This window comes from Strix aluco, chromosome 4 (genome assembly GCF_031877795.1).
Source record: "Strix aluco isolate bStrAlu1 chromosome 4, bStrAlu1.hap1, whole genome shotgun sequence".
Lineage (NCBI taxonomy): Eukaryota > Metazoa > Chordata > Aves > Strigiformes > Strigidae > Strix > Strix aluco.
Window position 1 is genome coordinate 35,981,603 of NC_133934.1, and position 144,179 is coordinate 36,125,781.

General features: G+C 40.2%; 3 protein-coding genes and 1 long non-coding RNA gene across 13 annotated transcripts; 1 reads left to right on the top strand and 3 right to left on the bottom strand.

Moving 5' to 3' along the window:
* Positions 1-5,742: 5,742 nt before the first annotated feature.
* On the bottom strand, positions 5,743-20,728 carry LOC141922132 (coagulation factor XI-like). Its single transcript, XM_074821266.1, has 14 exons — positions 20,665-20,728; positions 19,859-20,021; positions 19,081-19,187; positions 17,552-17,711; positions 16,886-16,995; positions 13,475-13,634; positions 12,578-12,687; positions 12,330-12,489; positions 12,087-12,202; positions 11,531-11,705; positions 9,368-9,543; positions 8,969-9,064; positions 7,459-7,598; positions 5,743-6,090 (listed from the first exon to the last, which is right to left on the bottom strand). The coding sequence occupies exons 1-14, from the start codon at positions 20,726-20,728 to the stop codon at positions 5,935-5,937; spliced, it is 1,893 nt and encodes a 630-aa protein (XP_074677367.1). The 3' UTR covers positions 5,743-5,934.
* Positions 20,729-30,498: 9,770 nt separating this feature from the next.
* Positions 30,499-47,866, bottom strand: CYP4V2 (cytochrome P450 family 4 subfamily V member 2). The gene is made up of 12 exons (XM_074822695.1): positions 47,356-47,866; positions 46,854-47,241; positions 43,849-43,961; positions 42,891-42,976; positions 40,915-41,105; positions 40,429-40,498; positions 39,056-39,182; positions 37,047-37,238; positions 34,486-34,588; positions 34,005-34,139; positions 33,002-33,181; positions 30,499-31,342 (listed from the first exon to the last, which is right to left on the bottom strand). Exons 2-12 carry the CDS (start codon positions 47,062-47,064, stop codon positions 31,167-31,169), a joined length of 1,584 nt encoding a protein of 527 aa, XP_074678796.1. The 5' UTR covers positions 47,065-47,241; positions 47,356-47,866; the 3' UTR covers positions 30,499-31,166.
* A 7,701-nt stretch (positions 47,867-55,567) lies between these two features.
* TLR3 (toll like receptor 3) lies at positions 55,568-109,041 on the bottom strand. Of its 9 annotated transcripts, none has more exons than XM_074822698.1 (14): positions 95,014-95,303; positions 76,834-76,944; positions 75,458-75,590; positions 73,820-73,962; positions 71,460-71,585; positions 71,128-71,304; positions 69,125-69,315; positions 67,600-67,754; positions 60,241-60,344; positions 59,800-60,024; positions 59,363-59,483; positions 58,184-58,312; positions 57,706-57,784; positions 55,568-56,870 (listed from the first exon to the last, which is right to left on the bottom strand). In XM_074822698.1, exons 1-14 carry the CDS (start codon positions 95,301-95,303, stop codon positions 56,797-56,799), a joined length of 2,058 nt encoding a protein of 685 aa, XP_074678799.1. In that variant the 3' UTR covers positions 55,568-56,796. The 9 variants fall into 9 exon arrangements, 5 of the variants coding, with proteins under 5 accessions (XP_074678799.1, XP_074678801.1, XP_074678800.1 ...); XM_074822700.1 differs by lacking the exon at positions 95,014-95,303 and adding an exon at positions 79,256-79,363 and having other exon boundaries at positions 75,458-75,563; XM_074822699.1 differs by lacking the exon at positions 95,014-95,303 and adding an exon at positions 79,256-79,363.
* Positions 60,436-67,236, top strand: LOC141922791 (uncharacterized). 2 transcript variants are annotated; one of them, XR_012623095.1, is made up of 2 exons: positions 60,436-61,556; positions 62,070-67,236. It is a non-coding gene; the product is annotated as an uncharacterized LOC141922791 (long non-coding RNA). The 2 variants fall into 2 exon arrangements; XR_012623096.1 differs by having other exon boundaries at positions 64,408-67,236.
* Positions 109,042-144,179: the final 35,138 nt, after the last annotated feature.

The following is a 144,179-nucleotide window of genomic DNA, read 5'->3' on the forward strand; positions in this document are numbered from 1 at the left end:
GCAAAGCACCAGCAGTGACAGAAAACAGGATGCAACTCCGGTTTAATGGGAAGCTGGCTTTGTTTGGTTTACAATTCTATTAAAATGACTACAGAGAAGGCTATTACAAGCTAAAGAGTCCACTTGAGCAGCATCACAGTATGCCTTACTTTACGACAAACTAATTGCTCTCCAGACTATCACGGCACATATAAAGAGTTTCATCTGTGCTGAATGAGACTGTAAATTTCTGGGACCAGGGACCTTATTTGTACAAAAACTCAGGACAGACTAATGCTGACGTTCAATACATCAACAGTGGTGTTTGCCCCTTGCAAGATTTCTGCCCATCTAGCGTAAGTAAAATTATGAGCTTTATTGATTTTCAGCGTAACTAGAGTTGAATATAAGACACCACCAGAGACACTTGCCATTAATCAAAATAACAACTAAAGCACTGATGTTTATGTTGCGTACCAACATAAACAGAGGCAGATTTAAAGTGTAAGGCCAGGCTTTTCTTTAATGAGATTGAGATAGGTTTTGTGGTCATCAGGTTTTAAAAATTATTTTTCCCCAGGGAGGTAGAGAAGAAGGGAGAATAAATAAAGGTCATAAACTGACTCTCATTTAGTTCAAGCTACCTACTGATACCAGAAAACTGAAGCAACATAACAATAACACCAATGTGTTTCTATCTATAAGTCTAAAGGTCTCAATGAATTACATATTATGCTGGTGTATAAATCCACAGAAAGGTCAGATGTTCCCTCATGTAATTCTTCTTAAAGAAAGTCATAAGGACTTTGTATAACTACCAGGAACTCCTGCATTCTCCACATAATATCTATTCCTGTAACTCACTTTTACCTATCAGGAATTTGTTATGGATAAACAGACAGCTAATGCAAAACCTCACTGAAGAATATCTGCTCTAGGTGAATATATATTGGAATAAGACACTTTATCTGGTCAACAACTGCTCACGAAGGATGTATGGAGTCACTGAGATCCCTTATCCTTTCCACAAGAACAGCTAAATTTCCTTTGGCATATTGCTGTCACCAGGTATACCTCTGAGAAACAAAACATGATAGTCCAGAGGTCTACAGAGCACTGCTGAGCTGCCATTCCTCTTCATTACTCCAGTAGCCACAATCTGGAAAGTCTCATAACAGAAAAGAAATCAAAACACATACATTTAAAAAAAAAAAAAAAAAAAAAAAAAAAGCTGATGATAACATTATCATGAGAAAGCATTACATTAGAAGTTATCAGTTTGACATTGCATGTGCTCTTTAGCAAATACATAGCTTGTGTATTGGCAGATGGGTATTTCAGATGGTCTCTTGATTCTTCTTTAGCAAATTTCAGTCTCTGTTTTCATACTGAAGCAATTCCTTTGTTTCTTCAGCAGCTCTTTTCCAGCCATCTCATGCCTTCCCCATGAGGACAGAACCACATTTGAACACCAGGAAACTTTCTTTTTTTTTGCTATGTTTTCTATTTTTTTCCTGCTCTTTCTCAGTCCCTTACTTAAGTCTCTAGGGTTTTGACAGCATGTCTGAGGTTTGCTGATATTTCAAACCAGTTGTGGATTAAACAGAGCATGAAAAGGACATCAGCCCCCACCTTTATCTCCTATTCTGCTTCTGCAGTGTTGGCAAAAAGTCCCAGCACAGCGATATGCCTTCCCTCTCCCTCTTGACCCAATCCCCCCAGCAAAAGCCAGACTTTGCCTGTTGGCTCTCTGAACATCTACAGCCAGCGTGGGGATTCCCAAAGCAGGAGACCTTAAGCACTGCACACCACCAGTGACACAAGCCCCTGGCCCTGAGAGCGCACCGTGGAGCAGAGGGAAGGCAGTATCATTCTTTCCTAAGACGTGCCTGCAGCAGCACCATTTCCTCTCTCCTCCTGTAACATTTGGACTCTCTCCATCCTTCCTTTGAATTTTGATTCTTTAAAAACAACCAACAAAACCAAAACCCCCAGCCTTTGAATAAATCTTTGAAATTTCATGTGTGTTGAATATGGTCAGCTTAGCACTGCAACCCCAAGAAGCACGCTGACCCCAGGGGTTCTTTGAACATAGGCACAAATACAACTGGTTATAAGCTTGTAGTTATGGAATTACATTTTTCCTCAGTGTTATTTGCAAATAAAGTATCAAAAAAATTAAACCCAGAAGTCATTTTCAGCAGCTTGATTGTTTTCCCATAAATTTGACATGTTTAATTTCTAATTTTTACAACCTCAATTACTTGTAAAGCCACTCCTGCTGTTTACCTCCACAACATACCCAGTGTGGGTGTGTGGCAATTATGAGGAGCACTCTAGAACATATTTTCAGCAATTAAGGTAATGTAGGTGATTAGGAAACAAGCTCATGAATTTTGGCAAAGACAGTGCTAAGTCCTACACCTTCCTTTCTGATTCAGTGTGAAATGCAGACTCTTATTGTGGGAAATTAATACATTTTTGACTGCTGTTTCTCACATGAGTGATAATTTTGGCCACAAAACATATTTGCTACCTGACACAAAATAAGGAGAAAGGATAAGGAGCTGACCGAGTGCTTATGAGTCAAGATTAAAGGAAAGGCAGGGACAGGAGACATTATAGTGGATGCCTGCTACAGGCCACCCGATCAGGAAGACTGAGCAGATGAGGCCCTCTATAGACAGATAGGAGCAACCTCACATTCCCAAGTCCTGGTCCTCATGGGGGACTTCAACCATCCCAATACCTGTTGGAGGGACAAAACAGCAGGGCATAAGCAATCCAGGAGGTTCCTGGAACATGTTGATGTTAACTTCCTCTCCAAGTGACAGAGGAGTCAATGAGGAGAGGTGCTGTGCTGAACCTTGTTCTCACCAACAAGGAGGGGCTGGTGGGGAATGTGAAGCTCCAGGTCAGCCTTGGCTGCAGTGACCATGAAATGGTGGAGTTCAAGATCCTTAGGGCAGCAAGGAGGGCACACAGAAAGCTTGCTACCCTGGACTTCAGGAGAGCAGACTTCGGCCTCTTCAAGGTCCTGCTTGGCAGAGTAGCATGGGATAGAGCCCTAGAATGAAAAGGGGACCAAGAAAGCTGGTTAATATTTAAGGATCACCTCCTCCAAGCTCAGGAGCGATGCATCCCAACAAAAAGGAAGTTGGGTAAGAACACCAGAAGGCCTGCATGGTTGAACAAGGAGCTCCTGGACAAACTCAAATTCAAAAAGGAAGCCTGCAGAGGGTGGAAGCAAGGACAGGTAGCCTGGGAGGAATACAGAGAAATTGTCTAAGCAGTCAAGGATCAGGTTAGTAAGGTCAAAGCACTGACAGAATTAAATCTGGCCAGGGACATCAAGGGCAACAAGAAAAGTTTCTATAGGTACATCAAGGAGAAAAGAAAGATGAGGGAAAATGTGGGCCCTCTCCCAAAGGAAACAGGAGACCTGGCTACCCAGGATATGGAGAAGGCTGAGGTACTCAATGACTTTTTTGTCTCAGTCTTCACAGGCAAATGCTCCAGCCACACTGCCCAAGACACAGAAGGTAAAGGTGGGGACTTGGAGAATGAAGAACCGCCCACTGTAGAAGATCAGGTTTGAGACCATCTAAGAAACCTGAAGGTGCACAAGTCCATGGGACCTGATGAGATGCATCCGCAGGTCCTCAGGTAACTGAAGGATGAAGTGGCTGAGCCACTATCCATCATATTTGAGAAGTTGTGGCAGTCTGGCAAAGTTCCCGCTGACTGGAAAAAGGGAAACATAACACCCATTTTTAAAAATGGAAAAAAAGAGACCCAGGGAACTACAGGCCAGTCAGTCTCACCTCTCTATCCAGCAAGATCACGGAGCAGATCCTCCTGGAAACTATGCTAGGGTACATGGAAAATAAGGTGGTTATTGGTGACAGTCAACATGGCTTCACTAAGGGCAAATCATGCCTGACAAATTTAGTGGCCTTCTAGAATGGAGTTACACTCTTGGTGGATAAGGGAAGAGCAACTGATGTCACCTACCTGGACTTGTGCAAAGCATCTGACACTGTCCCACACAACATCCTTGTCTCTAAAATGGAGATACATGGATTTGACAGATGGACCACGTGGTGGATAAGGAACTGGCTGGATGGTCACACTCAAAGAGTTGTGGTCAATGGCTCAATGTCCATGTGGAGAGCAGTGACAAGTGAAGTTCCTCAGGGGTCAGTATTGGGACTGGTGCTGTTTAACATCTTTGTCAGTGACATGAACAGTGAGTACACCCTCAGCAAGTTTGGCTATGACACCAAGTTGTGTGGTGCGTTCGGCACGCTGGAGGGAAGGGATGTCATCCAGAGGGACCTGGACAGGCTTGAGAGATGGGTCCGTGCAAACCTCATGATGTTCAACAAGGCCAAGTGCAAGGACCTGCACACAGGTCAAAGCAATCCCAGTCACAAATACAGGCTGGGCAATGAGTGGATTGAGAGCAGCCCTGTGGAGAAGGACTTGCGAGTAATAGTGGATGGAATACTCTGAGCCAGCAATGTACGCTCGCAGCCCAGAAAGACAACTGTATCCTGGGTTGCATCAAGAGAAGTGTGGCCAACAGGTCAAGGGAGGTGATTCTCCCCCTCTACTCCGCTCTTGTGAGACCCCACCTGCAGTACTGTGTCCAGCTTTGGGGCCCCCAACAGAAGAAGGACATGGACCTGTTAGACCGAGTCCAGAGGAGGGCCATGAAGATGATCAGGGGGCTGGAGCACGTCCTATTTGAGAAGAGGCTGAGAGAGTTGGGGTTGTTCAGCCTGGAGAAGAGAAGGCTCCAAGAAGACCTTATAGCAGCCTTCCAGTACTTAATGAGGGCCTACAGGAAAGTTGGGGAGGAACTCTTTATCAGGGAGTGCAGTGGTAGGACCAGGGGTAACAGTTTTAAACTGAAAGAGGGTAAATTTAGATTAGACAGAAGGAAGAAATTCTTTACTGTGAGGGTGGTGAGACACTGGCACAGGTTGCCCAGAGAAGTTGTGGCTGCCCCCTCCCTGGTGGTGTTCAAGGCCAGGTTGGATTGAGCAACCTGATCTAGTGGAAGGTGTCCCTGCCCATGGCAGGGGGGTTGGAACTAGGTGGTCTTTAAGGTCCCTTCCAACACAAACCATTCTATGATTCTACGATAAAAGGGAAAAAAAGGGAAAACGCAAAGGAGAACGTTACTTCTTTAATCAATGAGAGCTAGGGATATCAAAAATAATATATTGTGCTAAAGACCAGTGCCATATGATGTTTCTAAAGGGGATGATTCTTTTACTGACTTTCTGGATATTCTGTTTCAAGGAAATAGACCCACATTATCATTCTCAACACAAAACTTTCCACAGAAATTAGAATAATGTGACTGAAAGACCACACTGTTACCATACTTGCAAAATTGTTACTGAAGAGCTTGCCAAGGCCTCTGGTTTTGTTTTCTCAGTACTACCACTTTTTTGGCTAATTCCCTAAGGAAACAAGGTTTATACAACTGTATAGACTTCTCCCTGCCTCAGCAACCTTCCCCTAGCCCCTTAGTAAGTTTGTAACTGGTTGGCCCATTTCAACCAAATTTGAACAAGGGACGGAAATCTCCACTGCTGTGTCCAAACCTCAGAATTCAGAAGCCATTCCCAGACCCCAGGTCCATACATGCCCTCCAAGCTCATCCAGCCCCATTTCATGCTAGCAAGGACAGAAGTAATCAATGGTTCAGACATATTCTATTTTTTCTGCCAAATCAGTGACCACAGAGCTTATTTTTATTACTGCTTTTTATTTAGTGATGGCAAAAGTGCATTAATTCCTGCTGTTCTGCCTTTATAATCAAGTCTTTTACATTCCAGGCTAACAAGAAACACCATTTAAAAAACAGTAATACACTTCATCTCATTGCTCCTAGGGTTATTATTCCATGACATCACTTTGAGCCAGTAGGTAACTCTCATGCTACGTAGTTTTTTCTAGAATCCAGTCTGAATACTCAGCAACTTTTGTGTAGACACCCGGCTGTCCAGGGCGAGCGCAGCCTTCACCCCAGCTGGTGATGCCCACCAGATACCACACCTCCTCGTGCTTGCATGACAGCGGCCCTCCTGAATCTCCCTGTGTCACAGGAGAAAGACAGAGCACGCAAGGAACAGCTCTTGTCAGTATTTCTCTCTCAAAGAAAGCCTTGATTAAAATCAGCACCATTCAGCATTAACACCAGCATAACTTTTGTTTTAGACTAATTAACAGAGTACTGAAGCAGGTTTTCTGTTTTTCCATTAAACTGACTTCTAAATAGTTTCCAGTCATTGCAAATAATTTCTACTTCTTGTTAAAGTTCAAAACTACTATGTTTTGTTTTGTTTTAGTTTATCTACAGACACGTTATTTAAAACCCAGCGAATACTACACATGCAAGTGAGAAAAATAGTAAATTTGCCAATGTTTTCTCTCATGACCTTGGTTTTAGTATGCAAGCTTCATTTCTCTTCATGGCTTATCTTGTTTGAGTGACACTGTCCTCCCCTGGATAAAACAGATCTCTGTTTTCTTTTCCTATTTCTAACTGATCTTTCTGAACAGAAGGTCCTTTAGTGTAACTGTCATGAGTTGTTGAGACAATAGCAAGTGTGTTATTTTCATAAAACAGCGTCTCCGTGTTCTGGTACACTGTATCACATAAAGAAAGCTTAATTGCCATAAAGGAAAAATTACTTCCCAGCTCCACGAATTTTTATTCTTAATTACTCTATACTGACCACAGTAACAATAATATTTTAACATAAAAATGTTAACTGTTAAATGTCTAAAGCAAAAATACTGTATTTGGTAGAGAATTTAATCTTACTATTCTTTCATAAATTAACTCAGAATATTTAAATTAATGTAAGTGCATGAGTTGACACTCAAGCAGAGAATTTGGCTCACTGAACTCACGCTCTTGTGACATTTTAAATTCTAATCATGAACAGACCAGTCTGCTCAGGTTGTCTTTAGAGCCTTCCATTTCCCATGCATTTTAAGAGCATTGCTAGCATCCTCCCTTCTGGTTTGTACACAGTGAATGTTTTAAAATAAACTTTCATGTAGTGTATTTCTTGTCAGGAAATAAAAGCATCACATAGGAAATCTGCTTTTATTGGAGAAATGCTTTGAGATACTATACTTGCTCTCTCTGGATTTCTGATACTCCAAAGGAATACTGTTTTATTCCCTAAATGGATGAGATATATATATACACACACACACACTCAGCGTTTCTTATCCATGGAATCTATCCCTAAAGATTTAAATGTCACATAAGAAATGTTTTGTATGTACCTTGATTTTCAGTGCTTTTGACATGCAAAAGTGACAAATTAATCAACAACTTTATTGATAACTGTATTTCTCTAATGGCAATTAAAAAATAATTGCAGTATTCAATTATGTATTTCAACAAATGGTTGGAATTTATGACTATATACTACTTCTTTTCATTACCTTACAAGCATCCCTTCCACCTTCATCATAGCCAGCACAGATCACTTTGTCACCTATTCTGCGCTTCCGGTACCTTGCCTGGCATTCCTCTTTTGACATGAGGGGAACAGTAGCCTTCTGAAGAATATCTTCTACACGACCTATGTAATAGGTGGTATGAACAGAGAAATGTTTGCTTCTAGCAAAATAAAAGTTAAAATTAAACTCTAGAAATCCCCATACAGTGATATTACAAAGTTGAAGGCCACTTTTTAGAGTGCTGTCAGATGTTCATGACACTGATCTTCCTTTTTTTCTGTTAGTAAACAATGAATTTTCTGCTAATTGTCTGCTAATTTGAATGTTTTTATAATGCCATTTTACATGTCATGACTGGGCAAGCTTCAAAACTCCCTTGTGATTTGCAATGAATCCTCATATGAGTACAGTTCTCAGGACATTGGTCCTTGGAACCTGTCCTCCTATTAGGAGCATTGTTTTGAGTTATTAACAATTATTTCTTAGCAATCTGTTACAATAGGTTTGGAATCTCCCAGTTGCCAACTATGTGTTGCTCCATGCCCTAGTAGTTTACAGTATGGAGAAATTTGCACATAGAGTAAATAAGAGTATTTGAGAGCAGCCTTTTCTTAGAAATTGACAGAAGAAATTAGCCTATACAGTATCTGCCTAAATTTGTTAGATTTCACATTGAACTCTAACCTTCAAATAGGAAGATGCATAAAGGAAAGGACATTGTTTAAATATGTGTGTGTATATATATATATATACACACACATAAATATTACATATAAAAAATATAAATAAATACATGTAAAAACAGACTTTGTCAATTAACAGCTATTTTGGCCTACCTCCATATAAAATTGGAGGATTTCAAATGCCATCTACTATCAAAACACAAAAGTCATTGTCATTGTTTATAATCAACCTTCAGAATCATAAAAGCAACATACTTCAATCTTCAATTTTAAAAGTCATATGAATACAATCACATTAAAAAAAAAAAAAAGCATGGGTTATGTGTAGACTGTAATTAAAAATCACACAGTTCAGTGACAAGTCTGGCTTTTTTTCAGCTGGGAGAGCGAAAAGGTGTATGTATTCCAGATATATACTGTTTTGGCAGTAGATTAAACTAGAATCTATGCAAAAGTATTTGAGGGCTGTACAGGACATATTTAAGGTTGCATTCTTGCATATTTCAAATTATTGAATCACACGATTAATAAAATTTAATATTTGTGTCAAAGCACAGAGTTATTTAATGATAATTTCATACATCTTTCATATATGTTTTATGAAGTCTTAACAGAAGTAGATTCTAATTAAGAATTATATTACAGTGCTGGCCAGATAGCAATAATGGTAGCCAAGAACACAGTAGAATTTTCTTTTTAAAAAGAATGGATTTTTCTTTCAAGGAAAAAAAAATAGCGAGGGGAAAGGTTTTTTTAACCACATGAATTTTGTAAATATAAGAATTCACTGTTTAAATATTTATCTGTACCTTTTTCTTTTCTGTAACCCCATCCAATTACCCAACAGTCAGTATACAGTATGTTAGCATCTTCTTTTGATGGCAGGCAAATAGGTAGTTGAAGATCTAAAATATGATTAAAATATTAGTTTGACCACAGAGACAACTGGAACATTAAGGTTTTGTGGGGACCTACACGACCCCTGATGATAGCCTCTATGTTACACTTTGTCCCTTACACTACATATATGATTCCAGCCACATAAATAAAAGCCACCCATTTTCTTTCCAAAGCCAACAGAATGAAATTCTCCTCAAACCCAACTGCTTATTAAAGGAAGCCAGCCCAGGTGTCATGCACTGCCATACCAACGCCAGCCCTGTGTCATTCTGCACATTTTCAGAATTTCTCTGAAATACACTACATACCAGTAAAATTCATAGGTTTATCAAGTTTCAATAAAGCAATGTCATATCCAGTCTGTGCGTATTTATACTGAGGGTGAACAATAATCTCTTCCACTCTGAAGAATGGCGTATCCTCATTTATTTCTGATTGTTTTAAAATACCAGCATAAACACGCCAAATGTTGGGATTCTCAAGACTGAGGGAAAAAGACAAACAGTCAGTCTGTGGCAAAAAATTTGCACTGATTTAGAGTTTGCGTGCAGATGCCAACATCTTCCATTACTCCTTAGTGTCCAGTGAACAGCACTGAGGTCTGTCTTTCCATTTGTTATTTTCACACTCTCTAAACTACAAAACTACAGGAGTTTTGTCCATTTCCTCCACTTCTCCTCCTTTCTGTTACTTTCTCTATTCATATTTTCATCCTTGTATCAGTTTTCTCTCTCCTTTATGTTCAGGCTCTCGTTGTCCTGATCCTTCTTCTTCATCCTCCTTCCCCCTCTACCTTCTTTTATTTTCTCTTTTTCTCTTCTTCTTTTTGTGTTTTTTTCCCTTTAATTTTCAAGGGCCTAATGCAAGCCCTGAAGTAGTAAATGAGATTCTTTCCATTCATTCGAACACAACAGCTTTTCTAGTAATGAAAAGAGGGTTGGGAATATAAATTCAAGTAGAGTCTATTCTGACATATATTTGTTAGGAAAATGACACTAGTCAGGTAGATATAGATTAGAAAGTGTAAAATCATAGACATATATGAAAAGTTCCAGTTAATCTTTATGATTTCAACTTTACTTTGAGTAAGCTTAAGGGATATTCCATTGTGATATTCTACCATTAAGGCAACCTAGAACTTTTGGTGCACGCAATGAAGAAGATGCAAACTTTTCTTAAATAAACTTTCCAAAAATTTTGAAGATGAATTCATAAATATGTTAGGTTTAATAATTTCCAATTAACAAAGTCTATTTTTTAATTTTTATTTTGCAAATATATCTTCTCCTTCTGCTGTTTATAATGCCAATAACTTCTACACTGGATAGCAGGTAGAGAATTATATTTTTAATATAGGATTTTTTAGAGAGTTTAACCACTTTTGTAAAATTTGCCACTGAAGGCAAAACATTAGCAACACTATTCCACGCGAAAACAATAATGGGTAATGTACTACACTGAGTGAGTAAAAATGCCTGATTTTGGACCATGTTGCTGGGTCTTAGAGCATCCTCTTTCTTGAAGCATTTTATCTGTTTACCTGTCCCTTTTCTCCCATCAGACTGCATTATAGCCTCACACTTTTCATTCTGTAATTGATAGGATAACCTACTTCACAGGTGATGACAATCTAACAAAGGAAATGAATCATCTGCATGCCAACTAAATCAGGTCTTCACAACACAAGTAATTTCATAACCCAAATCTGATGGTAATTGTATTAACAATACAGACTACATGCGTCAGTGCAAATTAGCAATGTCTTAGGCATTGCCAGCTTTAAATTTTTTTCTTACAGCTGGAAACTGTGTTAAAAATAGGGTATTGACTGACTAATTGATAGAATTTGGGGAAAAAGACCCCCAACCGTTAAAGGAAAAACAGGACAACCAGAGCAATTGGGATCTGGATGTTTCATGTAATGCAGAGATAGGTAGCTCAGGTGCCAGAAGCAGCCTAATTGGACCCCCACAGAGATTTATTTTGTGTCCTCGTCAAATAAGTTAACTTGCTGAGCACCCTGCTGCTGAAGCTATCAGATTAGTACCATTTCTTAAGTTCCATGGAGAAATCTCTGAGATAAGTAATTTGAAGTTTATGAAATGTAATAACCTAGCAACAGATTTTCCTTGATCAATGATATGGTATCACAGTAAGGAAAAGCTTATATTGCATGAGAATGTCTAAGTTTCTGTAGGTATCTGGTGTCTGCTTTGAATTTCATCTTCTAGATGCATTAAAATAATTTAGCATCAGTAGTAAAATACTATGTTACAAAGGGACAAAGTATGGAGTTCCAGTTACATTAAAGATATGAATGGTCTACCTTAGAAGTTCACCTTTTGTTTACATTAAAACAGTTTATTTTATTCTAGTCCTCATTTTTATTTTTCTGAAAAGTAGGTCTCAATTTATCTCACACACTGGATGAAATTTTTTGTTTTATTTGTACTTTTATATTTAGGGCTCACCTCATGACGCAGTGAGCAGCTGTAAGAATCCACCTGTTGCTGATGATAGAGCCCCCGCAGAGGTGTCTCTGACGAGACAACTTCACATGCAAGCTGACTTGCCACGGCCATTCACCAGGGGAAGAGTCTGTCCCTCCAACGATCCTAATAGTTCTTGCAGAATGCTGCATACAAACTATAGAAATAATTTTAAACTGTGCTTAAAGATAATTTGCACTCACCAATGAAAAATTAAGATAAGACTACTGCTGATCCCTGAATAGGGACCAATCTATCGTAAAGACAGTGATACATGATACATTCTAATCCCTTTATGATTTACGATCATAAAGTCTATTAAAATCAAGTTCACAGTGCTGCTGGTGGTGTTTACAAAGCGTAGGCCTGGCCAACTTCACTTTTTCAGACATCACAACACGTCCCATTGGGACAATGCAACCAATTCAAAACAACCAACTGAAAAAACAAAACCAAAACAAAACAAAAAGACATTTTGGCTTCCTGTACTGAAATCAGTTAAGCACTGTCTCTTTTACATGAAAGAAGTTTTACTTACCAGTACTGGCTTTTTTTTTACATAATCTTAATGAGTATCCAGAGATCCTTCCTGGTCCATGTACTATTTCCACTGGAGATCCATTTGAGGACATTCTCAGGTGACATTCACACTTTCTGCCAATGAATTAATGCAAAGATTCAGTTTGAACTTTTTTTATGTAGACCGCATACATTACCCCCTCACCAAGACTACAGAATGGTTATTTCAGCAGTCTTTGAACATTTAAAAAATATATCTCACCCTTCTTCATTGCATGAATCTTGAAGGGGAAAGTAGGTAAAAAATTGGCAGCGGATCACATCTGTGCAAACGTGCTGGCAGGCTCTGTGTCCTTTAGTATAAGTGACATTGAGTTCATCTCCCAAAAAATTCATATGCGTGTAAGTGCGAGAATTGCAGGCTGTAAGAATGAGTGCATTTCAAGCATCAGAAAGTCTATTAATTTGATAAATTCAAAATTAGTATTTTTATTGTAATTTATTGCTTACCAGGAAAGGATCTTCTGCAATTTAGGAGACCAAAGCCTGATACAGCATTTTCTCGTGATATAAGTGCCTCTGGTATCCCACTTGTTGATGTCTTCAGAAGGCAAAGATTTCTAAAATGAAAAATTTTTTACAGTAATTAAATCTGTTCTCACATCCTAAAATTGATTGTTTAGGCACTGGTAAGGGAAGGTTTTTTCTTAAATGTATTTTTTCTCCCAAGTCCCTATCTGTAAAAGTATTTCATATGGAAATGCATTTACTAAGTTCACTAGTTCACACTATATTGAGGGAGCTTTTTTAGTTTTGTGGAATGGCATGACTGTAATACTAAAGGTTGTACAGTATTTATACATACGTAGAAGAGGTTACTTTGGATGATATATGCCATTTCAGCTTTGCTTTTCCCTGAAATTCCTTTGAAACTTTATTCTTCTGCTTTGTGTGGAATGTAGATTTTTAACTATTCTCACTACTATGTATGGAAAAAAGGAAACTCAATAGAAACATTTTTAAACCTGTTAATTTTATCAAAAATTTTTCACGTAAATAACTTAATACTACTAGGAAACCAGATAACTCTATTACAATTTCATAAAATTAAGTTTTAAGTCATTGAAGCAATCTGGAGGTTCACTGTATCTTTAGTGTGTATAACTTTCTTCACATTAACATTAGATACGCAACTGCAATACAAAACCCCTGATCACACTGGAGAAGAGATGAAATGCTTACAGGAAATTATAAACTTATGAATACAAAACACAAAAAGGTGTGCCTTGTTGAATATAACCTTTTAACAAAAATTTCTGAAGTATAAGAAAATAGTGGTTAAAAAAACACTGTGTGCTTTTTAAAAAAAAATCTAGTTAGAGAATTAAAGTTAGTTGTCATATTCACCTTTGGGATTCCATTTGCCATTCCCTGGTAAAGAATGTGAAGAACAAACACTTTGGAAAATATGTACAAATAGTTTGGCAGACAGAGATATCGGGAGTGAAAAAACTTGTAATATTAATTCCTGAAAATTCTTGATCTTCAAAAATGTCCATTTGACAATCTGTATAAAACGAGAACAAAATATCAAAATTCCAAATATTTTATTATATCATCAGAATATTAAGGTTTACAGATTATTCATTTCTATCCTTATTCACATTTTCCTTAATTTGTGACTGATAAGCTGGAAAGATAACACCACATTTTAACCAAAAACTATTTCTCAAGAACATTTTTGAGTGTGTAAAGTCATGGGGAGGAGTACTGAACAGGGATAAGGTTCATATACAGAAGAGGAGAAATTAATGTTAGAATACATATTTGATAATCTAATAGGAAATGTTTTAAATTAGGAACAGTGGAAATCAGTGTACAAATCCACAGTTAGGAACAAATCATGGTAATCTAGGCAAAGTCTAAAATAATTAAGATAATGGGTATATCTAAGAGGATCATGGGGAGACTAGAAGATAAATAATGGGATGATCGTCTTAACACTTTATTAAATGATATTTGAAAAATAGGCAGAATAAGCAGAAGTAATGTACAGTCTGCCCTCTAACACGACCAAAATAACATAACAGAGACTTGGCAGGATAATTCACACAACCAGACTATGGATATAGAAGTCACAGGAAGTACTAGGATGTTTAGAGAGAGAAAAATGAGTTGCCTTCTCCAAAGATATACTTGAAGTCCTAGTTAGAATCCCAGTGCAACAATAAAAAATTGAGAAAAAGGAAGCACCAGCATGGAGGATGTTTCTTGAAACTACCAAGCTGTAAAGACAGTAAAAATAGCAAAACAATCCAAAACACAGGACTTGGTGGCAGCAGAGAACTTCAGCTGTTGAGAAAGTACATCAGCCAAGTCGACACTACCCAATGAGTTATAGAAACATACTGGGAACATCTTACTACAGAAAGGAAAAACCAGTAAAAGGGAGAGGTAGAGTTTAATGTGACTCCTGTTAATTTGATGAGGTTTTCAAAAAACATAAACATGAAAGGACAAAAATACTGGACAGTGATTATGCAATAAGAAGATGAAAAAATAATTGGGCGACTAGAAAATAAGGGTCAGTTAACTCTGACAATTATTAGGTAAAATCCCACGTTAAGGGAAAATAGAGAATGGATACTTTCTAAAGAAAATTGTATTTAAAGCATAAATGTGGATCTGGTAGTTTAGGGAAGCTAACTCATGATCTCAGTGATCGTGTTCAGTGATCGTTTGTTCAATATTCAGTGTCCTCAAGGAACGTACTTTGAAAAGGGCAGAAGTACAGACAAATTGTTATGGATGTGTCATAACGTGTGCATAAGGACAAAACCAGATAGGCAAAGGCACGAAATGAAACGCCAAATAGGAAGGAACAAACTCTTGAAAGAAAAATATGTGGTACCATTCAATTAGCATTAAGAAAGGAACTCAGGTTCTGCTCAGTGGAGAAGGAAAGCTAATGGCAAAGGACACAAGAAAGGCTAAAGTACTACTCTTTTTTTTCTTCCCTCTATTCTTCTTGAAAACAAACTGCGGTTAGATAGTCAAAAATATTAACATTACTGAGCAGAGGGAAGAGGGCATGGTAAAACAGAAAACAAAGAAATCCCATAATATTGATTATTTCAGTGGTCTTAGAATCTGACTGAAGCAATCGCAAAGTTTCTTGGTACAATTTAGCTTTTGGTGTTCACAGAGGGTTGCTGTGATTCCAAAAGCTTTGAAAGGGGAAGCATCTATTTTTAAAACGATGACACTGGAACATATACAATGTAAGACTAGTCAGCCTAAATATAGTCAGAAAAAAAACTAGAACAAATATTCAAACACACCCATTTCAGACATTTACAACACAAGAATGCAGAAGGTGGTACTGAGATTTTATCACTATATTTGACAAATCTGTCTGGACAGGTGTAGCTGCTCTGTCTTGGATTAGGACAGATGACCTCTTGATCCAGTAGTACTGTCTAGGCTTCTATGATCCCATGATTTATTGCTGCTCTCTCTCTTGCCTTTCTTGCAAGACACAGAAAGCAAGGAAGGAAGGAAGGTAAGAACAAGACTGACCTTCACATGCTTTCAGAAATTCTGATTTAATTTGTGATGGATCATTACTGCCATGTCACTACTGTCATAAACCATAAATGTCTTTAATATAAAGTCTCAAATGGCTTTTGATATTTCTTTTAGCTTCAAATCATGTTGTTTGTGCATATGTTACAGTCCCTCAATTTTTCTCAAAGTCTCTGAGCAGGACCCTCCTGAGTACTGTGATTTTTCTTTTAAGCATGAATGTGTGTCTTTCTAATATATCTTAATGCAAGAGTTTGTAAAAAAATCTTTCCTCCATTCTCTGTCATACACATAGTGAGGGAATAGCTAAATTGTTCTCTTCTGTTCAAGAAACTTTTTCTTCCTTTTTTTCTTCTTCACACTTAATTTTTCTTTAAGTGTCTTCATTATTAAGATCTGAACAAAACTACTTTTTCAATATTTTCCAAAGATTTTTCCTACAGTAGGATTAGCAGAGCCTGAAGGAAGTGTATTTATATAGAAAAAGAAGATGCAGAGTCTCTACAAAATGTGATTTCTATGGGAAAGCTAGATTATCTGTGATCTAAAATAAGGTTATATGGAAGAAGAGGAACATCACCATTAAGAAGGGAAAATACCACACAGTAGGACACGGTGGAGGTAGATTTCAAAAAAGAATAAAAAAAAGAAAAAAAAGAAAAAAGTGAAAGACGTGTCAATTGAGAATAAGAAGGTATAATACACAGTTTGATCTTGCACTCTTGAGAGTTTTGCCTGAGTAATGATGGCAGGAACAAGCACAGACATTGCTTCATCACAAATCACCCACAAAACACAGAATAAATCCCTTCATATTAGCCAGTTGTATTAGAAAGCTGCAGGTCTTCATCAAAAATTTTGAACTGCATACGTGGTATACAAACAGAATTTAGAAAGTTTTATATTCGTCCTGATCTTTGACTTTGATGGGATTTTATCTTTCATTTTTGTATCCATGGTACAAAGATAACATGCAATTTCATCAAGCTAATCTTTTATTTAGATCTTCAAAGCAGGCAACTGTTTTTGTAAGACAAATGATAAAATGATGAAATGATGAAAAATTAAAAAGACCTGAACCTCCTTTGTGCCTGAGACTAACTATATTTGCAAGAATAAGTTTATATTAGAATTATTTTACATAATTAAACATTTATCTATGTCAGAGATAGACTGCACCTCATCATCCGTAACCCTTAAAACTAAACTGAATCACAAATTTTAAATAGTTACCTATTTCAGAAAGCTGGCACGGCTTTAAAGAGAATCCAGACACAACCTCATCAAGCACCTTTATGCTGGTTGGAGTTCCTACACTGGTATGTTTCAAGAAGCATTTTTTACTGAGTGACAAAGAATAAAGAAAGTGGTAAGACAACAGGCCATATTCCTTGGTCTACACCATCCTTCTGGCCCCATAATTCCTACCATTATGCATGTTCTGGCCACAGGCCAGACCAATCTCCAATCTCCAGAACAATCACCAAATGAAGAACAGAGCTAGCTGAACAATGTTTAACTTGTAAAATGGAGCAGATTACCAGCTCAAAAATAGGCATCATGTCTGATGATGCTATTTTCAGAGCAATAAGCACAGTAAGATTTAACAGAGCAATAATGCTGCACACCTACCAATATAATTTGCATTTCAATATCTCTAGAGAGTTTCAATTTCTTTTCAGTGCTCTGATAATCAAGTTTGTCTTTCTTGCTGATGGACAAATGAAAGCTAATTTATTACAGACATTTTCCTATCTGTAATTTTGAATAAATATTGCAAGGATGACAAGTCAAGGAAAAATTATTTCCTTGAATAAATTCTTGCACCTTAAACTGCTCTGAAATTTACTCTACTAAAGCACAGCACTGTCCAAGGAAAGGGGTCAAACCTGTATTTACCGAAAGCTTGCATTGTGAAATGTTTCTGAGGCATATGTAAAAAAATGACAATGGTTGTCATTGGTACATCTTTTCTGACACTGTTGATAACTATCAGCCATAGTAACATCATAAATTTTCCCTTCCATATCCAGTCCTGTGTGGACATCTGGGCTGCAAGCTGTCAAAAAAGAAAGAACAAGTTCTGAAAACACGCTTCTATTCTTTTCCCCGGCCCACACCCTAAACTGCCCAAAAGATAGCAGTTCATATGCCAGAGACCTCATAATCCAGATCCCACGTCCCATGCTCACTTGAGTTACATCGTACTTCACATATACTTCTAGTAACAAAATCAGAAGTGTAGGTAGAGTGTAGTACAACATGGCAGAGGAAAAAAATGGCAGATTTTGACAATGCCTCTGCCCACATGAGAGAGGAGCTCTAACCACTATGGCTGAGATGATGATGACATTAATCAAAGCAAGAACTCAGGATTAATCCTAAAACATACTTTCTTCCCATTTCCAAATTCACAGAGCAGTTTAAAAGGCAAACTCTGTCCTCATAAGCAACAGACATCTCCATTTGAGTCAGAAGACTTAATTTACACTCCACAGAGGGAGAATTGGGGCTGTGAGGTTTGAAATAGCTTTCCCACAGGCAGGATCCAGGTTTTACCTAAAGCACTTTTAAAAGTCCTGACTGCTCTGAAAGGCAAGTGGCAAGCAAAAGCAAGCACAACTGATTTGTCAATAGCTGCAATGGAGAACTTGCACAAAGACTCATGTTGAGGTGCTATACCAATAAAACTAAAGAATTAACCTGATATCTGTAAGACACTATTTGGCCTCAAAATAAATATAAATAAATAAATAAATATATTCTTGCTTATTCTGTTTTCCTGCAGTACCATGCTATGCTTAAAGCTGATCTCCTCTTAATGACATCATTATAATGGTACAATTTTAAAACATAATTAAAACAACACTTTTAATAGGCTTTAAATATGCCTGCTGAAAACTCACAGCTATGGCATGCTGACATTAAGACTGTGCACAGCACACATACACTAAAGGATGGAGCTGCTAGTAAATTATTACACAGAGTCATGAAGGTAGCAACATCACTTTGTGACTATGCACTTCGCTTTGCTGGACATCTGTTCTACAAAGTAATAGAGCAGGGTCACACACACCATATGAGCAGCTTGCTGGAGTGGAATTGTAGTAGTAAATTAATCTTCAGAACTGGAGCTCCCAGTTAAAGCATGTGCTTCCATCTGCCTCTAGCAAATGAAACAGTGACTGCAGGAACACGATTTCTCCATGACCTCATCTGGGGACCCGCAGTAGTGGATAGTTGTGGCTGAAGGGTGAAACCAGTGGAAGATTTTGTAAGCTGTGTTTGAGAGAGGTCTGGCAGAGAACATACAAATCACTGCTTGACTGCTTCCCTGATTCTATTCCTCTTTTTAAAATGCTAATTTTCTAATATCTGCTACATGATACAGAGCATAAAATGCATATATGCAAATAACCATAACTTACCACTAATTTGGATGTTACACTGTTTTAAAGAATGTCCAGAGATAGCTCCTTCCATGTCCACTTTCGGCAGCATTTCTGTATCACTGTCTTTTAAGTAGCAGGAAAACCTGTGTTTTAAAATGCAGCAATTCACAGCTTTTGCAGTACAACACAGACTTTCATAACTGTTTCTCAGGTGAAATGCAGGCTGTCCAATATCCCTCAACATTAAAATTTAGACAAGTGCCATTTGGAGAAAGATAGGATAGAGCTGCATCTGCTTTGCTGGCACTGGTGCCAGATGAAATTTCTCAGTCTATGTGGGAACTCCAAAGGTCTCATTAAGGTGAGAATCAGAGCCCAGGATTTGGAGGACAGAAATGCACTGCACATAGAGAGGGAGGACAACCTCATCCTCTCAGGCTACTGAAGTTCTTAATTGTGAGAAAAATATGTTAAAGAGAGAGGGTGGGGCACAGTAGAGGGGACCACTGAAGATATGAAATTGCTCACATTGTGCCTCAACAATAAAAATGTGGCACAGAGGAGGGAGTGCACAGTCAGTTCTGTTTTCTTGAAAGGGTTGGTATGCAAGTGGGAAAGGTTGGGAGCTGCCAAATTTATTCTTTTGAATTTAAGCAAATACTCTTTTAGATCACCAGTTTTAAAGATACATGACATTGTTTTCCATGGCAACCCCGTAGCTTTCCTTGTGTGCCTGTGTTCTGTCAAAATTTTACCAAGTTACTAAAATTATCACAGGAGACCAGCAAACACCACATAAGCATGAACGTTTTACCTTTTTGCAGGATCTTTAGTCCATGCCGCTGGCAAATAGGTGAAGAGCAGACAGGTAGGATGGTAAGTACACACTACTTGGCAGTAATTGGCACTCGGTGTAAAAACCGTAGCAAGGTCTCCTCCTTGGAAGTATGTATTTTCATAGATCTGAGTCACACATTCTGATATGGAATAACAAAATGCATATATTAGAGATGGGAGCACACACAGTTCACCAGGAGATGTTGAAGCCACTGCTCCTCTTTGTCATTGACCTCACTTTCAACACAGTCATTTGGCAGGAGAAGAGGGTGAGGGGGGTGAGTAGCACAGTTCCTCTGAGAGTCTCGTCTTTGTTCTCCAGCAGAAATAAAACTCTGCAGGGTGTCTCCCCCTGTTCCCTGTCTCGTACTGGATGCTGGAGCAGGGCAGCTTGAGCCAAGGCAGAAGGCTGAGCAGCAGGATGGACCATAAGGCAGATCTGCACAGCAGAGAGGGAAGGACCTTCTCACAGCAGATCTCAGGAGTGGCAGAAGCCTCATCTGAGAGAGACCAGTACAGAGCACCATTAAGAGGAAAACCAGGAAAAGGAAGTGCAGGGACCAAAAGGAGTTAGAAAGTTGTATGTGAAGCATGTGGATTCTCTGAGGCCAGAGTCACACATGGTGCCACTGTGCACAGCTTCAGTGGCACCCAGCATTTTATAAACACTCTTCTCCCTCACACTCCACCTTGAACTCCCTCTGACTTGCTTTACAATGAAGAAAATACTGTTACAGAAGTAGTGTCTCAGGAACTGTTGAGAATAAAAATGAGGCCAACTACCACCCTGCATCTGCAAGTTTTCATCATGAATCCCATATTGGACTCTATAATGAAACCCACTCATGTTGCAGAGATGTGCAATGAAGATACCTAAGCAGCAACCTGTTCCCATGTTTCAAAATGAAGGCATTTTAAGATTCTGTGTTAAACCACACGAGAAGGCTGGCTTTGCAGAGGAGCCCACCGTCTTCTTGTATTTTGCCCTCCAAAGGGGTAGCAATTATGTATCATTCCTGTATCTAGAGTGCTTTTCCTTAGCTAAAAGAGAAAATACTGCATTTTTACAGAATGGAAGGAAACCCAACTGAAAACATTTTACCTAGCTGCTTAATCTGTTACTATAGAGCTATCATACTGTATCAAAAGCTATTTAAAATGAAAACAAATTGAACTATCATATTGGATCTTACAGTTTTATATAATGTGATTATAAACTATACTTAGGTAATTCTATGTTTCTTGCACATGGGTAAAATATATAATTTACCCCCAAAAAAAGGAAAGAGTAAGAAATTATTAAACATGTGCAAGATATGCCTATCTTTTAAAGGTTAATTTCTTGTTAATACAAAATTTGTACTTTATAAACACACAAATATTCTCATATATACCCTTTCAAGATCTTTCTCTAAAAATTGGTATTTATTATTCTCAGTAGAGTTTCTATGCCCAACTTTGTCATTAACAGAAAAGCATTTTCTATTACTTAGAACACTCTAAGTGAATTCTAAAGTCAAAAGAAAATAATATTGCAATTAGTTGCTGTATCAGACATTTTGGATCTTATTTATCTTTTTCTAGTGTAAATTAACACAAAAAAAATTATTTATGCTGTAAAACCATGTACCATAAACTATGCCAGTTCTGAATACATTAATTTAATAAAAATATGTTTCCCAGGCCTCAGAAATGTTCCAAGATTTTTGTTTTGCTGAGATTTCAATTCACGTAAAACATTTCCTTAAATAATACTACATTTATCAAACAGATTTTGCTAAAAAGCTGAGTTACCCAATTGTCCTCTGAGAGAACAGTTAATACATTACTGAACATAAACCTGTGTTAAGTCTTAGTTATAATTTATCAGCACAGGGAACTTCAGGGAAATGCAATGTAATTTTTGTAGTTTGACTTTTGCTAACTGAAAAGGGTAAATCATTAACACAGACTGACATTGAAAAACGTACACAATCACTAATTTTCCAGTGTATCAAGAGAATTCTAAAAAATAATTTATGATAAAACAATTGGTTCTGGAGTTATTCACACTTATTGTAATAGTCTTTCAAGCATGATGGTACGTAGGTATTACACAGACACTTTTGGAATCAGTAATTTCACGCAAAGGCAGTGTGTAATTAAGAGTGTTGGTGGGGTTTGCTTATTTAAAAAAAAATAAAAAAGGATGTTGGCTCAGAAGCTCAGCTGCTGTCCCTCAGCGAGGCTGCTGGGCTGAGTGGCTCCTACCCCACAGACAGCATCTGGGGAAAGGGCTGAGGCCCCTCTGCAGCCAGTAAGAGGCAGCCAGCTCACCCCAGCACTGCTGGACCGAGCCTCCTGCAGCCAGCACCCATTACTGCAAAGTTCAGAGAGCTCTAATTTGTGCTGGGGAGAACCAGGTTAGAGCAAAGTCAGCTGAGAAGCACAGGGTGTCACTCCACCTCCTGCACCCCACATGGACCGCAAAGGGCCCCCTCCCTTCCTAAACTGCTGCTAAAGCTGCTGACCTTGCTGGTGGACCTAAGATGCTGAACATCACACTGATTTCACAGTTACAAGCTGGTTGCAGCCTCAGTCCAACAGAGAAACTGCCCCTAGCATGGTCCTGTGCATGCTGGGCAAGGTGACATCATGGAGGGGGGGGTGGCGGGACAATGTCAGTAAAGGCCCCTTAGTTCCATGTCAGGCAATAGGGTTATGTGAGTTACCCAAACTTAACTGAGCACAACCCAGCAGAATCAAGACAGTTCTCTCAGGACCAGACTGCAGTCACTAATCATGTCCCCTCCTAAACGACTTGCATTACTCTGTGTGCCTATCTTAGGAATTATATATTCACTTACCACTGTAAACGGAAGCAAGTAAGAAAATGAAATAAAAAGTGTGATAAATCCAAATCATCCTAAAAAACACAAAATCATTCTTTAGGATATGTTTAATAAAGGGTGTATAATTAGTTTTATAAAGTACCACAAGGCATATCACTGATTTACACTTGTACTGTTACACCATTAATTCAAAATGACATCGAGAATTAAAAATTACAGCTGTGATATGCAGTTATGGCATATATAAAGTAGCATAAAAGAGCAACAAAAGTTTGTCCTTTAATTATGCTCGCAAGAACCAATAAAGCTCATAAGCACACAGAGAATTTCTGCTTCATTTTACAGCAGAATATTTATTCTTGCTTAGACTGGGAGCAACGTTCCATCAAAATGTCACTATTAATCCTGACTCTGTCCTGATAGTTAAGTGGATACTATTATCAACATAGCAAACAAATGACTTACATTCACTGCTTTTGCTATATGTTATATGAATTTTAAAACATTTCTTTTTTTTTCCACATGCTACAACTTAAACTGTGAAAGAATCACATAAATTAACCACACAAAATGATCCATAAATAAACCAACATACACTGTCTTGTTGCTATGAAAACTTTTCACTGAATATCAGTTGCAATAGTGATTACATACCTGAACACACAGTAGGTCTGGATGAATGGATAAGGTTTATGCTCTACTAAAAAAAAAGTCAACAGTGTGTGTTAAATATTACTGTTCCTGCAATGCTAACTTATCTTTAATATTTACTTTGAATGGGTACTCTTTCTGTCAATATTGTTACTGACCTTGCACCACATTTTCAGGGCATACATCATCCAGATCACGCTAAAATTCATGTCCAGGTTTTACACCAGCTAAGCATCTGCCTCTTGATGACATTTTGAAATAAAAGGTAAATCCCTGATTCAGAACAGCCAGAGTATATGCTACTAGCACCAGAACCTACATAAATAGGGAATGAGATTCATCTCCAGAGTAAATCCTGAGCTGGGGGGGGGGGGGGAATTACACATGAAATCAGTAAGACTAGTGACACAGACCCAAGTAAATGACACCATCATGAAACTACTGTCACTGAGGACAGAACTGTCACCTATGTTTTCTTACTGTTACACCATTTTCTTGAGGCATTCCCTTAGCAAATAGAGACAGCTATATTCTTCAACTATGTATTCTGTGCTCTGTTTTCTTTAACATCAGCTCAAGTTCTTATTCCTCCTCCTTTTCAGTACTCTGCAGAAATTATGCTGTCTACATCTTCCAAGTAGTTTTACTGTGGCTCTTTCTACACACCTATTTTGATGTTAGATGCAACTAAGAGCATCTTCAGTTTGCCGGAAACCAGAAAAAAACCCAACCTGTTTGCCAGTATATGAAATGTAAACACAACAACAAGAAGTCAAACCTAGTTGATAGCTGTTCTGAATCTCTTGTTTTGATTTCCACAATTCTTTTAACATGTGTAACCAAAGTAAAAGAAATTTCAAACCAAAAAAATTATTTCAAATCTTAAAAAAAAAGGTGTTTCATTTCATAGTGAAATTGCCAAAGGGACAACTCTTTCCTCCTCTCCACTCTTTTTCCTCTTCTCTTTCAGACTGAATATGCTGGAAAGACAGATACATATAAACTACTCAAAAAATACCTAGATCAAAACATTTCACCCAACTGTGACCTTTTTGAGCATTCTGATGATGGGAACGACTTTTCCATGACTTATGGACCAGCAAGGTCTCCAACTCCTCCTTACGGAGGAAGAACTATCTCAAAGAAAGTCTTCACATTCTCCTGTGTATCAATTTGCTTTGCCCTGACATGCTTGTAGGAGAGGACACAAGTGTTTTCAGTACAGCAGCTTTCATTTTTATGTGCTGTCTTCTGTTTTAAGTGAGTAACAGTGACAAGGGAAAACACATTGATAGTATTCCTGTAACACAAAGTGTTTTGAGACTAAGGTGCCTGTACAGCTCTGACCTTCCGCTCAGAAGAGGAGATTTTCCATCGGCCATGGGGTGTAGAGGTATCATGGGAGTACAGCTCTGGGAAAGTACAGCACACCATCTCCAGCCAACACTACTCAAATCTTACTGTATAACCACAGGCATGTCACTTAGTCTCTCTTTTCTCATCCATAAAATGATGAAAATATTTTACACCCCTGGAAAAATTATCACCTTTACTTCAAATTACAGAATTTTCATAATTGTGAAAGTAATTACAAAACCTACCATGTATCTGAATATTCATAAACAAAACAAGCTGAACTTAGAAGTTTTTGTGTTGCTCAGCCCACACTAGTATTCAATTAAAAAAATTATTCTCGCCTCCCTTTTTTTGTGTGTGTGCACTTCACTTGGGATTAGAACTTCTCTCTGAGAACTTTTAATTCCTTCACTTTTCATTTCTCTTCTGGGCTTTCCAACTCAGATATTGGGCAATGCTATTCCAATTCATTACTGTCTTATTAAAAAACAAAACCACCAAAAAAACCCACAAAAAATTATAACCCTACACTTTCAGAAAAATAGATATACAGTTCAAATCAGCAGGAAAAAAAAGGGCAGATTCATCACAAATTTCACCAAGATCATGTGTTTCATCATACAATATGCAGTCATACTTATTCATCAGAAGCTTCTGTAAGATCTCATTTCTATAATCCATTAGCTCTATTTTAGAAATTTGTCTCAGGAAAAGGAATCTTTTGGTGATGGCTGTTTGTTTCATAAGCAAACTAGTGGAAAAAAAAAGAAAAAAATACTTTCTTAAAGTGGCAGTTCTCAAATTTAGATATCACACTCCTTTCAAAAGCATCCTTTTAACTACATTGGCGTCAACTGGATTTGAGAGTGGAGCTGAGAAATAAGGCAGCAGTGATATTCAAAGAGAATTGTAATGAGCATGCTCACTCTGTAAAATAAATGCATTTTCTTTCAGTGGGCCTGCTACTCACATGACAAATGCTCCCCTGCTTACAGCGCTGCACTGTTACTCAAATCAACAGTGCTGTACTTCTGTACAGAAAAAAGAATGTGTTATGAACTCTATGTTCCTGACTGAATTATTGTTTATTATATTATAGGACATATTTATTACAGGACAAATCATAAAATATGCTGAGACGGATTCTCAGCTGGTATCAGTTTACTGACCTGCACTGAAATCCAAAGAGATTACATGATTTAAACTAGAAGAGCTAGAGACTGAAAGTGCATAGAATACCAAAACCATCTAATACTCCTTAGGCTCATAAAGACTGCACATGTAAGGTTACTGTTGTCTGAATTCTCTCATTGTATTCAGTTAGCTATCAATAATATTCTAGCAATTAAATTGACATATTGTAATTAAGATTTAGTAATTCAGATGGCAGGATTAAAAGAAGAGGTAATCAAAACATTTTCATAAAATGAAAACATTTTTTTATGATAAAAGTACAAAATTTAGATGAATTATCTGAAACAATAGAGTGCCTCTGCTCTGACTCTGTTTCATTTTGACTTGGTATTTAAAAAGACCACAAAACCTGCTTCCAAAAGCTGTCAACAAGTTCTTTAAGATGAAATCTCCCTGACAGTGCAATTGCCTACTAGCTTGATAGTTCTTTCTGCTGATTTCCACTGTGATTTATGTAAAATCTCATTCATTCCCGAAGGTGGCAGGAATTACTGAATTCTTACACCTCAGAAAATGAATGACTGGGCACTAGTCTAGTCTGATTTAGGTCTAATTCTGCCTGCCAAAATAAAATCCCACACTTCTTACGGCAAACCCCTCCAATTCTCTCCCCCATTTCCTGGGGTAGGGGAAGGTGAGCAAGTAGCTGTGTGGTGTCTGGCTGCTGGCTGGGTTTAAGCCATGAAAACCTGGTTCTGAATGCTCCAGTAGAAAAAAAACCCAAATATTCTAAAGTAGTCTCTGTGTGTCTTTAATTCTGCATGATTTATCATTATGTATATGACAAGGGACAGAGTGAAATATCAAATGCTGCTAAAACAAGTTCTAAACATTAAATCTCGATCTTTCCTTCTTACAATGAACAACCTGGAGCCTTTTCATCTGAGTCCAGATGACATTATCTGAGTGAAGAATCTGCTTTCTCACTAGGCCAACATCTTCTTGGGTTTGACTCAATCCCACCCAAAATGGCTGCAAAAAGATGGCTAGAACAACTTATTCACTGATTTGTGGAAAGTGCTGGATTGCATATTGTATTGAAATAAAAGCAGTATAGTCCATATCCTGCAATTACATGTCAGCAATAGTCTTCCTAGAAATACAGCCCAGAAATAACTGCACATCAAATGTCAAATAAGAAATCAGTGCAGACCAAATTCAGGGTCATAGGAAAAATAGAAAGCAGTTGCAAATATTAAACAAATCACTACTGGGTTTGTTCTGTAAGAGGGCTTCTTTGATTTTTTTCTGATAAATAATTTGATTTTTTTCTCATAAATGGAGAATTACACAACTGCCCAAGGTCTTGCTTCTCACAGCTAAAACACCTGATGCTGGTTATTGTTAGACATTAGAGAAAACATAACATTTCAACATAGTGAAGAGTTCCAATGTCTTGACCAGGCCCTGTAAATTGTGAAACAGTAACTCTTTGAGCAAGTTACATGTGTCCCTGAACTACTAGCCTGGAGTCAGGTCTGGAGGTTTGGGCATACAGCTTTTTGCTAACTGACTGCCTCTCTTCACTCAAAATAATTTGCATTTTCAATGAGCATTTTCCACTTCCACAAGCTACACTCCAGGTGTGGATCAGAAAAGCCCCTTTGTTGAGCAGAAGATGGAGTTATACTTAGCAGAGAACTCCCATTTTCAGCACAATTTTGGATTTTTTTAGAGAGTTTAGTTTTTAATCCACACAAACTAAGAAGATCACCTTCTAAATATGACCTGACTATGAACTGAGGTACTACTATACTGGGAGGTTTGCCAGGGGGTGACACCAGTACTGTTTTTAGGAAAGAAAGTAGGGTAGGATTCTCCAAAGGTTCTTGGAGTCTTTTACCTGCTAGAAGAGGAGTATCAGTGAGATGACATGTTGGATCACACATGGCAAGAGGATCTGTATGCAGCAGTGTATTAACACCTATACATGAGTGTTTGCCTTTTGCAGCATAAGGACTAAATTCAGAAAGGTAGGTGGATGTCTAGTAAGCACCACTAGACCACCTCCTGCATGTGTCCCAGACACAAAGCTTTCAGAGCCCAAAAAGCAAAGCCCTTTGTGTCAAGGTGGCTGGAAACCTCTAGTGCCTCTGAGACAGCCCTGCAGGCTCTTTCAAGCAGCACCACCCAAGAGGTCACAGAGAGGGTTTGTTGTCAGTTTTCTTCATAACAGCTGTAAACCATGATCCAGAAACACTTACACACTCTATTTCTGTCATCCCAGTAGAAAGTTGTCTCCTTTTTGTCACCACACAAAAGGGATCTTTACATGAGATGAGGCTCTCAACTTCTTAGAGCAAGGAAGTAATTTCAGAAACAGAGCCAGCACAACCCCACGATTAGCCTTGTTGAGATTACCCTATATGAACCATTACTCAATAGTAATATTTGGGTTTAGATTTCAGCCAATATCTTCATCCCATCTACAGATACCTAGCCATTGGGACAAAATCACAAACAGCTACTATGCACATGCAGTTTTTATTACACAATATTTTATTGTCCCATTACTTTACCAGGAAACCTGGCAAGGCTGCATTGCATTCCTAAATCCCACAGGGTTAAAAAAAAAAAAAAAAAAAAAAAACAAAAAAAAAAAACAAAAACCAAAAGGGTTGTTGCTGACCACAACCAACAACTACATATGACTCAGGTTAATAAAAGCACACACTCTAGACTGTGTAAGGTATCTAACACCTACCCTGCAGACCGAAAGTTCCTATTCTTTTAGTATTGATTTCCTCAATATTTATTGCCTTAGCAGCCTCAGATTGCTTCAAAATCAGTTTTCACAACAAAAGACAAGAGGTCACCACCTTTTCAGAACAGCTCTGAACACAAAGACTACTGGATTACATCAGTGTTCATCTTGGCAAAGATACTATGTGCAAGATTAAATAGGGATTTTCCACTTTGGTAACCCTGTGCCAGCATTTGAGCCCAAGCACTTTTAATAAGGAGTTTCTCATTACAGTTTTATCCTGGTTTTGTCTCAATTTTTTTCTTGTTCCCATCAGAGATTATAAAATTACAATTTACTTGAGATCCCCTTATATGAGAAGAGTATGGTACAAAAACAAAGGGCAAGCAAACATTGGTCACTGTAGATGAATGTCACAAAACTCATCTCCTTATGAAGACAATTGTTATAGTTTGGGCAATTTTAAAAACTGTTTCCACAAAATAGATCCCACAGAAGAAAACGAATTAATATTAGTTTTCATTTGTCTTGAAAGTCCTCGATTTAAGGACATAGTTTAACAAAATACATGAGGTACCTCTCCAGGTTTCAACTACATACCGAACGTCCTGAGAAAAAGTATTCTGGATGCAAATCTTGCATACCTGCAAAGCTCTCATTATCAAGTACCCAAAAGCATTAAATAATTCCTTAACTTAGAGTCTCTTTGGAAAACAAGTATCTTTTTTTTTTATGTGTATTAACATATGTTAAGGTAGTCTTGAAAGTTATTTCATAAGGAAAACAATTTTTACAATCAGGCCTGTAAACCTAAATTTTTGTTATCTAGCAATGAAACCTGTCTTTGAAAATGAAGGCTGAAGAATGTAACCATATTATCATTGTTACATGACTTTTGTTTTCTTAATAGCAAAAGAAAGATAGTAATTACAATAAACTATTTGTCCAGGTCTGTGATTTCATTTATGTAAACTAAGCAGTTAAATTCTTTCTTTTTATAAGATCCTCAGAAAATGGTAAAACCTAGGTTTATCAGAATATAAAGAATTCGACAGGTTCAAGGAAATCTCTAATTTACTTGGAAAACATAGGAATTATTTTCTCTCTATTCTGATGTTCTACAAAGAACAGCAGTATCCCAGGTATTAAACCACTAAGTGTTTTTAAAAGGGCACAAGACAAGAAAAGAATCTGTAAAGGTCAACAAAACCAATAAGGGCAGATTACTCCTTTCTTACTCTGTAACACATTAATGATTAGAGGTGGACCAGCCCATATTAGCCATATCAGCTCTGACCTCCAGTTCTCATCCAGTTCCCCTCTGCAGGTCACCCACAGCCCCAGAACAACCTAAAGGTGATGGCACATCTAAAACCCCCACCACCAACCACGGTGGCAAGAGAAACTGCTGCATCAGCAGATAAAGACAGAGGTGTGGTTATCGGTGTGCACCTTTCTTTCTACAGTGCCAAGGGTCATGTCGTGGTAACACACACCAGGCAAAAAGGTGCCAAAGCATAGGGCAGAAGTAAAGGACAGACCAGCTAGAGGACCTCAGCTTGGTCTAGCACCAGTTTTTTCTTCAGTGCTTACAAAAGTCATGGAAAGTCTGTTCTCCAGCTGTGTTGCAGATTTTGACCTGTCCTGAAAGTATTTCATTCCATCACTGTAATTCCTCTTTAACAAGAAATAGCAAGAAATTCTCTATGTTGCCTTCAGGACATTGCAAGAGCAGACTAGCTCATTGTTTCAGCTTTGACTGACACAGTAAAATCTAGTCAGCTGATCACTCCAGAGGAACTGATGATAAGAAATGATTATCCATCAGTAATTTACCTGTACTCAGGCATGTCATTTTTACAGATAAAATTTCATTCCATATTGAGGCATAGCATAAGTTTATTCTCAAAATTTGTTATAATACAGTGTTTCTGTGTATAATTTGCACACTAACAAGTTCATGGTATGATTATATGGATTAATGCTTACAGTACACTTCTAAAAAATAATTCAGAGGACTCAGTACTTAAGAAATACTGTAAATGTTTACAAAGGAGGAGTGAAATTATTAGATATTTTTGCTTTGTTTTCATAGATGCAGTCATCGCCAAAACAGAAGAAAATTTGTGCCAAGTAGAAGAATTGATCAGTTGTACCTTTCAGAACCAAAGAAACCTGAAAACTGCCCAAAGATCTGAGACTATCAATTACCTCACAAACACTATGGAATATAACCAGATAACTCCATCACAAGCATTACTATTACTACTACCATATTTAAGTTTTTTTGCATTGTTGCAATAGAAGAGTTTCATCCCAGTGGATAAGGCACTCAGATTTGATGTTTAAAGACTTGCACTTCAGAGATAAACATGAAGTTCACATGTACTAGAAAAGCAGAGCAATTTAGGGCTATTACAACGTTTTTAATGAAACAACCAGTAATGATTTTAGTTTCAACAAACTGCTGGACTGCCATCAAAATATCTGATTTAAAAACACATCTCAGCTTGGAAGTTTTTTTGAAAAATAAAATCTTGAATTTCCTCTCATTCTGATCCAGCATTTGGCCTCCTCTTCAGCTTAATCCAGATGCCATTATTTGGACGAAGAATCAGTTCCCCAGTTATACCAAGCTCTTCTGGCTTTTGACATGAGTCCACCCAAAAGCGCCGCAGGATGAGGGCTAGAAGAGCTTTCTCCTCTATCTGCGCAAAGCGCTGACCTACAAGTTACAGGGCAGGAAAAAAAAAAAAAGACCTTATTGTCAGGTTGCATCAACAGTTGCTGCATTTGCATCCTTACAGTGATACTGCTAGAAGCACAGGACAGCAAGGGCTGTGCATCTGCCTTGAGAACAAAACTGGCTTTAGGCCAAAATCGAGGTCATGTGGATACTACTGAAACTAGCACTTTCCTCTGCATGACAACTCTGGCCTTCCTGGGACAATCCACAGCATGTCCTCCTTCCAATAGTACACAGAACTCAAACAGCAAAGACGAAACAGTCAACACTTTACATGGAACTAATGCAAAACACAGCCTTGTCATGTCTCTTGGATGAACTAGGCAGGGGGGAATGAATGACAGACCACAGCAGGAGAAGATGCAGCACAGGGACTGTGAGGAGAGACAAACCCCACTGTTCGATATATGCAGAGAGGAGCAAAGGAGATACAACTGCAACAGAATGCCAGACATACCTTCCTTCAAGGCATCACACACACTGATTCCAAGCATCACACACACTGATGATTTGCTAGCACAGAGGGCAAAGTTCAATTTACAATTCAGAGAAAGGTGGAGGAGGAAAGGGGAGAACAGAGAAATACAAGGGAAACCAAATCAAGTGTCACAATCCAGGCATTTCACTCAAATTAAACTGAAAATGGAAACAGGACACAAAACCCAGTACTGAACATTTTCTGTGCTCCACTCTATAATATGCACAGATGGATGTCTGTACATATGTACGCAGTGATGTATTTCTGCAAGGTTGTTAATGAACCACCTGTCCTGCACATGTTCCTGTACATCCAGGAACTAGATAGACATGTAATATTAAATTAGATTCCTCTTTGGAACATGGGAAGACCTAGTCTGCCGTTCTTATGAAAAGGGCACCTATTCCCAATGAGAAAAATTAAAAGCAAACAAACAAAAAAAACCCAACCCCATCCCCCCCCCCCAAGAAAACAAAACAAAACCAAACACCCAGAAGAAGTTGTATTTCCCATTCTTGTAAATGGCATGACAATTGCTCAGCGTTCCCCATCTGCACTTAAGATCAGTGTAGGGAACAGTCTTTTCATGTGTTCTACAACTTAAATGCCTCTACTTTGAGCACATATAAATGACAAGCGTGTCAGTGGCACGTGAAGAGCTAACAAGTTCTGGGATGACAGTGAAAACACCAGAGCAACAAAGATGTTAGAAAGAGGGAAGGAAGACATCAGTTGCAGACTGCATGTTTGGGACACCCAGCTGAGATCACAAGATAGACAGATGAGATGTTTCCAGAGCAAAACAAGTGCAGGACATTTGCCTTCTCTCTGTCTTGCTGACACCGAGGATCAGAAACTTGGAAGCAATCCTGTCTTAATGCAGGAGCCCATTAACATGCTGCCTGGCTACAGAGGCAGTGAGGAGGAAACACCAGCATGATAGACATTGGCCCTTGGGAAGAAACAAAATGTGGCAGCTCAAGCACCAGGCTTGCAGGGGAGACAGCCCAGAATTCAGGGGAGATGGCGAAGGGGGAGAGGGAGGGACACGACAAGCAGGCACATCAAGACTTAAATTTCTCATACGCTCACTGCTGCCACAGTTACCACATCAAAAGCAGCACTGTCAAATTACAAGGGCTTCCTCTTCAGCTACCTACCAATGCAGTTCCTGGGACCAGCTGAGAAGGGCACGTAAGCATATGGGTGCCTTCCCTTACAATTTTCAGGGAAGAATCGCTCGGGTCTGAACTCCTCCGGGTCAGGGAAGATCTCGGGGTCTCTATGCAGGGCATAAGTTACAACAATAACATTTGTGCCTTTTGGTACCTGATAGCCTCCTAAAGAGAAAAGGGAAAGGAAGAAGAAGGGTCAAAACAACAACAAAGTGACTTTCTATACACAACAGCACAGTACAAATAAACCACTGTCCTTTACTTGGGAAACACTGCCTCTGAGTAGATGCTAGCAGGATACTGTGTTGGGTTTGTGTGTGTGCAGCTGGGGGTTTTGATAGTGGGGGAGGGGCTACAGCAGTGGCCCCCCCGTGAGAAGCTTCTCGAAGCTTCCCCGGCTCCAAGTCAGACCCACCTCTGGCCAAGGCCGAGCCAAAAAGCAATGGTGGCTGTGCCTCTGTGATAACATATTTTAAGTAGAGGAACTGGGGAGGAGGAGGGGGAGTTGTGAGGAGGAGTTGTGAGGAAGTCACCTATGCAAACACTGAGGTCAGTGGAAGAAAGGAGGAGGAGGTGGGGTGGAGGTGAGCTGGAGTAGACCCCCCTGCAGCCCATGGTGAGAGGGCAGGCTGTCCCCCTGCAGCCCACAGAGAAATCGGGAGCAAATCTGTGCCCAGGAAGAAGGGAGGGGTGGGGCAAAGGTGTTTTTAAGATGTGGTTATACTTCTTACTGTCCTACTGTTAAATTAAGTGGTGGTGGTGTTTAAAAACAAATTGATGTTCTTTTTCTTCCCCTGAGTCTGCCTTTTGCCTGTGACCATAATGGGCTGATCATTCCTTCCTGTTCTTATCTTGATCCCCAAGCCTTTTATTTTCTCCTTCCCACTCCTGAGGGTAAAAGGGTGAGCAAGCAGCTGCATGGTGCTCAGTTGCCCTCTGGGATGAAACTGCAACAGACAGGAAGTGGCAAACACAGGACACTACTTACTAATACAGCAATCCTCTCTTAAGGCACGGGCAAACAGTGGAACTGAAGGGAAGAGCCGAAGGGCTTCTTTCACAACACACTCAAGGTATCGAAGCTTCTTCAAATCATCCATTGTAACAGGACGCTCAGTGTTGCCTGTCCAGAAACAAATAGGGGGATGAGCAAGACCAAAACTCTACATTTTTGGTTAAAGAAACTCATCCCAACTCCCTCTAGGAACTCTCATCACGTATCAAGACAACACAGGAGAAAGTGCTACACATACATTGAACACTCATGCCTTTCCCCAAAAACATAAAATTGGCTGTACTCTCCTACAGACCTTTCAGCACCTGTCCCAATCACCTCTAGCTATTGAAAGCTCCGGAAGGCCCACTAGGAATGTTCCTACCTCCCCTTCTGCATCTAGGCTTATAAAGTACCACATCCTCACAAATGCAACCACCACCACAACCCCAATGAAGGAGGAATGGAAACGTACCAAACACCTCGTCCAGTTCTCTGTGAACCTTCTTCTGGGCTTCAGGATTACATCCAAGTAAGTACAGGGTCCAGTTCATAGCAGCTGCTGTTGTATCATGGCCCTAGAGGTCCAGATTTACAAACACATTCACTTCAACACCATTCCTGTGCACAAGTTGACTCTGTAAATACTTAGCTGTACAGATAGTACAGAAAGTGAGACTTATTAGTCCCATGACCACGAGAATGACCAGTCTGATGCCAGTGCCAGCAACAAATGTCCAGAAAGGGATCACAGGTCAGCAGGAGAGCACCTGAAGAGCAGCACAAAGGAATTCCAGACAATAGGTCAGCTTCATCGGCGGCCCAACTTAAAATGCCTCTGTGCAAATGTACGTAACATAAGGAATAAACAAGAGGAGCTGGAGACGTGCGCACGCCTGAAGGGCTACAATCTTATTGGCATCATGGAGACGTGGTGGGATGGCTCCTATGGCTGGAGTGTTGGAATGGAAGGATACAAGCTCTTTAGGAAAGACAGGCAGGGGAGATGAGGAGGGGGATCGCCCTCTGTGTCAGTGACCAGCTGGAAGGCATGGAGCTCTGCCTGGGGATAGATGAGATGCTGACCAAGAGCTTATCAATCAGGATTGAAGGGAGGGCAGGGACATGAGATGTTATAGTGGGGGTCTGCTACAGGCCACCTGACCAGGAAGACCGAGTAGATAGGAGCAGCCTCATGTTCACAAGCTCTGGTCCTCATGGGGGACTTCAACCACCCCAATACCTGCTGGGGAAGGACTTGAGGGTATTAGTGGATCGAAAACTGAGTATGAGCCAGCAAAGTGCACTCACAGCCCAGAAAGACAACTGTATCCTGGGCTACATCAAAAGTAGTGAGAGTAGCAGGTCGAAGGAGGTGATTCTCCCCCTCTACTGCGCTCTCATAAGACCCCACCTGCAGTACTGTGTCCAGCTCTGGGGCCCCCAACATAAGAAGGACATAGACCTGTTGTCTGAAGTCCAGAGGAGGACCACGAAGACGAGTTGGGGTTGTTCAGCCTGGAGAAGAGAAGGCTCCGGGCCTTCCAATACTTAAAGGGGGCCTACACAAAAGACAGACTGTAGCAATGGGACAAGGGGTAACAGTTTTAAACTGAAAGGGGGTAGATTTAGATTAGATATAAGAAAGAAATTCTTTACTATGAGGGTGGTAAGACACTGGAACAGGTTGCCCAGAGAAGTTGTGGATGCCCCATCCCTGGAAGTGTTTAAGACCAGGTTGCAGGGGCTTTGAGCAACCTGATCTAGTGGAAGGTGTCCCTGCCCATGACAGGGGGGTTGGAACTAGATGATCTTTAAGGTCCCTTCCAACCCAAACCATTCTATGATTCTATAAAAAACAAAAATCAAGAGTGAAAAACTTTATACAACATGCTGATTATCAGAATATAAGATGACCCATGATTCTGTCAGGTGCCTGAAAACTGACCAAAAAGGAAAAGTGTTGAAATAACACAAGCAAACATCCCTCTCCTCACCCTCCCAGAAGCTGCATGAACTACCAGTATCTACACAATGAAACAGATGCATATTCATCTTTTTGGTTACTGTCCAGTCAACAACAGAACATCCAGGGGGTCAACGTCTACAACAGAAGAGATACAACAGACACAATCTGTAACCTTTACAAAACTACACAAGAAAGGGTACAAAACTATTCAAAAAGGGTGTAATGAGACACAGACAGTGGCCATAGAAGGGAATACTTCTTGGTTTACTAATAGAAGGGAATCAGCTACTACGGTTCTCAGCACCGCATAAAAATTTGGAAAGCAAATAAAGGGAAGAGGAACCAAAAGAAAAAAAAAATAAAAAAGAGGAAAGCAGAAAAGGGAAAAGTTGACCAACACAGGATTTTGGTACTAAAAAAGGTGCATATGTGAATTTCAGGATGCTGCACCTCTTCAAAATCCAGCTATGGAGTAGTACAGGAATGGTAAGATAGGAAGATAGTTTCTCTAGGTTACAACAGCAGTAATATGACTCTGAATTAAGCTCTTCTGAGATAGAATTCAGATCCACCTAACGGAGGTGTGTGGAAAACTTGTGAAAGTCTTGTTTAGATCTTTCACTGGACAGGAAACCTGACATGACAAGACAGTACCAATGCGCAGTTGTTGACAGAACCAGGAGGTTACAGCCAACATGGCAAGGGACAAAATGTGAGGAGAGCTGACAAAATGCAGGGCAAAACACTGAAACTGTTTAGCCATTAAGCTATTATTACTCACCTGCTTTCATGAGTAGAGTCTGCTCACATAGGCAGGGCCTACCACATGTGTATTGCTCAACATTTTGCCAGGGCACACAGTTCTGGATCAAATGTTTCTATCCTTCAGTAGTTTCTATACTACAGAGATTTTCTCTTGGGCTTCCAGGGCTAAAATAATGTCATACTAAAAGCAACCTCCTGAACTAAGAAAAGGAAGAGTCACTACCTGCAAATTGTAAATTTCAGGTTCTGGAAAAAAACAAAACAAAACAAAAACTCAACAAATCAATGGGTTCCTTGGGTACCTCAAACATAAAAGTATCCACTTCCTCACGAATGTCCCTGTAGCTCAATTTGTTCCCTTCATCATCTGTTGCATTCAGCAGCATGTCCAGGAAAGCCTTCCTCCTTTTGAACCCACCTTCTTCATAGTTGCCATCACTATTACATTTTGTTTCCTTGGTGTTTTCAAGTTCCGCAGCTTTTTCTGCAATGACCTGAGATTAGAACCATTATATTAGATATGATGCACGTGTAGCACATGCGCACAGTCTACATCACACAGGTTTGTGCCAACTTATTAAAACAACATCCATCTGTAATAGTCTACATGAGCTAGTTAGCATAGCTGTCAGCATTAGCTCATGAACTTTAACTGACTTTTTGTGTTAGTAGGTGAAATATGAACAACCTCTCTCATTCCAAGTAATAGAATGAACCTTGAATAGCCTTTGAGTTGATCAAGAAAACAGATAGCCAAACTATGCAAACAACTTGCTGATCATCAAGAAGTGTAAACATATCCAGAATATTTGGAACAAGCCAATTGTGAATGCTAACAATAGTGATGGCAAACTAAAAAACATCACCACAATTTGAACAGACTGATCACTAAGAAGATATTCTCTACCCTATCCAATAACTAAGGAAAGGATCACTCTCCAACATCTGGGGAACCCAGGAGATTGTAGAGAAGCCAGGGCACCCCACAACCTTGCATCAGGTCTAAACATAGCACAGCCAGAACCACTACACTACTAAAGCTTCCCAAATTTTCTTCAGTATGAGAGTAATGGTTGAACTTCCCTTTTTAAGGTCAAAGCACAACCCCAGAGACAGACAGAGATTTCCTGTTGTCACCACTGCTAACAGCAAAACAGAATCCTTCAATAAATTGGTATTGCTCTCAACAACAAAGTAATTAAAAATAAAGGTTGTAGAGTATGTAATTCTGTTCAGTGAAGCACTGAATGGGAAAAAAAATACAGCTATACACACAGTTTTCCTCACTGAACATACATATATAAATACACATACTGAACCACCTCTTCTCTCAGTGCATTCTGCCAGCACCTACGCTAGATGATATAATTTACTGTTCCTTAGTCATCTTCTAAGATTTGGCCAGCATGGGAAGTGAGCAAGTGTTACCTTACATCCCTTTAAGAGCCTCTCTCAAGCCTCACTTCTGCAATTCCCAATAAAAGGAATCAAAACATGAACTACTGAAAAACAACGCAGAGTCAAATGTGACTTATTACATGTAATGAAAGTTCAGATATTATTTCCTTTGCTGTGGGCATTGGTACAATGATATCGTGGGGTACATACACCTATTTCAGGGAAAGAAGCCTCCCTGGTAACATTCAACAGTAGATTCGTGAGGGCAACCACTGGCAAAAACAGCACAGAGGCTATTTGGTGAGAGAAAACGGTGTTACCTGCACAGTGTAACATGGTGACAGAACACTGCATTTTATGCCAAGTCAGTGACATACGCTTAATGGTTTCTGTGTCAAAGTGTCTTAGTGCTGGTATTTGCTCATGGAACACCGTGATAAGCTGCATGTGTTTGCTCATCTCAGCAGTTCTGCTCCAAATAGAGGAAAATTAATACAGACTTCCATTTTTGAGGGCTTGACCAAGTGACGTTACCAAGCAGAGACACCTATGCTTACCACTACAAGCTTGGCACTGAGCTGCTGCAGGTGATTCAGATGTGGAGCCTCTGGGGCAGAATTAAAGTTCAGTGTTGTTTGTTCTGGTTGTCAAGGACCTGTAAGTCCTGTTACTCTCCTAGAGTAATATACTCCCTTGCTTAAATACAACAGAGCTTCTGACAGAGAAGTCAGCTGTTGTCTTCCTTTCAGGGAATTCCTCAGCATCCTAACAGAGAGATAGTTCTTCTCTTAATAGATGCATATCAAGGGGGCTGAACCTCACCCCCATTTGAAAGCTCTGTACTAAGTGCAAGACTTCACTCCAACAAATAGAATGTACCACCAAAAAAAAAAAAAAATTAAAGAATCTATACTGTATCTGTAAAATTATGAAGGATCCTGAGGTTCCTCTCATGTTCTCTTCCTTCCTTGAACAGCATATATACAAGATCAGGCCAAAGCCAAGGGCTCTTCTGTCGCTCATGAATTAGATCACTCATCCTAAAGGCACAACAATTACATCATGTCGCATTTCTTGACAAAAATAAATTTACAGTAAATTACATACTTTCAAGAACAAAAAAACAAAAATTTCTACCTCCCCCAATGAAATGAAATGGAACTTAGCATATTGTGTGGGTTTAAACCTATTCATCTGAAAGAAAGGCTGTCCATATTTGTTTCCTGATTTTAAATCAACTCAAAATTTCTGTAACCTGTCCCAGAATCCCAGCATCACCATGATTTATATCTTTAAGCACAGATCTCTGAGAGCATACTCTTAGTGGGAATCCTCTTGAAACAGACATATAAAGTCATTCAGTCCAGTTCCACTCCACATGAGTGAAGTACTGACCATGCTGAAAAGATATGTACAATCTGACAAGACTACTCGTGTCAGGGCTCCAAAATATCTGCTCCATGACCTCAAACAGCCATCTAAAAGCATTACGTTCCTACTTGACTGTCCAGATACCATATATGCCAGACAGCACAGGAAAAGTATTTGAAATAAAGATTATGAGACCTCAAGTACGCTCAAACACAACTGGAGTACATCTGGAAGAGCTCATTGTTATTGCTATTCAGCTCCTGCACATGCTTTTGGCTGAAGGAGACTCTGAGGAGCAATTATTACATTTAGACCAACTTCGGGCCAACCCACTTGCAATACCATTTGGGAAAGGCCAAGAAACCAATGACAATCAAATCCTCTAATTTCATTTTTTGTAACACACCTGTCTCAACAAGCCTCATCAAAGGCCAGGGGTGACATACCGCAAGCAGCTATATCTCATCTAGGAAGACACACCAGTGTGCTAGGAATACAGACCATGCTTCTCCTAATCCACTAGACAACCACATATAATTTGAATGGTGTAAATACTGCCATGAACTGCAGAGCAGCAGTGTCGCAGCTTTAACATGCTGTCTAAAACAGCACCCTCCCAATTCTGTCAGTCATATTGATATGAAATGTTGCAGCTCCATTTTTTTTTTTAACCTCTTGTACCAATGGATTAACTGAATGGCAGCTGGCACCTCTTCACAGCCTCAGCCTCCCATTGCATATACACATACCAGAAAACGCATCAAAATTTGCAAGAGCTTCTTCTGCCTTCTTGGCTTTCCACCTCCACCTGTGACCCCTGGGCCCTCCCTCATGGCTCATAGCAGATGAACTCCTGTCACCAGCAGCATCAACTCCAGCCCAACTACAACGTAGACAAGGAAAATGTCCATTTACCTGTAGACAGCACGAACATACTCAGAATCCTTATTCTCCTGAGCACCTATATTCCTGCCCATTGCCGTTTCTAGGAGGAGGAAATCATCAACAGTTCATGAGCACAAAGTAAAATGCAGAGTCCCTGTACACAATAGGTTACTACTGCTCGCAGCCTCTGTCACCACACCATCCTTTCAACAGGGAAATACACATATCCCCTTCCAGGTGATGAGCTCGCTTTACATTTTCATGCCCAGGAACCCTGCTCCTCAATCCAACCTCACTTCAGACTACTACTTCTGCCCTGCCCACTCAACAAACTCACCTGCTCACATGCACGCAAGACACCTAGAAGAAAGAATGGCCTTGGGAGGATGGAAATGCATTCACATAATATGCAGGGACATTTCTCTTCTACTGTCTCCTCACACAACATGGCACAGCTGTACTCGTGAGCCTCTGCATCATTCACAGCCCCGGCCACAATAACTGAAGAGGACTTACCACAGATGATATCAAGGGCACAAAGAGTGATGTCTAGGAAGACATCAAATGGTTCCTTGTCAACATGCTTCTCAAGTTTATTCAATAAAATACCTCCTTGTTCATTCATAACATCTAGAAAGTCAGTTAAGATTGTGAAGTGGAACGTAGGAGTTATCATCTTCCTCCGCGACCGCCACTTGTCTCCGGTGCTGCAAAATCAACAGGGAGAAGTTAAAAACTCCAAGTGAAAAATAAAACCCTCACCATCACAAGAAGTACACAGTAAAAACTGCAGCCTGGAACACCTTCACAGATGGACACGCTGTAGATGACTCTTCAAGCTGTCCATAGCACTCCCCAGTAGGAGCAAAATGGAAATATTTCTTGCTCCAGCTCTCTCCAAAGCAGAAGCCACCATTTCTATAGCTGCTCTCAATGAAAGAAGATGCCAGCAAGCCTTTGGGCAATACAGCCTTGTGGTTGCTCAGTGCACAGGCTCAGAGGGATCAAGCAGAAGCCATCTATAGGACAAACCAGCTACTCAGCATCAAGGCTTCAAGTTATCACATTGTCTCTGTGAATCACCACCCATGCTTCCTTCCATCCACTGACTAGGAAATGAGGATTGCAGAGAACTAGGGTCCCTGGACATTACAGAAATTACTGCCTCAAGGTCTGGCTACAAAGTGCTTCCTTGGAGACAGGCAACCACCTCCCACATGCCAGTAAAAGAACATGGAGCCACAGCAGCTGACACCAGCTTCCTAGGGGTTCTTGTTTGTTTTTTCTGAATTACATGCGCCACAGGCACACAACTGGTAGCTCTGCTTACAGGATAAACCATCACACCACTTCTCTCGTTAACCTGCTCTTGGGGCACTCCTAGGTCAGCTTATCTGCTTGCTGTCTACCACTACTGCCCTTAATCAGCAAAGACTGGAACATTCTCCTCCATTATGCTTTTGCAAGCCCAAGGAAGTCAAAACATCTCTAGAAGTCTACTAGAGACAAAACAAGCAGTAAGGAAGACAACTAAGAGTGAGGATACACCATGCCTGATGCCCATGGACCTCAACTCTCTGCACTTTGCTACTGATTACTGTCTTCTTAAGGGCCATGAACAAAACTCAGGATAAAGGGCATTCCTCATCCTCTTCCATAAACTTGCACCTCCCACACCACATGATCACAGCTTCCTTTTACGACACCATGGTCCCATCACAAAGCACGAGGAGTTCACCTCTGAGGGCTCCAAACAGGCAACAAAACTCTATTGCTAACAGGGGGACCTTGACCTTCTTGCACAAACACAGAAGAGGCACAAAGGCACCAGAGCCACTCTACATTCGCCTTGCTCTGACTCTTGAATGCTTACATCAACCAGACCAAACCCTCCTTGACCCTCCCAAGACTGGAGGACACCAAGCCCTTACATCACTGCTCCTCCTTCTCTCCACTCCTGACTTGCGCTGTTATGCAGGCTCATTTCTTACAAGCCTCCACTTCATGAGGGAAATGAAGGACAGGGTATAGATACTCTCCCATCCTACCCCAAAGCATCACCAACCTCAGGCCCACCCTACTGGTTTGCAGCATGACCAGCTGAGATAAGCAATGCACAGAGTTGCAGTTCTGCCATAGTCCAAACACTCAACACACATCACAACATTCAAAACACCCAGAGTGTAGCATTGTAGACTAAAAGATACCACTTGCCATAGGATACAACTTCCCAAAACTCACATTCATTTCAAGCCTCTGGGCAGAAAAGTAACAATGGCCAAATTTACTAAGAAACGGATAATGCCACAAGATTTTTATCAAACATTAACTGCTAAAGAGCAACCAAGACCATCACAAGGAATAAGACTTCCACAGCTATCACCTTCATCTCTGTCCAGAGATACACACAGCATTCCTGTCACCAAGCCCTCTTCCTATCATACACTCTGCAAATTTCAAAAAGACAGCAATGCACCTGAATTTCACTATACCTCGTCAGAAGTCCAGTGCCCAGCCACGGCTGCAGGAATTTGTACAGGTATGATTTTTCTATATGTTTAGAACTGCTCAGAATAACCTGCCAGAAAAATGAAAGGAGAGGAAAAAAAACATCACATTGCTAGATGGAGAAAGATTTCTTCAGCTGAGATTACTTCAGGCAACCTCAGTTCCTCCACAAAAATGTCCCAAGCCTCAGTAAAATGCACAATAGTTCAGTACAAGCTGGTACACAGGGGGCACATTGAGTTCACACCCTCAAGTCTTTCAGTAAATATCCCAATCCTGAGAAACAATGAAATACTAAAAAACCACCACTAACACTCCCCTTATCTTCCTGAAAAAGAAAAACCTGTGTTACAAAGTCACAGGCAGAGCTCAGTGAAAACCCAATAGTTTCCAGCCTTAACCAAACCCACAAGAAGTACCATCTCTTCAATAAACACTCCAACAAAGAAACAACTCTATCTTCCCAGTTCAAGGGCAATCACTGTCAGTAGCAAAACTAAGGGCTACATTTCATGGCATCAAGACAGACCCACCAAATTCTAATGCAGAAGTCAATCAGACACAAGCATTGCAACCTACATTTCATAATGTTCTATCCCTATTTCAGTGGTCCCATCTTCCTTGCTATCTGCTTGTGCATTCTGATCTTGGTAGCAGAAGGTCTCGCACGTATGAAAACAAAGCTAAAGGAGATGCTTCTCTGTATAAAACATACTAAGTCAGTGTTTTCATCTGCTGGCCATCTTCAGTATTTATTTTTTTTAAAGACTAGGTTTTTTATATTCTTCTACTTTCAGCCTTTCTTTAGCACTGGGTCAGAGGACAATCTCAAGTAAAATCAGTCCAAACCCTTTCTTGCAAAAATTACATTGACAGAATAGAAACTGATAGGTTGGATGCTGCTTTGCATGACAGTAGTAGACAGAAGACAAGCACACCCACCTCCACACTGTCAGGGTGATATAAAATCATGACAGGCAATGGTCCTATCCAAAGTTTGAACAATGGCCAACTCCTTAACTCTTCAACGTAAACTTGCAGTTGTTTAAAAAAACCTGTAATGAAAAAAAGCAGATTCAAATTTTAATAAAAAGGGGGGGTTTTCTGAATAAGCAAGACATCTGTAATGAACTCTTTAACACCATATGCCCTGTAATTATCTTTTTGTTGTAGTTTTATCTTGCTACTATGACCAAGCAGCACATACTGCACCTAGCTACTAGCTGTACTGCAGGATCATTTCTTTATGGCCACACTCTTGAAGGCACTCTATTCCAAAGAATCCCCTTCTAGCTGTAGATAAGGCAGCTTGATTTAAGCAGTCTCAAAGCACTGCAGCATGGGCCTTCTGTATTGCAATGCTCTTTGCAACAATTAGAGTCATATGAAACTTTATCAAGGCTATGCTTGTGTTCTGGCTTATTTGACGCTATCCAAAATGCTATATCAAGATTATCTTTACTTTCCAAGTACAACACCAAACCTTTTCCCATCTGAGACCCCACTGACAGGTACTACGTTGGTGGTGCATACACAAGAGATGTCAAGCACAGATGACAAGCGCAGAGCACTGCGCAGGAACCAGTATCACTTGAAACGTCTGGTTTCTGATAGCTGGACTTCTGAAGAAAATCTCTGGAGCCCTTACACTGTTATTGTTTGCCTGCAAACAAATTACTTCTTACTCCAACATGCTTAAAAATCCTCTCACTTTCTTGCAGCCCTAACCATCAGTGACAGTTTGCAATTCTAGCAGAGGCTTTTGACAGCTGGCTGCTCCAGGATCAAACTCTCCGCTTGTCTTTTTAGAAACGTTACTGAAGGGTAAGTGACTACTCACAGGGCCACTGTGGATTTAGCAGCTCAGATGTCCCTATCAATAAGGGCACAAAGATTCATAGGATCACTTATGCCACAGACCACTTGAGAGATATCACTGTTGTCCAGCTGTCAGTTGGACTTCATACCACTGAGCTCAGCAATCCAGCCAATTCTCCACCCACATTATTATCTACTTATCCAGTCCACATCTTGTCAGTTCAGCTATACAGAAAGCATGGGAAATGATATCAAAGACCTTGCTGAATCAAATTAAACACCATCTACTGCTCTTCCCATGCTCATAGATACAGCTATCTCATCACATATGGCAATTCAGGTTCATTCTGCAGATCTAGAGGAGGTGGCTGCTATCAGGATGTTCAAGGATTAAATATGCCTTTGCCCTTTCAGAAACCAGATTAAACAATAAGTGACTCCCTCCAAGGCCTCTGCAGAGTTGAAAATTCAAAGGCTGCCAAATTAAAAGGAAAAATAAAAAGGAAAAAAGCTAGTTTCCTAATAGATAACTCAGATACTGCATTCCCTATTCTTAGGCAAGGGTCTAATGACATCTCATCCAAAAGGCTTAAAAGTGTCAAATATTTCGTTATTTTTAAAGTATTTTTTCTCCTAACATCACCACGATTAAAATATCACAGTTTTCCAGCATCTGTGAAAGACGAAAAAGATGAAAAGTCATTTTTCTTTCTGCTATAAAACCTTATCCATTTTTATAAAAGCTTTTGTCACATTTTTAATGAAAAATATTATAAACCACAAACTTCACCTGTTTTTATATAAATAAACAAGAACAAAGATGGATGGCCATAGACTTAACTAAAGCATGGAGGCTATGTGACTCCTGCTAACAAAGGAGATTAGAGACTCCATAGAACATAAGAGTTGCCATCAAACTGCTTTCTGGAGAGAGAAGCAATGTTCTTTTTTGTTTTGTTTTTTTAAGAAGATTTAAAAAGAAGAAGGGAAAAAGAAAAAAAAAGATTTGCCTTTCAGTCAGGCTCATATACACATCCTGACTATGATCCTGCTACTGCTTCCCCAAAGACAACTTCAGGGAAAGCTGCCTGCCCTCGTTTCCATGAAGAAAGATCTCTCCTATCTGTATTTAGATACAGGGCTGGATCCAGAGGAAAGATGTGAGCGTGTATGCTCACAAACATAGGGACCATGTCTCAGCATGTGTTGGCACCGGGCAATGTGCATGCCCATGATGTACTCAGCTTCACCATGCTCCCATGACCCAGTCACGCTCTATTCCGGCAGCACAGCCAGAAACGCACACGCACCAAGCAGACCGGCATACACAGGCATCACAAACACACCCAGAAGAGTCTGCTGATCCACTGACAGCACAGCCAGAGCCACTTTTGCACCACAGACTCCTCAAGAAATATGCTCCTTTGCAAAACCGAGTACCAAACAAAAAAGGAACAAGTAGCATGCTAGTGCTTTCTCAAGCAGCTGGCAAAAAGAAGGTACCACTGATCAGTGCGAGAGCAGGAAGGTTTGTTTTTGAGGGATGTACTGCAAATACTCAGCAAGTCTTTTCACATCTAACACACAGCTAATTCGGAAAATGACTCAGCGACTCAGCATGCTAAAGTCCTTGCACATGCTCACTTGGGGGAAGATATTTGTTTAAAGAAGTATTTTTACTTCGCAAGCTAAAAGCTTTGTTTGGATCCGAGTTAACAGCATTGTGAAACAGCACTTCCTGCGAGAGCACCCAGCACGCCTCCCTGTCGCAAAAAACACATCCACAGCATTCACGCTCCACCTCACCAACAACTGGAAACAGGTCTGAGTCCAGCATCAGCATCTGGAAGTCACCATCAGACTGAACCTCTAGCTCATCTTTGACTGATAATAACCCCACATTTATGTAGTTCCTCTTCTTTCCCCTTCACTGCCCACTTCTCACACAGTTCCCCTCTGCAGGTTGCCCCCAGTCCCAGAGAGACCTAAAGACCATGGCACACCCTACAGCCCCTCCCCAGCCAGCCACAGCTCGACCACCCAAGCACCGCACCAGCGCCGGCTCCTCCAGCAAAGGCCCATGCAGTGCAGGGACTTCACAGCTGGGCTACAGCATGAGCTGCCCTTACCTTGTCCGTCCCGCTCCAGGAGTAGAGCATTTCCCAGCACAGGATAGCAGGGACTGATACCCGGGATTGGCTTCATCACCCACCACCGCCTCCAGTAATCCATCAGGGAGGGCAGGGAGCACACAGCCACAACCGTCAACAGCAGAGCTACGACCTCAGCCCCCAAGTGCAGCAGCGGGGGTCGCCCTGCGGCTCCCTGCACAACCTCCATCGCCACCTCCCAGCCTCCTGCTCCGAGCCTTGATCCCTGCTGGGGAACCAGCGCTGCCTGTACCCGGCTGCTCTGCCTGTACCGGCCACTGCCGCTCTGCAGCGAGCCAAATGTGCCGGGACCAGAGCCATGAGAGTGGGAGGCGGAGCTGTCATATGGGCCCCAAGGCGCAGCTTCCTGTCAGGAAAATAAACAAAGATATAAAAAACACGCACATGTGGAGAGGCTGCCTGCAAGCACTTAGAGACAGCAGAGCAGCCACAGGGAACAGTGACATTTCCCTGCCCTCACCTGGCTCCTCTGACTCAAGTGAAGAGTGAGAAAGTTCTGTGCGGGCCCGTGCAATATCTCAGACGGAAAAGATACAAACAAGTCAAGAGAAAAAACACCTTTTTGCTGATTTGGGAAGGATGAGTTTTCTCAACATCATCTTTCTCCATCTGTTTTCAGGGAACACCATTTTGTGAGATACAGAACTGCTCCAGTACTCTCCAACACGGTGTCTGAAGGGTTTCAGCTGCTTCAGATGGGAAGTAGCTTTCTTCAGTTCAGTTGATGGCTTCAAGGGGTTTCACAAACCGGAGCCCCCACAGACCCACAATCAAGAGCAGCACTGCAAAGCACACTGATGCTTCTCAGGTCAAATGACCTTTACTGATGTCACTGTTGAACTCTCAGCCACAGGCTACAGGGTGCCAGTATCATGACTGGGAGCACCAGAAGCTGTGCCACAACTTGTAAAGTGCTTGGGTAGAAGTGGTGCCATACCCACCATACACCCTGCTACCCCTCCTGCCTCAGGAGGATCCAGGGTCTCTTCTTACTGCTTCAGGGCTGCTAAGCACCTGCTCCTCAAAGCCTCCAATGCTCAGAAACCTTGTGCTCAAACAGAAGTTCAGTGAAAAGACAGCATGGTTCACACACAATTTGCAAAACTTCATCCCCTGAATACACCACAGAAGCTTCTTATAGCCATAGTCATGTTTCTCCTGTCTGTTTTGTACCAAAACTGACTGCACTGTCTGCACCAGCATTTGCAATAAACCAACAAACAGCATAAACAAAGCAACTAAGATAAGAAACACAAATAGAGAAAGCTCAGAACATCAGAAGCTAAGGAAGGGCTGATGACCCTTGGTAGCAGAAGGGAGTAAATTTTGGCACTTTGTTCCTGCAATCTCCCAGCAAAGACCTTCTCATAAATGCTGACTGTGGCATTTTTCTGCACAGTAAACAGCTGGAAATGAACTTTGCTACTCTTACTGTTATTTGTAATGGTTCATGACAGAAAGTAGCAGATACATACCCTGTCTTGCAAACATGTAAGGCAAGCTACATAGCCATCAGTCCCCTCTTTTGTTCAGGTGACATCTCAGGAAGGAAGCAAGTGTGCAGGATTAAGAGGCTCACCTTTTGTCTTTGCAACATGGAGATCAGCTAGGTAATTACACTCTTTTCTTTATAAATAACCTTGCAGTTTATTGCCTTCATGGAGTCGATGATTAGATGAAGTGGTTAATTGTGATTCTGAGTCAAAAATCCGTGTTTCTAATTGCTGATAACTCCTTCTGCAAGAAAAAACTGAAAAACTGTGAAACAGCAGGGACAGGGTGAAAAGCCACACATAAAGCAGTGGAGAACACACAGAACAAACATTGCAAAATCCTGCCAGTGACTGGCAATGGTGATGCAGCTAACAACAGGCAGCAGTTACACTGGAATGAGATGTAAAAGATATACCCAAGAAAGGGGAAATGAGAGGTCTGGCATCTCAGAGGCCTAATTATGTCACTGAGATTTGCAATCATTATGAACCTTGGAGGATGTTCTGTAGGACAATTGTTTTCTACCAGATTATGATTAGCATTCCTTTTCCACCTGGAGAGCTATTTGCTCAGTGTTGGATTTCAGCAGGCACTGGTTACTGAATCTTGGCTTTTATGAATGCATGTACGAGTGCAAATCTGCTTTTACTCAGTCTCTCACCTAAGTGGAAGCCTACCTGCCTGTGCTGATGGAAGGCAGGCATCCTGTCAGGCGGCTACATCAGCCCACGGGCACAATGGCAACGCAGGCTTCGGTTGGTCCCTAGAATGCAGGTCTGGATCCTTTGATAAGGAAGTCGACAGAATCATTGTTACTCGCAAGAAAAACAAAAACCTAAAGCAAAGCAAGGCTAAAATGGATCTAATATGACAGATGGACAAAAAAGAAGCACACAACACATTCTGAAAAACTGCGGTGTGCTCTTCACATTAGTCCTTTGCCCCAGCCAAGACATACCTGACATTTTTGCCATCTCTTGCAAAATACACAGCATCCACAGTAAGCAAGACTAACCAGTTGCTAACTTAGCAATCACTACAATTAATTTGCAATTAGGAAGGGTTTTTCTTAGCAAGAGCTTCCCTCTTTCTCAACATACACAATTAAAGCATGATTTATGTAGAACATCACTAGCACTGAAAAAAGCCAGTTTATAGTCCACCACAGCCATCACCTGCACAAAGAAAAGATAACACAGCATGTCCCCATTTGAAAAGACACCCTCAGTGCTGAACAGCTCAGAGATCTCCCCCAATCCTCAGAGAGGAATTTTAGGGCTTGATGCTGAACTTCATGTCACTGTAGACAAAAAACCTAGGCTTCAAAGCCCAAAGCTTGAGGAAGACTCTAGCTTCAAATCCTTCTGTGGATTATCTTTCCTCACACAGGTAAAGAAAATTAACAGCACTTGAGAGATGGAGACCACAGCTATGTTTTCCAGAGACAGACTGATTGCTGTGATGCTCTCCTCAGTCAAACACACCTTGCTATGGTTTCTGCAACCTGGTGTTCACTGTACAGCAACAACTGCTCTGTTCTGTAACCATCACTTGGGCTCCTTCACTACATGAAGTTTTTCACGAATCAATTATCCCCAACAGAATACAAAAGTTTGCCTCCTCTCTAAGAAACCAAAATCTTCCATGCCAGGATAATAACACATCTTGCAACAAAGAAGGCCACCACCCATCCCCCAGAACACAGCCTACTGTTGTAAAGCAATTCTGATAATGTACCAGTGATGTTGTCATAACTAACAGACATTAACGCTAAGTAGCTACCAAAGCATCACACCTATGTTTATTCATCTATGTGTCAAGACAAAAGCATACCCAAGTTGGATGGCTACAACCCACTCCAAGGTCACAGGTGGAGATTCTGCCCACCATCCTGTGGTTCAGCTAGATCCTACAGTGCTTCCTCCTTGCCAAACTCTAGCAAGTTTAAAGAAAGCGTGTAGCAGCATGTTACATATTACATGAAGCAAGCCAGAGTTCACAGAGCACAAAGAAAAGGAGCAGTTTAAGATCTAGAAGAACTTGTGATGGTAGGTCACAGAAACACAAAATACTGCAAATTTGCCCACCCACCTGCACTCTTGCAACATGAAAGATTTGGTGTCCAACATTTGCTCTAGGAAATTCACTGTCCACATTTGATGTACCTGCATATAACACAGTCATAGCTGTACAGCCTGGGAGAAGCTGTGGTGGGTTAGTCTGGGCCAGCAGCCAGACACCCACCCATTTGCTCATTACTTCCCCTTCCTCAACAGGACAGGGAGAGAAAACCAGATGAAAAAGCTCATGGGTCAAGATAAAAACTGGAAGATTGCTTACTAGTTACCATCATGGGCAAAACAGACTCAACTTGGGGAAATTTAATATATTGCCAATTAAAAATAGAGAGTTGGGAAGTGAGAAAGACAAAATTGTTCCTCTCTGCCACTCCCTCCTCCCTTCTCCTCCCACTTTTCTCCTGATCCAGTATGGTTTCTCCACAGGCTGCTGGGGAATCTCTGCTCTGGTGCCTGGAGCACCTCCTCTTCCTCTTTCACTGACCTTGGTGTTTGCACTGCTGTTTTGCTCTTTCCCCCCCCCTCCTCCTCTGTTCATCCAGCATTTTTTGTACCCTTTCTTAAATACATTTTCACAGAAGCACCACCAGCCTGGCTGCTGGGCTCAGCTATGTCCTGCAGCAGGTCCTTTATGCAGCTGGCAGGAACCGGCTGTGTTCTCCTCTCTGGCCTTTTCTCACAGCGGCCACCCTAGCAGCACCCACTGACAACACCTTGACACCTACACCCAGCTGAAAAGCCTACTGTGAAACCACTGCCAGACTGAAGGGGGAAACAGGTGAAATTTCCTCCACATGCCCCCCTAGTGAGACCAGAGATGTCAGCTACAAAGTGATGGATACACACAAACTATCAACATTAAATATCTGGAAAGCATACAAGTGCCTTCCCTTACAATTTTCTGGGAAGAATCACTCGGGCCTGAACTTCTCGAGGTTGGGGAAGATCTCAGGGTTTCTGTGCAGGACATGAGTTATGACAAGAATATTTGTGCCTTCTGGTACTTAACATCCTCCTGAGAGGAAAAGGGAAAGGGAGGAGAAGGGTCAAAACAAAAGCAAGCAAGTGACATTCTATAAACTGTTTCACTGCAAAAAAGAGAAAAAACCCACCTTTTACTGGGGAAACCTTCTCAGTACTCTCTCCTGCAGACCTTCCAGCACCTGTCCCAATCACCTGTAGCTATTTAAAGCTCCAGAAGGGCCACAAGGTATGTTCTTACCTCCACTTCTTCAACCTTGATAAAGGAGGAATGGAAAACATACCAAACTCCTTGTCTGGTTCTCTGTGAACCTTCTTCTGGGCTTCAGGATTACATCCAAGTAGAGTACAGGGTCCAGGTCACAGCAGCTGCTGTTGTATCATGGCCCTAGAGGTCCAGATTTACAAACACATTCACTTCAACACCATTCCTGTGCACAAGTTGACTCTGTAAATACTTGGGTGTGCAGATAGCATGGAAAGTGAGACTTATTAGTCCTACAGCCACAAGAAAAACAAAAATCAAGAGTGAAGAACTCTATCCAACACATTGATTTAGCCAGGCCAACCAGAGCAGCAACAAATGTTCCTTAGCTGCCTCCCAAGATAAGAACCAGAAGACCAACCACCTTGGGTGTATGTATAGCAATGCATGCAGTCTAGGGAACAAATAGGAGGAACTGGAGCTCTACACCCAGTCAGAAAGTTGTGTCACAGGAATAACTGAAACATGGTGGGACAACTCACATGACTGGAGGATTGTGATGGATGGCTATTTCGTAAAGACAGGCAGGAAAGAAGAGGAGGAGTCACGCTCTGTGTTAAGGAGAACCTCGAATGTACAGAACTATGGGAATTATGGAAGCCCTATTGAATGCCTCTGGGTCAAGATCAGAGAGGTTGTCTCCAAGGCAGATCTTACAGTAGACATCTGCTACCAACTTCCAAACCAAGACAGTAAGGTCAACGAAGCAATATTTGGGTCACTTAAGCAAGCTTTGGGTCAACAGAACCTGGTTCTTATGGGTGACTTCAACCCCCAGACATTTGTTGGAAGAACAACACAGCAGCTCATGCCATCCATCAGGTTCCTCGAATGCACAGAGAACTGCTTCCTCATACAAATGTTAGATGTGTCAAGCAGGAATGAGGCACTGATGGGCTTGCTACTCACAAACCAAGAAATCTTCCTTTGTAATAGCTCAGTCAGTGACAGCCATGCAGTGATCACAATATTGTGGAGTTTGGGATCGTGCTGAACAGGAAGGTTTTAGATTTTAGATGGGCAAACTTCAGGTCACTCAGAAGTCAGGTGGGAGGGACTCCATGGGAAGCTTCCATGGAGGATAAAGGAGCTAACAAGTGCTAGGAATTTTTCAAAAATGGTCTCATGGAAGCACAAAACCAGTTCATTCCCTTTAAATGTGAGGGAAGTAGGTGGAGCAAAGACTCCCTTGACTTAACAGCGAGCTTCTGAGTCTGCTCAAAACCAAAAGAGAAGCATACCAGACATGGAAAACTGGACAAATACCTACTGAGAACTACAAGGGCATTGCCAGGGCGTGCAGAGATGCAGTTAGAAAAGCAAAAGCTCAGCTCAAATTGAAATTGGCCAGAGATGTCAAAAACTACAAGAAAGGATTTTTCAGGTACATAAACAACAAGCAGAAACAGAAGGAAAATACTGGCCCATGGTTAAACTGGAGAGGTGAATTAGTCACCAACAATGCTGAAAAGGGAGAGGTTCTGAATACTTTCTTCACCTCTGTCTTTACCAGCACTGTTGGGGCCCAGGCCTTGGGAACAAAAATCCAGGTTGATGCAAACACAGACCCACTGTCAGTGAAGAAAAAGTTGGTATGTGAACTATTACAGGAGCTTGACCCCTAAAAATCAATGGGCTTTCACAATATCCACCCAAGAGTGTTAAGAGAGCTGGCTGATGTAGTTGCGAGGCTGTTCCCTATAATCTTTGAGAAGTCTTGGAGATCAGGGGACATCCCAGAAGACTGGAAGAAGGCTAATATCACCCCCATCTACAAGAAGGGCTTAAAGGAGGATCCAGGAAATTATAGGCTCATCAGTCTTATTTCAGTCCCTGGGACAGTTATGGAACGACTCCTCCTGGGGGCTATCACAAGACAAACAAGCACCTGATTGGGAAAAGCCAGCACAGATTCACCAAGGGCAAATCACGCTTGACAAACCTGATCGTCTTCTATGACAAAGTAACCTGCTAGGTTGATGTAAGGTGAGTGGTCTACCTGGATTTCTCCAAAGCTTTTGATATGGTTCCCCACAGCCTCCTCCTAGAGAAACTGACATGTTATGATCTAGACAAGTGGTCTGTGCAGTGGGTGAGGAACTGGCTGACAGGCCGCACCCAGAGGGTGGTGGTAAATAGCTCCTTTTCAAACTGGCAACCTGTCACGAGTGGGGTCTCCCAGGGATCAATATTGGGCCCAATGTTGTTTAATATCTTCATAAGTGATCTGGATGATGGGATCAAGTGTACCCTGATGAAGTTTGCTGACAATACCAAACTGAGTGGGGAAGTGGACACTTTGGAAGGGATGACCAGCCTGCAGGAAGACCTGGACAGTCTGGAAGAGTGGGCTAACAAGAACCTTATGAAGTTCAGCAAAGTCAAGTGTAAGGTCCTGCACCTGGGAAAACATAACCCAGGAGTGCAGCACAGGCTGGGCTCTATGTGGCTGGAGAGCAGCTCTGTGGAAAGGGACCTGGGGGTCCTGCTGGACAACAAGCTCAACATGAGCGAACAGCGTGCTGCTGCGGCACAGAAAGCCAACGGGATGCTGGGTTGCATCAACAAGGGCATCACCAGCAGAGATAAAGAAGTTGTCATCCCACTCTACTCAGCACTTGTCAGGCCACACCTGGAATACTGCATTCAGTTTTGGCCCCCGCTATACAAAAAAAGATGTGGACAGGCTGGAGAGGGTCCAGAGGAGGGCCACAAAGATGATCAAAGGACTGGGAAGCCTGCAACATGAGGAAAGGCTGAGAGAATTGCGTTTGTTCAGCCTTGAGAAGGCCTAGGGAAGACCTCATCACTATATTCCAGTATATAAAAGGTGGCTACAAAGATGATGGAGACTCCCTTTTTACAAGGAGTCACACGGAAAAGAGGAGGGGTAATGGGTACAAGTTACTCCTGGGGAGATTCTGACTGGACACGACAGGAAAATTTTTCACAATGAGAACAATCAGCATTGGAATAATCTCCCCAGGGGAAGTGGTGGATTCCCCAACACTGGACACTTTTAGGATTCAGCTGGATGGGGTGCTGGGCCCTCTTGTCTAGACCATGCTTTTGCCAAGAAAGATTGTACCACATGATCCTTGAGGTCCCTTCCAACCTGGTATTCTACAGTTCTATATATGATGATTATCAGGATGTAAAATGGCTCATGATTCTGTCAGGTGCCCAAAAACTGACCAAAAGGGAAAAGTGTTAAAATACTTCCAGTAGCCAGCAAACATCCCTCTTCCCTCTCCTCTGCCACCTGGGCACATTCCATTGCTGCTCTAGTAATTAGCAGATCTTTTCTTTCCTTTTAAGCTGCAGAAACAGTGCTTGTTGCTCTGCTCTTCTCTCTATGCAGAAATCCAGCAACTGAGCTCCATCACTTCAGAGATCAGCAATCTTCTCTCCTTCATCAAGTACCAGGTGATGAATGATTCTTCACTCTGATTCCCACTTCTGCTGTTACAGAACCAAACCGGCACATACTCATCTTTTCATTTAGTCCACAATGTAGGTCCTAGGTTGCCATGAAGTGCCACAAGATGGTAAGGCACACATTTTGCCATCATTCCTCTGCACTCTTGTCAATGTCTATATAGTACAGGAGGGAGCACTCATGAGAGCAAAAGTGTATTTTGGACACACCTCTGAAGAAGACTTAAATGTGAATTTTGAACGTTATGTCATCTTTGACCTCAGATTTCTGAAGAAACTGCATCAAACTGACCTGCAACTGTATGAAATCAACCTGTAACTCCAAAGCAAAAGCATTCTGCTTTCTCAGATACAATATCATAATATCACCAGTGAGTAAACTTAGTGTAGCCAAAGAAGAAAAATGCTAAGGCAGGAAAGTTTAAAAACGCTTTCATTTACTCAAAAGAATGCAGTGCTTGATGACAATTTACAAAAACCAGAAATCTGATTAACAGTGCAGATAGAAAATACACACTACAAAAGCTTTGTCTTGGATTACCAATCCTTGAACACTCATAAAAAGAAGTGAGGAGAACTGGTGTTAGTTCCCAACTAGAAGAAACTGACTCTATTCTTAACTGCACAATTTGGGCAAATAACTACGTTTTTCTCCTCCTCCCTTTCCCCTTCAACAGGTCTTCAACCACATCTACTTAAACTGCTGGCTCTCTGATGGAAGGAGGAACCCCTGACTGTGAATGCACACAGTACTATAGTCAGGGCTCTGATCTCTGGGCAGAACACAATCCCAATCTCCTCTTTGATCTTCCCATTTGGGTCTATACAAAGATGTATAAAATAATGCTTTCATCACTTAAGTACATATTTTCATGTTAAAACTTTGAAGGCTCGGATATTTCAAAATATGATTAATTTGTACAATAACAGGCAATATTTTATAAGAAATCTCAAGAAGTGGGAACGGTCTTACCGACTTGTCAGCATACAGGTCCAGTTGCCCAGCATCTATGAACATGTTTGGCCTGGCAGGGAAAACATTACTTCCTGTAAACAAAGTTTATCCCAGCAGTTCCCATAGTTAGTGATGATTAGCAGAGTATAAGTAGAAGCAATGAATTAATTCCATCTCAAAAGAATTAAAGGAAGAAGAAAAAGTAGGGACAGACAATATTTACAGAGAAAAACTGCAGTAAGCAGACAGACTGAAAAATGGAGAAATATTAAAACAGCAGTTAAAGACGAGATACCACAAACTTGTTTAAAAGTATAAATTTTATATATGACTGATGTTTGGATAGACTAGAACATCTTTAACACTGAGGAAACATGAAAAAGTGGGAACAGAACTTCATGGCCTAAACATAACTTATTTGCTCCTACAGGTAGAAAGTGCAGCAGCAGCATCTTGATACTGCAAACAGAGCAGACACCTCAACCATTTATTTCATTTTGCTCTAATTTTCAATCTAACCCCTGGTCAGAAAACTTTAAAAGAAGGCAATGCAGGCATCCTGAGGATTGCAAGGCTCAGCAGAAACCAGCATACTGCACGTGTTCTTTGTTACACAAGATACTAGCTGACAAATCTAGTGCTTCGGTCTTCCATTCAGTGCAGGAGGTTTCTGTTTCTTCCTAAACTGGGTTAAGAAGCAATTTGAAATCTCTTTCTTGAGGTTGGAGGATTTCTCTGAAAGGATCTGTAGTAATGCTGTGAGCCTAGAAAAGATAAAACATTGTTACTTGTCGTAGAATCTGAAAGACACTCCAAGATCACATATGAGTTACTTTCATCAGCCTGCTCAGATCAATGTTTGCTAACCTGCCCTTATTCTTACATCACCTTTTATATACTTATGCCAATCATATAATTATTTAAACTCAAGGAACTTCCAAACAAATAAAGGTTACGTACAAGCCCTCAAATACCTCAGGAACTAGTTAGTCAGCTTTATTGTAACAACGGAACTAAATAAGCCACGCTGGGCTGCTCTCTCTTTCAGTGTTATAAATAGAAGACACAGTTGCAAATCAATATTGACTTTTTTATTTATTTAAGAGAGCTTTATACTTATGTTAGAAATGCACATTTTCGATTTTATTTTTCCCCACATAAAAAGTTTACTAATTTGGTGAATTTATACGGGGGCTAAAATAAAATTTATGCCATGAAACAGTTCAAAAACATATATCTGTGTTGCTACTCTAGTAGCTGCAAAACATCTAGCCTGTACATCACATACTCTTGCCATAATGGTAAATATGCTGGAATATTAAAAAAAAAGAAAAATCAAGATGACGGGGAATCCTTTTCGTTCCATGTCGTAACAACAAAAAGCAGCTTTGCGGGATTCCTAACAGTCAGAGTTAGGGCTATCACAGACCAAGTGAGAAGAAACTTCAAAACCAAACTCAAAAGATTCTGCCAAGCACACCTGCTGTTCTTTTATGCCAAGATGGCTCTCCCTGAGCACTTTAATTCTTAACTGTATTATGTATGGGTTAATAGGTTTTGTTGGCCTTTTGCCTTCCAAGTGGTTCTTACTTTGCCTACCTATTAAAAATCCTTGACCTGTCCCTCTGTGGTTAGCAAAATCCATGGGAGTCAGTGATCTCTTCTGAGCTGTGTCTGTCTGCAAAAAAGAAAGACACACTATTAGCTAGTATGGTATGCTTATCTACTGAAATGGTTTGGTTACAGATTTTACGACCTAGTCCAGCAGAGTGAGTCCTACCAAGCTGCAAAGCTCGAAGCAGTGCTAAAACTGCACACTTCTAGTGCATAGACACCCTCAAAGGAACTGCTTGAGGCATCAGACTTGAGAAAAATCTCTTCCTCATACACTACTCCTGTTTCTCAAGGTCCCACACCCTCCCAAAGTTTTTTAACATGCTCCTCCCTACAGACAGCAAGAATCCCTGTACATCAGAAATCAGAAGAGACCCAGTAAATGAGACCTTCTGTAGACCAACACTGGGCATGAATGGAAACTTCTGCACTTTTCCATATCCCTACTTGCATTGTAACATACCCTAAATGTATGAGTTGTGTTCGGCCTTGAAAACTGATCAATAATGACAGTTCTTTCTCTGAGTGGCCGTTGCTCTGTACTGACAGGCACTGCACTTGACACTCTGCTATGAGCATATCGTCCTCGAAGCTGAAAGAATTAAAAAGAACATTGAGAGAATGCAGTAATTGAATTGGTTAGAATAGTAATTCTTCCATTGCCATACAAAAAAACACAAGGGAAGGAGAAAAGAAGAAAAGAAAACTATGTTTTCACTAACTACAAGCACTGATTTAAGGTAATATAAGGGTACTCATGTTTTTCAAACAGATTTGAGACCATTCCCTAATGCTAGTCTATAATCCCCAAAGGCTTATATTAATTAAAAAAAAACCAAAACCAAACAATAACAGACTTTACATGTGTCTCAATTCAAAGCATTATTCAGCAAAATAATATCAACATGCCAATTTACTTTCATTCTGGTGATTTATTACTTCCGTATACTTCAAAAATAGGCCAGTATGAATAAGTTGTTTTGTTTTTTTTTTCAGTCAGTACAGAATTACGGAATGGTTTGGGTTGGAAGGGACCTTAAAGATCATCTAGTTCCAACCCCCCTGCCATGGGCAGGGACACCTTCCACTAGAGCAGGTTGCTCAAAGTCCCGTCCAACCTGGCCTTGAACACTTTCAGGGAGGGGGCAGCCACAACCTCTCTGGGCAACCTGTGCCAGTGTCTCACCACCCTCACAGTAAAGAATTACTTCCTTATATGTGATCTAAATCTGCCCTCTTTCAGTTTAAAATTGTTACCCCTCATCCTTTTCTACTTCATTCAGCATAATTTTCTACTTCTTGTATCCTAACACTGACAAGACAATGACACTGAAAAGAGCTATTTAAATCCAGTTGCATATAAGCGCAAGTTTACTATCTGGTTGGTTGTTTTTCTCTCTTTTTTCTTTTTTTTTAAACAGATTTTTCTGTTGTCAGAGAAAAAGTCTTTCCACCTCTGTTTGTGACCTGAGGTCTTGCATTCTCATGGTACCCCAACGTAACACACATTAGCATGTTAAGACCCTGTATTAAATACAAACCAACACAAATTGTAAAACTGCTCATTTCAACCAGTGACACAGAGCAATTTATTTTCAAATAGGTTGAAATTCTTCACCAATACAAAATGAACGTAACTTACAAAGCTCTGTTGCAATCGAGGTACTGAAAGATACTGTTCAACAGCCTCTGAGTTTATTGGTGGTAACTTATTCCGGGTGGTAGGTGCACGAGCAGAAGATAAACGAACCAAGCTGGCACCCCTACAGAATTTTAAGGGTTCCTCTTTTAGGAAAATTCACATTAAAGACTTCTTCACTGAAACAATGTGAAATTATTAAGCAGTACATTTCTTTATAGAGCTCAGCTACAGAAAGTAGTATCACCTAATATAGCAACAAAAAAATAAAACAATTGCCTCTCCTCAAAAAACACAGTTCTGCTTGCTTTCTTTTTCTTTCTGAATTCTAGAACCAATAACAAATGTCAGCTTAGTTCTCAAGTATTTTGCACACTTCTTCACTGGTGAAATTTCAGTAAAGTTCTGAGGAAAGCAAAGAATAAAATGAAAAAACTCACAATTTAGTCCCCCTAAGGATTTCATCATTGTACATATTAGGAGCTTTTGAGGAGAGCTGGTCAGAAGTAAGAGAAGGTAACCTACGATGGCTTGGTAGCTTCCTAGAAGATCCCAGGAGTACCCGAGATGATGAGAGAACACTGTTATCAGCAATTCTCCCCAACCTATGCACTGAAGTTGGAGCACTGGAGTCAATGCTAGGCTGTTTGTCGTCTTGCTCATTCCTAGGCAAAAAGGAAGGAGAACAAGATAGGGAATGAGGATGAAGAAAAAAAAAGATTTCTTAACAGAGTATCATCGCAACCTCTATAAATCATTATCACATCAGTGATACACACGAAGGAGATAACTGCATTCTTATTGCCTTTTTGTAATTGCAAATTATCTTTTATATAATATGAATTATGCTGCATTTTGAAAATGTCAATACCAATACCTACTGTATTTTTTCTACTGTGGCAACATGCCTTTGTTGGAGCGGTTTTGCTTGAATTGTCATCACACCATTCAAATCACTACAGAAGTTGCTGGAGAAACGGTGAACCTAGTAAAAGCAACAAATACGTATCAACCTTTACTTTTTTTGAAGGAAGACCTCAAAAAGCACATAGTTATGTGTTTCTTAGAAAAGCTTATGTTAAGATGGTTCAGTAGAATTCTCAGTAGTAGATGGGGCCAAATATGTTATTTTGCTTATTTTAAACAGATTCTTACAAACAGAACTTGGGTAATATTTAGTTACTGAATTGCAACTCAGTTTGCAATATAAGTTTCAGTTGAAGCTGGAGTTCTATTCTCTGAAGTTTCCATTTTCCCTCAGCATAGTCCAGCCCAGGGGCACAGAGCCTGGGCATTACTTATCTAAGCATTTTACTTCTTTTGGCTGCTGGGACCACTACAGAACCATCAATGGAGAGCACCGAGACTGCTGTGGTCTCTCTTCTGTTTCTCATCTCACTACCTAACAAGCATGGAAAAAGAGCAGACAGAATAGAATGAAGTCACTTGAACTGAATAGAGAGACACAGGGGGGAAAAAAAAAAAAAAAACAAACAAAAAACAAACCAAACAGAAGCAGTGGCTGAAAATGAAAAAAAATGTGCAAAACAGGAAGCAGGGTACAGAGGGAGGAGGCAGCAAGCAGAACAAAAAAGGGCATTTTATCAATACAAACATGAGCTTCTGTTGGTGTGCATGCTGGTTTACTGAGCTTTCTGCCCACACTGACAATGGAAAAGTAGAACCAGCACTCGGGCAGAAGATTAACAATGTCTGAAAACAAGAAATAGTTACAAGAAGGCCAGAAGAAAAGAATGTGCTCGTTAAGGAAGAAACTGATAAAGAAGGGACCTTTTGGAATGGCAAAAGCAGGAACTTATCTACTGGCTATGTGCGGGTACCAATGTTTGTGGAAAGTACCGAGGGGAGCTACTTTTAGAATGCACAACAACATATAAAGGCTTGCTGCTATTCTTAGAAGGCACAAGAGTATATAGGGGCTTGCTTGCTTAAAGCTTTGAGCTTGACTTCCAATCATATTGATTGTCTGTGGTCTTGTCTCCTGTGGCCTGCATGGGATTTCGTCCCCACAAATGGTGACCCCGACGTGATCTGCTATCAACGTGATCGACGTGATATACTACCGACTCAGTCAACAGTGGGGACAACGTCCTTCTTAAAGAAGGTAAACACAAGGCAGGGAAGAAACGGCTGTGGGGTGAAGAAACAAAGAAAAAGACATGAAAGTGCGCACAAGGTGAGCAGCCAGGGGAAGCGTGGTATCCGCAGAAGAAAAGTCGGGGCAGGGGTTTTTTAATGAGATTAGCGGACCGGCAGGGTTTATCAATAAACCCAGAAGCGCTGTCCAAATTATTAAAATGGGGACAGTGGACAGGACTTTTTTTCAGACCACGAAATATGTTTGACCTAGGACTCTGGGACTCTTTGGGGGGAGAACTATGACAAGTGATCACTATAAGAAATTCTCAAACACCAAAGGCAACTCAGACTTGGGGAATAGTTAAAAAGATGTTGGAAACTATGAAAGGTGACACTGCTACTGATGCTGCTGTAGCTCAAATTTTTCATGCGGCTGCCAATATGAAGGATTTGGGGAACGGAGAGTTAGGTACTACTCAGACAGAATTGCCCCCACCCATTGCTTTACCAGTCAGGGCCGCTGAATATGCTGAGTCTGTAGACTGTGATAATCTTTTAGACCCTGACACTGTAAATCCTAAAAGAGAACCTGGCCTGTGTCTTCCCTTAGCTGGGGATGATCCATGGGTAAAAGTGAGGCAAGAACCCTTGGCGCAAGGGGATATGGACATGGCGAGAAAGATTGTTGCTCTGTGAGCCGGGACGTCAGCCACGTTGTGGAGGACTGCAATTTTCTGTTATTAAAGAACTACAGAAAAGCGTTAATGAGGACGGGCTTCAAAACTCATTTACAACAGGTATACTGGAGGCAAGTGTTCATGGATATCAATTGGTCCCATGGAATTGGCTGGCACTTTTAAAAACAGTACTAATGCCAGCACAGTATTCTATCTGGAAAACCGAGTGTGTGGATCTCTGTACTCAGCATTCGCGCCCACCCCACCCGCAAGCACGGAGTTGGCGGCAGCGGCCCGGGGCCTCCCTGAGCCCCCCCCACTCCGTCACGGGGCGACCGCCTGCGGCCGAGCCCGGCACTGCACTGTCTTAATTGCCACTGCAGCACAACCCACCCTGAAACCCACCCTGAAACTAACCTGGAAAACAGAATCACCTATGTGGGTGGATCAGTGGCCCTTGCCAATGGAAAAGTTGCGCCATCTTAATGATTTAATTCAGGAACAATTAAGTGCAGGACATATCGTACCTATCACCAGTCCTTAGAACTCCTCGGTGTTTGTTATTTTAAAGAAAAGTGGTAAATGGTGACTTTTACATGATCTCCAACACATTAATGATGCCATGGAAGATATGGGTACGTTACAGCCAGGAATGCCCTCCCCAACAATGATTCCCCGAAACTGGCATCTTGTAATAATTGATCTAAAGGATTTTTATTTTTTTTTTTACAATTCTCTTGCATCCGGATGATGCACCTAATTTGCCTTCTCTGTTCCCAGTATTAATGTTAGTGAACCTGCAAGACAGCACCACTGGGTTGTTTTACCATAAGGCACAAAAAAGTCCCATGATGTGTCAGTGGTTTGTTGCAAAGGCTTTGAGCCCTGTTAGAATGCAGGTCCCCCAGGCTGTTATATATCATTATATGGATGACATCCTTATAGCAGCAGAAACACAGGAGATCATGGAAAAGGCTCTTGCTTTAACCAAAGACTCAGTATCTCAAATGGGGTTACAAATAGCACCTGAAAAGGTACAGAAATTATCACCATGGCAGTACCTGCGGCGGAGAATTTGTGAATAGACCATTGTCCCGCAACAGGTTAAGCTTAAAACTGATGTTAAGGCTTTAAATGATTTACAGAAACTGTTAGGAGCCATAAATTGGATACAGCCGTTGTTGGGCCTAACTAATGATGATCTGCATAGCTTGTTTGATATTTTGCGAGGAGATCCTTCACTGACATCACCCAGAGTACTTACAGAGAAAGCGAAACAAGATCTCCACCGTGTAGCTAATGCCATCTCAGAAACACAAGCATCGCCATGTGTGCCTGGCCATCCATATCAACTGGTATTATTTAACCCTCCAGGGCAGCCCTATGCTCTGCTGTTTCAGTAGGATGAAACACTTAGTGACCCTCTTGTTATTCTTGAATGGATTTTTTGGTTTGTTTTGTTTTTTGTTTTGTCACACCAAATGCACAAGACGGTCACTACTCGTCCAGAAACGTTTGCCAAACTGATTATGAAAGGTAGGCAGCGCCTACTATTACTTGCTGGTCAGGAACCTGTGTGTATCATTGTTCTGGTTACTATGCACATGTTACAATGGCTAATACAAATGTCTTTGAGCAAGCACGGCTTTCACATGCATTTTTTCCACCAAAATGCCAGGGCAATACAAAACCAGTTTTCTTTATCAAGGCCTCAGGCTAAAGACATCATTGCCACTTGCCCTGAATACCAGAAGGACTCCCTCTCTTCAACAGCTAGTGGTGTCAACCCTCGGGGACTCGCCTCCTCAGAATTATGGCTATCTGATGTCACTCACTTCGCTGCATTTGGAACGTTAAAATATGTACATGTGTCTGTTGACACCTTTTCTGGAGCAGTGTTTGCATCCTGCCATACAGTGGGGAGTCAAGCATCTGACCGGCATTCCCCACTCACCGACCGGACAGGCCATTCTGGAGCGTACGCATGGCACACTAAAGTGTCTATTACAACAACAAAAAGGGGGGAAATAGAGGATATCTATCTACACCTAACAAAAGGCTAAATAAGGCATTATATGCCATGAACTTTTTAAACATTTCCCCTGCCTCACAGGTGCCACCAATATTGCATCACTTCTCATCGCAGATACCAGATCAACAACAAGTCCAGGGCAAGGCCTAAGTGTTAGCAAAAAACCTGGAAAGTGGTAACTAGGAAGGACCATATCCTTTAATAACCTGGAGAAGAGGTTATGCTTTGTGTCTCCACAGGTCACGGTCCCCAGTGGTTACCAGTAAGGTGTGTGCGACCATACCTGAGGAGTGAGAGGCAGCTTTTGGTGGACACTCAGGAGCCAGCTGTGGGTGCTGTGGATGCCCCTGTGCCGACAGTTTGCGGTCTCTTCGACTGATCATTTAAGCAGAATGTATGGGTAATGCTTGCTACTGCAATAGGACAAAATACACTATCGCTGTCCTTAATCACACTACGGTTGCTAACTCTTTTAAGAGAAAATGCTAACAGTAATTGCAACTCCTTAATGAAATATATAGGCTTGCTAGTCACTAGTGAAAGATGTAGCTTAGGCAAAATGTAGTTATTAAGAAGGATGCAATGCTATAAGAATGTGTGTATTCAACTTTGTTTAGCAATATTAAGAATTAAGAACTCAAGTGTTTAACCTTATTAGAAACTCCCTTGGTTTTCCCCCTTGAGTGGTGGCCTGGCTCTGGGTGGAACCCAACAGGAGGATGAAATCAGATGTTTCCTCTCAAAAAAAATTGCCAGTTATTTTGGCCTGTTGATTTAGAGGCTGGACCTGCTTGCAGTGATTTTGGATGCCTCACCTATGGATGGACGCATCGCGTAGGATTTCCGGTTTGCGAGGAAGGGTACTCTAAATTCTCGCTGCATCCAGGGTTCCCCAGTGATTGCGGATCTGAATGTTAGTACCCCATTAAGTAAGTGTGCTATTCCGTATTTTCCTTACTGTTTATTTTTGTAGTATTTGGTCATATCCCTTAATTATGGGTAGTGAAATTAGCATACTCTTTTTAACTAGTAACTGCTGTATTGTTTCTAGCCTTCTGTGGAACTATTTTGATTATGCTGTGTTTTTTTGAAGTTTGCCTAACCCTTAATTGATAAAGCCTTGAAACAAGTCTCGCAGGTGCAGCTGCAAAACAAAGAAAGGGGATTGGGAGGCATCGGCCTGTCACCTTTACATAGCCTCTGAGAAATAGCTAGGGTTTGATGAAGAATAGGCCTTGGAAGATAGATAAGAAACTGCTGAGTTGTGCCAAGGTGGCAGGGAAAAACAGCGGACAGCTGCAACACTGAACTGTGGAAAAGTACTGAACTGTGAGAAGTTACCGCCGCTGTATGGCTGAATGGGCCAGGGAATATGGGGAATTAGTTCAATTGACCCGTGGAGGAATTTCTGGGTAACCTGAGCAAATCAATCAGGACAGGAGGCATTTTGCAACTGCTACCGACCTATTTCAGACCTGTTTGATTGGTATGCCATATTTTAGCGCTCAGGACTTTAAAAGGTTTGTTAAAAATATGGCAAGAATAAATAAGGGAACAGAAGACGTTACAGGACATGTTGGGCATTGTATAACAACGCAGAACAGGCAACGAAAAGTTGCCCACAAGCAGGTTTGCCTTTGCTACAGGGACATACTGTGAATTATCTCAATAATCAGACAGCCCCTCTTCCATTACAAGACTTAGAGCTGAGAGCCTCTCTTCCCCCAGTAAGTGGAAATAACACGCAGAATCAGTCCTGGGGATGTATACAATTTGGGGGGAGGGATACACTGTGGGCTCGCTGGGGTTGGGGAAATCGATCAAAATGAGAAGGCTGGCAGAACGTGACTCCTGTCACGATACCGATAAATGAAACTTGGTTTTGTGGTGGTCAGCACGCTTCTAAAATGGGCCTACATCTTGAAGAAGGAGGAATATGGAATAATGGTTCCGCTAAAAGGTTACCACCTGTGTATTTTTTAATATGTGGGGATCGAGCGTGGGGAGAGATTCCTGCCAAAGTAGTTGGAGGTCCGTGCTACCTGGGAAGGCTGACTTTATTTGCCCCTAGTATAAGAAATCTTAAAAAACATCAAAGATCAAAACGGGCCATAACACATCATGAACTCACCCCAGATTGCTGAGACCAAGTGGAATTATGGGGGCCTGGAGAGATTATTGCTGCCTCTCTCTTGGCCCCAGGAGCATGGGTTGCAAAAGCCCTATCCACCTTGACAAAATGGCTTCTTGGAGTATAAAACAATTTAATTTAACATCTAATATAATAAGTAATTTGTTGATGGATGTAGATAGTGTAAGGCATGCTGTTTTGCAGAATAGAGCGGCTATAGATTTTTGTTACTGGCACAAGGACAAGGATGTGAAGAATTTGAGGGCATGTGTTGTATGAACCTTTCTGATCACCCTCAGTCGATATCTAATCAGCTTCAGCAACTGCAAGATAATATGCATAAGATTCAGCAAGTTTCTTCTCCTTTGCATGAGTTTTAGGAAGTCTAGGGTGGCCAAAGTGGATTACAGAGTTTTTGAGAATGTTAGCAGGACCAATAATAATAGTGAGATTATTGATATGTTGTCTTCCTATTTTAATGAGATGTTGTCTGTCTTGTGTGGAAAATAGCATGGAGGCTTTAATAAAAAGAAAGGGGGAAGATGTTGGTGTGCATGCTGGCTTACTGAGCTTTCTGCCCACACTGACAATGGAAAAGTAGAACCAGCACTCGGGCAGAAGATTAACAACGTCTGAAAACAAGAAATAGTTACAAGAAGGCCAGAAGGAAAGAATGTGCTCGTTAAGGAAGAAACTGATAAAGAAGGGACCTTTTGGAATGGCAAAAGCAGGAACTTATCTACTGGCTATGTGCGGGTACCAATGTTTGTGGAAAGTACCGAGGGGAGCTACTTTTAGAATGCACAACAATATATAAAGGCTTGTTGCTATTCTTAGAAGGCACAAGAGTATATAAGGGCTTGCTGCTATTTTTAGAAAGCACAAGAGCATATAAGGGCTTGCTTGCTAATAAAGCTTTGAGCTTGGCTTCCAATCATATTGATTGTCTGTGGTCTTGTCTCCCATGGCCTGCACGGGATTTCGTCCCCACAAGCTTCCACAAAAACAGGTAAGGCCTACTGCCTTTTCTAAGGGCAGAATACAGTTTAACAAGTGTTTTCCTGTAAACTAACTTCAGCAATATTTTAGTGGTAAAAAGCACCTTTAAGAACCACCAAAGAGAAGTGAGTGATAGTAAACAAGAAATGCATATTTAATGGCCCTTCATTTTAAATCAGATTACTTATTTTAAGCATACCTAATTGGTTTAAAAGAAAAAAAGAGCTTTTGTAGCTTCAATGAGGACTCTGTCCAAGCTTAGCAGAAAAAAGAACACCGTTTGACAGAAAGTTATTTTTACCTGCAAGGAAAGAAAATGAGACCCAAAAGATACACTTCGTGCTTCAGAACCTCTGGAAAGAGGAACACTCCCAGCATCTGCTGTAATATGAACAACAGGCAACTGTGGCAGTTTTCCTGTAACAGCTTTCTGTTTTTCCACCTGTTTGTCACACTCTGCACAACAGCAAAAAAAAAAGTAGAGGGAGTAAGAGTTATTTTGTATGTTTACCAGCCATCATTTGTTGAGATTCAAACAATATTACACTTCATAGTAAATAAAGACTTTCATACAGTTTTAAGTTTCCATGATATTTAAAAATCTACCATAAATGATGCTTTTGCGAAAGCATTCCCATTTGTTTATACTTTCTCTGAAATCAACAAGCAAGTTGGTCTGTACAGGTAGAGTTGGAAGGGGGTGTTTAAGAAAATACTGCTAAGACTCTTGGAATGTTATTTAAAAACTCCCAAAGATTATTTTTTTAAAGCAGAAAAAAATCTATATTTTAGAAAAAGCCTATTGATCCTATCCTTGACTGACAGCAGCTACACGTTCTTTTATTTTGAGCATATACTACCAATTTATTTCTATTATAAACCCAAATTCTTTTACATTCCTAGTTGAAATACTTTGGTTAGCTAGTTATGTCCTTCATAAAGATAAAAGAGCACACCAATCATAAGACTGCTAAGCTATCCTCCCTACACTATAATATTGAGCTAAACAATCCACCTGCAGTGTGAAAAGCCCTTTTATATTTCAGTAACACCTGAAATGTTAAGTTCTGATGCTGCAAGTATTCTGAGAAATTTTGCCATTTCTTACTTTGTTGTAGACTTACATTTGAGGCTGAGTGTACCTTACATTTGAGGGAATTTTCAAAACACATCCCCATTTTAAAATACATTGAAAGAAGAACTGAGATTTCTCTCAGCCTCCAAAGAAAACACATGCACACTAAATAGAATTTCACTTCTAGTTAATTTTCCTAGCTTTTGCTTTGCCTCACTACACTCCGTTAGAACATGAAAACATAAAGTAACATGCATCACCATTTCTTCATCTTATATTAAACTCATTAACTCCTGTACTGTCAGCAAGTCTATCTCGCTTTAACAATCTGACTACCTAAGGGTTCTTTTTATTACAAAACTCCAACAATGAGGACTAGGAGACTTTGATTCCTAGGTTCCAGATTTAAACCAGGTTGTCAGTGATCCCCTGCTAGCCGCATCAATTTGCATCCCAAGCCAGTGATTAAGATTTTTTTTTTTAAACATGCTCTCCTGTAATGAAGCTCTTTCAGTCAGTATTCTTCCTTTTTTTTTTTTTTTAAACTCCCTGGAAATTAGTAGGAATGTTTTTATTTTAGGTGCATGCATGCATGTGCACGCACACCTGTTGCAAGGTATTACATATCTCATAGCGTGGTACTATCAACATGGTATCTTAAAACAACTGGATTTCCCAAGCTTTATCTAAGGGGCAAAATCACTTTTCTGAGTTATATTCAGTAAATACCATATCTGAAAATACCACATACCTGTGATACTAGTTTCCCAATTTTTTTTAATCAGTTCCTCCAATATTCCAATTACATTGCTCCACATATGATCGAATACTTCAGAAGCCACGGCATCTTTGATACAGGCATTAGGAGAAACAGGAGGAATGCCACGCTTACTCCTCTTCTCAGCAAGATGCATTTTCTTTTGTTCCCAACTCTCATCATCACTAATAAAGGAAGCAAATTCAAATGAATTCCCATGGGTTTTGACTTTTTTTTTTCCTCCTTCTAATACTCCAAATGAATAGAAACATACATATAGAAGAAAAGTCAGTCAGCTGTAGATGACAAAAAAATTCGAATTCAAACATACAGAGTACCTATGGGAACTGAACCTATTGAACACTTTTAATGATTTCTCTTGCTTGCAGGTAAGAAATTAAAAAATCCAGTCAGGGCATTACAAGAGTAAGATCTGCAGCTCTAGAAGAAACAGCTTTATATGTGGCACTTAAGTCATTTCACACTAAATCCTATGTTTTTTACCATAACACAAGGGAACTATTGTCTGTTGTATTTGGCAGGAGGACTATCACATAGAACATTTCTTTTTTTATCACGTCCTGTGTACCTGCACACATCTGCAACGCTCCACCACTGATCAAAGACAAACAAGTTTAAACAATTTCTGCAGCCTGACAATAGTAGAGCCCATAGACCTACACTCACCTTCTTCCCTTCCACTACATGTTTAACTTATTTTTTTTGATTCTGCCTACCTAGGGAAGCACAGTATAGCAACATTTTCTAACTTGGTTTTCTAATATGTCTCTCAAAGAAAGTTTTAACCTTTTTCTCTTTTTAATGCCACAATATTTCTTTCTAAGGAAATGCAATTTTTTTGAGATTACAAGGATGATCCCAAATTCATACTGGTTTCTACTATACCCCTTTCTCTTCTCAGTCACTTTTTCACTTCTTCCTCAAACTGGACTGCAAACTTCTTAACTATAACTGAGACTTGGCTGAATGGTCCTACTCACAAAATGACCAAGCTATTTCCATATTGGGCTTTGTAATAACACCTAATGTTTTAGTTATGGAGAACAAGATATTTCAGAATTGAAGGAAACAAGAAACAACATATTGAGGAGGCACAAAGGAAAGAAATGCACCTTCAGTCAAGTCTCTCTCCCAAATGAAGTTTGCTTACTTAGCAAAACAAAGAGAGAAGAATTCTAAGAGGATTCTTAAACAAAAACCCTTTCCAAACAGGCAGCCACCCAGGCCCTCTCTTCCAAAAACAGGACTGAAAGGGTCTCAGTCTGGGTCCTCAGTTTTTCAGAACAATCATGTCGTCTTCCTGTAAGTGTATCAAGCTTTAGCACAAAAAGCCAGGCTTTGTGCTCCACTAGTCCTACCAAAGCTTCGCCCTCATAGAGGCCTTTTAGAAAACAGCACATTATGGTCTTTCATCCACCCAGTAGCCTAAGTTGCTGGAACATTCGACTGGCTCACAGGAAACCTAGGTCGCACTGTCAAGACAGCTGTACGACTCATGTCACTCACCAGGGTGCTCTAAATGCAGGTTATATCCTGCACTTCTCCTCACAAAGCTGTTATACACTGCACAGAAAGAATTTAAGATTCATTAGGGCACACAACGAGAACACATACATTGCAATGACCCTAAACAAGCTTGGTGGTCAAGGCACTCGCCTGGGGAGAAGGGATTCCTTCATTCTACTGCCTACCTCAAAATTAAATATTCATTGTACCGAATCTCCATTCACAAAACACTTCGAAACAACTAGTGGTTAAGACACATTCCTCTAATATGGGAGATGTGAGTTCTGAACCACTAGAAACACATACCTAATCTTCCACATGCCCAGTGAGTGCTCTGACCACTGTGCTACCAAACACAGGGACAGAAGGAACTGTATTTTACAGAAAAGAAATGCAGTTTATGAAGCCCGACTGGGTTCACTGACAATTGTTCATTATATTCTTCAAAAATACATATATCTGTTATTTACAGCTCCTTGTTGTCAAAGGCAAAATATTCTTCTATTTTTCCATCCACATCATAGATTTCCTCTTCCAGGAAGGAATACATGGATGAGTCAGAGGCAGAAATCCTAGTGGAACTTGAATCTAGTGATTTATGTATTGGAGAAGCCATTGGGATAAGTTTAGAGCCTGAAATGCAGAGCCTGAAAAAATATCAACAAAATGAGAATTAAATATACAAAGAAAAAAGAAAGTGCATATTTAATTATACTGAAATGTTTCAGTAATATGAAAGTAATATTTGTACATATCTCTGAAGAGGGAACACCAAAAAGAAAACTTAAAAATATTAACATACTCTTTTATATTACTAGTACATTCACGGAGGCCAGGTAAACACTTGGTATCCACACAGGTATCACTTCTGCTCTGAAAATGCTGAAAGCCTTCATCCTTCGGCAACAGGAGCTGCTTTCCTAGAACCCTGAATAAAAAGGAGAGAGTGAGCAGTGTCTTAGATGGAAACCGACTCCATATGCGAATATCAAAATACAAATACTTGCAATCAGCAGGCAATACAAAAGCACACGTTACATTCACTTTGAAAAAGCAATTTATGGAGGGGCCAGGGCCTTGTGTAATACATTAACATTGCCTAGTATTTAAGTCATTAAAGTTAATTTGATTTATGCAAGATGAGATTCTAGCTTATCATTTTTAAGAGCAAACACTCAAACTTTTTAGATTGTTCTAAAGGCAGATAAAGTAAACACACTTCCTTTCTTATCAAAACTCCATAAGAAATGTTTAAAAACAGATGTAAAGGACAAATAACATCTGCTATGACTTTACTTATCCAACTCTAGTATCCATCAATGTGAGCTGAAGTCCTAATCCGAAATGTTTACATGGACAGTTACGGCTAGAAAATGCACAAACTCTAACATGCATAATGTACAGAGGCAGAGAGAAAAGGTAGAAGCAATGCTATTTAAATGTACACAAAATTACTCTATACGATAATTTTTGAACACAGTACAGGTAAATAATAATCACTGCTTAGTGAACTGTTTTCATTAGAATTCACAATAGATCTCAAAAGAATTTACCAGTCACATCTGTAGTGCAAGCAGCAATGTTCTGACTCACCTGAATACATTTTCTTGAGACTACCTTTTACAGAACAGTACTTTATGCCACATGAAGCTCTAAGCAATAGCCTTTTTTACTTTTTATTTTGTAAGCCAAGAACAAAAAGTTTTCTCTTTAAATAGATCTGATCTTTCCCTTATTGATGACAGTTCTCAAATATATTTATTCCCACATGCTGAGCTAAGTATTTATGTACCAATATAGCTGTTCTACAAATTAGAAAAAGGACAGCCAGCAAGCTCTTTGAAGCACAACTCTCAGAAATAAATCTGGCATCCCAGAATTGAGTAACCAGTCAACACAAACTGAGTTTTAAGGTTTAAGCTTAATATTGAAAATAACTTTCTTTTTTCTTTTTAAACCACAGGATGTACCACATTCCTTAGTACCAAATGACACAGAGGTCCCAGATTTCTTCAGTTCTCTTTCAACCTCTTAGGCTTGGTTAGTATTGCCAGCATTAGATTTGAATCAAAAAATTGTAAGTACAGGGAATCACTTACTTAAAAAAAAATTCCACCTAGTGAAGATACTTCGAAAAATTACTTAAAATTTTTAACAAATTACACAGCAGAAAAACCTGTCTCCATTTTATGCATGTTCTATTAATTTTTACAGTATCTAAAAAAGGCAAAGCATGGCTTAATGCTAGTGAAAATTGCCTCAGATTTATTTAATAATTCTCTCTTGTTCCTAACAAAGTATGACAAGCTTTGTTAGTTGATTTTAGTTTACATTTACTAGTAACAAGCCTCTGCAAATTATCTACAAGCATTGAAAGCATACTACAGTTACTGACAGCACTCTTTTTAATGGTGTTAACAAACCATTAACTAGAAGATAGACACATGCAGGTCTATGTATAGAACAGCTCTGAGTCACCACATGTCACTAAGAATGACATGCCATCATTTAAGAAGGCAGGACAGTACAACACAGCACAACACTGACTTCTGTCCCCTGTATTATAAGAAGCATTCCTCAGGCTGCCTAGACATTTTGCACATCTATGTAAAATAATTCTCATTAATCATGTGTGCAGCCTCGTATCTGTTCAACTAGTTACTCCCAGGTTAGTATCACACATTGTTTTACATTGAGTTACAGAGCCTAGGAAGACATTATGGCTATGCAGTATCTATGAAGCATGTTGTCACCTTCATTTTTTTATTTATTTTTAGGAGAATTAATAAAAGAATTAACATTTAATTTCTTGAACTTCACAGTATGTCTTCAATTACAGTAAAAACAAATGTTTCTTTATAAGATGCATTCTTTAATTAGAAAAAGTCATTATGAAAATGGTGCAACATTTTCCCATTACATCCTGCTAAAAATATCTTTGTCCACAGTCATTGTATTAAGTAAAAGAGAGCACTGGCAGCTATTGCACCACCACCCAGATGTACTGCGTAACTATGGCACTGTTCAGCCCCAGAGATTCAGATCTGAATGCAAAAGTGTTACTGCTATAATATATCAAGAGCAATTCATACGAGGGTATCCCAAAAATTTAAATTAGAGTGATAACTGGTTAAAACTAGTACCAGTAAGAAATTTCCTTACCTTATATGAGGAAATTGTTCAACCCAGTCTGCACATTCTGCCTGCAGGCTCTGAGTTTGGGAGGTCACTCTTCCTTCAAACAGCATTTCATCGATCTCCCAAAATAACTGATGCACTCTCTCTGTGTTGGCTTTATCGAATTCCTACATATTATAAAAATAATTGTAAATATGCATATATGTTTATATTAAAAACCACAGTATTTACGGAACAGGACAATTTGGACAGATTTGGCTGAGCATCTTCAAATGGATCTTCAGACTACCTACTTCAGACACACAGTTTATATGCTACAGTGCAAAAAAAACCAAACCCAAACCCAAAACCAACAACCCAGGTAGATGGCCTGAGCAAGGTGATTTAGCAAAAAGGAACTAGGTGCCTAGGATTAGCCAACAGAAAACACTACTTATAAGGTGTCTGGACTCCTGCCTCCCTCCCTACTCCAATATGGAGTGAAGAATGCACACTGCACCTCTGTGACCCACAGCACCCAGCTCCCTACTTTTTTGAGCAGCATTTTTCCTTTCTGAGTAAAACAGCTAAGAGGGCAAAGAGGGGGTCACCTTCCTGCTGCTTGACATAGTCTGGTGGTAAGGAAACAGCCCTCAGTGTGAGAAATGGCTTTCCACACCTCTCCACCAAAGCTACAACTCAGTGCAATCAGAAACAGGTGAGCGCAGGGGCATATGGAAGTAGCAGGGAAGAGCCTGATTTTATCCAGTGATATGGACAGAAGTACTTGGCTGAGGGTTCCTCAGCTGGGGCACTGTTCATAATGATATCTGGCCACTTACATTAGACACTCTGAAAAAGAGAAAAAAGTTACAACACTCAGGGCCCAGATCATATCTGTTCAATTCCAGCTGAGTGCCCCAAACACTTCACGCTACAGAAGGGATCACACTGAAAAGGAACAGGAAAGTAACTCTCACCCAGGTTACTGTATGATCCAGGGTCAGGCTTTCTCCTAGAGGGCTGGCAGCAACAGATGGGGTCAGTACCCTAAAGGTTAGGATGTTTTGCAAAAGGTACGGCAGAACTACCACTAGCAGCCATGGACAGCTTTTGAAAATTAAAGCAGCAGGGACTGCAATGCTTTTTGGATTTATTCAATGCTGCCAGACTGCATCAGGCATGCCTCAGCAGTCAGCTTCCCTAACAGACTTAATCTCTCTCTGCATCATCTATGAAACAAAACTGAGCTTAGGTCAGAGCTAAATATTTACTCAGGCTGGGACATTTACATGCATGCTCGTGAATGTACTTTATGACTCAAAACATTGAGAATAGTTCCATTTAGACACTTCCAGCATTATTTGAAAACACGTATTTTATCATTCTCTTGGACTCAGAAACCTAAACCTACCTTCTTTGGTAAAACAGATTTTTTTCCCAAACTTCATTATTTCATATTTTTATTCCAGTTTTCCTTTCTACACATCAGCTGCACTGATATTAACTTGCAAACAGGAACTATTTTTTAAATATTCAATTAATATACTTACTCATTAGGCTATAATGAATGAAAGTGGTTAACTTCCCCACAGGACATGTGCTGCATGTCCATTTTCTGTAAAAATTAACCTATTTTTCAATATTTAGATAAAGTGTACTGTAAAAGTTTCTGTGACGTACATCATCCCTCCAGGAGTAAACTGAACTTCTTTCAGTAGACAAACCAGTAGTATAGCTGTTTATTCCAGACCAAGAATTATTCGACTCCGTGGGTGTTGTACAATCACTAGATGAAAGTGATGAAAGCGTTTCACTGTGAAAAGACAAATTACAACGAAGAACACACTGGTTTTCTGTATAACCGTTTTAAAAATAACGCAACTGATCACAGAAATGGACAGTGATACATATTCCTGTTAGATGCAAGATTGTCAGGACATGCTGTTAAGAGTCAATGTGAAGAGTTGCAAATGTATGTTTTAAGTGGAGTGCAATGACCGCATGCTCCTATTTGTACCATTTACTGTCTTAAAGGCGATTCCTTCTACAGCCTTATGCTTTTATATGTATGTATATAATTGCAACTATAAGGGCACTCTAGAATATATACACACACACGTACCAAGCATTTCCACCTCTAAATTACATTGTTTTGTCCAGTTTAGCTAAAGGTCACATCAAAACTATACATTAAAGACAACATAGGCTTCCTTTAAGTCTGTTAGAAGCTATCACAAGAAAATTATGCAAAACTGAGCATAACATCTAACAAATGTGTCAAATAGCATTGAGTTACATATCTGTACACAATGTCTTTTATGCTGTTAGACCTGGTGTACTTTAAACCCTGAGCTCTAGGATTCCAGCTCTCAGAAAGCTCCAGCTAGTCCCTGCCAGCTACCACCCGCCCTGGGATGCAGTGAAAGCAAGGGCAGTCAGACATACAGGCCAGGCAAATCCTAACCAGCGCCAACTGGAATGAAACTTCTTGAAAGTTAACTGACCTGTAACGCTGATGAGCATTATTTGCATTTAACCATGAAGTCTGACTTCCCTTCTAGGCTTAATCAGTGCCCTTCACCATGCTTTAAAAATATGCAAACCCATATGACAAACCAGAAGTAAAGTTCAAACCTTCTCAACCATGGTTTAGACCAATTCATGTGCTGTGTTACGTGTAATCTACACTTTTCTATACATAGAAGGGAATTAGGCAGCTGGCAGAAGCAGAAAACAGCAATATATTCTAAGCAACAAATATCATATAAAAGTAGTGTGTAAATTACAGAAAGCAAAGATAACAGACATATTTTCTTAGTCCTGTAATGATAAATTAAACTGACATATATAGAAGTCTGAACACAGCTATCTCAGATGATTTAAAGTGCTGTTTTGCCTGCAAATTCAAATAATCTCTGAAGTTAAATTCCTTACTTAATAGTTGTCATCCGTGAGAATGACTGGAAGCATGACTAGTGAAAATGAATACCAATCTTTAAATAACTATTTAAGCCAAGAGTCTTTGATGAAGTACCATTTCAGAAGTGCATGCATACCAGGTATAATTGTCAATGGCTTCCTGCACATTTCTCTCAAAAACTGCCGGAAGAGACTCTCCACTTTTTCCAGAAAGACACTGATTTGTGGAACCTCTGGACAGTCCCTTCCTATAAATACAGAAACACATAATTCTATAATATTAATAAGGTTAACTCACACTTCCACTGGAGAAAAAAGAAGATGACAGCAACTCTCTTGAATTTTTCAGTCCTATCCACCAACACAAACACTTACTTGAAGCAAACTACCTTATTTTAAAATAGTTTTTACCGTATTTACATAAACATTCTTCAGAACAACGTACATATAATTTGAGACTTATAAGCATTCTCCTTCAGTTTTGCACTTTAAAATTTGCACAGTGCACACAAACACAACAGCACCTCACTATTGCAGGAACAGAGCAAAGGCACAAACCAGTCATTGTCCACACAGTAGTTATTTAGTTATGTGTTTCTGTTCAATCATTAACATAGAGCCCATTTTCTCAGACATCTCTCTGCATAAGAAGTTACAGATATAGTGCCAAGCAAACAGTGGTCTTTACTAAAACAACGAACTCTTAACTTCGCTGTTTTTAAGTGAACCGAGACATCAGTACATCAGGAAACATGGGCAAATCCTCAATACATTTACAGGCCACAAAGCACCAGTTCCTCCAGTATCAAAGACTCCTCAACACTGTATTAAAAACCAAGCCACAAACTTTCTAATATTATGCCTTTCCAGCATAAGAGATGCTAGAACTTGCCTTTTTTGGTACTCCAAATACCCAAACACATGTTCAAACTTCAAAACTTCTTCAGGATATATTCTGAAGATGTGTCAAAGTGTTCCTCAAAACACTTCTAGATCAACAGATTACTTCATCTGTGGAAGTTCCTATTTTCATCTCATACAATCCTGAGGTCATGAGGTCATAACCAGGTCATAGCAACATGATTGCATCAAAGTACATTTGTGAATGAGTAACTGTAAGGAAACAGCTGACAGCTTAAGAGTTTCCTTGACTTCTTTAGCCAAGAACTGTAGATTGGCCCTACTCTGCCTTCTTCCTATCCTTTCTTGCCTTTACGCAGATTACAAAGATGCATATGTCAAAATCTAACTCCTCACTCAAACGGGTCACATCACACATGCCAGTCTTTATGCCTTGGCTAATAAAGTCACCTAAAACCTACCACAAGTTTAAACTTCTCATCAGGAAAGACCCTGAATGGCAAATTCGTGGAGCCTGAGACAACAGCAGTGGAAAGCAGCTCTATGTACCTGCTCTAATCCTCCTCTCTCTTCCCTAGGCATCTGCTTTTAGCCACTGTCGGAACCAAGAGGCCCTATGAGGTGACACACTTCAGTCCAGTGAAAACTTAATTTTGTCTTAACACCAAGCTCTATCTCCCAGGCAATAACAGTGAGCTCAAAGCCTACCTTCTACATGGAAAGCTGGTTCCCTCTGTCCACGTCCTGCCATTTCATCTGCCGTGTTATTGCCCAGGCAATCTTATAATGTCTTTCTCAATTTTTTTTCACAGCTGACCCTGTCCTTAGTATTTTTCCACAGCTCAGTATCACCACCAAGCCCTTTCATTTCACTGCTCACCCCTTTACCTGGTCAGCTAGCTGGAACTGCCCAGGACAGATCCCTATGAAACACCACTGGAGGAGGAAACCATTTCCCACTGCCTTCTGTTTCCTATTGCAGTGATCTGCCTGTGTAAGAACCTTTTCCTCTTGTATTCCAGCTGCTTCTTTTACTTGAGTGACTTCTGGCAATCTGAGCTGACTACACTGATTTATCTCCTGTATCTACAAGGCTTTCTGACTTTTCAAAGATCCCCTGCGGGGATTAGGGAGGAGGCGCGGTGTTCGTGGCTTTGAAAGAAACCTGAACCTACAAACGTGAAAAAAACGGAAATCCCACCAATAAAATTTCATGGACCTTCTCTGCGAAACAAAGCACATGCATTATACTTAATGGCAAATACATGATGTGAGATGGAGCAACGAAGTGTTTCTGCCCCATCACTCCACCTGGTGCAGTGGTACTCCTTCTCCTGACTCCCTGGAGCACATGCCGTTAGAATATGCGCCAGCAAACGACTGCAGTAAAATAAAACGAGAGGACAAGCCGCTCCCAGTACATCCATCGCGCACTCCCCCAGCGCTGGCAAGCGAGCGCCCGGGACTGCAGCTGCCAGGTCCCGAGGGCTCTCCAGCCCTAACCGAAACCTCTGCAGTCGCAGGCGTTGCGCGATGACGGTACAAAATGACAGCGCTGTCCCCCACCGCCGCGCCCGCGCTTCAGCCGCCCCGGGAGGGTTAGCAAGCCGGCCCCGGCCGCCTCCCTCCCCGCGGCAGACCTGCACCCCCCCGCAACCGGGCCAAAACCGGGGCGCAGCCCCCCCGGCCCACACTCACCCCACGACGAGGAGCCCCCAGCCGCGGCAGCGGCCGCCCGGCGGGCCGGCGCCCCGCGGCCCGCGCACGGGGGCCGCGGGGGGCCGGGGGGGGTGCGGCGGGAGCCCCCGGGCGGCCCCTCGCACCGCCCCCGGCCGCTGCGGGGCGGCCAGGACGAGGAGGAGGAGGAGGAGGAGGCCCGGCGCCGCCCGCCCCGCAGCGTCTCGCCCGCCCTTGGCCTGCAGCGCCGGGGTGGCTCCGCAGCGCGTCCCCCCACGGCCCGGGGGCAGGGGCTGGGTCCCCCGCCGCAGCCCAGCGCTCCCGACCCAAAAGGGCGCCCGCAAAATTAAGCGTCAGCCTGAACGGGAGGGGTGCACATCTCCCCCACCTCTGGCCTCTGAACAGGCAGCCAATAAAGGCTCGATTTAGGATCTTTCTGCCCAAATAGGGTTTCCCTCGCCTTTATAGATGATAAAAAAATTATGCGGTGCTGGACCGTTGAATAAAGAATTTTCCCTGATAATTAATTGAGTTCTCCTCCGAACTACCTCTGTGCAAATCATCGATCTGCCAGAGCAGGGGTGACAGGGCAGAGTGTAGGCTGGCAGCTGCAGATTTACACTAGACCGAGATGGTCTATAACTCCGGTATATAAATTCTGGTGTCTATGTATTTTGCTGAAAGCCCCTCTCAGAGGACGAAGTACATCCGCTCATAAGCAAGATGAAAACAACTGGGAAAGAATAAGAAAGGCAACATTAAAAACCCTGAAAATTAAGACTGAAGAAGTATGGTGTATGAAACCTCTCATTATAGGAAAACAAACAGCAGCATTCAAATTATATTTAAAGTTTCATAACCAAACCAAATACTATGTGCTAAGAAAAGTGTATGGAAAATGACTATGCATTTTTCCTCTGATATTTAAAGAATTCTCGCCAAACATAGCTTTAAAAAAAAAGTTCCACATTCTTCTGATTCAGTAAAACATTAAGAAAAATTTTACTTTTACGGGTGTGGTAACAACTCTCCTTGTCCTTAGCCATCATTCTTCTGTAACAGCAGGTTTGTCCAAAATCTCAAACACACAGAGAAAAAAAGTATAGCTCTTTGTCAAACTACATGTATCCAACAAGCAGCTGAAGATCTAGAACAGCAAGTTATGTCCACATTAAGAAAACTTAAATTTAAATCACTGCACATATACATGTTTGTGGAATGCAACTTTTACTAACAGAACACTGGAAATCTCTGAGAATTCCAACTGTGCTTCCAAGAATATTTAAAACATGATGCAAATTATTTCTCTGAAACCTTTTGAAAATTTTCTACATCTTATTTCAAACTCTGTATCCTGAAACCCTGTTTTGAGCCAAGGGAACTGAATGCTGTAGTGCTATGCAGGCTCTAAAGGCATTTTGCTGTAACCTAGCTTTTGGTCACTTCTGTCCGAAAGACATACCCACACATGACAAATACTCTTAAAGAGTATTTCTGTACTTTTTTTTTTTTCTCGTTTCTAATCTGCTAGAACAAATTAGAAGGTAGGCAATGCACTGTTTAACAAAGGGCCAAGACCACACACCGCTACATAAAGTCCAAGCAGGCAAGCTTTGCAGCAAAGATTTACACTAACAGTCCGGGGACAACACATATTTGCAGACTTCTTTTGTTCACATATGCAAGCAGCAGAGGATGGCAAGCAAAAATGCAGATACAAAGTTATCAATCACTTATTTTCTTTAACCGTTGTGTCAAAGTTAATGATTATGGATGTTACATAACTAATGATCCTACAAAATCTACCACGAGGAAAACTGACATCCACAATATTCTCTGTGCCCCAGCTGGCTGCTGTGGTCACTTCAGCTTCTTCCTCCTTCAATATGCCTTACAACTTACACTTCAAAACATTAAAAAAAATACATTTCCACAGTGGCAGAACTCCAGTTTGTGTGACCTCCAGAAGCACAAAACATTGAAGGCAGCATGGGCTGTTACTTCAGCTCAACAAAAGATATCAGAAAGGGAACACATTAGCACAAAAATGGCAGTGGGATAACCATTTCTAGCTGAAAAAATGAAAAGAAGTACATCCACAGTGTGGACAAATGAAAGCAAAAATAAGAATGAAACACTGCGATTTTTTCCCTAAATCCTAAAAGCTTGTGGGACAGCCATTTCCAATAACAGTTTATCAATAAATAAGCACATAACAATAAAGTGTGTTTAAACTGGTTCTACTGCATCTAATTTGTTTCCTTTAAAAGCAATGTTCATAGCACAGAGTCAATGCACAAAAATAGCCCTATGCTAGGCTGAATTAACCTCAAACCGTTGGGCATGCTGTTTATTTCAGACTGCTCCAAGTCATTACATTTCCTTACAGGAGAGAAAATAACAGTCTCAGACAAAACTGTGTCAAAACAAAGGAAAATATAAGGTTGCTTCTGATTTTGAATGATGTGAAAAAAAGGATCTTAATTGAAATAGTGCAAAATAAGAACACAAAATGGGAAGAGAGAAGGCCTGAGCAAATGAAGCAGCACATGTCTTCAGTCAAATTTTAACATCTTTGTTTTCTATTTGTTTATTGTAAAGGGGCATGGGGGGTTAGAGCCTCGTGATCAGTAAAACAGTCTTAAATTTAGTCCATCTTACATTTATATATTCATTGCAAGAAATATTTTTCCCCCTCTTTCCTGAAGCAACACACAAAATCTGTTTAGTTGTTTAGATCAAAAAGGAATAAATATAATAAGCCAACTAAGCACAGAAGTTTCACAGTTGCATTTAAAGGTCAAACCGTGCTACAGAATTGTTTATATCAATGTACAGAGGTAAGAGAGCCCTTTGGATCACATTAAGAAGAAGAGGGCATCTGACACAAGGAGAAGTAGACTAAACAAGAAGAAAAAAGTAAGTCTGTATGGACAAAAAGCTTAAATAAAAATAATGTATTAGAGCTTCAGTTTTCCTTTCCCATTATAAGTCAGGAAAAGCATATCCTATCACACATGAAGGGCTTGGTATGAAGGCATAACAGCAGTTGAAGAGGGAAGTTCCAGGCTTAGATTAACAGAAAGGCAAGAGAAATAATGAATATGGAAGGAGAAATGTTTTGAGATTAGTTGAAAAACAAAAAAAGGATGAGGAGATGAAAGAGGAGACCTGATACAAGATGCACAAGCCATTACCTTTCATGGGGTTTTAAAGACAAAGAGTTTGAAGATGGTACATAAGGTCAGTTCTGAAGGGAAATAGGACATATGTCATCAGTAGGAGATTATTTTTACACCTAATTTGAAATGTAATTAAAGAGGATGAAAATCAGAAATGCTAGATAAAAAGGTATCCTCCAAATTCAGGAAGAAAAATTGAAATGGAAATAAACGACAGACTTTGAAAGCCCTCACTTCTCTCCAGAAGCAGCTCCAGAAGCCCTGCAGTGTGGCATCCTTCAAGTGTTGTGTGCAACCCACCTCATCTCTCCATTCTAAAAATAAGAGGATGAGGCCTTGGAACATAGATTTTAGCCTTAGGAGCTCCTTCCACCACCTCTATGTACTCACACACACATGCAAAGCCTTTTATTTTGGTCACTCCTAGCTGTAATTGTTACCTAAGTAAAGCCAAGAACATAAGAAATTAATGGATCAAAGTGATAGTCCCTTTACTCCAATATTTTGGTGACAGCAGCACCAGGACATACTATTTAGGGGAAGCACATAAATCTGGCCATCATCTTTAGTATATTTCCTCCTTCTCCAGCTGTATCTGCTATCATGGGTTAACAGATGTTAAGGAAGTACATGCCTGCCCAGTCCTTTCACACCCATTTAGAACTTCTTGTCCAGAATTTTCTTGAACACCTTTCCATACCTGCTGATACTATTTGCCTCTACAACCTCTTGTTGGTAACAAATTCCAGAAGTTACTGCTCTACTGCCCACTGTTTGGGGTTTTTTTTTTTTAAAAAAAAAAAGAAAAAGAAAAAAGAAGATAGTGTATCTTTTCCCCTAAATTGTTCACACTAATCTACTAGTTTTCCATGCACACCTTCTAATTCTAGTATTGCAGCATCTCATGAGTAACAGGTTCTCATCCTAGTTGCCCATCAGACGACATCCACAGTTCCATAAGCATCACATCTGTAGCAGCCACATCCTGAGCCTCCTCCTCTCAAAACTGGTGAGTCTGACATCATAAACTCTCTCCTGAAGGCAGATAGTTATTCCCCACCAACACATTCCAGCTGCCTTTCTTGCAATGTGAAGCCAGAACTGCACATAGCACACAAGATGTAGTATGCTGAGGTGAAATGGTGCTTTCCACTCTGTTACTGATGAGGAACAAGATTTTATTGCTTTTTCTGGATACCACTGTACACAGAGGCAATCATTCACAGAGCTGTTAGAGACACTGCCAAGATCTCGTTCCTGAGTCATAACTGCCAGTTTTGAGGTCAGCATTATGTAAGGTAGGTTTTGATTATTACTCCTGTAAATACATTACTTTCATTTATCCACTCTTAAGCTTACCTCCCACCTTTTCCTACATTCGCTCAGTGTAAAGATCAAGACCAAGAGTTAGATTTTGTGTAACCTCTTTGCTTTTTGGAAGGCTTGTCTGCCATTGCAATCACCAGAAATAGTCGCTAGTCACCCCCTACAACCTACTCGCAAATTACATGAAAAAAAAAAACCACAATACCAACTGCATTTCTCTAAACCAAGCCCTTTCTTCCTCCCTTCCAACCAAGACAATAATAATTTTATGGTTAAATAATGGAGGAGTACATTACTATTATTGCTACTACTACTTTCACCACTATAATTCAGAACTGGAGAGTGTTATAAAAGGAGATGCCAAAAGGCATTCAACCAGAGTTTAGAAAAGGCAATGAACAGAGAAAAATACCAGCTTTACTGTCTATCATACATGCTCATGAGACCTCTGTAACAGACAGGACAGAGGCCACAGCCTCTCATAAAAATATTTATTACATATTGCTCCATTCCCAAAAATGTATAATATCCTAATCTCTCAAAGCTGCTGCCTTGTTGTATAAGAGACTTTACTTTTCTCAGATCTCCGATGTTCTTTACTATCTTGGAAGCATAATTTGTAACAAATGTAAATATACTAAATACATCATACCCTTATAACATTACGTGCTTTATATTATAACCTGACATCATTCATTTCATTCATATTCTCACTTTCTGCTGGTTGTTCCGTCCCACACTTAGTTTGTACAACCAAGAGATAACTATTAATTGTATGACAGCTTTATAGAAGACTTTGATATGAGACTATTAAAAAAAAATCAAAATCTAAGTGCTCTCTAGTATAAATGTATACATCTGTGGGAAGAAATTGGTTTTGAAATCACACCATCCTTTCTTACACTGGTTTGGGACAATTGCCCTGGAAGCCTATTGCTTACTCTTCTTTGAAGAGATATAATGAACATAAGTTGTTACTCCACAAATGCAGCCTGCTTAAATATTCCTCTATAAAGGGTTACTCCCAACAGTGCCCACCTTTCAGGAGCATTTTCACCAAAGTGGATAGACCACTCCTGGTCACTATCTTGTTCACAGAGCAGAAAATACAAACTTCATTAAAACAACACTGAGTTATTGTCACTGTACAAAAGGGCCCTTCCACATGTCACCCAGCTAATGCTGCTCCATCTGTGGAGCAAGGAAGAAAGAGACATGACAGGACTTGGCACTTTTTGACGAATGGCACTTTTTGCATCAGTGATGAACAATATTCCAGGCATGGAGTGCAGCATTGTAGCTGAACATTTATACCACAGAAAGTACAAAGTTCATAGGAAATACACACATCCTTTTCCCTCTAGGTCAGGTATTCATCTATCCAACTTGGTTGCAGTCAACCATGGTACACTCTCCCTGTATTGCTTGACAAAACAGATTTTTTTAAACAGACTCAGAGGACCTTTAAGAAGACAAGAGGGTAAAAGTGCTCTTATAACAACTTCAATTACCAGGAACTGCCAAGTATGACAGACAGTATTGAACACCGTTGGCAGATCCTAGAGGAGGTCTATCTGAAGACTGCTGTAAAGACAGTGCTCAGGGCTGAGCATACTTCCAGCAGCCTGGACCTTTTATGACACAGATCCAGTGACTTTTACTGCTGTTGAATGCAATCAGTTTGGCTCTGTCTTTAATTACTTATTGTGGAGATACAAAGGAAATCAAGGTAGATGACAATAATGCCTGTTCCTGCTTACAATCCCTGTTCCTCAGCTTTCTGAACATTAAGACAATTGTGGTATATCTTGAAAAGTCATCCTTGGAATAGTTTAGCTGAGGTAACCCCAGTAGGTGCACAGTAAACAAAGCAAAATCTTGAGAAATTTAATAGAGCTTTCATCTAGTCTTGCCGAGAAAATTATTTTAGGACAGCTATAATACCCATTTGGCCTCTTTGCTTAGAAATGACATGGCTCAATGAGTGAAATAAAAAAAAAAAAAAAATCTGCTTTAGTGGTATAGCAAACATTTACCTTCTAAGCTTCTAGCAACACATCTTTAATGTTATCATTACTGAACATGCCAGAGGCTTGACAACTATCAAAGATACACCCCAAAAAATGGTAACACCTATCTTTGTTAATAAATGTCACTCCAGACCCAGATCTGATTTTCAATGAGCACTGACAAAAGCATTTCAGTGCTTTCAGTCATCTAGGTCATTGTTCAACCAAGTATGGACTTTATCTGAAGCCTGAAAATACAAACCTTTATCAGAGTTTTTCTACTGTTAGTGTTTAAATATACCACCTGAATGGGCCCTTCCTTTTTCAGAAATGACACTATCTTTGAAGATATGCATGAGTTACTGGTGCTTTGATAATTAGACTACCTGGGCAGCATTCATACAGCTGAACTGTTAGTGAGTTTTCAGATGACCACCTCTTTGATCTGATCAAATTAACACAATTTACCACAATGGAAATTTTCTTCATATGCAGCTAAAAATCTTTTCCTAAATAATCAGAAAAGCAATACTTGGTTCAAAAAGAAGATAGCTTTGGAATACACTGCCTTCAGCTCCAGAGGTAATGCTGAAAGACTTTGCCAAAGCAATACCATTGCTCATCATTGCAACACAGCTGATCAATATACACCCTCATTATCTCATAACAACACTGCAATGACTATGGTCTAGGTAGGCAAATGGCCTCCAGGAAGACTATGATTTGATCTTACATCTCAGTTTTGAGGAACAATTGCATAATAACTAGACCAAAAAAAAAAAAAAAGTCTTGGCCAGCAGTATGTTAAGAGAAGGGCCCCCTGCAACTGAGAACTACCATTCCTCTTTACTTCCAGGTGGCAGCAGGTTCTCTGAATCCCAGAGCACAGAGGTTCCTCAGTGCTTGCCCGCATCACCAGCTGCAGCTTCTTAGTCCTCCATGGCAGCCTTCTGCACACAGCGTTCGCCAGCTGCACTCAAAATCACCTCTTTTACCCAAGACCTGCTTCTCCTTAGGGTTAAGATCTTCACTTATTAGTGAATTAAAATAAGAAATAACAATTTTTTTTTTAAACCACTGTCAACACACAGAGCAAACACACATATAGTATCCTCCTGCATCTTCAGGGCTACTTCTAAATAGGTAGAATAAGGGAAAAACAGGCCATAATTTTTAATACAATAACAATACATGTACATATAACACAGCATCTTAGGTGGCTATTTGTCCTACATACACCAAAATGGAATGACTACTATAAGGCATTTTCATATTGAATCCTGAAACAGATTTAAGGCTTCTACAACCATGATCTGTGTTAAGTTCTGCTCCTATCTTTACAAGGCAGAGTAACCATAAACTGTTCCAATTTTAAAGACAGACTTATTTGTGTATATTCATTTTATTCTTCTGCAAATTTTGACTGCATTTCAAAATTATAAAGCCTTTAAGATGTCATGAGCTTGCTGAGAATTATATTTTTCTTTTAAATCTATTTCTCATCTTGGTTCACTGTGAAAATGTAGACAAGTGTAATACTTAGTTCTAGGAAACAAACAATTTCTGAGAGCAAGATATGCATGTTAAGTACCTCTTCTATATATAGAAGTAAATCTGACTTCTTAATATAAATTATGAATTAACATTAAAAAATACTACCATCTTAATTAACTACAATAATAAAGAATGCTAGCTAGTGTCTTAGAGAAGGTGTTTTATTTCTTTGGATCTGATAAGAGGCATTTACTGCTGCAGGATCAAGTGTCTGAACAGGCATGGAGGGAGTAGCACCCTAACAAAACATTTGGAAATGGTCCACAAGACTTTCCCTGTATATTCTTGTTACTGATGTACATTTGGAAGTTCAGTTAATTTCATCAGCATAACATCAAAGAGATCAGAATGTTTTCCTCCACTCTGTTCTTTAATCTCTGAAGAAAAATGGACATATAATAAGCCATTCAGAACAGGTGCAGAACTTCTTACCCTCTGAACACTGAATTTAAAAAAAAAAAAAGTCTGAAATGTTGTATTGCAACAGCTTTACAGTACAGAGTGAAGCAGTGCAAGTGTGGGGAGACCTTAGTCTGTATAGGCTCAGGTATACTAAGTACCTTTCTCCTTTCTCTGGGACCACAGACACCCCTGGCTTGAAATGTCAAGATGTCACATCATATCTCTAAAAGCTTCTGTAGCCAAACAGGCTTGAGAACCTCAAACTTCTCCTCTACCCTCTCTATAGTGTGACTTCCATGGTGTTTGATTGGAAGAAAGGCACTACTGAAAAACAAAGAAACAATACTCCATCTCTCCCACAACCTCAACCCCTTTCCTCAAAAAAAAAAAAAAAAAAAAAAAAAGGCTTGCTTTGCCTTTCATAAAAAAAATACCTTTCATGTTGAAATTTCCAGATTTCATGAAGTTTAAAGATCACTATACACACCACAAAGTTACATGATCTGTCTGCTTATAAACAACTTTTATTTCAAGCAATGAAGTTGTTTAATAGTCTCTGTTTTAAATACCTTACAGAATTTTGCAGCGAGGTCAAGCCACTGAGTTTATAATGTTAAAAAAGATAACCACCACGTCTAGTCTGCTCTTTACATGATCAAAACTGTACTTTCACTTTTGTTCACTTAAATTACCAGATAACATTCAATACTCTCTGCTAGGTTACCATTAACATGCAGTATCAAACATCAGCAAGTGCTCCAATACTCTGACAAAATATTACACAGCAGAAGCCTCTCCCTACAATTCTGTTGCCACGAGCAACAAACATCAGGATACAATTGAAATGCTGTCAGTACTGTGTACACATCTTTCCCAGTGCTTATCTCAAGTACTGATCAATCTTGCAATAAGTTCCCTGAGCAGCATGTCCTTATTCCAATGTTCTTCTTTCACATCAGGAAGCATTAAAGAGCATATTTCACAAATTTCAAAGCACAAGTGCTCACTATGTAAACATGCTGAAATAGAGGTTTATCAGCCAGAGGGATTATACACGGATGATGGGCAGTGTTCAGTTAGGTAATCTCCTGCTGCATGTCCATGAAAAATCCCTCATGTACACTGCCACTTTCTGATTATTAAGAAGAGCCACCAAGCCACTGTGCTAATCCTCTATTCCTTGCTGGCTACAGCCTGTGGGAGGCAATGCCAGTGTATCAGCCAGTAGCTAACAAGCTTTCACCTCACATTAGCACCTATGAACTGAACAGACATGCACAGCAGTGTTTGTGTGTCCGTACACAGGTCAACAAAGGCATTTCTTTTTAACACAGGAAGGAAAAAAAAAAGTATGTACACTATGATATACAAAGTTTCAGTTATAGAAAGATAATAAAGAAACCAAAATTAAAGGGTTAAACAATTCATTAAAACCTCTGGCAACTGTTGAGGTAAGATGTTTTTTAGATAGTAGATGGAAAGATAGTAACCAATCTATCCAGAGGAATCTACATGGTCAAGAGAGGACGTATTTTGAAGAGTATCAGGAGTTCAGCACACCTAGTCAGGAAAGGGAAGAGTAAGGACGTAAAAACTATCACTCATTCAGAAAGTGTTGTGAAAGGCAACGAGCAGGAGGAGGCGGGGGAATAACATGAAAAAGAGAGGAAAACAATGGAGAGCACGTGAAAGCCACTAGAAATACGTTGTAAAATAGAAAGCAAGACAAAAGGTTTGGATTCTTTGTGTCATGTTTTAGTTCTATATTAAGTCATGTAGCATAATAACCCATAATAAAAAAAATCTATAGGGATTTACATTCTGGTGCAGAAAAGTTCCCGATATGCTCTTTGTAAAGACATGGCCATGTCATTAAAAATATTAAAATAGTCTATCAGTATGACTTTGGGCAATTGGTCACATTAAATATTTTTATTGGAATGTGTCTTCCTTGGTAACAAACCAGACATACTTTGTAAATGTATGTTAAACTTCAAACATGTATGCTCTCTAAAACTGTACACATGGCTTGCTTGTACTCCATCTCACCAGCTCTGCATTATTTAATGTTTTACTTGTGCTTAGGCAGTTGGGACACATTTTAGCAAATGACAAGTACAGGTTATTGTAGCCATGCTGATGATTTGAGATGGAACTTGTTCAACCTTGACACACATAATCCCATATTTTTAATTTACTAGAATTGTGCAATGGACAGTTATTTGCTGACCACACAACTGCATGCTGAGTTTCATTTTGCCTTACCATGAAGATTTCTGTCTGGAAGAAAACACTGTAATGATATTCTCGGAGATTGTTAACCTGTCTCATTGCAACATAACTCATGTTATTGTTCAAAGCACACTATTTAGGATTTATCCCTTACAGTTTATAGAATAAAAGAATTTACCAAAAACATTCCAGACTCTCTGAATGGAGTATAAAGCACGCATGCATATATATATATGTATTTTTAGCAAAAACGCTAAAAAGCTTTACACATAGTTCCAGAGGTTTTAAGAACTATTTAGAATGTGCTTTTGTAAAAAAATACAGGGGTAAGAAAAAAAAAAAAAATTAGCCATTGCTTCCTGTATTGGTTACTTAAGATTTCCCCTTCAGAAGAAATTATCTGGTAAAAATAATCTGTGTGCCGATTTGTGTACATTACAATGATGTGTTTTCAAGTGAAGGAGTCAAAATAGCATGGAAATCCTCACCCCTACTATCCATATAGTGTGCATACACAAGTACACATCCACACCACTTCAAAAGTTTTCCAGCAAGATTATGACAACAGCCAGAAAACACTGACTCATTCAGTCCCAAATTCAGTATTTTGTGAGGACAAGAAATCTCTAATTCCTTTAGAACTTGATCAAGCTGACAAGAGTGATCTCACCACTGAAAAGACCATGAACTTCCAACAAGCTACTGCTGGATCCAAGAATCTTCTACCTTATCAGAAATATTGGAAAACAAAAATATTGATCTGGTGCCACTATGGGTCAAAGCTAAACTAAAAAGTGTCACCCCACAAACAATTGCACACTGAACTTTACATTGACGAACTATAAAAAAAAAAAAGCACGTTATAGACATTATAAAGTAGAATGTGATTCTAGCCCCCCGACTCACAAGATTTTAGAGGAACTGACAATCACAGTTAAGTGTAACAACATGGGCCCAGGGCCCTTCCTCTTCTCCCTTCCATGGCTAACATTAGTGATCCCATTCACTCAGCACTGGATCAGAAATAAATGCCTGGTTGTAAACATTATCACCTTAGCTTCGTATAAGCAAGACAGACTAATGTTCAATGTACACAAGTGTAAGTTCTTCACATCTGAAAGCAATAAAAGCACTTTGAGGAAAATTGGGATTCTTTGGTTTTACTTTTTTTTTTTCCCACATTCTCTAGCTGATTAGCTACTTGCTAGAGGCTTTGTAAGACTTTACGAAAAACCTAATGTTAGATATAATATTATAAAATGTTAGAAATTATTTTCAGTTCCATCCATCTAGAGGAATATTGACTTCCGCAGTACCATGTAAAATTAAAATTTACCTCTAAGGCCTTTTACACTTATTTGCAATGAAAGAAATAGACCATGGCAAACCACTACATTACATTTACTCTCTTAGATCAGTACAACAATGGAAATGAGCAGCTAAGTAACGCTGCAGTACTCCATCTAGGTTAGTATGCATTACAGTGTGAAAGAGATCTATTGCTTTTAGTGGTTAAAACAGGAGACAGGGAATCTGAGTTTCCATCTTCTTCTGCAGCTCATCAAGTTACTTATACCCACACTTCCAAAGTTGATTTTGAAGGCCAAAGCTTGAGCTACTGAGAAATAAAAGCTACCAGAAGACAGTGACGTTTTAACATCACAGATAAAGCTACCTTTCTCACACCAAGTTCACAAACACGTATTCCATTCCAACTATCCTGAAAATGGAGAGCAATGCAATTAATTCCTATAAAATATTACCCACTCCTAAACAACATAATATAAGCCTTGCCCAATTTACCTTTAGATCAGCTAAGAGCTGTTGTCTCCTCTAGTTACTGCAACATGTTAGGATAGCAATCACAATGCTTCTTAAAAAAGAAATCTGTGTCTAGATGTCACCAGCATACTGTGGTAAGCGTAGCATAAGGCATCTTATTATCCTCCCAAGGAATTTCATGATCTTATATAGCAGAATATATCTATTAAAAAAAAAAAAAAAACCACAGTAGTAAAAGTGGATATTTTTCTCCATTTGAAGAAAAAGAGATTTATTCATTACCAATCCTTCAATGTTATTAGAAGGATACGAAATCACTATGTAAATAAACAGTAAGTGTAAAATCTTACAAAGTACTGCTATAGTTTAGCCCTACACAATATTAGGACCAGTTGTTGGTAGTTGCAGAGCTCAGTCAATTCAGAGTACCTGGGAAAGATAGGAAGAAATCAGTGCCAGATTTTCACTATTTTGTGCTCTCAGAGTATTCTGATTGCTATCAACTTGTCACCACCGAAGAAAAAAAGAAGACATAAAATGGATCCTTTATTAACCAACTGCTCCTAGTTAAATTGCTATTAATGAAAGTACACTAGCCATTGATAGTACCTTCTAAAACATTCTGGACGGCAATAAAACTTGTCACAGAGGAACCTCATTTGGATAAGCAAAAGCTTCCTATGTGTAACTATCAATAATACAATATTAGATTTTGCAACTGACAAATTCAAATCTGAACTCCACACAAGGAATACTAAAGTTTTCAATATTTAATTAAGATGTTTCTTCTAAAAGCTTAAGTGGAACCATCTAATTAAAAAAATGCTAATGTGGAGGTATAGACTTTCCTTGTCAAAGTGATGTATCTTATTCCTTCTTCTACATCTTTCTGGTTTGGTTTTGTTTTTTTGTAGACAGACAATACCTTACCAGAGTAAGCTTGACTGCTATAAATAAAATATTTGAAATGCCACCATGCATACAAAAGTATAACAGTTAGGGGATAATTAGGGGATATCAGAAGTGTTTCAATAGCAAGCCAAAATAAGCATTTTGCTGCACACAACCAGTTTTAATGTAATAGGGTTTATTCTTCATCCCAATACAACCAACTAGTTTGTCTTAAGAGTGAATTTTATCATTAAAAAGAATAAAGGATGAAATTCATCCGCACTTCAACAGGAACAGCGGCTCATACAGCATTATACTTGGCTTTAATTTTGGTACTAAAAAAAGAAATAACTAGTGGGAAATTAATAGGCAAACAACACTGATTTGGTTCTGTTATTGTTTATATAAAGCATCAAATACCTTCCAAACAGAACTCTGTCAATATACTTCAAACCAGATTAACCTCCCTCTTCCAGAAAGGCTGCTATTCTACACAAACGTAGGAAAAATTTAAGCCTGAAAGAGCTTACAATTTAATCCGAAACAAAACCAACACATTAAATGGGAGTAAGGGGAAATAAAAGAAGTACGTCAGGGAGGTTTTCTGTTCCTACTTGCATTATTTTCACAGTGTTACATAGCTTAGTTACTAATATTTCAACTCATTTACTATTTGCTAAAATAAATTTATAAATATCTAGATAAAAGCATGTATTTACAAATATGTATTGGCAATGTTTTTTCCTGGATAACCAATCTAAAGCACCTTTACATGATGCTGAGATTGGGAGTGGCAGTTACATTTCAGAAAACAATCCTGGAGTCATTATGGACACAACATACAGTGACAACCAAAGCCACCAACAAAGCACTGGTCCACAGCAGGGAGAAATGGAAAGCATCACTTAGCTGCTGTGTAAAACCTCACTGTGTCCACAGACTACTGCGTACAGTTCTCATCCCTGCATTTCAAGAAAGACATACTGGCATAAGAGAAGGGCTACAAACATGATGAAGGGAACAGAGAGTCACTTTCAGAAGGAAGGCTAAAAAGACTGGGACTCTTGGGGAAGGTTAAGAGATGATGTGCTCAAGGTTTAAAAAAAACATACAAGAGGTAGACAGAAGATGAATGATTACTATACCTTGCAACACAAGAACTAGAGACACTCCTTAAAATTAGTAGATCAGTTTAAATAGGCGTAAAAGAACATTTCTTTTTTCCCCAAGACAGAGCAAGCAGTGACTTTCAAAACATTGCTGCTACTGAATGTTATAGAAGCAAACACTACTAGGACATTCAAAAATGGATCAGCCACATTCAGACATCAGGCTCCTAACTGATTCCAAAAGGACTAAATAGGTGCCTACCTTCTAACATACCAATGCTAATGACCATGGATGCTGGGGAATAAGCACAATTTCTCTGACAGGGAAGAGCTAGAGACTGATTCAGAAAGCCAGAGGACTATAATTTAAATATTATGCTACATGGAAACCAAACTAAAAGTAGAGGTTCTTAAATGGATCTGAAAGTTTAACAGCGCACTAATGAGATTTCAGTCCTACAGAGTTAAAAACTTAATTTTCTAAAATATATTCATTCCTATCAATATGTGACAAAATATTGTTTTTCTGATTATCAAAGACTAGCATATTTTAGTACTACAGAGGCAGCAATTATAGATGTTCATGCAATATATACGGTAGCCTTTTTTTTTTGTAAGAGTACAAAGAACTCCACAGTAATACAACTATTAGACACTTCAGTAAGCTCTTCTGTTTTATGTATGGTAAGAAAACACTTTCTGCTTTCCTATACCTTCATCACCAACTGAATCCTTGCATACTTAACAGGCTTCTTTTATCTTCAGCAATACCTGAACATTTTTAAGGTGTAGCTTGAAGATTAAACACAGAAGCATCCAAACAAAGTTTCATACCCGTTGTTGACACTTGATTTTCACAAGGCAGTGACTGAACTGCCTGCTTTGATGCACAGCTGTAACTTCGGGACAGGCCTCGATACCACGAGGTCCCTCCGCGATCCCCACCCCAGCTCAGCACCCCCTGGCTCCCTGCTCGGCCTCTCCTACGAGCCTGAGACGTTGCTCCCCCCGCGGCCGGGGCAGTTTCCTCCAGCCGCCGTTCCCCCGGGGTACAGCCGCCCGCCTTCCGAGCGGGACCGCGAGCACAGCCCAGCTCTTCGCCTCCCACACCCGCCGAGAACGGCCCCCGCGCAGACCACCGCCTTCGCCCCCGAGGGTGCGGCCTCCGGCCTCTACCACAGCCCCGGGGAGGAAACTCCCGCGCAGGGAGGTGCCCACGCACAGCGGCTGGGGGGGGCACAGGAGTGGGGGGCGCACACCCTCCCCCCGGGTTTGAGGGGGCGCGCACTCACGCGGGGCGCCGCGGGCTGCACGCTGCCTCCTCGCCGTCGCTGTCGGCCGCCGCCTCCTCCCCGATGTCGGGCAGGGTGATGAGCAGGGCCTGGGCGCCCCAGCGACCCCCACCCTCCCTGTCCGCCGCGGCGGGCACCGGGCGCGAGGAGCGGCCGCCCGCTTCCCCCGGCGGCACCGCCCTGCCCGGGGCGCAGCCCGCGCCGGCGTGGGGGCGCGGGCTGGGGGGGGGCGGCGGGGCGCGGCGGATCTTGGGGAGGAGGGGGCCCAGGTCCAGCGCCGCCACCTTCATGGCGGCGGCGGGCCGGGAGCCCCTTCCCACCGCCGCGGGGGGCGGCCAGAGGCCCTCCCGGCGGGAGCTGCCCGCGCCTGCTGCCCGGCCCGGCGGGCGTTGCTAGGCTAAACAAACCCCGCCGAGGGCGGTGCGGGCCTCGTCGGGCTGCACGGCACAGGGGGAAAGCCCGTGAGTCGCCATCAGCCTGCGCACCAGAGCGGCGTATGGAAGCGTAGGGCAGTAACCTGTTGGAGCCTGGGTGCGGAGGCAATGACGTTGTCCCTTTAGTTAAAATCCCATCTAATATTAAGGGACAGAAACCAACTCCATCTGCGAAGGGCCGCAGGGCCCCGCCTCAAAGCCTTCACGCAGTTGTGCACCCAAAGGGTTTCACAGAAATGGGGAGCTAGATCGCACCCACCCAGTACAACCTTTTTTACACCATGTCAGGCAACCGCAGAAGGGACCTGCGGAGGAACGAGAGCCCAAATGCAAAGATGCCAGCAAATCCCAGACAGCCTGGAGAGCAGTGGAGGGCGTCAGGATCAAAGACTTTTCTCTCTTTTGCTACAAACACCAGCAGCAGTGGCACAAGCCAGACAGCTGGTGGCAGACGAGTTGGGGGCTGGGGCAAAACTGCCCTACCTTTGCAACACAGGGTTGTCTGGATGGATGGAGAGAAGCGTGGTCATGCCAGCAGCAGTCTCGGGGCACTAATGGCTGGTATTATGGACAGGGCAAACATTGTGGCAGCTCAGAATATGGCAGGTAGCATGGCCCTTGGCAACGTCCAAAAGAACAGCACCAGCTAAAGGATAGCACAGTTGCTCTGTACGTACGAGCCCAGGATCATACATCAAGCAACTAGTTGCACTATCAACTTAAAGCTGGCAGCTGCTGGTAGACAACAGCCAAGGGTACAAAGCTGGGAATTTTATCCCTGCCTTGTCTTCCGAGCACATCAAGGAATGCAATGACCTGGCAGAGCAGGGCACACACGACACCAAGCAGAGGACTGCGATTTGAAATTGGGATATTCTTGGGCTTTTTTTCTTACAAACTGAAATACATACATTCTGACCAAACCTTATGGAACAGGTCCATACAAACCTAGCAGCAGTATGAACTGCATTTATTCCTCACCATGTCAAAAAGCCTTGACTGAGCCACAGTGAAAGTAGCATGATTGAGCACATCGGTGTGCAGTATTTAGTGAGTAGCCTCCTCAACTTTCATGGCCTAAGCATGAGGAAAGAATTTGTCACTTTGCCTGAAAAGGTGTAGTATATAGCTGCAACCTCAAAGCAACCCTGCATGAAGACCTGGAATAGAACCGATTATGAACATCACTGTCTATAACTTGTTCATTACTCCTCATGATTCAAGAACCACTGAAACTGTCAGGTTCCACCCCAGATCTACAGACTTGAGCATTCTGCCTCACTCAAGTCCTTTAGATATTCTGCTTTCAAAACAGATGATTGCTAGTCCTACATAATGTTTTTGAAACTACAAGTTTGGAACTTTTTCATTTATTTGGTGTCCAACTCCTCAGCAAATCAGCATATTATAGTCTGATGCTGCCCACTGCAAAGCAACTACCCAGCTCAGACACAGGCTGTTAATCCCAAAAGCACTTACAACCCTTCACCACAGTAAGCCCATTTATTTACTCTCAATAATATTGTCAAAAAAAATGTACAGGAGCAGAGCAGAAGTGGGTAACTTCCAGACAAACAGGGAAAATTTATGTGAAAATTTTATGACAAGTATAATTGATGATTACCATTGGCCCTGTGTTTATTGCTTTTATGCGCTTTTTTTGTGCTTTTTGTGCTTTCATTGTGAGCCTTTATAATGCCTTTCTCTGTTGTAAATTATTTTAAACCGAATTAGATACTAAAATAACTGTTTAGGATGCATCATCATATTTTTGTCAATTAAAATTATTTTTCACTCATCAGCAAGTACTTTTAGTTTGTATTCGTAGCTATATTACAAAACTAAGCATCTGTAACATTTTTTCACTGTTCTGAGACCAACTTTGGGGGCATTTATAGTAACAAGAAAAATCTTTATAGAATTTAGACGTGCTGTCATTTGTCAGGGTTTAAGGGCCAGAAAAGACCATTTGATCATCTAGTCTGACTTCTTTCATCACATTTCACCTCAGCATTTCTCCCATGCATTCTTTGCATCTTTATGTAATTTTTAATATCCATGTGAACTGCTAACATTTTCTGAGCAATTTATATTGATGTGGAATGAGAAATTCTGCTACTAGGTGTCATTACAGATTTAGGAAATACAGGAAACCTTTCACATGTTAGTCTTTAAATAAGAGAGAGAACAATTGACATGGTGCATACCTGGCACCCCATCCTTACCGACTTGCCTCCTCAACTTTCATGGCCTAAGCATGAAGAAAGAATTTGTCACTTCACCTGAAAAGGTCAGAAAGATGAGATGAAAGCATCACAATGGGGATAATCCTATTAGTGTAATTAGGGAATCATCATCTATCACTTCAGCTCTAAACAAAGCCTTTTTTGTTTTCACTCAGGACTTCCTAGGCAAGTGAAGACAATCTACATCCCCTTCACTCTTCAGGTGTGTGCAAATCTATTTCATTAATTATTTTTCTCATTTACTTTTTTTATCATCATGGGACATACAAACCTATTAAAAACTAGTATATTTCATCTATGCATATAACAAATCATGGGAAAACGCTTAAAATGTTAAGTATTGAACTATCTGAAAGCTGTTTTCTAAAGCAGTAAAACAGCATTCTTGGAGTAATGGCAGTATTGAAACTGTTGAGGGAAATGCTAGGGGGAAAAAGCAATTTAAAAATATTCCCAAGCTACTGAGGGCTCACACACCTACTAAAAATTGACAAAGTTTTATAGTGTCCTTGGAGCAGCAATTCAATATTAATAAAAGCATACTGTTTAGTGTCTAATTTAATAAACTGTGCTCAAACTCTCCATAAAATTGCAACCAGTCTCAAACATTATAAACATCCCTTCAGAGCACACTTTGCTGGTTCTCAGCTCTCTGCAGATCAAGCTACCAGTCCATATGTTTGAACCTTAATGCTCTGGCAATTGCCAACTAGCCCATGTTTCTGTAACGTTTGTTAAGGAAAAAACAAGTAGATTAATATACAAGAAATTAATAAACAAGAAATTAATAAACACAATTCTATCCGATTTCTTTATAATTTTCTTTTTAGGTATCAGGCAAAACTATATATAGTCATAAAGAAAAAGGAAACAAAAAAAAATGAAATTAACTCACTTTTCAAGTTTTTCTCTCACTCTACCTGTAACTGTAGTGGCAGTAATATTTCTGATACAGTTTAAAATTATTTTTTTTGGAGGGGGGGTTGGGGGGGTATTTTTTTGTTGTTGCTGTTGTTTCACCAGTAACAAAGTTTTCAGTAATGAAATTATAGTAGTGCCACCTCCCCCACAAAGTTATCTTCTGGTGATGCTACAGAAATACCTATGCCTTTACTCATTTTATACAGGTGCACCAGCTGTGCCTTAGCCATGTTTCACATTGATTTCAAGTTCTATTTAAAAGCCCGCATATAGTTTTAGGCATATTCAAAGAATTAAGGTGACATCTCTCAGTATAAGTGTCCTTCTGCCAGCTCTCTGAATTTCAGCAAGGAAGAGTAAAAAATTTTTTTTTCCAGACATACCACATTGATTAAATCACAGTTGACTCATTACTCTGAAAATCTGGTTTTGATAGTCACCAGTACTAGCCCCACCCAGAAAACATAAGCAATCCTTCACTGCATGTTCTGAACAGGCTGCTCACAGGGTCAAGTTTCTTTCTGTGGCTTTCTCTTAAAACAAAGGTTTTAAAACTCTGAAACTCTGCTATGCTTCTTGGTTTCAACCACAGAAATAGTTTTCCATGTTACTGTGCTTCACAAGGAAAGCTTTCCAATTTTAATTTCACTGAATCCCCCTTTGTGTTATGAAAGCAAGCAGTAGTGTCCACTCTACCTTCTACCCAGAATTTGCTATTTTATCATTATTGCATTCTCTTTTGCATATCCCTTTAAAGTAGAGAGTCTATGTCTTTTCTGCACTACATCAGACTGACGTTTTTGCAAGAACATCAGTCATTCTCACTGCTTTTCAGAATTTCTCCCACATGTAGACTGAAATGACTATCAATCATGATCTATTCTGACATGTCACTTTGGTGCAGGTGAATTAAAATATCAGCAAAAACATGAATATAGACAAGTAAATTTAAATTATAGCAATTCTTACGTATCCTTCCAGCATGACAAACTTTTTCAGGTCTTCCTGAAGGCTTGTTAGTTTTTCAATGATAGAAAATGTGCAATAAAATGACCCCATAATTCAAATTTGTAATTTCAAAATTCAGTGCACTTTACTATTAGATTTAAGTGCCCTCACTAATTGCTGATGAAACGCACTGACTCGTTCTTTCTGGGCTGGCCAGTTCAAGATGCAGCGGGATCTGAACATTCCTCTTCTCAGGTGAAGTGCATGATACAACTTGTAATCTTGGATATCATGAAGAAAGATCAGTATGATGGAGTCCCGACTTTGTTCAACAGCTTGCTGAAGAGCATGATACACCTTAAAACTGAAGCAAAAATAAGACAAAAATACATGTTTTCTTTCATGTGGAGGGAAAAAAATTACAGTTCTTTTAATAGCTGACATAATAGCACATTGCAACGCAAGGACTGGACTCAAACAGAAGTCTTAATATCTACTCTATGATATCAAATTCTCATTACTTAAATTAGTTACTTTCTAACTAAAGAAAAATAAAAATCCTCTAAAAATATAACCTAAGTCTTGATATAGCCTTGTTTAGCATAAAGTTCCTTTCTTTTCAAGATCTCTACATAAGAAAGGTGAAAAGACTCATTTAAAGGCAAATAAAAATCATCTTTGGATACTAGTGATCTCATCCATTATAGCTCTTTTTCAAACATGTAATGTTAAGGAGAGCAATCTGCACAGATGACAGCCTGACTTTTTGAAAATAAATATATATTGACTAAGAGATTCAAATTTCCACTAGTGTACATGTGGAGCAATTAACCTGGCAATTAGCCTAGGAACTATTCTGAAGTTACAATACATTAAGTAAATATATTAAAGTAGAATTTGCATTTTTTATTAAATGGTATTTTTGATTAAATTACACAGCAAATAAAGATTACCTAGTTAACAAAATCTGATAAGAAATATTCACCCTTACATATAAAATTTTATATCCTACTCACTTTTTGCACCAGGGATCCTGTAAGAGGTGTTCAGTCACAACAAAAATAATCTTCCTGCTCTTTTTTATACTGTTAACTGTGGCTTCAAATTCAGATATGCCTGCTTCAAAGTCCCGTTCTTCTAAACAAAACCTAATTTGAAAGTGGTTCTTTTTTTCCAGAGAGATGAAATTCTTAGACACCCAATTCTTGTCCTGTCTTGCATGAATAACATAGGCATCATAATCAAACTCTTCCTGTTGTCTGTCAAGTTCTTTAAAACCAAGTGTTCGATTTACTACAATATTGCAGTAGAAAGCTATTCTCCATCCTTCAAAATGTATGATAAGAACAATAAAAATGAGTAGTATCACATTAGTAGTAGAGATCACAAACAGAAGTTTAAATGGAGCACTGTCTTTGCAGGCTGAGCTATCAAAATGCAACACCAGACTACCATGATATTTAGGTGGGGTGTTGCAAATGTACTGGGACCTCAATCCAGGTATATATGCTTGGGTCACATTAAGCCAATCAGCAAACCAAGCTATGCTTTCACAGGTGCAATCAAATGGATTGGAATCCATCTCTAGTATTCTCAAGCTCTTGAAAGCTGGACCAAACACTTTTTCCTCAACTGAAGTTATCAGATTTTTCTGAAGGTTCAATGAATTCAGAGAGGCTTGGTCATCAAACAGAGTTGCTGGAAGCAAATTCAAATTATTTGATCCCAAATCCAGGTTTTTTAATTGAAACAAGCCCTTGAAAACCTGAACTGGAATCTCATCAAGCCCATTTGATTTTAAATTGAGAATACGCAAGTTAGGAAGATCTTTTAAAAAAAGAACAGGGCCACCTGGATTTGCATGTTTCCAAAGTCGGGCTAAATTATTGTGCTGCAAATCCAGAATGTCAAGTTTGTGAAGTCCATCAAACAAGTCTTCTTTTACATTTGCTATATTGTTGTTGCTGATGTCCAAGACAGTCAGGTTTTGTAGAGGATGAAAAGGCGAGGGAGAAAGTGCCAGATCACTACAACCTACCTTCCTCAGCATCAGTTTTCTAAGGCTTGGGACAAAAATGAATGATTCACTTCGCAAAGCCAAGTTTTTATTATAGGAAAGATAAATATCTTGTATATTATCGAGGCCTTTAAACTCATGACCTGTGAGCACTTGACTAATTTCATTGAGACCAAGATCGAGAATTTTCAGGTGTCCCAAGGAAGAAAATGCCCCACTTTCTATTGTAGAGATTCTTGTTTTTGTGAGGTTGAGAACCTGCAAACTGGAATTAGCAAGTGATGAAAATGTTTTATTAGTTATTCTTTGTAAGTTTATGTTGCAGTTACAGAGACTCAGGTATCTCAGATTGTTCAGACCTGTGAACATATTAGCAGTAATTCCTGGAAAATTGTTATTATCCATTATAAGGTACTCCAGGTGGTATAACCAATGGAAGGAAAAATCTTCAATTTTCCCAGTAAGTGAATTTATCAGATTCAGATGTTTGAGGCTGGATAATCCATAAAATAAACGTGAAGATACATGAATGTTATTATGCTTCAGGTTTAAGTACTGTAAACTTGAAAGCCACTGAAATGAGTCATCTTCTATCACAGACAGAGAATTTTGGGAAAGGTTTAAAACTGTAAGATTTGTTCCTTGCAGTCCCTGGAAAGTTGACTTGCCAATGTATGAAAGCTTCACATGGCTCAGTGAGAGATTCTGAATCGCTGTGTTTGATAATTCTGTACAAAGTTTCTTTGTGAGATTTTCACCAAGTTCAACATCGTTTAGTACAAGACCAAACAGATTTGCAATTGCATGTAAACATCCTGTGTGAAACTGAAAAGGAAAAAGAAAAAGAGTTTTGACCTAAACAAGAGGATTATGTAAGAAAGTTGACCCATAAAGCCAAAATTTGAAAAGGTTTTCAAATGAGATTTTCAAGCAGAATGTAACTCCTACACTCAGATTTTTCCACATCCAAGTTCAGACGAACACTTCTTGGAGTTTATACTTCCTGTGATAATAGTTCTAAAATTTGGAACATGATTATCTTAATTCTGAGTAGTACTCTTTCAGAAGAAGATAGAAGGTTCCTTAGTGAGATGCAAATTAATTACAATTTTGTATCCAGTAACTAAAAACTCTTTCACTAGAAGTATCTTAGAAATTGAGATAATCTCTTTCTTCAGCTTTCTTTTATTTCTGCTAGTGATACCAAGCTACTAGTACAAAACCAAATATACTATAAAAAAGTTATTTAGGCCTTCAGACAGCCAAGAAGAAACCCAGTTTCTCTGTGTGAGCAGAAGCTACACTCACGACATATACTACACACTTGCTTCCACAATATAAATCACAAGTCTCCATCATAGTGCTAGCCCATCATCTTGGTTCAGCTGAATGATTAAATACTCCATTTGTCAGAATGATTGGAATGCATAAGGTTGCTTTTCAGACAGCAGTACTGTAAAATCAGAGCAGCTTAAACTAACAAAGTAGCACTGTCTAAGAAAGGAGCAGTCCCATCTACTTATCCACACACTGTACCCTTATGCCAATATGGTCATATATGCAGTCATGTGGTGAACCAGACAGGAAACCACCCTGATTACAAACTAACCAAGCCAAAAAATAGGTAGAGTGCATAGCCTCATTAAAGCTTGTACCAGAAAGAGGGGGGGACAAAGTGGCCAAGGGAAAGAGGACAGCGGGATTGCCTCTCAGCAGTGGTACAAATTTATGCCACTTTACAATATTCTTGTAATTTCAAGGTACATGTTCTTTACAGATCAATCAACTGGGAAAAAAAACAAGTTAATTCAATGCAAATTCAGTATTCATATGCTGAGGGTCAATCAGTTTAGAACTGCACCACTTACCATCACTCTTCAAAGAATCATACTGCAACACTGAGAAGCAGGTCAGAGAGAACAGAGAGGTAGGTCGCGGAGAAAACACCCCTGTGTTTTTTAAAGGAGTGAGTGTACTTTTCTGCAGCGATTATTTCTCTCGGGTACTCCACAGCCACAAATGAACATTCTCTTTGATTAGCTAGGAAGTGAGACTTAGATTGTATAACTTGCCTTGCATAATATTGCACTTTTTCCCCACTTAGAAAGTATGTCAGCTGTTCACCTTCAGCACGTACCAAAAAAATCCTGCATAGAAAGTACCTGGTAAAGGTTCACAGAGCTACTTGATCTTACTCTTGCTTGAGACCTCTGATCTACATGGAACCAGCTCTTGCTGATTTCAGTGGGAGAAGAATAATGAATAATTATGTGTATCAGTAATGGAGGTCAGGAGTAATGCTGTATACAACAGAATGGTTTTATCTTAGACCCCAGGGGATCAAAAGTGTAATATAAATGCCAAACAATCCACTTCATACTTAAACCTGTTGAATTTCTGTTGAAATGCTTCCTACCTCTTTCAGTGGATTTGATGACAAATCAAGACTGTTCAATGAGGTGTTGCTGAGAAAACTGAAGTCCTCCTTTTTTAACTCAGTGATTTGATTGCTATCCAACATGAGCTCACGAAGGTTCTTCAACTGTTGCTGCAATCCTAAATTTGCTGACTTCAAAAAATTATGAGATAGGTCCAAAATATTCAAATTCTGGGAAGAAGATGTAAATAGAAAAGTATGAAATTATTTTTATTTTATATAATACAAAACCATTTTGAAATATTGCATTAGAGCCAATGGATTAGAAACTAGTTGCAATACTACAATTAAAATAAATTTATAATAGAGAAACGGCAGCTTTTGAGCTCCTGCAGAAAGAAGCCTTCTGTAGCTTCCACACCTGTAACTTTCATTGTGTTTATGGTCTTAACCTGCTAAAACATCTACTGCAAACCAAAGAATTACTTTATCTAAAATTCCTTAATTCACTGACAGCCCTCCTGCTCCAGATAAAGTGACAAAAGCCAGAGCCTACACTGGCTGCAGTTACGACTACTGCAGTATTAAACCTTGTCTTCCACCTCTTCACTGTGGTCCAACCCCTGTAAACAGGAGTGAGGAAGGTGAAGAGAAGTGCAGTAGCAGCCTACAAAGATCAGTGCTGTACGCCTCGTGATACTCCAGCTCACGCCCAGGTGCTCAGACTTCTTCTGCATCTGCAGAGGAGGAGATGCTGCCCTAAAGGTGACTCCACAGAGTGTGCCCTGAGGTGCCCCAAGCCTTGGCCTCCATCAGTAACAGGGCAGCAGCAAAGCCAGGAAGGCCAGAACTTCAGTCCTGTTCCCAGCACCAAAGCCAGCTGTACTCATTTGTACTTAGTTGAGACAGCAGTCCTACGATGCAAGCAAGTAGATTTTATGTGACTGAACTGGAATACTGAGTTTAGCAGAAGAGCTCAGACTTGTTCAAAACAACATGCACACTGTACAACAATAAGTACCCACACATTGTCTCTATTTTCTTTTGTCCTTAGGACTTTCATTTTTTGTGATTCCCTGCCTGGTGCAAAGCAATGGCATAGTCTTTTCCTGCCTCCTGTGCTGGTTCCCCAACCTCATACATGCTACAGAGAAGAATATTTAACCACACGTAAACTACCAGGGAAAACAAAGGATCTCAATCCCCAAAACCCCCTGAGACACTACATTCAGCCTAAGCACTGGCTTTCATGGTCTGAGTAATTATGCCTTGACCTTGAGAATTTAGGCTAGCTACCATTTTTAAACCCCAGGCAACTCAGATTCCACACCATCCACTTTGCCCTATATGTCATCAGCTGCTGCACAGATTCTGTAGGGAGAGGTGTCCTGATGGGATGCAGTAGGAAAAAGGGAATGAAGAGCATTGACTCATAAGGATGGCTGAGATTCCCGTGTGCTCTAACACAAGAGATTTTTCTTTACAAAAACAATGAACAAAGATTATATGCTGGGTATTTTCAGATAGGCAGCTGTTCTGTACACATACTGGAAAATACAGTAAATTCCCCATCCATACTTTATTTAAATGAAAAGGTGCATTTCTAAAGCTTACCTCCAGGGATTTGAAAGGATCATTTTTTATATCTATTCTGTTGTATCCTAGATTGAGCTCAGTCAGATTGGTGCAGGAAGCAAAGACTCTGTCAGGGAGCTTATACAATTCATTATGTTCTAACTTCAGAATCTGCAACAGGGGCACATTTTGGCACAATTCTGGTTGCAGTTTAGAGATGCTGTTGTAGCCTGCGTTCAAGTAAACCAGCTGGCTGTACTTGGTGAGATTTGCAGGACCTAGCTGTCTTAGCTGATTATGAGAAATGTCCAAACCCGTTATATTGTTCGGGAGATCAGAAGGAATTTGACTCAGCTTTAGGTGACTGCAGTCAGCCATTTCATTTCGGATCTGACATTGCTTCCCAACTGATGCACACAGCAAGCAGACAGACACCAGTCTGACAGATAAGCTGCTCCACCAAAGAACAGCACTTCCCATTGTTTTATCTGCAAAGGCAAAATGAACACAGTACAAATTATAGTCATTTTGACACAACTTCTATCTTAAACTGAAGGCTGTGCAAGCCACTGAGCACTCAGTATTTTTTACCCATAAAGTACCATTATATTTCTGCAGAAAAGGTATGTCTAATACTCTCTCTAAATTAAGATTTTTCTTTAAAAACAATAGTATTGTCTTACATAAAAATTATTATGTTCAAAAAGCTAACAACACTTTATCTATTATCAATGCAAATTTCCAACCATTTTCCCTTTCTGATTAATTTTGCATTGCTTTAGCTTGCATAAAATACAATAAATATGACAAATTATACACAGCCCCCCTCAATGTTAATGATTGAGCTCTGATCTTAACCACAGTGATAAATATTTATACACAGGCCCCTCAATGTTAATCACTATACTCTGAGCTTAACTGCACTTAAATTATTTTTAGTTATATGCAGTCAGAATGCCTAATATACCACTTCTTTATTTTACAGTTCTTGCCATTTTTTGTTTTACAAGCCAGCCACACAAAATTTCTCATAGTGAAAGAAGAAATACCAGGCCACAGAAGGGTTTGTGTGAAAGTAAGAGCTGACAAAATAAATCAGTACCAACCTAGTCAGAGAAAAAAACAGAAGAGCCAAGATGTATTGAGTCTATGGACAGTGTTCTCTACATTTATCCAAATACTTCACAGAAGAAAACTTACACATTTAAGAATTTATATACCCCACCCCTTATCTTTGGAGCATTTCCTTAGGATATCAATCTCTGTCTACTGGTGCTCTAATCTTCAATGGCTCTGCCTGTTTAGGCATTACATTTCTGATGAATCTGACTTCATGTTTTATTCAGTTTCAATTTAGTATCCATAAGATTTAAATTTACCTGGTGATTTTGTAGTACAGCTTTACTAGATAAGGATTAAAATTAATTCCACACAAATTCTGACCGGAATAGAGCTGGAAGAGCTCAGAAGGGTTTGACTAGCCTGCTGAGCCATAGAGCTTGTCTAATTAAATAGTTTTTCTGCTAATCAAGAGAAGAGTCCAGTGTATCTTCCATATCATTCTCAACAGATTTAATCTTTAGTAGAGGGAGAACAAATACTTTGGGAGTGCTTGCCAGAATATTTGTCCATGCTTTAGCAAAGAACAGTAAACTTAGGTTCCTCCACTTCAGTTTTTTCTTTTTAAAAAAATATAAAGCTTATACTTTCACCCCCAAGTCTTTGAGTATCTCCACAATCTCCATATACACATATCTGTATGGCCTTCTGCCAACATAATTGGAACCCACCTGCCAACCTCAATTTTCCAGAGTTAAGTCTCAGCATGATGAGCTCCCAGGTAGAGAAGACTATCAGTGCTCCACTTCAGAACAGGCTATAGAAGGGAATTTAACCTTACTAGACTTAACAGGAATCCAGAAGAGCTTCTTAAGGAATACCAGCTTTCTTAGTTCTGCAGCTCACATTTTCCTTTGCTTGGAACCTGTGCTTAATTAACAAGATCTAGCTTTGAGCACATTAGGTTATTGCTCAACAGCGAACAGTGAAACAAGAAATTAAACCAGCACATTTGTACAGAAAAAGAACAAGCCTTCAGACTGATTTTTTTTTAAAGAGAAGAGTTTTCACTACCGTAACAAAACACACTGAGGAACTGACACTGCAACCTGCAGCCAAACAGGAGTTTAGCAGGTCAGACCCCAGCAGAGTTTGGCTCCATAGGTGACCTGCCTTTTCAGAGGGCATGCAGTAGGACTGCTCCAGTGGCAAAAAAAATACACAGAGGGGAAACCCGTGAGAGCCTCTGTGGGAACAACCTGGCCATCTAGGGAAAGGCATCAATAAAATCCAGTGGGAGTAGGGATACAAGTGAGGGAAAGAGGGACATAAAACATTGCAAAAGCATACACAAAGAACTACAAAAGATGATTTTAAATTAACCTTAATGAAAAAACAGTTCCCTGCTGGGCACTGTCTGTGGGCCTGACCCTTCTGCAGCTCACACAGCCTGGCTCTCCACTCACCTGCCACTGGCAAACAGGAAAAGGAGGGGGGCAGCAAATAACTAAACCTGATGGTCCTACAGACAGCCTGACCTGCTACAGCTGCTGCTGAACACAGCACCCGTGTCCTGTAGCTGAAGAAAATGAAGAACCACTTCCCCTGCCTCATCCCTCTGCACCCCAGCTGCTGGAAGAGCTAAAGAAAACAAAGGGAGAGCTTGTCTGTAACAAAAGGTTTCCTTCTGGCCTGCATCCTACTGAGGTTTGGTTTTAGGGAGATCAGTTAACTGTCAGGCTCGTCAGCACAGCTCATCTTTAAGTTTGAAAGGCACAAGAAATGTACTTCACAAACGCAAACCAAGTTCTTTGGCTGACTTCCAGTGAGGCCTGAAGGTCTGCCTTTTTCTGGTTTTTCATTGCAGGAAGTCTGGAGTCAGCTTTAGGTGTTGCATGCTTTGGCTGGGGATCCAGTGAAGAAAGCATGCACCCATTATCAGACTGAAGGGACAGCATTACAGAATAACACTTAATGGACAAAAGAAAGAATGACAGTTTGAATGAGCAAGAACTTTAAGAAACTGGAGAATTCAGTAAGGGAGCCTCCAGCATCTCCCGGGGAGGGACATTCCCACTTCACCTTTCTTGCCCTTTTTTTTTTTTTTAAACACAAAAATACCTTGTCAGCTGGACAGGGGCACCACATCCAGGCACCAAAGCACACTCATTAAGCAAACAGCAATGGCACCGACTTCGCTAACTTGCGAGTTAGGAGGAATACAAGGTCAAGCAAATCGCCCAAACTCCCGAGCAGTACTTTGGCTTTGTACCTCTGATACAGTCGCATTTATTACTAAGAAGTGAAGAACGACATCCGCTTACCGCCGCAGGTTTTATCTCCTTCACTTCGGAGGCATCCAGGCACTGCACAAGTTCCTCAGCACACGAAAACCATGAGGAAACTGGTTTCCTCCGAGTCGGAAGAAGTGAAACCGAAAGCGGGGCCGGTGGCGCCGCGGGCAGCCGGAGCGAGCGGCGGAGCCGAGGCCGGCGGCGGGAGGGAGGAGGCGGCGGCTGCCCCGCCAGCCGGCCGGGAGAGCATCCCCCGGGCCGCGGCAGGCCCTGCTCTCCCTTCCGCACCCCATTGTCCTGCCCTGGAACGTTTCCGAGGCGCCGAGGGTGGAGATGGCTCCTGATCTCAGAGTTGGGCTGGCACTTGTGATTCGCTGCCAGAAACGGATTTGAGCACGCAGCTGTGTCACGGATGAGCAGCACCACACTGCCCTACCGATAACTCAATTACAATTTATTCCTTGTTAATTCCAGTGTCTCTGAAAATCCTCGAGGATCTACCCCAAAAGCAGATATGCTGACTGAGATTACTGACATGGGAACAGTACTCTCTTGATGTAGAAACAAAGCACCGATAGGTTCCTACAGAGCTACATAAAGTATCCCTTTTTAAAAGGGGATTTGTTTATGTGAGAGAGAAATAGATTACATTTTTAAGAGAGATAATAAAATATTTTCTATTGTATTAAAAATAAGAAATTGTTTTTAGATGTGTGTCCTTTTCATAATGGTTGTGAATTCACATGTCCCTGCTTTCCCAGGGTCCTGACCCATCAGTTTCTTGGAGGGGACTTCTTCACTATGAGCTTCTGGACGCAGCACAAGGTGCTACTGCTTCGACTGCCTCGGCATTGGTGAATCCTCTGCAGGGCTCATCCAGCCGTACTTAGGACACACCATCACCACTGAGTTCACTTTACATTTTTAGGCAGTCAAGTTGTCCCTCTTGAGTGGACAGTGGGTAGCTTCAGACTCACCCAGAAAAGAGTAAACTTGGGCTCTAATTCTTCATTCAGAGTGTTTGAAATTACAGCCTGCAGCAATGTGTTAACTGCCTGCCCACCAGGAGCTCTGGAGAGGGAGGGAGCCTGTGTGGGTTGCTACCCTATATCCTGTTAAATCTGGGACTACTGACAGTGGAGCCCAGGGAGATAGGCTGGCTACCAAAGAGGGCTTAGTTCCTACTCCTTAGGGCTTAGTTCCTACTCCTGCTCTCTGAATTCTTTCAGCAACTGCCTAATACAAATTACTATCTATTCTTAGAGTCAGGACACTGAAACTGAGACCAGAACCAAGCTCCTTTGGAGCAGAAAGGCTCTAAAGTCTGTCTCATTCCCATTTCACAGTTAAACATTGATCCTCTCTTTCATCTTGCTATGGTATGCTGGTTTTGACTGAGACAATTTTCTTCACAGTAACTAGTACAGGGCTGTTTTGGATTTGTGCTGGAAACAGCCTTGATAATGCAGGGATATTTTAGTTACTGCTGAGCAGTGCTTACACAGTGAAGGTCTTTTCTGCCTCTCACACCACCCCACCAAGTGGGCTGGGGGTGCACAAGAAGTTGGGAGGGGACACAGCTGGAACAGCTGACCCCAACTGACCAAAGGGATATTGCATACCATGTGATGTCATGCTCAACATATAAAGCTGGGGGGAAAAGAAGGAAGGGAGTGATGTTGGAAGTGATGGTGTTTGTCTTCCCAAGTCACTGTTATGGGTGATGGAGCCCTGCTTTCCTGAAGTTGGCTGAACACCTGCCTGCCCATGGGAAGTGGAGAATTAATTCCCCATTTTGCTTTGCTTGTGCATGCAGCTTTTGCTTTACCTGTTAAACTGTCTTTATCTCAATGCATGAGTTTTCTCACTTCTATCCTTCTGATTCACTTCCCCATCCCACTGGAGGGGGAGCGAGCGAGCAGCTGTGTGGTGCTTAGTTGCCAGCTGGGGTTAAACCACAACATATGGGAAGAGCAAGTTTCTGTTCTGTGCTGCCCTGTGTGCTTCTGCACTGGATAAGGTCATTTAATCATAAGCACAGCCACCTGAAGTCACATTAAGTTACTCTGAAAAGGATTTTCCCTTTGTGTTTTATAACTCTGCTGCTTTGGAACAGAAGAAAATACATTGATGGTAAAGCAGCATAATAACTAACCACCTTTGCAGGTCATTATTCCAGCACAGCAATACTGTCAGGTACTTTGCATCTTATCTGCCCCTGCACCATACTCATACTACAGATAAAGTGCGCTCTTTGATCTCACCTCATAGTTTATTGCCTCTCAATTTTCTCTTCCTGATACACATAGGGGACCTATTAGGAAGCTGGAGTTGTTTCAGGTGCAATGGAGGAAAACCATCTGATGCTGATGAAGCTGCTAATTTTATCAGCAGTGCCCTTCCAACACTCTAGCTTTAGAATAACGTCAGTGGCTCAGGGAGACAACAGCACAAGGGTGCTCAAAAGCTCCACTCTTGTGGAGCACTTGCACTAGGAGTAAGAACATTTCTTTATTACAAAAAACTTTAAAAACAACAAAGCTCTTGTAGACATTTTGCAGCATGATTTTCAAGAACCAGCAGATACTACTGTGTGAGGGAGAATCTAGGGCATACACAACCAGTGCAGGTTCAGCAAGGATGGTATTTCTGAGACAGAGGACAAAGTGGACACATCTGTGCTTATTTCAGTGGTGTGAAATGACATCAGGCTCTCAAGTTGCCGTAACTCCACTGTAGCTTATTTTAAACTATACTTATGTTTTCAAGTGCTGGAAAGAACATGGCAAACTCATAATGGAGGGGAAAGTAAAGCAATTCACATGTCCAGAGAACAATTTAGGGAAAAAAACAGTGCAAAAACTCAGCAACGCTCCCACACTGTGGTCAAGGAAAGCAGCTTGAGTGAGTTGGTTCTGAATAGTGATGAAAGGCAGTCAGGCAAAATTCTGGAGACGTAGCCATTTCACATCTATCTTTAACAGCAGAGTAACCAGTTGCTGCACAGACCTAGTTTAAGCTAATATGGGCTATAAGCACAGAAAGGTGGGGATGTAAGTGAAATCTCACAGAACGCTCCCGGAGCAAACATGCCACCAAAACTTAGCCTAGAAAAAAGCACAGAGGAAGTCTAGTGATCTTAACCTGATCTTCAGATACAAAATGAGTGTATCAATTTAGCACATGGCTAATAGGACTTCAGTGGTTTTGTAAACTGCAAGTCAGACTGCAAGCATCAGGGGGAAGACCCAAAATGACACAACACATGCAGAGACTTCCCATGACTATCAGCCACTCAAAGGGTGAAAGTGCCATATGTTGTGGTTGGATTCAGACATCCCACACAGCAATGAATGGGTTCATGCAAACAGAATTTAAAGATGTCTGGAAACGAGCCTAGAAAGCAGGAAAGAGCAGGGCTGAACAGTTAAGATCTGAGGCAAGTCTTGACAAGGGACATCCTGCAACATCAAGGAAACTAGAAGGGAGGGCAGTATGGCAGATGGAGTTAGCATGTATCTACCTCCTGAGACAGCAGAATAGATGCTTCTTCTGTGTTGTGATTACATTAATTCAGCGAAGTGTAATTGTGCTGTTGAAGAATCTAACAGGTCAGGTACAATAGTTCCTTTAAGGCTGCTTGCTCATCACTGCTTATTTACAGGTTGTAAATATTGAATTATAGCATTAGCTTTTTGTGGACACAATAGTGGAAAAGGGTATCTGAGGACTGTCATGCAGATCAAAGGTAAGTCGGACTATGTTCAGTAGCATTCTAACAAATCTCTGGCTGCTCAGAAACAGAAGAATTTGCTTCCGTGCATTTCTTTTTTTTTTTTTATTCCTAGCTGAAAACATGACCTGGACAGGTAGCTGACAACTTCAGCCATTGTTTGGGATTTAAGCTATCGAGTAGCCAGCCATGAGCAGCGGCTCTGTTGCCTAGAAATAACATGCAAAATGCCAGTGGACATGCACAGATAAACTCTACAGCATTTGCCCACCAGCTTTGACACTGTGATGTACACTTTTCCGATGTGTTGCACTGACTGCAAAGATCAACTACAACTGCAAAACAAGTCACATTATCTGAAAAATTCTAGCACAGTAAGAGCATTCACAAAAGCTCTTTTCAGTACAATTACGTTGCTTTACTTAGCCTAGCCAGGACGCAATTTAGAGAACTAAGAATTCAACTCTAAGATAGCTCCCTGTTCAAAACCACCTTCTCTACATTGGTACAGTTAAAGGCAGCCTTTACAACCTTTTCTCTGCATCTTCCACTGCTCCAGCAAGAATAAGGCTGCATTGCTACCAGTACATGTGTTATGTTAATGCCTTTACTTTCCATCCAGGGAATTCTAATCCCAGAGAGAACCCTGGAGTTAGAGAAATTAGAAATCAGTCACTTTAATTAACCTTTTAGTTAGGGTTAGAGAAAGTCAAAATCCTTCATTATTTCAACATTTTTTAAAGAGGTATCACAATGTTTCATGTTTGCACCAGTGGATTTATGTAGATGTATATATTATGCTATTGTTTTAGCTTTTTACATACTGAAGCAGTAAAGAGGCTGGAATTTAGGACTTGAGTATTCTTGTGGAAATATTTTTTTGGCAATTTCTATCTCTAAGAACTCTCCCCAAAAGGTGACAGCCGCCTTAAAATCTTGTTCTTATCCAGTTTTCTCAACTAAGCCTGTATATTAAACATTTTTTATTTGCAGTAGTTTATTTCCCAGCATCTCCCCACAGTATTTGTCTGTTTTCAGAATCCCTTCCTTTTTTGCTGTTCCCCATTTTTCTGGCACATTTTCATGTTTGTTTTCAGAGTATATTTCTAACAAAAAAAAAATCTATAACCCAATGCAGATCATATACAATTGCCCACAAACCAAGGGATTTCACTGTGAACACAAACTCTAATCATAAAGTAGAAATGCCGGCATTTGATTTACACTCATGCTTGCAACACGGATAGCAAACACTAGTACAAGTCTACCACTCTAAGAAATATTTTCCTGCTAAAGACTATGCCTTTGAAGGCAATGTAATCTCTAGCTTCTAATGGTAAACTGTATTTAAAACAATCACAGCTGCATTTGATCTTTCAATTTACTAAAATCTCTATTCAGTCATATCCAGTGTGTTTTTGCATTGCATTTTTTCATCAATAGTCACTGTGGCCTGAAAGCCCTAATTCACTTTGTGGTCACAGAAAGCAAGATGCACAGAAGTGAATAAACAGGCAAACACACCCACATAGTCCACCCTTTTCTCTTTTCCACCCCCAAGAATATTTGGCTGTGCTGACAACTGACTTCAAATCCAAAGTTACTTCTTTACAATGGCCCCTGGTACATCTCTTGTGCACACCTATTCTCTGTTGTCTCCCATGAAACTATGGAAACAGTGGGAATAAGCTATTCTTCAGGTTATTTCTCAACAAAATAAATATATTTTCAACCCTACCAAATTTCAGTGGTATGAAAGGAGACCCCATCAACTGCCAGGTATTAAAAGTTTCTAAGGTGTATCACAACAGCCATATACACAAGTTGCTGCATCTAACTTCACTTACAAGGTACCACACAAATCATGAACACGCTTTTAAATGCAGTGAATATTCATTGTGAGCATTCCAGAACTATCACTGCTTACGTGGTGCCAGTGGACCTCAGACAAATGATTCTGCTTCTGTATATTCTTTCTAATCATGTGGGATTTTTGGCAATGTTTTATTTTGTTGTGGAGGATCCAAGGCTAGTTATGCATTGCTACCAACAGGATTTTTTTTCAGTTTGTCTTAGATTAACAAAAATTGTGTTATGTTGCTTTCAGTAGGTATAGCCTTTGGTTTGTGTAGCAGGATAGCCAAAGAAATTGTAAGTCTTTAGTAAACCAGATGTTTTAACAGATCAACTACTTGGGCAAAGCTTTGAGGAAGAAATACCAAATAATTTCAACTTTCTCATTTAATTCTGACATGCTAGAAATAGTTTATTTTAATAATGGTAAACATGACCCATTTATGTAACAAATATAACACAAAAATGATGAAGCTGAATAAAAGTATAGGATGAAGTAACATGACTCAAGGTTCTTGAAACAAAACTTCTGTTCTGCAGGTGTTTTAAATTTGAATTTTTCATTCTGAATTGGAGTGAACACAACAGCCCTTTGAATCCAATCAATAGCTCCTTTAGGCACCTCATCAACAGTGCCGTTATGTAGCCAACACTCTTTACAAGAGGAACAGTGAAAGTTAGGAAAACATTTACAGAGAAGAAAACCAATACGGGTCAATCAGTACTGCTAATCAAAGCTATCAATCCCTACAACAGTGCATTAGATTGTTACTCAATCCATCTGCAGAGTTTAAACATCTGTTGCTATTCAAAGATTAAAATTGTGAAAGCTTTTATCTATAGTGTGGAACAACATCTTTCAATTCCTTCTCCTAGACAGAACAAAGGCACAAAAAATAGAGAAGTATGTCTTATTGTAACTAGGTAAAAAAAGTACTAGGTTTAACAGTTGATGCACATTTCTAATTTAACTTAATTTTTAAGGCAAGTTTTATGTAAGTATTGGAAATATTACTATTTTGGACAGCACTTATATCTACAAAAAGTTGAAATCCAAGAAAACATTTTTATAAACAAAATGTAAAGCACTGGGCCTGATTCAACGTCTTGAAATTAGACACTATTACAATTGCTTTTATATTGCACGAAATGCATTCCCTGAGGCCAGTTTCTTTTTGCCTACAGGTTAATGCTTTGAGCATACAAAATACATTTGGAAACATTTGTTTGCAAATACAAATAGGCATTTGCAAACAAATGATATGATCTCATGCATGGTAATAGCTGTGCTGTTCTCTATTAGCCATACTGATAAGGGGATTTAATTACCTTATGCCCCAGTTACTTGGCTATAATTTTGACCCAGTGGGGAATTTAACAAAATAATAGTATGACATTCAGGCTGATTTGCATTAGCGAAAGTTAAAACTGCAGAACAATGTTAAGGAAGTATGGGTCACCACTCTGCTCAGCACAACTGAAATAGCATGTCTGTAACATTGGAAACTGGTTATCAGTTGGGTTTCTGTATTCTCAAGTATTAGGGGGAACTTGAGGATAACATAAAATGGTCATAGAATGCAAAAAGAAATCTTCCAGTGAGTTGTGCATCTATGCAAACAATGGAAAATGAGGTATAGAAATTATACACTTAAAATATGGGTTCTTTCTGAAGTAATGAGACTTCATCCCAGGCAGACAGAAACCTAGCAAGCATAAGGACCAGGGGTCAGAATGGAGCATATAGAAAAAATCGCAGCTAAGACTGCCATTTGCCCCACAGCAGGCTGAATTCTGACCTAATTTACCAGATTTATCATTCACTGCTACTAACACAGGACTATTTAAATGTGTCTAATGAGTTGTTAGTATCCATTTGAAACTTTGTGTTATGCAACCGATTGCTCATCATTATTTTAAAAAGATACTGAGAGCTAGAAAGATTCTGCAAGAGATGTTTTTTCATTCTGCAGAGAATCCTGCCAAGCAACACAGCCAAATAAAACTGAAAGTGTGACAGTCCGTGTCACTGAGACCTGCTCCCTGCTTTTATAGACTGTTCAGAAACAGTCTAGGTCAGGACGATCTGCAGAACATCTGCACAGGCCACTGTCACAGACCACAAAAGACTATCCACAGTGTAATGAACTTAAAACCAGTAGTACAAATTGAAAAACAGAATATTACACAGGAAAAGTACAGAAATGAGAACACTGACAGCGGTAGCTTCCTGCAGTAAGAAAATTTGTTATATGACTGTCTATAACGTGTACAGGGCAAAGAAGGGCAAAAAAGCCAATCATCTTACCACATGGCTTAGCTCGGAGCACGGGAATGGTATACCCCAGCCTGATACCAGAGCACACTTAACATAATGAAAGCAGTGCATCCTGTCTGAAAACCAGGAGTAACAAATCTACAGTGCTTCAAGACAAAGGAAAAAGCCCTAATGTTCAGTTAAAACTAAAACACTCCTCTCCAAAATGAAATTAGAAGGTCCCATATAGCCTGAAATCAATTCAGTATACAGATGTTAAGACCCAGAAAATGAAGAAAGGAGGCCTTAGATTCCTTACCTCTCAGTGATTGCCTTAAATGCCTTCCAGTGAATATTAAATCTCACTTGTAGAAACATTTGTAAGCAGAGAATTAAGTTTGGAGTTTTTGTTTAAAAATTGAGCTTTAAGTCACTTAATACCTATGCTGGAAACTAGTCTGTGTGGCATTGTGTTGCTCAAATGTTTGATCAGCTAAAGTCTGGCATAATAAAATATTTTCAACTGTTCACAAATGTGTGATACAGTAAGAATCATTAAATCAATCCCTGATTTACTACAAAACCAGTCTGTTTGCAAGTATTTAAAGATATGTTGGAAAATCATTCAATTTGTAAAAAGTTTCACTCAGCTGTAGTACTGATTGCACAGGTATATCTTATGTTGAACTACATGAAAATATATTAGAAAGATGTCACATGGAACAAGACTCCTGTGTAGGATAGTCTTCTTACAGTTTACAGATACTACACCACATGCTTACACACAGAATCACAGAATCATCTAGGTTGGAAAGGACCTTGAAGATCATCCAGTCCAACCATTAACCTAGCACTGACACTTCCCAACTACACCATGTCCCTCAGCGCTAACTCGACCCGACTCTTAAACACCTCCAGGGATGGGGACTCCACCACCTCCCTGGGCAGCCCATTCCAACGCCTAACAACCCGTTCTGTAAAGAAACGTTTCCTAATATCCAGTCTAAACCTTCCTTGGTGCAACTTGAGGCCATTACCTCTTGTCTTATCACTCATTACTTGGTTAAAGAGACTCATCCCCAGCTCTCTGCAACCTCCTTTCACACATCGGATGTCAAAACTGGATGAAATCTGAATTGCTGGGTTGCTCAACAGAACAAAGATTAAGGTATTGCTTTTGTAAAATATATAAATTCTGAGCTAAATCTAAAGCTATTTTTTTCAGAATATCAGATTTTAGAAATATATGTAAATATATACCTGTGCATGTATTCATAGTTACTAACTTTATACTGATGGTGTCTGTATATAGCAAGGGGACAATCCAATTTGAAAACTGTTCCCTTCACATCAGCCAGATGCAAAGTACTACCGCTATGATACATAAAAGATAAACCCAGAAAGAGTTCTGAGTTTGAATAAAAATTCAGTGGGTAAAAATTTGGCTTCAAAGGACATAATTTCCATCAACTCATTAGGAATTTCATTTTATTACAAGTTGATATTTGTATTACTGTTTCTTCTTGATATCACAGACCTCAGGCAGAGCCAAAATCTAAATGTAGTCTGGAACAGGGATAACCCATTTTAGAGTTGGATTTTAAAAAAAACCACATCAATATCTCTCCAAGTTCACGTGAAAAAAATCCCATATATACAATCACATAATTTTAGGTCTACACCAGAAACCTCTCCAAAAAAAGTTTAGGACTAAAAGGTCAAGCTGCATACTGCAAGACAAAGTAACCATTTCTGTATCAAATCTTTACCAGTAGCCTTAACTAGTTTTCCATTCTCTTCAGATGCAGAAATCATTCTGTGGGTTCTCATTTCCATCTCAACATGTTTTAACATGAGTAAGAACGGAAATGTTAATATTTTTGACATTTGCATGACCATCCCTGTACTGCTATTTCTCCAGAAAGGAAAATGTAAACATGTTAGCTTATTGGTTGTATTCATGTTATTTATGTTATGCTCAGCCTAAACTTGTGTTTTAAAGACAAGCTTGTGGACTTCTTATCATTGGATCAATATAAAACAAGTAAAAACTAGCACTCTGATATTTTCCTGGATGTTAATATAGGCTGAAAAAAAGTTCTCAATCCACAGATTTAGTTTATTAATTTTTCATTAAAGTTTCAATTCTGTCTTCTGGTTATTTGATGATGAAAGCAGGGCCACTCATTTGGAATTTGCTTAAGGAGAAAGCAAAGATAAGGAGACAGACAGCAATAGGAAATTATAAGAAGACCATTCAAAAGTTCTGGGAAAAATGGTCATATTCGTGTTATAGCATTGCAATCTGTAGAAGCAATATCACAGTGGAAAAAAGTGGACGTTCACAAGCAATGCTTCCTGAACTGTCTAGAAGCCTCTGAAGTATTTGAGAACATGGTGGGTTTCACCAGCCTGCAGCTCATTGCTCTTACATAAGGCAATGGAAGTACTGAAGATAAGGAAAGTAACCCCAGAACAGGTACTTAGCCAAAACACCAGACCTGTGTTCTACCTTCCTTGGGCCCCCTCCCTTTGGAATATTGCCTTTTTCTGTACCTTCACCTTTGTACAATTTCTTGGCAATGCTGGGCTCCCATGTTTATACTGGTTCTGATCATGTGCATATGTGAAAATCCTGAGGCAGTAGTTGCATGCAAGATTATCAGCAGTTTAAACTGACAACATATGCTGAGCTTGTAAAGGTTTTATATTCGGCAGTAGGAGCATTTTACATCTTTGCTCTAAAACCAGTCAAGAATTTCTTCTTAATTGTCCAAAGATTGAGTCCCTAATTATAGTTCTGCCATTGTATGCATCTGTTTAGGTAATAGCTTCAACTGTTTGGACATCCAGGAATTCAGGTGAGAAATGAAGCTTCAGTATGTCTAAGTAACCTACTTCAGTTCAGCATGAATGGCTTCTGTCAAGCATAAGGTATAATGCATATAGGGGAAGTAAAGCACATATGCTGGATTGCCTAAAAGTGACCTCTCATTGACTTTCCCTTTTAATTATACCACGAGTTAGGTGTTGTAAGATGTTCCTTGTGCCAGGCTGCTCCTGACCACACCGGGAAGCCCTCTGTAAAATGAAGATCATCTACTTACATAAACATGACCATAAATCAAATTAATTTCTCTTCAAGTGAAGTTCAGCACCTTCAATCTATCTGCGTAATATCTGCACCTATAATGAAAACACGCATGTGTATACAGAATCAAAGTGTCTCAAAACACTTATCTGTATCCCCCGAACTATGCAACTGAAGTATCTACTTTGAAAGTGATCTCCTTTACTGTACTTTGTAAGCAGACAGTAGATACTATGCATCTCTTCTGATGAATTCCTTGTGTTAACAGTATTGGGAAAAAGCCTTCAATTTAAGTCACTGAAACAAAAAAATAAGTTTTCATTTGGAGAAACCATAGGAGACAGCAAAGACAGCAGATGTGATCATATATAGTATTACATGGCCAAATACATAAGTACTGAATAGATTCATTGAAATTCCTTTAGATTTTGAGACCTGTGACTATTACTCACTGCTTTATTATGTCTAATAGTTGAAATAAAAATAGATTGATACAAAAATAATGCATCCAGAATATTTTTTAAATGTTTGTACACTGCATTATTTAGCAATTGATCTAATAACAGATATGAGATGTATTATATTTTAGGTACTTTAGTTATAAGAAAGCTAGGGGAACCACTTTATCTTTTCTACATAAGACAGTAAAATAATTTGAGAAGCATAGAATTGTTATTGGTACTATTTCCCACACACACACTCAATAAAGCTGTTTATAACAGGAAACGTCACGTTATTAGATTTTGAAAAGGCGGCATCGAAGTATAAGGTTAGCAGTCGCATTCACTCAGCAAGCCGTCAAATTTGTCAGTTTTTTGTACATGCAAAAAGCCACCACTAGATGTCACCATTAACTTTCTCCAAAATACAAACGAACCACTTAGTTTCTATTTAGGGATAGCTAAAAACCTATGAAGTAGCTTATGAAGTCCAAAGTTCCTTAAGGGAAACATTTAACCTAAAGACTGATCCTGCAACTCGTTCAGGATCAGGGCTACATGGCTGGCACAACCCAATTTGTTGAACTAAATTTAGAATTACAAAGAAATTCCACATTCATATCCTTAATAACTGAACATTTAATATACATAAAATGAATCATTTTTTTCAGCTGCAACTAAGAAAAAGCCAAGCCCACAGCTTTATAGAGTCTCTTACATGTACTGTGATCACTACTCATAAGCCTGCTGCTGCTGCTACTGAATTTACCAGAATTTTATCTAAATAACATAAGGAGTAACATATGGACCTAACTGCATTTTAACAGCTTTATAACAGAGTAATTTCAGAGTCGCAGCATTATGACAGTGGTGAGATACCTGGCTTATTACTCCTAAGATACAAGCCTTAACCTTCCCCAAGACTGCCCACAAACTATTTATAATACGGTTTCCTGTTGGCTGATTCATTAAAATTATGTAAAAACCAGAAAGCTGCAAGCACTGGAGACTTTTTTGGCAACTGACAAAGTATCTGAGAACTTCTCTCCTGATTCAGTCAAGTGTCTCTTCTATCTACTTACTTTGCTTACTGCCATGAGGATATATGCCTTACTAAAATGCCTTTGACCTGCTTTACCTTTCTGAATTCTTGTGCTTATTTGTAGAAGCAGGCAGATCTGAACACCAAATACAAAAATCCCCAATGCAGGAACACAAGTATTGGAATCTAGACTTTTGCACTGCTCTTCAAAGCAAGTTATGCAATTGATTCATAGATGGTAATAAGTCGTTTTCAATTTGTAGTACATGTAGTAGAACGTCTTGGGACTTAGATTTCAAGACAGATTTCTGTATTTAAGGGGACATGGATTGAAGGGAGTGGTGGTGAATAATTTTGGTTTAATACTTTTGTCCCAAACAACATCAGTAGGAGATTTCGTGTTACTAGTTTGATTTCAACTGAGGGTAGGAGCGAAGTGTGTTGCAAATAGTCAGTATGCAAATCAGAAGAAATTCTATCCTTTGATGTTCCCCTACAGTGTAAGCCTAGGCAGGCTATTTTACTACCCTTTTATCATTTTCCCCATCCTATAGTGGAGATGAAACTTGCTTTTCGTTTTTAGAGAAAACTTGGGCATCTGCAGATAAAATACACTGCATATTATCAGCTGCGTTTTTGCCTGCAATCAAGAATCAACAGCCTAGACTCTCCCTAGTTTTTCAGATCAGTTCTTCCTATGAGATTTTTGCCTCCTGTATTGAAAATGAACTGACCATGAAATTTGTGGCCTTAACAGCTTCCCTAAGCAGATTATTGTATTGCTATTTTCTCCATTCTCTCTTGTTCCATTGAAATGGCTGTTACAGGCAGTTGGGTATTGTGCAAAACAACTTTTAAGTCCTTTAGCACAGACAGTATCTGAATGTATATAGCACCTGACAACCTTAAACTCTGGGAATTACCATAGTGTTAGTGCTGGTTGAAAGATTCAAATGTGAGATTTCAAAAAAACTGCAAAAGATCCAGAGAGCAAGTTCTATAATCTTGAGTCCAAGAACACTTCAAGGTGCGCAAGAGCACTGCGTTAGTTTACCTAAGTTAGAATAGTTGGATATACTTAAGCACATAGCAAAACTGTCTGAAGCAAATGGTGCTCTGAGCTACACTGTTCAACCTCCAAATCATTTCTGCTACCAAGGCCGTTACTGTAGATACTCAGGAAGCAGTAAGGAAGAGACAACAAATTCTTCAAATTGCAACTAAAATCACTTCCTATTAAGAAGCAAGACAATTCACAGTACAGTTCTGTAACCTGTCTACCTTGTAGATAAGTCAGAGTTGAATTGCAAAAAATAAAAAATGAAGGAGGCATAAAAACTATTTACAAACTTAAAGGGGTACAAATCTTTTAATTGTCTATTAAGTCACCTGAATGATTTTTGCTACAAATAGTTATCAGGAGAAAAAAAAAAAAGGATACATTTTACATAATCTAGGGGTTTAAAACTGAGTATTATGCCTTGAAATAGTGTCTTTGAAATAGGCAATTTCTACTATAAGTTAAATAAGTACAAAAAAGCTGCTGCAGAGTAGTACATTTCACCAGTATTGCCAATTGCAACCATTACACACACATGATTTGGATTCGCAGAAAACCTGAACTTGGCTTTAAGATGACCTTACATCAAGAGTAAAACTTTGGAGTAAGAAAGACTTATTACTTTTGCGTGTTAGGCCAATTAAACTGACAACTGGAAGCTCTTACATAAATACGACATCTAATGATCTTCCCTCCAAACAAGTTGAGATCGTTTTTAAAAAAGAATGATTCTTGAAGCTATAGCCTTAAACACAAAACAGTGAGGCAAACAAGTCGGCTGTGGATCAGGAACACCAAATATACAGAATTTTTTTTTGTTTTCGTATGTTTTAAAGCATCTTGTATGTTTTCAAATTCTCATGCCTCCTGTTACAGAGATGCCTGTTCATGCATTCTCAGAGCAACTATTCAGAAGCAATTTCTTGCCATCTGAAGCCATGCTCTTCACAATATTGACAAGGTCAGCGAGGTCCACAGGAAGTCATTTGCTGAGTAAGTGCTAGTCATGCAATATACAGCTGCTTGGATGGGCGGTTTTAATTTACAGCACATTTTTTCAAGTTGCCAACCTGTTTTAAGGAAAAACACCTGAATTATTTCCATCAAGTTTGTTGTATCCTCTCCATAAGTGAGAATGTTACCCAGATTGTTACCCACAAATGGGATTGTGTTTTTATATATCCCTATATAAATAGGGATATATCCCTATATTTAGTTATTTTATAACTAAAATGGGAAGTAGTGCCCACTTTATATAATTACAGCCACTTTTCATTCCTGTCACATGTAATATGAGATAAAGAAATAAGATATCAGAGCTCTGAAAGCAGTTCAGGAATATCATTGAAGGAATGATTAATGCTGCTGCACAGAAAGGATCTCCTTAATCATTTGGATACAGAATAGATCATGGATATTTAAAAATACTTATATTAGATGCTAGAACACTGTTCTCTGCCAGTTACCCTGCCCCATTTCACAGAAGTTTTACATCAACAACTTTAAAAGTTGAAAAGGGGAAAAAAGAAGGTCAAAGGATATCAAAAAAGTGATTTGTTCTCTTAAGCAAATAAAACATTGTGTGCACAAATACATTCCTGTACAGTGCCTGGAAACACATCACAGAAGAGTTCTCTAATAAAGTGATCATATTATTCATTAACATTTAAAAACTATTCCAGCATACTGCTCTGTGGTATGTTCTCAGCCTGCTTTGCTGCAGTTAAGGAAAAGGTCCAAGGTTCATAGGGGAGGGCTTGTAAGCAGCTCACAAACAATGTGCTTGAAATTCCTTCCTTTTGTAGCAGGAGTGCAAAACTACAGTTGAATAATTAAGCTATTGAACTAGGATTTATGCCGAAAAGACTAATTTGTAAGCTGTGCCCAAAGTGTCTGGGTTTGAAGTGATTTGCATATTTCTTCCTCTGTTATTCTAGGAATGCTATGGGAAACTTGCTACCCCAGATCCCAGCAGTAGGTTTCTCATGCATACCTTCCCAAACTTGTCTTTGAAAACATGAAAGCAATGAGTGTGACAAGCATCGATCTTGTGTTCATGTACCTTATGAATACAGGTATTTATGAAATAGGAAGTTAAACTGAAATTTCTTACAACGTACAATGAGATTCTTTTTATCTAGGTTACATTAAAAATTAATCCTAATGATTTATGCAACAGCATAAGGGCTGTGATACACATAAGTAATAAAAGCCAGCCAAATGTTTATTTGCTAAGATAAAAAGCAGACTTTATAGCTGTGAAATGGGAAATAGTGATGACACTGCAGAGAATGCAAGGCAGCCCTGGGCATTCCCCTGCGCACACTTGTTATTCAATACTCTATTACAAAGCCTGCTCTTGTTGCTGGAACCGAGCAGGAACAGAATTTGACTGTGACACTTCGGTATTCACATTATATTCCTTATTTCTTTGCATAATAAATTCATTAATTTAATCATGGGAAGTCATTAAGCTATCAACTTAAATCACTCATCCATATGAAATTACTTTCAAATGCTAGTTTAAGGAATGCACATAAATTATGGCAGAAGTGTTCACTTAGATCAAGTCAAATGATATTGAATGGGAAAGCTAATGCAATGCAGTGGCTATTCAGGTTCAGTAAGAGAGACAAGCAAACAAGCTAGGCACTCAAGACAATGTTGGATATAACTCATTTTTTACTGCAATGTACACATCCAGATGTATCTTCTTCCACGATTTGACAATTTATGGGGATTTTTTTGCTTTTGACATACTTTAATTCTTGTATGAGCTGTTACATTTGTATCCCTTACACAGACCAAAGCAGAATCCTTTGGCAAGAGAGTGGAAGATAGACTCCTTTGCTAAGGGGCAACTGAGCATGCCTAATGGAAAGAAGATTCAGGACACTGCAGTGCATACGACTATCAAAGAGGCCTTGCAGGTGTTCAGTGCTGCCTCACCACACTGACCTGCCAAGCACCAGGAGCAGTGAAACTTTCTAGTACCTGTGAGTATGGTGGGAGATGCATGCAGTCATCCTTGGCAAGCCCCTGAAACATGCTAAAAGAGACCCCTGCCATCACTTCTATTCACTATCAACCTTGTTGTGCTGTAATAAACCCTTCTGCAACCACAGATCATCAAGAGGGATGGAACTACATATCCTTAACTTCAAAGCATAATGCCTTTAAGTCAGACCACTTTGGAAAATCATCATAGTAAGCCTCATGCTGTAAATGGGCTTATAACTAAAGTAAACCTAGCCCATTAGCTTGTTAAAAATGCAAAAGCTTTTTCCTCTGCATCTAAACCACTGATTGAACATTTCAATTTTCTTAGTACCATTGGTATTTTTGATTTCAGAATGTAGAGGTAGTAATGTGGAGCAACTTCTGATTTTTGATACTAGGCAAATGAAACACTACCCTGTACTGAGCATTAGTAAAAGGGGAAAAAGCCTCTCTAGATGCATGTACACAAGAAAAATTTTCAGCTGTGCATATGTACAAATAGTACAAATATGGCAAGTGGAGATATGAGAACAGTGACATTCCAACTAATAATTCAGATTAGGAGCATAGCTTAACCTCATGAAGAGCTGCATGAAAAAAACCCAGGCTATTCTGAAGGAAAAAGTCTAAATACAAAATATATCATTCCACTGATCCTGACAAACCAACATGTTCCAAGGGAAGAGCAAAAATCCTGTGGAGGAATAACCCCATACACCCAAGGACACAGGGGTCCATTTGGATGGAAAGTGGCATGGCAGGGAAAAACTTGAAGGTCCTCACAGAAAGCAAGTTGAGCACAAGCCAAAAATGGACCTCTACAGCACAAAAGCCAACATATTGGGTTGCATTAGCCAGCAGGCTGATGGAGGAGGTTCTTTCCCTACCACTGCTGAGACCATATCTGGACCACTGTGTACAATTCTGGGCTTCCTGGGTACAAGACATATAGACATACCAGAGCAAGACCAGTGGAAGCAATTAAGGGATTGGAGTGTTTTTCATATGAGAAGCTGAAAGCACTGTGATTGTTCAGCCTGGAGAAGAGACAAGCAGGGAAGATCTGTATGTGTATCTCACAGGAGGGTGTAGAGTCTGAGTCAGGCTCTTCTCAGTGGTACCCAGTGAAAGGATGCAGCAATTGACAAATTGAAATACTGGAAATTGTTTAAATAAAAAAAGTTTTTACTTTTAGGGTGATGAAACACTGGAACAGGTTGCTCAGAGGTTGTAAAGTCTTCATCCTTGAAGATATTCAAGACCAGTTTGGACATGGCTCATAGCAACCTGTTCTAGGTAACCCTCTTTGGTGCAGAAGATTGACTAAACAGTCTCCAGAGGTCCCTTTGTCCATCCACAACTATTTTATGATTTTACTAAGAATTAATGAGACTTTGCGTAATACATTTTAAAGAGCTCAGGCCAACCTGCCTTCCTTTTAATGGGTTTTCACTTGGTCACATCCAAGTGATTCAAGAAAAGCACCAAGTATACCACTTACAATGAAAGCAAATTTCAGGTTTCCCTTTACATTATATACATAATACTGGATTCATTGATAATATTGTTAGAAAGCCATGAGCCTTAGTTGCAGATCTTTACACAGTGTTAATGGGGAACTGAAACACCCTATGTCAACAAGTATGCATTTAAGCACAGTTAGTGTAAAATATGCAACACTGCAGCTGCTAAAAGGAACTGGCGCAGAGAGGCAGGCTATCTCTGCATATTCAAATTTAACATTTAATGTAGTTGGTCATATTCCAGCAGGAATAAGGTATAATGGTTCCTTTGAAATCAAGGGTGAACATCTGCTCCAAAGAAGCCTGACATTTTGCTGTAACCCATTTGGATTGTACTGTTCTTGTGGCTTGGAGTAGAAAAATAAATACTCCTCCCAGTGCCTGTCAGTAGGTAAGAATTAGAAATGTGACCTAGAGTATGGTATTCTGTTTCACAGAGCTCTATATGGACTAGAAAAGGAAATAAGTTGTATAGTGCTGGAGTTTCATTAGCCAAAGATGTTAAGAGGTGCTGATATGAGGGCTTCTGGTGACTATCCTCCACCAGAAGTGCTGGGTCCAAGATTGCTTTGCCTAGAACAGCTTCTGAGCAGTGGACATTGGTGTGAGTACAACTGCCTGAACCCATTAACATTCTTTGCCTTATAGTGTCCATCACATAGAGGTCTTCAAAGTAATCAATAAAGAAATTCAATTAAATGTTTAAGAACATACAAGTTAACATCACTAGAAGAAAATTAAATGCCTTTGAACTAGAAGAAAGGTGAGGGGGCAAGAGGGTTTCCTCCATTGTAATTTTTCTCATCATTTTAGCTTTCAACTAAAATACAGGGAAAATGATACTATATAAAGTAAAACAGTAAAATTAGTATATATAAATCAACATCATAGTAATAAAAATATAAGTCTTCTAATTCTTTTATGTAGGTGAAAATAAAAAATTAGAAAATCTAGGTTGCAAATGTATTCAAGTAAATTGTGATACCTTTAATTTTGACACTCTTCTACTTATTATATATCCTGAATGATGTGCATATGGGAAAATTAGGATATGATCATGTGACTGAATCTATTTCTGTATATTGGCAAAGCCAGAAAAAATGAACTTCAGACACCTGATTTTTCAACAGAAGTAATCATATTTACTATAAACTTGTCCCCACTTCCAAATGCTTTTATTCCTTCTAAAGGAAGTGATAAAGTAACTCCTTCTCAGGCAACCACAATATGGTGCCATTTCTGTCAACAGCAACTTTTTAACTCTGACCAGTCTACCACACAGGACTAAGCTGCCAACATGAGCACTAGAAATCCATCTTGTTCCATCTTCTTTTTTTGTTCCATTATTTGAGCTGATACTAGCTACTGACTCTGTATGTTGGACCTGGGAATAAAAATACAGGAAACAGAGCTTTCCTTTGGGGCTGTGGTGATCTACAACTTTATGGATGCTCCAGCAAATTAAGAACCTCATTTCAAATGCCTGGCAGTGTTGCCCAGGCTGACAATACTTGCTGAGCAGAGGAAAATTAAAACTGCATGTATTCAGCATCTAAAGCTTTCTGCAAGCAATGATATGACAGCCACTCAAGAGAAAACATTGCAGGACTCCTTTACAACAAAACCTGAAAATAGGATGGTAACAGCTCCCTACCCAATATCTTATCGTATTGTAAAGGCTCAGCACAGCCCTATTGGAATCAATGGAGATTATGCCTATTTACATCAGCAAAGAATCTGGCTGCAACTATTCAGTGATCTACAGCAGTTCAAGTATATGCTAAAGAACCTGTTTGTTCTGCATCGTCCTGACTTTGAAAACTGTTCGGTTTGTGTATAAAAACTTGCATTGTTCTGGAACATGGATCTACTTGCAAGAGGTGACATTCTTTTGCTGGGGACAGCATTAAAAGTAAAGCAAACTGAACTTAAGTTAGAAAGGAAATAAATACACTGGCAGACAGGACTAAAAGGCTCACCGGTGTCACACTATTAAGTCCTAGAAAATTACTCTATCATTCTGCTGCCTGAGCCTAAGATTCTTTCCTTTCTTCTTAATCTCGCTTTCTGGACATTATCCAGCTTACTTGATTCACCTCTCGACTTGTAGCCTCTGTCAATCTTTAGATAAATAAACCCTTTGGATTTTTTTTCCTTTCTTCTTGTTGCCAAGGATTCTGTTTAAAAAGCATGCTTGCTTGACTTTCAGGAATTTGCACCAATATAGAATAGCGATGAGTTACAGCATGTTCAAGAAATGCACACACTTCCAAGCACAGAAAGAACCAATGACCAACAAAGCAGCTATGGTATTACAGTGCACATATTGCACGATTTACTTTTTATCTGCAAGAAGATTTATAAATATTTAGTTGTAATGGTTTGAAAGCAACCAAGATCCTAATAAGCCTGACAAATGTTTCAGTATGTGTTATCAAGTACGATATTACAAGCCAGGTGGATATGAAAAGTATGTCTGGAGAACTGACAAATTTCTGCTTAAATAGTGCAGAGGATTTCAGTAAAAGTAACTTTTCATGCTATTCCTCACAGTAACTGTCAAACATTAACTCTCAAGGTCATGTCTATGTATTTCATATTCCAAAACTTCTCATGAAGCACAAACATAAATGAGCCTTTCAGTCATTTGGGAAAAGGGGGTTTAAACCACAAGAAATTGAGAGAAGCAGCCTTCCTTCAATTTTTGCATCACCTAGGACAGCAACCTGTGCCTTCCATAAAGGAGGATGATCTTATGCACCACATTTGGCTAGGGTTTCTCCCCATGTCTTCACCTGATACTGTTCTTCCCTGTACAAATTACTAAATATTTCCAGCAGGAATGACTTGACCCTGAACATCCAGAACCCTAGACATAGCCTGAAATTAGATTAATATCCTCATCAGCCATTATTTTATTTCTGACTGCAGTGCTATCTTGGCTCTCAGACTTTCTTCCTTGCCACTCAAACACTTCCTGAAGAACAAAATTTGTTGAAAAAGCCCTTTCAATTTTTTTAAACTAGCATTTTCTTCTGGAAATTCTCAGAAAACACCCTATCTGCTCCATATTTTAAATACAGGCTTCCACACCATGAGTCAAAATGCTGCTACAAGGTACCAGATAGTTTGTTTTTCAATGCACTGTGTTTCCAGTCAGTCCAATATGTGAACAATGTCACCCAGGCTTAATTTGACTACCACCCCTGTGGTTTAGTGCTCCTTGCTGTCTGACTTTCAAGCTCTAGATATGTCCAATAGAACATGCTAGCCTCATGGATTTAGGTGAAAGGCAGTGACAGCTTCCTTGGCCTTAAAGCTTCTTCTCATCTTCACTAGTGTAACAGTCCTTTCCCTGACATCTATCTTTTAGTAATCCTGATTAAGAATATTTCTAGTTTAGGGTGCAATCAATTCACACACTGATACTCAAATTGATTTCTGTTGGGTTAGAAGCAGATTAAAAAGCTGGTCCAGAATAACACTAGTCTAAACAGGAAGTTTTTAATATTAGTTATTTCACTGTCAGGTGTGTATAAACTCCCCATCCCAAGAGTACCATGCAAGTACATTTCCTTATTGTGAACACAGTTTTAATGTGATAAAAGAATTCTATCACAGCACCCACCTTCCTGCTAAATTTGTTATTTATGGACATCAGAGTAATATACCTCAGTTTGTCTCTCATCATGACACAAACTACTAGGTAGGTACAGTAGGCATAACCATTTTCAGAAGCAATGCACTTACTGCACAGATCACAAAACCCTTCCCAGCTTCCTTCTGGTCTTTGGCAGGGAGAAAAGACCAAAACTCTTTCAAAATGGAAGTTAAAAATAAGCAGCTACCATAAGAATATTAATTTGGCCTGTGACTCACTTCTTTGCCAGGCCAAGAAATCCTTGGATGGTCAAATGCAGGGTGCAGGGCAGGTGAGTTTCCTTGGCAGCCTAAGATATGGCCTACAGACTATTACACCACTATATTTATGTAAGTATAATGTTATGCAGGGAGTGCAAGCAAACATCTGTGCATAGATAAAGCCTGGTAAAAGCTAATAAGATCTTTCACTTTTTGCTGTACTCAGAGCTTTTGTATTTTCCCATTACCCAAACGATTCACAATACTCCAAATTTCAGTACTAAAACTTATGAAAAGGCTTTTCCTTCCCATCACTCTTAAGGCACTTAAATTTTCCCTTCTAAAATAGCATCTACCAACCCAAAAGTGTGGTGCAAAAAAAAAAAAAAAAAAAAATATCAAAAAATACTTTCCTACCCAAAACATATGTTCATTAAGTTTACTGACTTGTCATATTTTGCCTGCTACTTCTATCTTTGAAGATGATTACATTTCATTCAGAATTTCATTCAGAGTGCTTGATGTCAGATCAAATCTTACCCAAGAAAAGTTTCATGGAAACAGATTGCTCATGAATAAAGATACACATTACAGAGTATTAGAACTTCATATACTTGCTCTAAGTCTCAGGTTATTCAACTACATCCAGAAGCAAGTCTTAAGTGCTTTATTTAGTGAAATTTATGTCAGTTCTCATTAGATAGATGACTTTAAAAATAAGACAAAACACTTTGAAAATCAAAACATCTTTGAAACAACCCATTCTGAAGACCACAATCTGGTTTTGTTCTGTGCCAACAATCATTTTGGAAAATATTTTGAGGATAATATGCCCAGTGGCTATTAGATAGTAATTTAAGATATTGTTCTCAAATGACGTCGCGAGTCATGACTAAGGCCATGTTTCATAGAACTGAAGGAATCAAATATGGAAGCCCCACTAGGTTTTCTAAAGAAATGAAATGAAGCTGCTAAATCAAATCAAGATGGACAAGAGGTAAAATTATAATGTAGCTCATCACAAAAAGACTAAGTGTCCTATTATTTAGTGGGACATTTGCAAGCCACCATTCAAGATTAGTCCATCATCAATAGAAAGGTTTTATTGAGACAAGCACTTTCAGCAAAGTCACTTTTATCTTTCACAGTGAGAAGGTCAATTGTCTTGAAATATATCACCACCAGTCACTCATGTTATTAGTCTAAAAATCCCTGAACCTTCTTGCCAAGCACCACAGTTTTAGATATACCTCAGCAAAACACAGCACTCCAACTGTTGAGCAAACATTTTGTCTGTTTTAGAGTTTACCCTTTCATTGTCTTTCAGAGACAATGTACAACCAAAAGAGTCCTGGTAAACAAAAGGGACAGCAACATAAAGGTTAAATCAGCGTGTGTTTTACTCACCTTTTCCACCTTGTGTACTTTTGGTACCTTTCCTATTACAGCTCACACTAGGTGGCAGTTACTAGCAAAGGCAAGAAAATATAGACAAAGGGTCCATTGCTTTCTAAACGCGTAACTAAATACAGTCTATAGATTTTATCTGTAATTATAACACACCACTGCATCCTTCCTTTCTGTTATGAAACTTATATAAAAATATTATTTAATTGCAATGTAAGGATCTGTAATCAAACACAAACATTTGTAACTATGAACACCAAATTTAGTCTCTCACTTGTTGCTTCTATTGGCTCCTGAAATCCTGTGTATATAAGGCACTGTAACCACTGAAAGGTCAGGCGAGCAAAAAATTTGTCACAGTGCAATACAATCAGTCATTGCTCTCTAGGTGAGTCACTAATCATGGTATGAAAAGGTCAAGCTGAAAGTAATACATGATACATTTGAGGGCAATCATCATTTTCATCCAAGTGCTGCTAAAAGATGAAGCAGGACAGCACAATTAAAATAGAAGATGCCCAGATGCAGCTTTCTGTGGAAGCTATATTACTGCATCTGTGAAGAATCTCAAAGTCTACATTATCCAACTCAGAAAGTATTCTTTTAATCTTATTTGGTATCAGCAAAACCAGAACAGCTTCAGAGAAAGCCTAAACAGAGCCTACTTTCATACAAAGCAAATGGTAGCACATGAAAAATAAGGAAATGTGCTACTTTGAGAAGGAAGGATACTTTTAAAAAATGACATAGATTTCTCAGTTGCCTTAAAGAAGTTGAAAAGGTGCCCTCTGCACCTTATGCTTCATCCTAGCCACAATAAAAATGTAAAAGCTCCTACATTTTTGTGCTGGGGCAGGGAGAAGGGGTATTTGTTGCAAATCATTGATTGCTATTTAGAAACAGATTAAGAAGGCATTTGGGCATCTCCAGCACATTTACCTCACTTCTGAGGTGTTCACTGAGACAGGACTGCTGATGGCAACAGTATCTCCTTTTCATAAGCTCCTCTTTGCTGTGGTTCCAATTGAGTCATTTACAGACTGCTATCTTCCTAACAGACAAGGGTAGACTCTCAACAGCCGGCTCACAGCTTTCTACCTGGCTCAGTGAAACCCCTAAGACTATAATGAAGGGAACAGATTGTTCACTCTGCTCCTTTTCAGATATAAAACTCTGGATTAGGAAAGCAATCTGTTCCTATAAAAAAAATCTCAGTTAAACAAAACCATTGGATATCTTCCTACTGATTGCTGTATCATGAACTGTATCTGCAGTCACTAAAGTTGCCTGAGTAGATGTGAGTGTAGGTGTACTCACAAGCCTACTCTATGAGCAAAATTACCATAGCAATTACAGCTTGCAGAAGTACTACCTCAAGGCATTTAAAGATAAACCTGGTTTTAGTGGAACAGAAGTTTAACAGTGCATGCCAACATCACAGCAGTCTGGAGTGCACAACACCAGGCAGAATTAAACTTAGTACCTCACAGGACAGTTCTCTCCTTCAATAAACTGGCTCAGTATCTGCAATTCAGAATCTAAGATCTACAAACCCAGCATAGCTGAGAGAAGTCTTCAAAACAGTACCGTTAAAACAAGAACGCTGAAACTAATTTCTTAAAAATCAGTGATTGTAACAGTAGACAGATCACATTCTTACCTGCTGCTGCAGCATAATTTTGTAATTACATTTAAGAATTCTAAAGAGCCATGAAAGATAACTTAATGTAAAACAGTATTATCTTTTAAGGTAACTGTTATAACAGCATATACAATATCTTTCAAAACCAATACATCCATACAATCATCAATTGCAGCTTTTAGCCTGAAGTTATTTGTAACAATTCCTCTGGTGTTATTATTGCTAGTAGGTTTTCAGAAGGATGAACTTATAACCTATATCTCAAGTAAAGAGGATTTAGGTGTTAGAGTACCACACTTGCCTAGATTTTTCCCTTTTATTTCAACTTTTGCCAACCACTTCCTTCCTCTACAGCAAACAAAAATTTGGACATTAATCAGTCACCTTTGCCCTGACTGTGAATGTCCCAAGTATAACAGTGTGCTTGGCACAGTGGGCAATATTTGGAATGAAAGCAGTTTCATACCAATCAAGTTAAATTATAACCCAGACTAACCTCAGTCCAAATTCTAAAAAGACCACCAGCATTACACAGAACAAAGTCAGGGATTCCTAAGGTGGGAATTACAGCCAGCCATAGTACACCAGGAGAGCCTTCCAGGCACCACAAGGACTTGGAGCTTCAGAGAATCAGCTTGCAAAAGCCTAACTGCTCAAATTCATCCTCCTGGTTCCATCTGGATGTGGCATAAAGACAGCAGCAAGCAGAAATCCCTGCTGAGTCGAAGAGACTAGAAACAGGTAGGTGCTGAGAGGGGATTGTGAGATGGCTGGGCAATGTGGAGCTTGTGCCTCTGCTAGACAGTATAAAGCAGAAGAAGGTGGGAAAGAGAAATGACAAATCAAAGTGCAATAGTCCTAAAACCAGGTGTTCTAAAGTTGGGAGTCAGAAGGGAATAGTCAGAGTAGAAGCTAAAGCCTGAGGTGGGCTACAGTAGTTTGCTGTAAACTTGTTTTAAAGAGGGGCTCAAGTGGGTGGAAGACTCCAGGGAAAGCTGCATCTTAGACTGAGGCAGCTAAGCAGCACTGAAAAAGCCTGTAAAGGGTAAGATAACATGGGATGTTAACTGTTGCTAAGGTTATTGCTTACTTTACTCCTCCCTGTAAATAAACCTAAAACATGGGAAAGGCAGGTGGGAAGTTAACTACCCCTTAGTAAGAAAGTTAAACACAGAAGTTCAAGTCATCCCTCCTGCAGCTTATGCCATCCTTGCAGGCATCTGTCACTCACAGGCAAGAGTCCATTTCCACTTGCTGAAATGGCCTTTTTTTCAAGATGAACACCTCACCCCCACCATAAATCATTGTACTTGTTGCACTCCAGCTGCTACAAGGCCCACACAGCAAATAGAAGTTGCCCAAAGACAGTGGTCGTTCCAGGACAAGGCTTTCTCCTTACCCCACAGAACATGCCTTTTTGCATAGCTACAAGCCTGCCCAAACAGACTTCACAATGCCATCAGCACAGCAAGCTCTTGCCCCCCATGTCATCTTACAATCCCCTGCCAACCCTAGACAAGGCTCCTCCCAACACATCCCCAGCCCTTCCTTGAGGAGTCTACTCACACCTGAGCACCCCTTTTTATAGGACTACAAGCCTGCTCAAACAGAAACCATACGAGCTTATGAACACTGTTGCAACCACACCACAGCCACAGCAAGTGGAAGCTGTGCACTGGCATTCACACCTGTACAAGACTCTCCCCCAGCAGCCCTTTTCTCACAAAAAACTTCATCCACAATTGGACATGAAGCACTTTGCTTGTGAACACCATTGCCAGTGCATGCTCTGGATTCCCTTCTCTTCCTCAGAGATCTACTGTTCGTGGCGAAGGATTTGGCCCTTGACATAGGGTCCCTGTTGAGAGTATAAGCTCCCACAAACACCACCCTCTTTGCTCCTCAGTGCCAGTGCTGCCACACATTCCTGCCACCTACATCATCTTCACAGAAGATGAAAGCTACTTAGAGGCTTCTGCCCCACCTAAAGCTGTCTCCCCCTCTCCAAAAGACCACTTAGCACATGGGTAAGGAACCCCCACATAACAAGTCCTCTCTTGGAAGACAAGCCCACCCAAACATGAGGCACTCAGCTCATGAATATCATCACTGCACTCTCCTGCCACCCCCACCACCCTCACACCGTATGGAAGCTGCACACATGCATGTGTGAGTCTTACAGAAGGCTGCCCTTCCCCCAGCAACTCCCTTCTCACAAGACTGCAAGCCTGCCTGAATACCTCAGCCCATGAACCTACACTACCACAGCACACTTCACCTTGCCACCCTCAAAGGAAACTGCTCCATCCAAGCAATACTCTCTCCTCCCCCGCCCCCCCCCCCCCTACAGATCCCTTTTCCAGAGACTGCAAGCCCCCGCAAATGCCTCTTGTACAAGGCACTTTGCCAGTAAACACTACCACCACTGCACACTCCTGCCAGCTCTGCTGCCCTCACAGACCATATAAACATCACACAGGCATCTGTCCCTCCTTGGAGAGGCTAATCTTTTCTGCATAGTACAAGCCCATACTTACTTCACAAACATCATTGCAGCCAAACTCCTGTCACTTCCACAAATGGCAGCAGCACACAGGCTTCTGCCCCTCACTGCAGCTAATGCTCCATCCCCTAAAACAGGTGCCTTCTGCTGACATCAGGCCACCCAAGTATGGGATATTCAGCGTACAAATGCAACTGCATGCTCCTGCTGACCCCATCACCCTCACAGCACATGGAAGCCACACAGGCATCTACCATTCCTGGGCAAGGCTTTCCCCATTCCCCAAGTAGTACCTGTCTTGGGAGACTAAGCCCATTCAAATGCCTCTAAAACTTGAGGACCTTCACTTGGAAACACCATCATACTCTCTGCTCCACACACACTCCCATGCCCCCAGTGGAAGGCATATGTCAGTGTGCACCTTTCCTGCCCTTCTCTATTGGGTACTTTCTCCATGAACCCACAAGTCTGCCTCAAACAGGAGACACTCAGCCTCTGAACACTACTGCAGCCACACTCCTGCTGGTCCCACAGCAACTGGAAACTGCTCACAAGCATGTGCCACTCTTGGGCAAGGCTGCACTCCTCACCAATAGTTCACTTCTCACAAGAGTGCAAGCCTCCCCAAAAACTAGCCCCTTACTTTATGAATACCACCATATGCTCTTTCCACCTGTGAAATGCACACAATCATCTGCCAATCCTTAAGAATGATTCTCCCCCACCCCACTGCATATCACTTTTCCCTAGTCTGTAAGCTCCCCTCAAAAACAAGGCTTTTAAGCTCATAAAGGTCATTTCCACCACACGCTCCTCCTTTTCATGTCATCTTCACAGCATATGAAAGCTGCACACAGGCACTGTCACTCCCTGGGGAGGCTATACCCTACCCAGGAGGGTTCCTTTTAAAAAGGCCATGAGCCCTTTTGAACAAAAGGGATTTAGACACTCCTGCTCCCTCCACAGCAAACAAACTGCATATCAGGCATCTGCTTCTGTCCAGCAAGACACTGTCCCACCATACTTTCCTTCTCACCAGACTATATGCCCCACCAGACTTGAAGCACTTATTTTAGAATGCCACTGCATAACCCTACACCTTCCACATCACACAGCTGTGCACCACTGCTCACAATCTTGCTCCACCTTCCCTTCCACAACCCCAACACTTTTACAAACTGCTGTCACCACTGCACACTCCTGCCTCTTGTATCACCCTCACACACCTACCACTCCTGGACAAGGCTCGTTTTCTCCATTCCCTTTTCTTATTTCCAGAACTCCACAGTTTACTTCAATTGTGAACACCATCACACCCTCCTGCCACCCCATAGCAAGCTCAGGCCACACACAGACCTCCACCCTAGGTAACACCTTCTACCCTTAGGGTTCTCTTCTCTCTTACCACATGCCCACACCAACACCTCCCAATGAGATGACCTTAGATCAAGAACACAGGCCCTGTGTCAACTGTTTCAAAGTTGATTACCACTCCTAAGCTTCCCCTACCACAGGGCCCTTTTCACAAGGATCCTGGCTGCCAAGACACCTCCCAAACACAAGGCATGCTGTTTTTGAACACCACTCCCACTGCACACTCCTCTACCCCACCATCTTCACAACATATAGGAGATGCCCACATGCATCTGCCCCTTCATAAGGAAACCTCCCCTCACACACACCCCCCACTCTGGTGCCTTCCTTAAGTCCAACCACAGACTTCACAAACAACCCTGCACCCTGCTATCATGACTATAAGCTCACCCAAACACAACAGCCACTTCCCCAGCAAACAGAGGCAGAGCTCTAAGGCACCTTCCAAACCTGGGCATAGCTCCCCTCCATAATAAGTTGTCTTTTTGCATCATTACAAAACCTTCTGAAGGTACTTCATTTAGCCAGGCAAGACCCTCACACTCTCCCATCACCTCCCAGCAAGCAGGATCAAGCACAGGTACTCACCCCACGCACCACTACCAAAGATATCTTTCCATATGGCCACAAGCCCACACCAACAGCTCCCAACACAAGGGCCTTCACTCATGCACGCCACCCTTATTATATACTCTTTCTGCCAGTACGACTTTTAAAGTCACCTACCACTTCTACAAAGGCTCTTCATGTCTTACAGTACTTTCCAGAAGACTCTGAGTTACCATACACAAGGCATTGAAGTTGCAAACAGCATTACCTGCTTTCAACCCCACATAACCCCCAAAAAGCAGCCCTCTTAACAAACTGCAACCCTCAGCAAAGCCATTGACAGCAGCACTGAGCCCAGCCCAACAGCAGGTCCACTGCCTGCTCCTTTCAGAGAATCACAGAATTATTCAGGTTGGAAAAGACTCTTGGGATCATCGAGTCCAACCATCAGCCCTACTCTACAAAGTTCTCCCCTACACCATACCCCCCAACATCTCATCCAAACGCCCTTAAACACATCCAGGGATGGTGACTCCACCACCTCCCTGGGCAGCCTAATCCACTGTCTGACCACTCTTCCTGTGAAAAATTTTTTCCTAATGTCCAATCTAAACCTCCCCTGTTGCAGTTTAAAGCCATTCCCTCTTGTTCTATCGCCAATTACCTGTGAGAAGAGACCAGCACCAACCTCTCTACAATGTCCTTTCAGGTAGTTGTAGAGAGTGAGGAGGTCTCCCCTTAGCCTTCTCCTCCTCAAACTAAACCGTGCCAGCTCCTTCAATCTCTCCTCATAGGATTTATTCTCCAGGCCCTTCACCAGATTCGTTGCCCTCCTCTGCACTCGCTCCAGCACCTCGATATCTCTCTTGTATTGAGGTGCCCAAAACTGGACACAATACTCAAGGTGTGGCCTCACCAATGCAGAGTACAGGGGGACTATCACCTCCCTACTTCTATTGGTCACACTATTCCTAATACAAGCCAGGATGCCGTTGGCTTTCTTGGCCACCTGGGCACACTGCTGGCTCATGTTCGGTTGCTTGTCAGTTAGAACCCCCAGATCCTTCTCTTCCAGACAGCTCTCCAGCCACACCTGCCCACGCCTGTAACGATGCATGGGGTTGTTGTGGCCCAAGTGCAGGACCTGGACTTGGCCTTGTTGAAGCTCATCCCGTTAACGTTGGCCCACCGACCCAATCTATCCAAGTCTCTCTGTAGAGCCTCCCTATCCTCATGCAGATCAACATTCCCGCTTAACTTGGTGTCATCCACGAACTTACTGATGATACACTCTATGTCCTTATCAAGATCATCATAAAGATGCTAAACAGAAATGGTCCCAACACCGAGCCCTGAGGAACACCACTTGTGACCGGCCTCCAGCTGGATTTAACCCCATTGACCACCACTCTCTGGGACCGTCCATCCAGGCAGTGCTTGACCCAACAGACCGTACGCTCATCCAGGCCATGAGCAGCCAGATTTTCTAGGAGAATTCTATGGAGAACTGTGTCAAATGCTTTTCGAAAATCCAGGTAGACAATATCCACAGCTTTTCCCTCGTCCAATAGTCGGGTCACCTTGTCATAGAAGGAGATCGGGTTTGTCAGGCAGGACCTGCCTTTCATAAACCCATGCTGACTAGGCCTGATCCCCTGGTTGTCCATTATATGACTTTTAATGGCACTCGAGATGACCTGTTCCATGACCTTCCCTGGTACCGAGGTCAGACTGACAGGTCTATAGTTTCCTGGAGCCTCCTTTCTGCCTCTCTTGTAGATGGGTGTCACATTTGCTACCCTCCAGTCCGATGGGACTTCCCCAGTTAGCCATGACTTCAGGTAAATCCTGTAACAAGGAACTCTGTGTGGGACTTGACTCTCCAAACAAGTCTCTGAGAGACCCACCAGTCACAACACACAGACCACCAACCACCCCCACCCAAGAGCAGGCACACAAACCACCACCTGCCCTTTTATAGGCAGCCTCTGGCCCGGCCCACCCCCCTGCTCCACGGCTCTCTTCTCACGAGATTATGTGCTGCTAGGAAGCACATGCTGGCTCTGTTGGTTGTGCTCCGCCATTATGGCAAAGGGGGTCATAACGGAGACTTCCTCATGGCCCCCCGAGCCTCAGGGAGCTTTTGGTATGTGATGTGCTTTTAATTATGTAGGGTGTGTTATGTTCAGAATAGTATGGCAGTAAAAGATATGGGAGTCTGTGGTGTTTTTACTTAAAAACAGTTTGAGTTGGCTTATTTTTCTCTCTTTTTTTTATGCATATCAAAAGGCAGACTAACTACTTCTAGTAAAAAATGTTTATGGTTGTTGGAGAGATGTTTCTTATAGCTACTTTAATCTTACAGCCCTATGACTGTGCCTCTGATCTAATTTAAAATCATAATTAAAAAAACCAAACTGTTAGCTTAAATGAACAGCTCTTTTTCATGTTTTTTTCAGGTTTAGCTCTGAATCTTAATGCCCAGATCGTTGAAGGCATCAAGGAACTGCTTGAATGCAAAATAGTTATGTAGGACTTTTTGGTGTTTCACAGAATCACAGAATCAACTAGGTTGGAAAGGACCTTGAAGATCATCCAGTCCAACCATTAACCTAACACTGCCAGTTCCCATCTACACCATATCTCTCAGCACTATGTCGACCCTACTCTTAAACACCTCCAGGGATGGGGACTCCACCACCTCCCTGGGCAATCCATTCCAACGCCTAATAACCCGTTCTGTAAAGAAATACTTCCTGACATCTAGTCTAAACCTTCCCTGGCACAACTTGAGGCCATTCCCTCTTGTCCTATCGCTTGTTACTTGGTTAAAGAGGCTCATCCCCATGTGTGCAGTTGCAAAATAATTATAGTTACAAAAAACCCAAGAAGTGATGCAACTGTTTATTCTCAGCTTTTCTTGGGGTGCGAATGATTAATTCTTAATGTCTCACATCTCCCTCTTAAAAACTGTTACAGGCCTGAGAACTTCAGAGTAGAATGAGTAGCTCCTTGATGACTGTTACTAGGTTGTTGTTTTGCGAGGTATGTAACTGTAAAGAAGGAATCAGGATAGACAGTAAAGGTTTGTTTTGGAGAGTATTTAATCATACTTCATAAACAGGTTCCAACACTGCTTTACTTCATAGCTTTTTTCCTTTTGTCAGCTTTTTGACTGTTTCTTTAGCAGTACTGCACCAAGGCTAAAACATTGGCTTGTTACAAATGTATTAATTTTCTAACCTTTTACCTTTTCTTAAAAGTTTGAATATAATGGTGATATGAGGAGCTAAGATTATGAGAAACTTAAATATGGGAAAAGATAGGATGCAGGTCTTGTTCGAGCTAAAGGGCCACACCAATTTCTATAATCTGACTGTACAGGGAAGTGAGCGTTTGGTATCTTTAAGGAAAGGTCAAACATCTTAACCCCTAGAGAAATTGAATTTTTCAGTGACAACTTAGTGGGTGTTGCTGCAGTGTTAAAACAGCACCTGTTCTAGTATACTATGAAGCAGAGCATTTAATATGGTGATATTGTTCCTTGCAGAAAGGAGTTCAACTGATCACTGTAATAAATGTAATGCCCAGTAGTGCACAAGTTCCAGAGTGCTAATAGCTATGAAAGATTGTTTTCAAACCATAAAAACTCTGGACCTTGTGACTGAATAGTAGTGTGATTTAAAAAAAAAAAAAAAAAAGTAAGATTTACTGTTGCTAAAAGTGAGTTCTGTGGTGTGAATGAGGCAACCTTGTTCTGCTCAGTTTCCTCCTATTTCCTGATTTTTCAAGTTATGCAGCTGTGTGATTTTTACCTTGGTTTTTTACCACACCTTCCTAATTATGTTGCTGATGAGCTTGAATAGAGTCTTATTTTTTGTTAGAAGGAGAAAAGCCTTATGAATTAAATGTTAAATATATACCATATTAAGTTTTTAATTTGCTTGCCCTGGTAATTTGTCACCTACTTAACTCTCAAATACTATATTGAAGTCAATCATTGAGAAAATATTTCTGTGGACTTTCAGTGCTGAATTGAATTAGTGATAGAAACTTTGAGCTTGGTTGAGAACATAGTGGTGATGTCTTTTTTTAAAATAAGTGTCTTGTATGCTTACTACTGAGGACAAGTATCTCTTCTAGACTTTTTCCAAGCCTTTTAGTGCTGTCATAATATTGGATTAAAGATGGCAGAGTCAAATAAAATACCACTAATTGGATGCTTACCAAAATATGCTAATCCGAATACTGAAGAAATAAAATGTTGCACAGAAGACTAGGCTTCACACTAGTAATAACTTAGTACAAATAAAATCACTGTAATCTGTCAAGAAATAGTCAAAGTTGTAGTAAAAGCTACAGTTGACTTGACCCTGGATAAAGCATCTGTAGACAGAGTTTCGTTTTGCCACTGTGAACTAGCTGTATATTCTGTGGCAACTGTATTTTAAAAACTAACTGATTATTGCTAGTAAAGTGCTCTTAGTGCCTGTGGCTACTGAGTAGTTGAGAGAATGCTTTATGCATTTGTGGTGCTTATAACAAGTGAGGGAAAGCTAGCAGAGCACTCTTTTACTGTGGCAAGTTAGTGAAAATGCAAGCTATGCTTGACTCATAAATTAAGGTAGAAGTTAGCAGTCCATATTGATCTCAGCATAACTCCTCTGCCGATTGCTGCTGGGCAAGGAACGAGTGAGTGTAGCCTATTTATTATAAAGTAGCTAAATCCTAGTGGAGTAGGGAATGAGCTGGAGTTATTTGCAGTCTTATTGGCACAAGGCTAGAGGGGAGTTTGCTTTTCATGGAAACTGTATCAACTTTGGCAGAGGTACAGAACTTGAATTTCTGGAGAAAGTCTTACATCGTTAATATTTTCATTTCTGTGGAAACAGTGAACTGTTTCAGTGCAGATTTTGAAGTGTTGTGTATGTGTAAAAATATCAAGCCAATCAAATACCAACTAGATGCCAAGCTAAACTACACTTACAACTGCATCTACTGCAAGAAATGTAAAAGTGACCTTTCAAAAACCAACTGATAGGTGAAAAGCTTCTGTAGTAGCACTTAAGAGTAGGTATTTTTAGATACTCCTGGGTGCATGTGGCTCAACTGACTCTTCACTGGGAATACTGATTCAGTCGCGCTGCTGTAACAAAGTTACCTGCCTGCTTTGCACTTCTTGGAGGTACAGTCTTGGAGTTACAATTGTCTTGGTGCAATCCACTGTGAGGGCTGGAGACTGCAAGGATTACAACTACAATGGTAAAATAATTCCAAATTAGATGTGATAGGATAAGAAGTTACTGTTAAGTCTTGGAATCTGCCATAGTATCTGCTGACAGGTAGCAGACTTTGCAGTCCTGGTAGCCTCAGGTAGTCCATTTCTGTTTAATAATGTAACTAAACATTGCAAATAATTCTTTCTAATATACTGTTTTCATTAATACCTTCTTTTCAACATCACCTGTCTCCTAGGATCTTCCCATTTAAGATATTGTTGGGCTGGGAAGAGATGGAACAATGTTCCTGCTCTTAAATTAGGCAATATAATTCTGGGAAAAGAAATGCCAAGTGTTGTTTCTTGTATAAATGGTATTTCAAAACAACTGTCTGCAAGCCTCAGCTGACTTACTACTAAGGTGTTCTTAACTGGGATGAAGTGCTACAAGTAGTCTATCTGCTGTTCCTGTAGTTACCCACTCTGCAATTACATTCCTTGTTAACTCCAGGGCATTTTTATCTAGAGTGATCCCAAAGCTTCTTAGTGATAAGGGAAAACTGATGTAGCAGAAGCAAATCTGGGAGGAGAGTAAGTTTCAGGTCTGGTGCTTCTGCCATGTGAGTTGAGAGGTAAAGAAGCTTGAGGCAGGGCACAGTTTTATTCTTGTGTAACTTTCCGTTCCAGACATTTTTCTTCTTTTCCTCCCAGTGACCACAGCAGCTTGCAAGTCCTTCCAAG

Coding starts and splice junctions, on each gene's coding strand:
- LOC141922132 (XM_074821266.1), bottom strand. CDS start 20,728: ATGAGTGGGTTTCATTATAGAGTCCAATATGGGATTCATGATGAAAAC. Junction 17,712..19,080: donor GTGTAACATCCAAATTAGTG/GTAAGTTATGGT, acceptor CTTTTTTGACAG/CTTGCAGCCCAGATGTCCAC. Junction 13,635..16,885: donor GTGCCAGCTTTCTGAAATAG/GTAACTATTTAA, acceptor CGTTTTATACAG/ATTGTCAAATGGACATTTTT.
- CYP4V2 (XM_074822695.1), bottom strand. CDS start 47,064: ATGGAGGTTGTGCAGGGAGCCGCAGGGCGACCCCCGCTGCTGCACTTG. Junction 39,183..40,428: donor TATGTTCGTGCTGTCTACAG/GTAAATGGACAT, acceptor TTGTGCCTTTAG/GATGAGTGATCTAATTCATG. Junction 33,182..34,004: donor AAGAGAGGATTGCTGTATTA/GTAAGTAGTGTC, acceptor TTTTCTCTTTAG/GAGGCTATCAGGTACCAAAA.
- TLR3 (XM_074822697.1), bottom strand. CDS start 107,358: ATGCTGAGACTTAACTCTGGAAAATTGAGGTTGGCAG. Junction 104,188..105,570: donor ATCCTTTCAAATCCCTGGAG/GTAAGCTTTAGA, acceptor TCTTCTTCCCAG/AATTTGAATATTTTGGACCT. Junction 99,927..100,578: donor CAGGATCCCTGGTGCAAAAA/GTGAGTAGGATA, acceptor TTTTTGCTTCAG/TTTTAAGGTGTATCATGCTC.